Source organism: Chanodichthys erythropterus, chromosome 8, assembly GCF_024489055.1.
Source record: "Chanodichthys erythropterus isolate Z2021 chromosome 8, ASM2448905v1, whole genome shotgun sequence".
NCBI classification, from domain to species: Eukaryota; Metazoa; Chordata; class Actinopteri; order Cypriniformes; family Xenocyprididae; genus Chanodichthys; species Chanodichthys erythropterus.
This window is the reverse complement of record NC_090228.1, coordinates 8,742,657-8,852,115: the sequence shown is the minus strand read 5'-3', so window position 1 is coordinate 8,852,115 and position 109,459 is coordinate 8,742,657. Positions and strand designations below refer to the sequence as shown.

General features: G+C 37.4%; 3 protein-coding genes and 3 long non-coding RNA genes across 9 annotated transcripts; 2 read left to right on the top strand and 4 right to left on the bottom strand.

Annotated features, from left to right (window-relative positions):
- The first annotated feature begins 29,466 nt into the window (after positions 1–29,466).
- ppfibp1a (PPFIA binding protein 1a) lies at positions 29,467–46,709 on the top strand. The gene is made up of 25 exons (XM_067391735.1): positions 29,467–29,626; positions 34,851–34,932; positions 36,509–36,714; positions 37,638–37,727; positions 37,894–38,007; positions 38,136–38,246; positions 38,872–38,964; positions 40,223–40,340; positions 41,084–41,145; positions 41,414–41,492; positions 42,006–42,088; positions 42,420–42,511; positions 42,853–42,904; positions 43,255–43,414; positions 43,516–43,645; positions 43,729–43,860; positions 43,939–44,089; positions 44,214–44,325; positions 44,495–44,583; positions 44,966–45,085; positions 45,172–45,297; positions 45,369–45,557; positions 45,658–45,816; positions 45,969–46,034; positions 46,117–46,709. Exons 2-25 carry the CDS (start codon positions 34,869–34,871, stop codon positions 46,192–46,194), a joined length of 2,676 nt encoding a protein of 891 aa, XP_067247836.1. The 5' UTR covers positions 29,467–29,626; positions 34,851–34,868; the 3' UTR covers positions 46,195–46,709.
- Positions 43,421–45,498, bottom strand: LOC137024328 (uncharacterized). Its single transcript, XR_010895679.1, has 3 exons — positions 45,360–45,498; positions 43,721–43,840; positions 43,421–43,599 (listed from the first exon to the last, which is right to left on the bottom strand). It is a non-coding gene; the product is annotated as an uncharacterized lncRNA (long non-coding RNA).
- LOC137024329 (uncharacterized) lies at positions 45,647–56,225 on the bottom strand. 3 transcript variants are annotated; one of them, XR_010895682.1, is made up of 6 exons: positions 56,180–56,225; positions 55,983–56,044; positions 55,444–55,524; positions 53,168–53,289; positions 47,020–47,100; positions 45,647–45,779 (listed from the first exon to the last, which is right to left on the bottom strand). It is a non-coding gene; the product is annotated as an uncharacterized lncRNA (long non-coding RNA). The 3 variants fall into 3 exon arrangements; XR_010895681.1 differs by having other exon boundaries at positions 55,983–56,223; XR_010895680.1 differs by having other exon boundaries at positions 55,444–56,223.
- Positions 53,520–55,476, top strand: LOC137024330 (uncharacterized). Of its 2 annotated transcripts, none has more exons than XR_010895684.1 (4): positions 53,520–53,705; positions 54,350–54,443; positions 54,839–55,035; positions 55,205–55,476. It is a non-coding gene; the product is annotated as an uncharacterized lncRNA (long non-coding RNA). The 2 variants fall into 2 exon arrangements; XR_010895683.1 differs by having other exon boundaries at positions 54,839–55,121.
- A 3,456-nt stretch (positions 56,226–59,681) lies between the features above and the next one.
- stab2 (stabilin 2) lies at positions 59,682–95,779 on the bottom strand. Its single transcript, XM_067391734.1, has 68 exons — positions 95,614–95,779; positions 94,803–94,930; positions 94,054–94,160; positions 91,172–91,257; positions 91,029–91,095; positions 90,841–90,936; positions 90,400–90,522; positions 88,843–89,039; positions 88,610–88,740; positions 88,384–88,517; positions 86,205–86,287; positions 85,977–86,120; positions 85,639–85,782; positions 85,446–85,508; positions 84,993–85,109; positions 84,849–84,902; positions 84,688–84,768; positions 84,154–84,306; positions 82,652–82,711; positions 82,362–82,457; positions 82,152–82,238; positions 81,961–82,072; positions 81,697–81,874; positions 80,806–80,899; positions 80,572–80,730; positions 80,399–80,494; positions 80,207–80,302; positions 79,993–80,040; positions 78,074–78,210; positions 77,881–77,989; positions 77,688–77,765; positions 77,353–77,442; positions 77,157–77,264; positions 76,921–77,052; positions 76,705–76,833; positions 76,563–76,625; positions 75,841–75,936; positions 75,532–75,727; positions 75,354–75,449; positions 75,170–75,215; positions 74,037–74,116; positions 73,822–73,947; positions 73,558–73,634; positions 73,106–73,177; positions 72,722–72,841; positions 72,602–72,646; positions 72,443–72,523; positions 70,337–70,489; positions 70,123–70,263; positions 69,912–69,971; positions 69,550–69,726; positions 69,332–69,421; positions 69,093–69,239; positions 68,254–68,313; positions 67,259–67,382; positions 66,933–67,082; positions 66,746–66,850; positions 66,518–66,625; positions 66,238–66,431; positions 65,999–66,140; positions 64,798–64,931; positions 64,531–64,696; positions 64,341–64,447; positions 64,001–64,117; positions 61,468–61,617; positions 61,129–61,377; positions 60,747–60,860; positions 59,682–60,321 (listed from the first exon to the last, which is right to left on the bottom strand). Exons 1-68 carry the CDS (start codon positions 95,698–95,700, stop codon positions 60,262–60,264), a joined length of 7,650 nt encoding a protein of 2,549 aa, XP_067247835.1. The 5' UTR covers positions 95,701–95,779; the 3' UTR covers positions 59,682–60,261.
- Positions 95,780–102,800: 7,021 nt separating this feature from the next.
- On the bottom strand, positions 102,801–109,047 carry wnt16 (wingless-type MMTV integration site family, member 16). The gene is made up of 4 exons (XM_067390952.1): positions 108,956–109,047; positions 108,566–108,792; positions 106,364–106,650; positions 102,801–103,265 (listed from the first exon to the last, which is right to left on the bottom strand). Exons 1-4 carry the CDS (start codon positions 109,045–109,047, stop codon positions 102,801–102,803), a joined length of 1,071 nt encoding a protein of 356 aa, XP_067247053.1.
- Between the last annotated feature and the right edge of the window lie 412 nt (positions 109,048–109,459).

Here is a 109,459-nt window from a genome sequence, read left to right as displayed (position 1 = left end):
TAAAGAAATATGGAGACTTTCCCCAGCTACCGGGCTCCAGCTTCTACAATGCCTCTCTCTCCTTGGACTGCTGGCGAACACCTCATTGGGCTTCTTCAGGTGGGTCGTTCGCTGGAGAGGTATGTGGAGGAGTTCGTTGAGCTTGCCTTTTCGTCTGACTGGCCTGAAGCATGTTTGATTGCCCTGTTTCTGGATGGTCTGGACGACAACACTATCCATTTAGATGAACCTGATTATCGTTTCTCCTTAAGCGAAACTATCAATTTAATTTTGTGTTTAAATGGCTCCAAATTCTTCATGGAAAAGGTTCAGGATCAGTGTATGTCTCCAGTCCATCCAGAAACAAGGTTGGCCGGGCCAGTCAGTCAGTCTCCGTCTTCCTCCGCATACCCCTCCAGTGAATGTTTCCCCTGTGTCCTGCCGGGCCCATAAATCTCCGCTGGGTCCGGTAAACCTAAGAGGAGGAAGAGGAAGAAGGTCGAGCGCTCTCCAGTCTCCTGCGCTCCAGCATCTCCAGAGCCCGCTCCAGCATCTCCAGAGCCCGCTCCAGCATCTCCAGAGCCCGCTCCAGCGTCTCCAGAGCCCGCTCCAGCGTCTCCAGAGCCCGCTCCAGCGTCTCCAGAGCCCGCTCCAGTGTCTCCAGAGCCCGCTCCAGTATCTCCAGAGCCCGCTCCAGTGTCTCCAGAGCCCGCTCCAGTGTCTCCAGAGCCCGCTCCAGTGTCTCCAGGGCCCGCTCCAGTATCTCCAGAGCCCGCTCCAGTGTCTCCAGAGCCCGCTCCAGTGTCTCCAGAGCCCGCTCCAGTGTCTCCAGGGCCCGCTCCAGTATCTCCAGAGCCCGCTCCAGTATCTCCAGAGCCCGCTCCAGTATCTCCAGAGCCCGCTCCTGTATCTCCAGAGCCCGCTCCTGTATCTCCAGAGCCCGCTCCTGTATCTCCAGAGCCCGCTCCTGTATCTCCAGAGCCCGCTCCAACCCTGTGCGAGCCGCCAGATCTTGACTGGCTTATTGACTTTTTTTTACCGAGCCCTCAGCTCCAGCCGCCTACAAGCCCTCAGCTCCAGCCGCCGCCTACGAGCCCTCAGCTCCAGCCGCCTACAAGCCCTCAGCTCCAGCCGCCTACAAGCCCTCAGCTCCAGCCGCCGCCTACGAGCCCTCAGCACCAGCCGCCGCCTATGAGCCCTCAGATCCAGACGAGCCAGCCGCTCCAGCCACCGCCGCCGAGCCAGCCGCTCCAGCCGCTGCCGAGCCTACTACTCCTATGAACTGTGTTTTTGAACCCTCCAGCCCAAAGACTGTTTGCCCTCCCTGCCTCCCTCTCCCACCTCCGTCCATATGTCTCAGCACTGTACCTCCACCTCAAGCCCCTTCGCCCAGATCTCCACCTCGGACCTCTGGGCGATTACCTACACCCTGAACCTTCGGCCCCTGACCCTCCATGGCTGCCTTCGGCCCCTGACCCTCCATGGCTGCCTTCGGCCCCTGACCCTCCATGGCTGCCTTCGGCCCCTGACCCTCCATGGCTGCCTTCGGCCCCTGAGCCGCCATGGCTGCCTTCGGCCCCTGAGCCGCCATGGCTGCCTTCGGCCCCTGAGCCGCCATGGCTGCCTTCGGCCCCTGAGCCGCCATGGCTGCCTTCGGCCCCTGAGCCGCCATGGCTGCCTTCGGCCCCTGAGCCGCCATGGCTGCCTTCGGCCCCTGAGCCGCCATGGCTGCCTTCGGCCCCTGAGCCGCCATGGCTGCCTTCGGCCCCTGAGCCGCCATGGCTGCCTTCGGCCCCTGAGCCGCCATGGCTGCCTTCGGCCCCTGAGCCGCCATGGCTGCCTTCGGCCCCTGACCCGCCATGGCTGCCTTCGGCCCCTGACCCGCCATGGCTGCCTTCGGCCCCTGACCCGCCATGGCTTTTGAGCCCGCCCTGGAGACCTCCACTCCAGTCTGCTCTTCCCCCTGCTCTGGCTTGAGGTCTCCAGGGCGCCCACCCCCATACCCCCATGTTACATCTACGGCGCGAGGACGCGCCTACCGGGAGGGGGAGGTACTGTTACAGATCCCTTGTTCTCCTAGACTCCATTTCCCAAGATCCTCCTGTTCTCCACACCTGCACTCACTTCCCTCGTCAGCTTCCCATCATCACGGATCACCTGCACCTGGACTCTATTGTTAGCACTCCCTTTATATGACACTCACTCCCTTCACTCCTTGTCCGTTCTGAATGTTGTTTACTGTGTATGTTGGCGTTCCTTACCTTTGTTACATTAAAAGCATTATATTATTGTGGAAATCCGCATCTGCCTCATCTCTGCACCAGCAACACATAACAGTAATATTCAGAGTTTGCATTTAACTGTTTTAATGGTTTTGAGGAATACTGAATCTGTTTTGCGCAATAGTCCCGTTTAGTCTAGAACTATAATAACCATCATGATTACACAGTGCCTCTGCACTTACTCACATTTTCTCTCAACATGTTGGCTGTCAGTCAATAAATGTGGAAACAAAGTAACTTGCTTTACTTATTTGAAAAGGTATATTTCAGATATATATCAGATATTTTCTTGTAAATTTAAAAGTAATGCATTACTTTACTAGTTACTTGGCAAAAAGTAATCTAATTACGTAACTCGCGTTACTTGTAATGCATTACCCCCAACACCGGTTCTGAGTAACTAATTAACCACTAGCAACTCCTGAATGAATTAGCATTTTTTTTAACTAATTGGTTGACTGAATGATTCAATGACTCGCTAATAAAGAAAATAACTTGTTTTGTTCATTAATGAATCTTCATTTTGATTTTCACACCGGTGTAGTTTATCACATCGACTTTGAATGTTCCTCTGACATTTGAACACCAGAAAATGTCCAAATACCTTTTGTCCTAATTTGTCCTAACCAAACATATTTTTTTTCTTTTCTTGAAATGTTCTGCTTGAAAAGTGTACTTGTGTTGTCTTTCTTTAAAGTATAGGGCACTTGGTTTTATTTATTTTTTACATACAGTAATGGCATTAACACATTTTCAAGTGGCCAAGTACTTTTAAAGACTTTTTAAATTATATGAATTAAGCTCTCTTAGAAAGATATCTGACAGAAGCATTCATCTGAAACATTCACCACTCACCAGTGAGGCACTTGGTCAAGCATGGTTGTATATCAAAGTGCTAAATTGCTTTTACAGTGTAAGTCATGACTAACAAATCCATGCCACATAAAACCTTCACCCAGTGTCGGTTAAAACGGGTGAAATACTGAAAGATATTTTCATACATTCTGCACTGATACCAACCCACCACCACAACCACTAAGAGAGTCGATTCATAGATGTTAAGCAGCCCAAACACTTCCCTTCAATAGAGGATTGTGAGAGCAGGTCTGTAACAGAGGTGTGCATGTTATTTCTGGTGGTTCTGAGAATGTTTAAAAGTTATCTCTACACTTTATGTAATCAGGTACACTGGGTTATATAAGAGGGTCTTATATAAGATCACTGGACAGGAGTGAATGGTGTACTGTGAATGAACAGAACAGAATAAAGACATCATGAATACATGATCAGGATTATAGACATTCCAATAATTTTGTTCGACTGCACGTCCTATGGAAACACTGCTTAGCACCCAGGTTTAAGGTCTTTAAGGTATTTTTTAAACCATTTTATTTAACCTTTTTACTCTATTTAACACCCAGTCATCTTTATGATGCATACACATGTAAAATAATTAAATTAAAATTAAATGATAATTATTATTTTTATTTTAATATATAAATTATTATTATTATTATTATTTTTTAAATTAGGTATGAGAGGCTGTGCTTTATTGTGAATACAATTTCTTGTCACAGCTGTTTATATCATATATATATATATCATTGATTTTAGCACAGCCAGGGCCAGAACTATCTATTTTATAATTGATAATTACAAGTATCCACAGAGAATTCCATTGGAATGCTCTGTGATATGACTGTAAACCATTAAAACATGAAAAAAACATGGATTCCAAAACCATAACGTGTGCCATAATTTCAGAACCATATGCAAAATGACAAAAAAATAACAGCATTCGGTGAGCTCTTGCCATTAGATGCTGTGAAACACTGAATCCTTTCTCTTTGTATGCATGTAATGTGTTGCGCTGCTGCTCTGTGGGTGATCTGTGAACAGAATATCCACTGGCAGCAGCTGTACATGTTTTACCGCAGCTCTTTATGTGCTCACTGCCCTTTTGGGTCCATGTCGATGTTATCAGACCTTTTCCTTCTAGCTGCCTTGTCACACCTGGCAGTGAGACACTTTTGAATACTTTGGAGACCAAAAGTGGGCAGAGCCTGTTATCAAGGTATAGACTTTTGTGGTCTCCTATTTAACTTTATCTGTTTGCTCGCTCAGGTTTATCTGGACACATGTTCCCACTGAGATGGATTCCTGGTGGAAAAAAAAAAAAAAAAAAAAACAAGCTGAGAGAGAGTGAGTAAACAGTGTAGCTGGTTGCATTTAAATGCACATTTCTTTAAGACTTGTTTTTATGTTTGTATGTTTTTTGTGGACATTTTAGTGCATGGGAAATAAAATAGTTTTTATTGACATCTTCATGTAAAAATGTAAAGTTTAATTTAATTACATAATCGTATTGTAAAGAGGACGCTACATTTACATTTTAATGTAACACATCCACACTATTACTATTATTACTATTATGTATATACCATTACGTTTTAGAATAATAGTAAAAAATAACTATCCAGTCCAGTTTTGTCCATTTTTTAAAAATTAACATTCAGTTCAGTTCAGTTTTCATTAAAAATTAACATCGGTCTACAAAATTGTGCCCACACCTCTGACTGGACGTGTGCATTAAAACATGATATTATATTTATTGGTTCACAGTATAAATGTCATATAAGTTGTCGTGTTGATCGATGGCTAGACGGATGTTTGTCATCTGGATGGCAGGGGGTCACCAAAATAACATCACTACCAAGTCAGACAGAGTGGCACAAAAGCACAAAATCAATACAATAAAATTATTGGTACTTTTCAGAATGTTTCAGTTCAGGTAACGTTCTCAAACCTCACTCAGACAGAATGTGATATGAAATAAAATCTGGATCTAATATTGATCCCACAGTCAGTGTATCCAGCTGTCGTTCTTTCTCTGGACTCACGTCCAGTCAGATATAAAGGTTTTTGGTGACAGGAGATAAAAGGACCAGGCTTTCAATTTACAGACAATGTCAGTCAGAAAACGTCTAGGACAGGACGTTCTCAGTATGTGCTTCACCTTGGTGCTGCTATTGTGTACACAGCATGAGAACACCGTTCCTGCTGCCACTGACAGAAACACTGTGTTCATGCAGAAACAGCACATACAGATACAATGAATCATAACAGATGTGCAAGGAACATAACCGTTTGGAAAGAAAGCAAAAGGAGAAAGACTACAGCTTATTGTGATTTTTTTTACACTACAGTAAAGAAAACCAAAACCCAAACATATTCATCATCATAATAGCAAATAGCATAATATATATATATATATATATATATAATTATATATATATATTATATATATATAATTTTTTTTTTTTTTTTTTTTTACTTGGACTCCAAAGACTTGAGACTTGACATGGACTTGGACCTCAAAAACTTGACTTGGACTTGGTCCTCAAAGACTTGAGACTTGACTTGGACCTCAAAGAATTGAGACTTGACTTGGTCCTCAAAGACTTGAGACTTGACTTGCACTTGGACCTCAAAGACTTGAGACTTGACTTGCACTTGGACCTCAAAGACTTGAGACTTGACTTGCACTTGGACTCCAAAGACTTGAGACTTGACCTGGACTTGGACCTCAATGACTTGAGACTTGACTTGGACTTGGACTCCAAAGACTTGAGACTTGACTTGGTCCTCAAAGACTTGAGACTTGACATGGACCTGGACTCCAAAGACTTGAGACTTGACTTGGTCCTCAAAGACTTGAGACTTGACATGGACTTGGACCTCAAAGACTTGAATTGACTTGGACAATTGGACCCCAATGTCTTGACATGGACTTGGACCCCAACATCTTGAGACTTGACTTGCACTTGGACTCCGAAGACTTGAGACTTGACTTGGACAATTGGACCCCAAAGACTTGAGACTTAACTTGGACTTGGACCTCAAAAACTTGAGACTTGACTTGGACTTGGACTTGGACTTGGACCTCAAAGACTTGAGACTTGACTTGGACTCCAAAGACTTGAGACTTGACTTTGACCTCAAAGACTTGACTTGGAAAATTTGACCTCAATGTCTTGACATGGACTTGGACCCCAAAATATTGAGACTTGACTTGCACTTTGACTCCAAAGACTTAAGACTGGACTTGGACATGGACCTCAAAGACTTGAGACTTGACTTGGACTTGGACCTCAAAGACTTGAGACTTGACTTGGACTTGGACCTCAAAGACTTGACTTGACTTGGACAATTGGACCCCAAAGTCTTGACATGACTTGGGAAATTGGACCCCAATGTCTTGACATGGACTTGGACCCCAAAATCTTGAGACTTGACTTGGACATGGACCTCAAAGACTTGAGACTTGACCTTGACTTGGACCCCAAAGTCTTGAGACTTGACTTCAGACTTGGACCTCAAAGACTTGAGACTTGATTTGGACTTCCATATTTTGCAGATATTACAATTAAAAAAAAAAAAAAAAAATGTCACACTCAGACTCTTTAAGCATGCAAAATTACTTCAGAAGCATTTGTGATCTTTGAATGCAGCCAAAAAATCTATATGTGATGTTTTTATCCTATTTAGGTACAATGTCTTTATGCTATACATGTTTAATACAACTTTAATACACAAACAGAAGGTGAAACATCTTTGCATGAGCTTGTACAGTATATCTGGTCTCCTACATTCATACGCTTATTTGGTTTAAAACTTAGCTTATCCTGATCTTTTAACACTACTCTTCTGGTGCCTAGTTTCTTGCATTTCCTTAATCTCTTTAATCAAAGTGTGCTGCATTATAGGCTTAAAAAATCAATGCTGTGTTATCTATATGTAAGTGGTTTCTACTGTGAAAACAGAGATAAAAAGCTTAAACTCCAATTAAGTGAAAATCTATTTAAAATACAGTAGTTTAAGTGATGTATCATGATATGCACAGGAGAGACTGCATCATTTCCTCTTATAAAAGTTAAAAGCATTCTATGCAACATCTCTGCATAAGTGCGATTTGAATTGGACTGGTGAAAAGAGCCTGCTGTGAGAACTGATTAGAAACTGATACGATGGAAGTCCTAAATTTACCTCCGGCAAGAGGGAGTTTCTGCATTAGGAGAGCATTCTGAGCAACAGCTAAAGTGTATGTCGACTGAGGATTGCAAACATGAAAAAGGCAGCCAGCATGACATCAATAATGGCCCCTGATAGCTGCTCCAAAAAAGACTTAGCATGGTGCATTTGCTTTCTATCCATAGCGACAGTGAGGTTCTCACTGCTTTAATTGGACTGTTTAGTGGATTAGAGAATACTCAAGAGCTTGACACTCAGCGTAATGTGTTAAAACCCACAACAAACCTTGTTACTATACAAATGAATAGGCATAACAATATTTATTTGTAGACAGGACTGAGTGATATTGTTTTTTTTTTCACAGAGTCACCAGCTAGAAAAGGCAGTCTGGGTTTTCTGAGCTTCGGATCAGCACTGTGAATCATTATGATGATTTAGTTCGAATTTCATGAGCTCTTGTTTCTCATCCTCATCCCTTCAAAGGATGTCTTGTTTATGAATTGCTCCAACGGATAACGCAGTAATCATATTTGGGTCATGAAACATGCTTAAAATGGCAAAGATTGTGAGTCAGAGAACTGTTCTATGCTCCAAGCCAATGCATTATAATAAGACTATGTTTATGAGAGCTGACCTGGTTTCACAGCTTGAATGTGAATATTTGTATTATGTGCCCATATTATAGTGCCTGGGTTGACACTAAATCCAATTTTAAAAGAGATAATACTCAGTGTTGTGCAAAAGGTAACGAATTTGTCAGATATCTGCCAAAAGTTTTGTAAATGTAAATAGTTAAACAGCTTATGGACCTTATTCAGGGTAGACCAAGAGATCAAAGTTTTGCTGGTTAGCATGATCTTTTTAGACCACAAATGTTGTAACTACATGTGGTCCCAAAAAGCATTTCAAAAACATCTAAATTGCATATTTTTCATTATATTATAATAGATGTTTTACCAGTGTCCAGTGGAGGGGCTCTTAGAAGTATGAAATTGGTGCTTTTGCGAAATGATCTTATGACAATATCCTTGCATTCAAGCTCTTTAACCCTTAAATGCATGACTGTTTCGCCAATCATTCTTACATATTCGGGTCGTTATCGACCCGGATCAATATCTAACATGGAAGGATCTCTACCTGTGGTGATAATATAAAACTCCTCTGATATTAGAGAAACAATTACAGAAGAATAAAATAAATCATATTTTGTTACCTTTTGGAGCTTGAAAGGGCTCCGTTTGAGCAGATGTTTTATGCCATCATCACTGTCCTCGTCAGTGCTCATTTCCCAGTAAATTCAGCAAATAATGGGCTAGTTTTATGTTTGAGGTTATGAAATGAGCCCATTCGCGATCTCAAATGTATTCTCAAAACTATATAATTTTCAAAATCTTTAAAATCAATATTTCTATCGCTAACGGCTTCACCAGATCCATCCAGTAACAGTTACAGTCATATTTGATTGCGTTCAGTACTTGTTTTGCAGTAAATTGCTGAGCCATTTCATGTTGTTATTATTATTTCGTTTTCTGTCTGAATGAGTTGTCACTTCAGCATTGTGTATCAGACATTGTCACCTTGTGGAATAAAGGTGAATTGCACGTATTCCATCATCTAAGATAAAATTATTGTTGTGCATAAATATATATATTGTGCATAAATAAATATATATATATATATATATAATATATATATATATATATATATATATATATATATATATATATACACACTCATACACACCTCGGGTCGTTTGTAACCCTATACAATTTTTACAAAAAATGAATACAAAAATAGGCATTATTTTATAATTTTATGATTTTTTTCTTGTTATATTCTTTATAATGAATTGATTGAGGAATACCAAGAAGGTTGATGTCTAACTTTAAAAAATGAACGAGGAGGAGGGTAGTGAATGACGTCCCGGGTCACTAAAGACCCGAGGTATGCATTTAAGGGTTAAAGGGGCTATATGTAGAATTCAGAAATCCTTGTTATTAGCGACACCAGTGGCCATTAAATGAACTGCAGCCAGCAACTTATTGCTTGTGCAATTTGTATACAAAGTTTTTTTTTTTTGTTTTGTTTTGTTTTTTTGTACTTTGCTGAGAAGTAAATAGAGGTTGGAAATACCTTTGCAGCAACATACTGTTAACGAACATCCCAATGCCGTCCATTCTACACTGCTGAGAGCAACGTTGACATGAATTTGTAAATATGTGCTGCGCTCTTTTCTCTCAATAACAAAAAGCAGCAGTTAAGAAATCATGTGACCATAGCGATATGTTTGCAGCAGCTTAACCTAAGAAATCAGGATCTATCTAACTGTCGCAGTGCTAATCATAGGATATCTATTGGATTTATTAATTCTTTCAGTGTGCTACTAGTAATGTGAAGACCCAGCCATTATCTGTTCTCATTAAGCTGGAAATCAAATTATAAATTATGTGGTTAAGAGCAACACTTTGGTCATCTCATGCGGCTGAAGTGGAAAGCATTATGGTCAGAGGGGAAATACAGCTAAATATAAATCAAGAGAGAGCGCTCTAGTGTTCTTGCCCATAGATACCTCCACTCAATGCATCAGATCTTTATTTTAGCAATGCCAAAAAGTTATCTGATGTATCCACAGTGCGATTACCCTCTCAAATCTGACATAATGTCAAGAGCTACTGAGCACACCCTTCAGCACATAGTGAGACAGAATAAACCTGTATGGGACTAGCTGGATAACAGCTACAGAGTTCCTCAAAAGTGCCATTTAACAATGTGTCCAAAGTGAAGCTTTTACATACAGCTGCCAAGGCAATGTTTTGTAAGGTTTTTCATCTAATAATTGTTCTTTCTGCTTTCTTTCATAAAACGAATGATGTTTGACAACCGCACTTTTAGACACAACAAAATATCAATCTGTGGCATTTTTTTTATTTATTTTTTTTAAATGTAACAATCACACTTTCAGGCAAAAAAAAAATAAAAAATCACAAGAATTAGTTTGGTTGTTGTCACATAATGGTCACAAATTGCACGACAAGGGAGATCAAGAAATAGAACAGTCTTTAATAATAAATCCAATAGGGAACTCGGGAGAACACAACCACATACAAACATAGATGACACCGAACAATGAACACAGGAAACACTAGGCTTAAATTACAAAGAGAACTAATGACACGATTGACAGAATAGGTGAATGAAATCAATAATTAGACACAATGGGGAAAACACAATGAAACATAGGATCCCTGACAGTTGTAAATTCTCAAACAATAGAGCAGTGTTTCCCAAACCATTTTTACAATGAAATAATCGCACTGCACTCCACGATACAATTAACCGACAACATGGTGAAATGGTAAAGTGTTTCACCATTATTTATTATATTATTAAAAAAAAAAAAAGTACTGTTTCAAAGCGAAACTTGAGGTTGTTTTGATGTTCGTGGTCAACTACACTGTCGTTCGCTGTCTTAACTTGTCCCTAAAGTGGTATCCTCAAAGGCCTGTATCTTATCTAACCCCTAAAGGTTGCATATTAGTATTAGTTATTACTAAAATGCACCCAGGTTATTAATATGCAAGGTACAAAGGTGTACCTGTGAGGGTGCTGCCCCAAAGACAAGTTGTTTTTCTGCATTTTCCTGATAGTGTAGTTGTGAGGGCCATTGTATAATTAATTCTCGGTTGAGTGCAATCACTGGCTCTTTTCATTTGGCTTGTGTTTAACTTTGTCATATTTTTTCTTTGTTATTATGCCAAGTCAAGCAGAGTTTTTCTCTCCATCAGCCAGCCTCCTCCTGAGTTCCTCTCATTATTGGATCCAAACTGCTTTTGTATACTTCCTGCATCAACCTACATTCTTCAGTCTTTGTCCTGGCTTTTGGCTACCCTCTAATATTCAAAACAGTGGCGGTGGCCCATAGCCAGATGTTATTCATTACAGCCAAGCAGAAAATGGCCTCTTTTCAAGGTGTTTTTGAGCTGCCTTATGACTAGTGCAGGAACATATGAAGCTTCTGCTCCTACAAGAAAACATATTGCACATTAACATCGAAACCAAAAGAAAAAAAGTTGTTTTTTTTTCAAATGATGTGTTGCAATGTAGATGAAGCACAGCTAAAGCAATTATACAAATTAGCGGGTGGCATGATTTGTGATACTAATTTTTGTTTTTGTCACACAGATGTATCGCAAACACATGCAAACATGAAAGAGCATGAAGGTAACTGTGGCAGGGGGTTTCACCCCTCTAACCTTTGGATTCATTTCCATTTCTCAAGCTGGGTGGTGTCTCTCCTATCGCCCTAAAGGTTAATTGATTTCTCCCCTTGAGCACCGAATACTCCGGAACACGGACATGAATAATAGAACAGGACTGTGAATGGTGCCGGCACACCGGGTGAATCATGCAGATCATCTGTGTATTGTTTCAAGATCATGTAAAACAGAAGTCTCCACTGAGGGGGAGGAGAAGGACCACAGTCCTTCCCATTCAAAAATTAATGGGAAAAATTGTAATCCTCAATATGTTCACTGAATCATAATTTGACCTGAAGAACTGTTATTTTAGTATTTTTGTGGGTAACACTTTATTTCGATAGTCCACTTTAGATCCCTTAGATCCTTAATATCCCTAACACTTTATTTTGATGCTCCTTCAACAGACATTCTACTGACTATAAATAAGTTTGCAAGTACATGTCAACTTATTCTACTAACACAAACCCTAACCTAACAGTCTACTAATGCTCTAATGAGAGTTAGTTGACATGTAGTTACTTTGAATTAGTAGAATGTCTAAAGTGGACTATTGTAAAAAAAAGTGTAACCTTTTTGTATACTATCATTCCTGTTGAATGCTTGATTCTGTTTGGTTGATGAATGTTCTAAGATGTGCTGTTAATTTCCAGTAAACGCAGGCTATGAAGTACTTCCAGGTCTGTTTAAAAATAATGCATAACCACCACAGGTGTGCATTATTTTTCAATAATTCAAGCTTTGCCATCAGTTATCAGTCAGGCCTGTCATCAGTTATTCCTTACACTGTAAAATCAAAGAGTGAAATTAATTAAAAGAAACTAGTTTGTTTCACTCAAATAATAATGAAAGTTCATTGTACTTAATAGAAAAAAAAATTGTAGTAAGCTGAACTTAATATGATTGAGTTGAGTTGCAGCAGATTTCTAATTCCAAGCATGCTTTGCATCAGCCTGTATAAATAAATTCTGTTGTTTTGTGTTTTTGCACAAGATTAGCATATGGAGACACAAGTTAATGTTTAATGTTGTGTTATGTTGGGATTTACGGGGGTTCTGCTATGCTAGTTTTGTAGGGTTATCATTGTGGTGAAGAGTAGAGCCTGTGGTTAAGTTGAGGATGGGCTACAAAACTTTTAAGACCACATATACTGAATGTTGTCTCTTTGATAGTTATAATAGCATGTGTTATTTGCTATCTAACATTTAACCAAGATCTGAATGTGATGTTTATGTAAATAAACTGTTTGTAATTAACTTTATGATGAGTTGGGCGAGGCTGAGAACTGTGGGAGCGAAGGTAATGCTGGTAACATGATTGTTAATGAGAGACACCTGTGCACCACACTGGCCTTGTTGCGTTTCCACTGTTCACAGCCCTGCCACACTTGTCACAAAACATTTTAAGTTCTACTAACTTAAAAAAAAGAGTTAGTTTCCTCAAATGTTTTGAGTATTCTATTTTGAGTTTTACTGTGTCACAGTTTATGTTTTTATTTTCATTTTAGAAATGTAACATGTTTTGTCATTTTTATTAGTGTTTATTAATGTTTATATGTATTGTAATGTATTATTTTAATGTATTGTAATGTATTAATGTTTATATTTCTATCTAGCTCTCTATTTTAATTTCAGTTTCAGTTTTTATAATTTTAGCAGCAACTTAAACTTATTTTATGAGCTGCCAAGGCAGTGTTTTGTAAGGTTTTTCATCTAATAATTGTTCTTTCTGCTTTCTTTCATAAAACAAATGATGTTTGACAACCGCACTTTTAGACAGTCTTTTTACATTCAAGGCATTTCTCTTATCAAGAATGAGTTACAAAAATTTGATTAGCTTCCTGTAAGAGGCTGTTGTGATTAAAAGACAATAATTCGGGAACATTTTGTTTGTTTGTTTGTTTGTTTTAGTATGTGATCTCAAAATGGCAGCCACCAAATGCAGGGATTGAATGAAAGCCACTGATGACTCAAGGTTTCATCACATGTGAGTATACATAATTTTTTTTTTTACATATTGGTCAAAAGTATTACTACATTTTTTAGAAGTAAAACTTTTTGAAGTGGGAAAAATGCAATGATTTTCTGATTATTCAAGGAGCTTAGCAAGATACAAGTTCTATGCAAATACAGAGTACATGTAAAGGGCAGAGACTGCATGTTCCTTTTCCAACAAAAGAGGTTTAAATCTCACCGGGGAGCAGTCTCATAATAAAAGATGAAAATCTTATCCTTCAGACCACAAAGTAAAGGTCACCACAACCAGTAATGCTCTGCCTGGGGTCAAAGAAATGTCATGAATAAGGTTCCTAAACTCAGACGAGGACTTCTATATGCGTGTTTGGTCCTGCAACGCTCTTGCTCACCTGCTGTGTGCGTCTCTCACCTACTTTGAGTCGGTCAGGAAGCAGTTGGCCAAATCTATGCCATTGCCCTGCAGGGTCTGCCCAGATCGATTGCTGACACTTTAATGCCTGTGGTGACTCTTTCACACAAAATATGTGTCAAACAGTTCAAGAGAATCGAAATGTCTGGGGTTAGCAAATCAGATACACCTGCACAACAATCTTTAGCAACAAGTCTGAAACTAAATGAAAGGAGCCAAAAAAGGCTCCTTTTTTTAAATGAGCACAAAAGGAAGGCAGCAGTGCAGAGGTGATGGGCTAGTTAGCAGAAACACCAGGCAAATTGATTCCCTGGCTGACAGCAGCAGTAGCAGCGTGGCCGTGCATCATGGGTTGCATAAGCGGTCTGCCATCATGATCAAGCACAGCAGAAAGAAACATGCCAGCGCTCCACCGCCGGCAAGATTGACAGAGACAGGGTCGGCAGCGTGGGTTACAGAAAATGCGAAGTGGAAAGCGGCATAATACCTTTTGACATGCTTTGATGCTTTTGACATCATTGGGGTCTTGTTTTGTCTCGTGTTTTCATTGGTGGCTAGAGTTAGCCTTGCTTAACCTCATTTGCTACAAGACAGTTTCACTTCACTTTAAAACAAGGAAATCATTAAATCATGGATATTTATTTAAATGAAAACAGCTTTATTCTCTCTTTTTTTTATTAAAATGGTCTAATGGTCTTCTTTGAAAAGTTTGTCTTGCAGTGATGATAAAGCACTGGTAAAGCAATATTAATTGAAAAAAGGAATGCATGCAGTCTCTCATGTTAACCACGGCTGAATTTATTTGATCAAAAATAAATACAGTAAAAACATTGACATATTATTGCAATTTAAATTATTTTTTTTTCTATTTGAACATATTTTAAAATGTAATTTATTCCTGTGATGAATTTTTGGCTGCCATTACTTCAGTCTTCAGTGTCACATGATCCTTCAGAAATCATTCCGATATGCTGATTTGGTGCTCAAGAAACATTATAATCATTTTTTTTTTTTTTTTTTTTTATTTATCATAATCAATGGTGAAAATAGTTTTTCTGCTTAAAGGTGCCATAGAATGTATTTTTAAAAGATGTTATATAAGTCTAAGGTGTCCCCTAAATGTGTCTGTGATGTTTCAGCTCAAAATACCCCATAGATTTTTTTTTTAATTAATTTTTTTATTATGGGGCATCATTAAATATGAGCCAATTTAGGCTGCGGCCCCTTTAAATGCTCATGCTCCCCGCCCACGGAGCTCGCGCTTGCTGTAAACAGCATAAACAAAGTTCACACAGCTAATATAACCCTCAAAATGGATCTTTACAAAGTGTTCATCATGCAACATGTCTAATCGCGTAAGTATAGTATTTATTTGGATGTTTACATTTGATTCTGAATTAGTTTAATGGTGCTCCGCGGCTAAAGCTAACATTACACACTGTTGGAGAGATTTATAAAGAATGTTGTGTTTATGAATTATACAGACTGCAAGTCTTTAAAAAATGAAAATAACGACAGTCTTGTCTCCGTGAATACAGTAAGAAACGATGGTAACTTTAACCACATTTAACAGTACATTAGCAACATGCTAAGAAAACATTTAGAAAGACAGTTTACAAATATCACTAAAAATATCATGATATCATAAATCATGTCAGTTATTATTGCTCCATCTGCCATTTTTCGCTATTGTCCTTGCTTGCTTACCTAGTCTGATGATTCAGCTGTGCAGCTCCAGACATTAATACTGGCTGCCCTTGTGTAATGCCTCAATCATGGGCTGGCATATGCAAATATTGGGGGCGTACATATTAATGATCCCGACTGTTACGTAACAGTCTGTGTTATGTTGAGATTCGCCTGTTCTTCGGAGGTCTTTTAAACAAATGAGATTTATATAAGAAGGAGAAAACAATGGTGTTTGAGACTCACTGTATGTCATTTCCATGTACTGAACTCTTATTATTTAACTATGCCAATATAAATTACATTTTTAATTCTAGGGCACCTTTAATATTTTTGTGGAAATTCAGTACATTTACTGAATTTATGGTCATTTTTGTAACAATGTAAAAGTCTTTACTGTCACTTTTGATATATTTAATTAAAATAAAATTGAGTTTTTCTAAAAAATAATAATAAATAAATAAAATAAAAAGTAGTGTATATGCCTTTACTTTACCCTTAATAGTCCCAATCACATTAATTATGTCAACATCACATTAACAACCTTAGCTGTGAAATGGCATATGTATATGTTTTTCTGCAAAGATTTATTTGAAATCCATAATTAAATAAAAATGCATTCCTCTTGGGAGCACATTTGCACTTTAATTGAACTTTTATTGCACTCTCTGTTAACCAGTAGCATTAGATGCTCAGCACTGAGATAGCTTACAAATCCAGTGACCCTACAGAGAGTTCAGTGGCAGAAGAAAACAAAGACGAAGGAAGACAGAAGTCTAGTAGCTGACCGCAGGGGCCGCATGAAATGAAATCAAGCATAGAAAAAGAAAGCAGCCGCTGGCTGACAGGTAATAAGTATCGAAGTCTGAGGTTACGCTCCGGTGTGCTCAGGATACCCGAGTCAATAACCACGAGACATCCGCATTCAGATGTTGACATTTAGCTTGACTGACATGCTGGTTTAGGGAATGCCAGCTCCTAGTGTAGAGTAACACACAAACGCAGCTGTCCCTCTGGGTCTCCTGCAATGAAAACAAAGTGGCAGTGGCTTCATTCAATTGATCTCATCAGCTGAAATCAATGCCCGTACACACAACATGATCTAAACTGTTACAACACACTGCACAAGGCCAGATGGCAGAAGGCCATTCAAACCAAGATCAACATCCATGAGCTTAAGCTTGTGTTCTTGGCCCCACATTGTCATCATTTGGCACTGAACAATGTGTGCTTTGTTTCTTAAACTGATGATGGCACAAAGTGTTCGAAAAAGCAGCATTTGCACAAGAATACATTATGAGTTTTATTTTATTAAGACATTCTTTCAGTTCATTTGTTGAAACTCATTAAAACAGCAGGAAATATGTGCATGCTAATGATTCAGGTCCGTCTTAAGTCATCTAACAAAATGCTTCGGGTATTAGGGAAATTTTTCTGTGACTAATATTATTTTGTTTGGCTCTTGGCAATTAGAAACCTTTCATTCTAACTTTCCTTGCATTTTAAGATCTGTGTAAAAGTTCATTCTTTCATGGAACAAGCTAATGTACAACATGTTCAGTTTAAAAAGTAAAAAGGTATGCTTAATTGTAGGAATTACAGCAGAGTTTTCAATCCAAATATTCTGTCTTGAAAAAATCACAGGATGGGCATGGGCAAATATGTTTGGGCTGTTTGTACCCTGCCGGTCTGATAGTCGTGCCAGCATAATGTCAGTCACACAAATACACACACAGACATCTTCCTTCTTTCTCCTTTCTCTGCCCTTGTCTCGCCTTTTTAATTAACCTCCAATCCACCCTTAAATCAATTCACACTGCTGAGACCGTCTTGCGGATAACCTATGGTTCCTCTCAGAGCCCTTCCATGATTGGCTGCTTCTCCCTCAGCACTTCCTGATTGCTTGACAAACAGCCATCCGATTGTGGCACTAGAGATGGCAGAGATGTTTTTGCAGCATATAGGGGACAATGCATTCTGATTTTAACTGCATTATATTACGTGCAGATGAATTAATCTAAAATTAATCACACATCAAATTTGGCTGAGAAAGATCAGCCATTATTGTGTGAAATGAGAAAAGCATCAAATAGACATTACAAAAATAACCTGAATTGGTATTAAGATGTATTTACAGACCAAAACTGTTTGGTTACCAACATTCTTCAAAAGATCTACTTTATGTTCCGCAAAAGAAAGAAAGTCATACAGGTTTGAAATGACATGAGTCATTTTAAATAAACATGAGTAAATTTAAATAAACATTCCCAAAATATGAAATTATTATTTTTATTATTATTTTATTTATTTATTTATTTATTTATTTTTTGATGAAGTGATACTCTAAGTAAGAAACTAAAACTGCCAGTAGGTGGTGGTAGCTGTAGTGAGTAAGTCATTGAATCATTCATTCATTCGATTCATTTGAATGGCTGATTCATTTAGGAATTAAGTAATTCAGGAATGAAGTGTCTCTCTTCATGAATTGGCCAAGGAATCATTTGTTCGGTTGATTCGCTCAAAACGTGGATTCATTCAGAAACTAAACAATGCTGTGTGTTTCTCAGAGATGCACAACAGTTTGGCTGTGGTTTTACAGGTAATATTTTTGCTGCCAAAATTGAGACAATAACAAAAGAGATAATATTGTGTCTAAAATACAACACAATATAATACTTCATATTTATTAAACTGTTGTATAAAATCAATATCACATTTGCACTAGTGCTATTCTGAACAAAAACAGAGTGGTGTGATATCGTGCTTGTGTAATATTGCTTAACAATATCACATGATTAAAAAAAAGAAAAAAAAATCACAGAGGCATTTTAGCCTTGATATGTTGAATTTCAGGGGCATATAACTGCATTCTACAGGCTATCACTCAGTGAGTTGTTGCCCTGCATCATGTCCGTCACCAATATATATAGGGGTCTATTCACTTTTATACCACAGAGATGCCAATTCTGGCCTTTGCAGGTCAGTTGGAGCAGGGATTGTGTCCTTTGGACCTCTGTAACTCCAGTAATGGGATTTTACTTTTGTTTTAATTGGTCATTGAGCTGCTCTGTTGCTGTTGCATAGCTGCAGTTCAGCCTTCAGAGCTATTAGAGTTGATTGAGGTCAGATGTTAATTGCAGACTAGTTCTCATATGCATTTCTGTCTGTGAATCCCATTACGGCAGCTGAGATCTACATTACAATGTCAACACAAGGGAAGCAGGGGGCAGATGAGACTCTGTGTAATGATACAACATGTAACGGGATAATATACTTTCAGTGTTTAAACTACTCCGATGTGACAACTGTAATTTCTAGATACAAGATTTTTTCTTGCTGATATTGCTGATGTCTAAACAATTTGTCTTAGATAATTGTGTGCTTTCCTGAGGTGACCAAATATGATGGGTAAACAGTCTTGCTTTTTTTCTTCATGATGTAATAGTTCTGATTACATTTTTGGAAGTGACCTCTAAGATGGATCTGAGCAGTTAATTCTTACATCCAGCAGAGAAACATCTGGACAGGCCAAACTGGGCTTCTATATTAGCATTTAATTACTGTTTTCTCTTTTTTTTTGTCTTTGCATTTGTATGCGTGTTTGCGGCAGGCCTGCATGAAAATCTACAAGCATATAGGAAATATAAATATACAGAAATGTACACATATTTTACCTGTTCAGCGAGATGATGTTTAATGTCGCCACTTGTTAACAACCGTCATTTTCAAGACATGTAACAGTTTAAAAAAATCATGGGTTGGTTAATACTGATGTATTTTATGTCGTAGAATAAAACGTGTAAGTATCTTGAGCTTGTGTTAACCACGAACCTTATTTCAGCCATTTAACCAAAAACCCATTCAAAAAACCCATTGACTTTGGGATGATAGAAATGGAAGTGCTAAAATACTAACTTGCTTTTCGGTTTTTGCCTACAACAATGCATCTATTTTAACCTAAACCTCTCGACTACCACTGGCCAATTCTTCTTTTGCAAACTGTACTTTTTTCTCTTAGATTTGAATGGTTTCCTTCCTCCAAGTGCTGTTGTTGAACTGCATTCTTTGATAAAAATGCAAGAGTGCCAATATTACTGGCCACAACTGTACATCAAAAGCCTTTAGAAAACCAAAAGTGGACATCCATCTCTGCCCTTGGGATATGTTAAGACTCAGCAGGTTTAGGTGTCTTGCCAGGATTTAACTGTAGCTGGTGCTGGACACACAGTAGGTCATGAATTGTTCTGTAAATGTGCACTTAGCATGGTACCTTCCTCGTTAGAGCTGTTCACTCACACAGAAGATAGGAGAAAAGTGTGAGAGTGTGAAATGAGGGCTTTATAAGTAGCCAAAATTCATACTTTGCAACCTTTCAAACATAAAACCAAGTGTAAAAAAGAATAAAACACCCGAGGATGGAGAGAAAAGTGTGTGTCTGTTGGGGAACTTAGAGCAGGCAAGAGATTACAAAGAACAAAAAAAGGAAAGAACAGGAAACAAAAACAGATGTGTGTGTGCACTTATCTATCTGTCCTGGTGTCTGTCGTTTTGAGTGTCTTTCTGAGAGTAATGAAGGACAGCTGGACCAGAAGGGATATTGAAAAGGTTTCAAAGTGGCGCAGTCACTGTGTGCTCTCTCTCCTCATAAACGGAGGACAGCTTACACGATGTGGAGCTAATAAAGTCTTTCTAATGGCCTTGAAATGTATTATTTACTTCAAAAAGCTGGGTTTTGTTCTCCTCTGTGAAAAACAGTTTGCAAAATGGTGTTCCACCATATGCACAAATTTGTTATGAGGACACAATTTTCAGTGGTTGACATGGTGTGTGCTGCAAAAACAACATTATTAATAATTAGTTACAAAACCTAATTGGAGTTATGAAATGTAAACGTTGTAAAGGCTACAAAATATACACAGTTCTGAAACTGGAAATTATTTTTTAGATACAAATTAAATGTTAAATGACCCAACCTGCTGGGTAGTTTTATTTAACTCAACTATTGTTTAAAAATTACTGTATTGCTTGCTTAAAATGAACCCAAAGTTTTTTGGAAATTAATATTTATTAATATGTTTAATAATTGAACGTCCATTAACAAGTTTCATGAATGATAATTAAACAATAAACATTTATTAAATTGCTTATTAATAAATGTTCACCTTTTGATTAGTCCTGTTGCCTCTAGTAATTCTGTGTCTGATTTTTAATTTTAAACCTATTTTGGTTTCATTTTAAACCAGCCATATAGTAATTTTTAAACAATAGTTGGGTTAAACAAAACTGCCCAGCATGTTGGGCAAACATTTGGGTTTGTCCATTTTCAACCAAACTTAACCCATAATTTTTTAGAATGTACTTTAATAATATAATAAAATTAAATTGTGTAATTTCACAGCCACTTGCATCAGCAAAGACAATTTTTTTCTGTACACTTCTGCCATTGGTCAGCCAAACAGATAATCCAACCCCTAAACAAACACCATTGGCTGAGCCAATGTTACTGTGTCTAAGTGACCAGGATGCTCAAAGAAAAAGAGTGATTTCATTGGCATTAATCTGGAATAGAAGAAAGTATTTTTCATCATCATCATCAAAAAAAAAATAAAAAAAATAGAAGTCTGCCACTCTACCCAAACAGCAATGAATGCTTTCATTCTGAAGTGAAGCAGCAGCTTGACCTTTGCAATTATTTACCAACAACACAAATATAGCAAGAATACAAACTAAATTATTACACACTCCTTCTTCCACAATCAAGTATACTGAGAGACACTTAAGATTTTAACTTGCCATTAGGTCAAGTAATGAAATTCATTCAAAGGTCAATAGCATATTCTTCAAATGGATTTACGGTTCAGACAGACTAAGGGTTGAAGTCATTACCATTTTCAGTAACACAAGGAACAAAAGCACTTCATGCCTTCTGTCACTCCTTTTCAATCAAGTGTGGTTCTTTGTGTGCATATGCAGATGTAAGTGCTTAAACCTTGAACATTTGCTTGGGAAATTAGTGACTTTTTCCACTTGATGATCACTGTAGGAAAGTATACCCTGACATTAGTTTCATCTAGTGCTGTGTATGCATTACTACATATTTTTGCTACAGTATAAACTAAAGGCAATGCCTGATAAACCTTTAAGCAATTTAGATAATAATTCAGTGGATTGATTGATTGATTGATTGATTGATTGATTGATTGATTGATTGATTGATTGATTGATTGATTGATTGATTCATTGATTCATTCATTCATTCATTCATTCATTCATTCATTCATTCATATTATATTTTATATATTTTATTTTATTTTATTTTATTATTTTATTTCCCTGAAGATTAGAATAGCTTTATTTTATTTTATATAAAAAAATATATCATTTTGGATTTATGAAACTGCTCTGAGCTCAGAAAGACTATCTGTACTTTGAAGATGTCTTACATGATCAAAGAGGAATTCGATTTTCATATTTTTTTATTTTGATGTTGTCATAATTATTATCAAAAATGTGTTCGTTTTTTGGCATTTGGTTAAAAAGACGAAATGCTGAGGATGTCTAGACATAGCCTGACCTTTATGAAGCTCTTGTTGGGTAAGACCTCAAAGCATTTGGCACAATATTAGCATAGCCGCTGACGAGCATGCACATGGATGACCTTTTCCTGCTAGACAACAGTCTTGAATTGTGGTTTGGTTGACTTTGAGATTACAAGTACTTGCTTACCCTTACAAGTACATCTCATCGTTTGAGTACTATCAGCTGGTTGAGGATCGACCATATATGGGTAGTTTTAGAGAAAAATACTATTAATTAAAAATATTAATTTTGCAAAGTGATGGTTTATGTTGAATGATGAATCAATTTTTATATGACACAAGACAGAAGCATGGCTTAAAATGATTTGGGGTGTACTGGTCATCCTCTCTGCTTTATCACAAAATCACAAATTTGATTCAAAGCATAAATGCTCAATTGTGCTTCAAAGCAAACCAATTTCCTTCAGAGTTGCCTTTTAAATCTGGATAATCAAATCCTACCCTTGAACATGCAAATCACCCCTTCTAAGAATTGCAATACATTTCACATAATGTTTTTTTTCCCCCAGGATAAACATCAGGATCTTCAGTTATTGAGCATTACTCATCAGCTATAGTCAAAAGATAATGTTTAATGGCAGTTGTCAATAAGCCTGCACAATATATTAGGACGATTCTGATTATCAGCCAATATCAGTGTGTTTTTTTAATTGACATCAGTTGATATTGAAAATTGATCAGTATTGGATGTGTAATATTTAATGTAATTGTCTACTAACACTATTTAATGGAATCTTTAGCAAAACTCAATATGTTAATCTATTTTTCATACTGTGCATTAAAATTATGTGATGCCTAAAGTCACATTATCATGTAAAACTATTTCTGTTATGACAACTCTCTGAGTGTTTGGCATGGTAATGAATATGACAATGTTGATATGTTTGGTCTTGACAGAATAGATCTGCTATGCTGCTGTTGCTGCTGCAGATCATGTACGGGACTTTCTGCTGCCAATTCATTCACAACACACAACATGCTGCTGCTGTACAATGTAGCATACATACAGATCTATACAGAGGGAGCTGGGGAAGGTGGAGGGTTTCTGAAAGCATGCTGCAAATGCTGACCAAGTATTCGAAGGTTGAGCAGCAAGCTCATTGGCTATTGATACAGCAGGAACCAATCAGATGTGCCCTATAGAGAATGAAGTGCTTGCAAGTTAAGGATATCAGCCTGTGCCATCTAGAGTTTCATGACTAGTTTCAGGCTAGATTTGCTACATGCAGCTTGTGCCATGCGGTAATGATGTGATTGCTTGCAAAATGCATGTAAAGGACCTATCGACTGATTCACCTTCTAGAGTTTCATGATTGTTGCATAACTGCATTGCATACTTTTACATTGGTCTTTTGTTGATAGGTTTGCTTAGTCTATGTTTTTTTTTTTTTTTTCAGTTTTAAGGATGAATTATTGGATATTTAATCTTGGGATTGTGCCCAAGCCTTATAGACGGTAGAAATGTAATGGTTCAGTGAGTTCAGTATTTTTGGCTCATATGCATGCTGCAGCGAGCTGGATCTGTGGCCTTTACTGGTGAGCCAGAACCATCATTATGTAACTGTTAACCTTCAAGGTGGCTGATATGTTGACACAACTTCAAATGAGCATTTGAGCTGGATATAATGATCTTGGTTAAAAGAATTATGTAATACTGACAGGCAATCAACTTCTTGCCGTACCCCCCACCAGTACCTGAGCTCCTTTCAAAGACGTCCAGCGCTGTTACATAATCGACTGCGGTCGTTAAACACAACAAATGTTTGCACAGGAGCCTCATGTCGGATGTTGTTTTTTTGTTCACATTATTTTCTTTAGGAGGATATGGGATGTCTAAATAGGATTAGGCTTTACAAACACTCTCTGCAGAAAATCACTATCATGTCTATTTCTTATCAAATTGAGCCCCCATATCGCCTGCTTCCAGGCTGATGCTAGAATTCAAAGCTGCTCTGTTTTTACGGATACGGTAATTAATCCTGCCATTCAAAGTAAGAAATTTGAGTAAGAATCATCAGCACAGTGCTGTAACTCATTCAAATGTTGAAAGGCATTTAGTTTGGAGTCACCAGAGAAGAGATGGTGTTATTTTAATGAAAGTTTACGAGGGAGGGCGCATGAATTAAAATGAAAATGATGTGCAGGGATCATTTATAATAAATGCTTCAATGTTCCATAAAAAAAGAAGAATTTTGATTTCATTTGACTTTAACAAATCTGAGCTTGTGCCCACGTGAAACAGCGCCCTCTCAGCTCTTCAGCACTTACACAGTATGATTTACAGCTTCTATCAGAATGTCATTTGTTGGAGTCCTGGACAACTGAACTAATGAGTGATATGATATTGGAACAGGTGGTCTAATGTGAGTCCTTCTGTAAGCATAATTACATTTATCATGCAGATCTGTCAGTTTGCTTAACTCAGGTTGAATGAAAATGAGGAGTGATTTGGTTTAGCCCCATCCAGACGACATGAATACTCCCTGCAGATGCAGATCCAACAAATGCCAAAGATATCGAATCCCTTTCATTTACATGAAAGCGACTTGGAATAATTAATGCGTCAACGCTTTACAATTGTGTGTACCTTTCTTTTTTACTTGTTTTCAATGCTGCAATTAGGCAGATAAGTGAATTGTCTTGTTTTCAGCATATTGTGTTTTGAAGCTCCAGGGACAGATTATATTTCATGCATTTAATTTATTGAGTTTCTCTTTAGAATGGCATTACTTAATTACAGTTTAACTTCAAGACAAACAGATTGAAAGTTATTAAAGTGAGTAATGAATAAAGGATCAAATTTATAAATCTCACCAGCCCCTGCAGCTTCATGTTCCATAAGTATGTAGACAGATTTATTCTTTATTCTTTCACATCATCAGAAATTATGTAATTACACAGAGTAGCGGAGCAGAGGAGACATTAGACTGTCTGTCTGTCGACCTCATTTATTTCAATGGAAAAATCATTGTAATCACAAAAGTATTATGGAGTTTTGAGCAAAAGAAGTCAAAGAGAATTATGAACAAAGAACATGAAAAAAATGTAAAGAGGAATTAGCACCAAAGACACTAAAGAAATGGTGCCATTGCTTATCACTAAGAAAGCATGCATTTTTTTTTTTTAAACATGTTTAATTTTTAGTTTTTAAATTCATACATGTTTTAGGTTGAGTTTATATAAAAATGCATAGATAGATAGATAGATAGATAGATAGATAGATAGATAGATAGATAGATAGATAGATAGATAGATAGATAGATAGATAGATAGATAGATAGATAGATAGATAGATAGATAGATAGATAGATAGATAGATAGATAGATAGATAGATAGATAGATAGATAGATAGATAGATAGATAGATATTCTTTCGGATCTTTCTTTTAAACCTTAGCAATGATAATTACAGCCAACTCTGTCTGGTATATTTTGTTGCTAGGTGTTCTGTGTGCACCCAGAATAAAAGGGTTTTTCATGTACTGTACAAGGACACTTCTATCTCACTATCATCAGTAAGACGAAAGGGTACACACATGTAGCATTAAGAGATTAGCTTTTCAATTTCATTATCCAAACATCCTTAGCCGCTTTGCCAATACCCTTCAGCTTACATTTTGGTCAGTGGTGACCTGTTAGAACAGGATGTACAATATCATTATTATTAGTTTTTTACAAAAATTAAATATGAAAAAGAGGGACTGAATATATCTGCCATTATTGTCTCTTTTTTTCTCTCTCTCGGGCTACTTTGTGAAAGTTGCAAAGAGCTCAAACATCTTGCTGAATTAATTGACAGTAAATTCAGGAGTTTAGTTTAAAGGGTTAGTTCACCCAAAAATGAAAATTCTGTCATTAGTTACTTAGCCTCATGTCATTCCAAACTTGTAAGTCTTTCATTCATCTTCATCACACAAATGATTTTTTTTATGAAATCTGAGAGGCTTCTGTCTCTTCATTGACAGCTATGTGACCACTACTTTTACACTTTAAAAAGTTCATAAAGAGATGTAAAATAAATCCATATGGATTGAGTGGTTTAGTCCAAATTTAGTCCAAGACACGATTGCTTTATATGATGAACAGATTGAATTAAGGCTTTTATTCACATATGAAGTGAGAAAATAGATTCCAATCAAATAATAAAAAAGAAATTGAGGCTTTCACATTTGCCATGGTGAAGTCCTGTGCAAACGAGTCCATGCATGAGTCACTGCTTGAGTCATTCAGAGCTGGAACAAGTCTAAAAACTACACTGAATGACCATTAACTACACAGCCATTATTATTCCATCTGCAGTGCACTCACGACAAACAAATAACATTGATGAGTAAATAACGTCATTGCTTCGGTGTGAGCTTATTTTAAACTCCTCTAAAAAATAATATGTTTTCTAAGAACTTTCTACAGCATTTGAAGTTCTTTCGAGTATTTAGAGAGGAAAACAAAAGTGTGCAGGACCATGAATAAATAATAGAACCGTAAACCTCTGGGATATAAAAAAGCTTGACTCTAAATAAGCAATCTAACTGTGTTTCTCTTATGGAGCCCAAGATCCAACTCATCCAAGTGACTAAGTGCAACTTCATGGCCATTTCTTTTCTATAGGTGTCACTAAGTGCCTTCCCCATTGAGATTCCCCTGCTGATCCATGGGCTCCTTGTTACTGGATCCCAGCAACCACAGATAATTACTGAATGTCAGAGGGCCTTCCATATATGGTTTTAAAGGGACAGTTCACCCACAAAAGAACATTCATCACCTCATGGCCTTCCAAACTTTCTTTCTTCTGTAGAATACAAAAGGAGATATTCTGAAGTACTATTTTTGTCCATACAAAGAACTTCACTGAGGTCCAAAACAACATTTTATATCATCTTTTGTGTTCCACATAATAAAGAAAGTCATACAGGTTTGGAATGATAGGAACTTTTCTTTTAATGCAACTCCTGCTGAAGAGATCTGTCACTTATTCATGTCTTTGTGAATTATTATTAAAGGGTTAGTTCACCCAAAAATGAATCAGTTATTCACCCTCATGTCTTTCCAAACCCGCAAGACGTTCGTTCATCTTCGAAACACAGATGAAGATATTGTAAATGAAATCTGAGAGATTTCCGTCCCTCCATTGACAGTCCACGCAACTACCAATTGATGCTTCACTAATCCATATGAATTAAGTGGTTTAATCAAATTTTTTTGAAGAGACTCAATCGCTTCATATGATGAACAGATCGAATGTAGGCTTTTACACATTGATCAGCGAACATAAGCTCAACTGGACTTGCTCGATGCAAAAGAAAACAAACCTCATTGGTTCTTGCGGAAGATCAAATGTGCTGCATAACACATGAGAATGAACCTCATTGATTCTCACACGACACGCAAACACGCTTGAGCTTCTGTTCCACAACTGATGTGAGTTGATGAATGATTATTTGTAAAATTGTAAATAAAATTGTGAATAAATTTAATCTCTATCATATAAAGAGATCGGGCCTCTTCAGAAAATTCAGACTAAACTGCTTGATTCATGTGGATTAGTGTTACGATGTCTTTATGAACTTTTTGAAGCATCAAAGTGCTAAAGTGGTAGCATCAAAGTTGGGGTCCATTAAAATGGACAATAAAATAACAAATTAAATCATTACGGTGCTTATTTTGCACAAATAAATTTGTTGTTGTCTCAGCATACTTGATTTTTGAACATTCCTCATTCTCACCGCCAGAACCATGTATGAGCAGCACTGGAGAATTTAATTTAACAAAATAATAAAATAAATAAATGTTGTTATTAATTGTTGATTTTGAATGAATAAATGAGTGGTTGCTTTAAATGTACTTGACTTCTGCACACATTCTTCTGGATGTTTGTGCGTGTATTTTTAATCACAGGCATTGGAAAAATGTTCTATTTCTAGGAAAATGACATTCTTGCAAGCAATGAGGTGAGTGCTACTATGCAGTTGCCCAGGTGAGAGGAAGAGATTGCTGGTCTCCTTCCCATTAATTAACATGCTGTGTCTGTGATACACTGAATGAAATAAACAAAGGTCATATCTGGGACTGTGACACCTGGATGGAAGGATGATTACATAAAAAGCCCTTTATATTCCAGTTTTGATGTGCGATGTTTGCTGTAATGGGAGTCCTTTGTGTTCTCTGAGTCACTGGTTTCATTCAGAGATGGATATAAAATACCTCTTTTTTTTGTTATTGAGGATTTTGAATACTATTTGTTGGGTATCTGCTTCTATTCGCTTTGGCTAAATTCAGCAACACCTCTGCCTACACAAAATTGCTGGGATTCACATGAGATTTATGAGAAGTTACTTTGAATACTAAGATATGGGACCTGTATTAGATTAATTTGTTTTTTGCTCTTAAAGTGCATTTCTCCTGTTCTGAAAGTGACAACTTGACCCAGACAGGGTACAAACTCTTACCCCTGTGGGCTAAATAAGTGCAATGTTTGTGCCATTGAGGTACAAGGACTAAAAATGATTCCCTCTGAGTCTGGTTGCCATGGACACAGAAGTGCCTTGATCCAAAAGCCAGAGAAAACAGACCAAGATATTACAGGTTATTGAAAGTAATTTCTTTTTTTCAATGACTGTAAAGAGAGAACATCAAATCTCTAGATCCTAAAACCACGGGTCTGTCCGGGAAGAAAAATATTTAAACAGTGGTGACTGAAGGTCATGTTTTAGCACCCTGGAGCATCCAAGTCATAACATGTATCCAATACAAAAATCTATTTAATTATGAAATTATCATACAGTAGGCTAAATAATGGTTTCAGTGTATTACAATAGCAGTCACGTGTGTAAAGTTAAAAATTTAAGTCAGAAATAAAGAAAGAAACCGCTGTTTTTATCAAACTTAAACTGTAAAAAGCTTGCATTTGTCTGCCATCTAGTGTGAAGTGTTTGAAATAAGGAATTCACGAAGACTGGATCCTAACTCCGCTACAGAGGCGCTTTATTTCCAACTTAGTATCGAATGGAAAATGTTGCGGCAGTGTATAATATACGCTGTATAATAGTTTGGACACATAATTATTGAAAAAAAGTAAACATTTATCAACTCATTCAATATCCACCAGAGGGCGGCGTTCACCTTTTTTTTGTCGGGAGTTCATATGCTAGGCCTACTTGTTTTCTCTGGAGGTAATTAAGTAACTTTGGATCGTTTTATGGTTGTGATTGGTTGGACAGGCGCATGCGCACTCGAGGTCACAACTCTAAAGTCAAGTCCGAAAGTTCCACTTTCTGAGGAGACGCGTCCATCTCATTTGAACACTTTAATATGAGGGACGCTGGGGGATATCTGTTGATTTTGGACATGTACATCTGCTGAAGAAAGTTTATCATTTCAAATAACTTTAGGACCCTCGTTACATTAGAAGGTAAGTCATTTATGATATCTGAAAAAGCGATTAAAATAATGCACTTTATCTGTGTCGCACCTGAGAGTCGTTTGCTCTTTTTAAGATTGTTACAATTAAGATTTAAGGTTAACTCACTCTTTATCTTATTTTTTCTTACCTACTTATGAATTGCAAACATTTTAAATTAATTTATTTTATAAATACACTTGTACAAAACATTTTTTACTGTCTGTTTACCTATTGAAGACCGTGATGAGTACTTATCACTAGAGATCTACTTTTTGTGAGGAAATGCTATCACTCAGGGAAAAAAAAAAAACGCGTAAAAAATGTACAACAGCTTGTCACCCTTTAAAATTACATCTTTGTACCTAAAAGGTGCATATTTTTCACTTAAAGTAGGAATATATACATTAAGGTACTACCATTAACCTTTTAGGGGTATCTAAGGTACCAAGATGTCCTTTTAAGGATACTGGCCCAATGACAAGCTGTTATACCCATAAAGGTACGACTTTTTTATTTATTTATTTATTTTTATTTTTCTGGAGAATGAAGGACATGAGCCAGATATACTTTTTAAATAACTTGTGAATGTAGACATTCATTTACAGAGCAGAATTTGCTTGTGGGTGTGACTCTTGGCTTGGACTGTAAAGCGTTCTTACACTGAGTGGTACTGTAAAGACTCTAAACCTGGAGTGTGTATATATATATCCTGTGTTTACCCTAACTTTCAGGGTGGAACTGTGTCCATTCACAGTGGAAAAAGGTCAGCTATGACATCAGGGACTTTTTTTTTTTAATTCTTCAAATATAAGACCCCAAATTGCTCCCATGCAGGCTTAAAGTGTGGGTCAGATGTTTCCTATCTTGTCCTCCACATGTTTCCTTTTATTCATGTGAACAAAAGACAGACCAGCTACGAAATGTCAAAATCAAAGCCATTTGTAATGTTTTAAAATCTTGATTGTGTTTATGTAAAACTTGGTTGTAAGTGACTAAAAGAAAAACTCTGTTGGCCATCATGATCACTAGATTTTTTTTTCGGATGTTTTGATTCATATGACGAGTGTGTGTGGGGACAAGATTTTCACCCCCAGTATCGATGTTTAAAGGGTTAGTTCATCAAAAATAAAAATTCAGTCATTAATTACTCACCCTCATGTTGTTCCACACCCGTAAGACCTTCGTTCATCTTCAGAACACAAATTAAGATATTTTTGATAAAATCCAATGGCTCATTGAGGCCTCTCTTGGTGGCAAGATAATTAACACTTTCAAATGCCCAGAAAGCTACTAAAAACAGTTCATGTGACTACAATGATTCAACATTAATGTTATGAAGTGACAAGAATACTTTTTTGTGCACCAAAAAAAAAAAAAAAAATAAAGACTTTATTCAACAATATCTAGTGATGGGCAATTTCAAATCACTGCTTCATGAAGCTTTACGAATCTTTTGTTTCAAATCGGTGATTCGTAGCACATATCAAACTGCCAAAGTCACGCCTCCCAGTGGTGAACCATTGCAATTTCAAAATACTTATGAAGTAACGAAGCCTCGTTTATTGAAATCACGTGACTTTGGCACCACTCCGAACCACTGATTCGAAACAAAAGATCTGTAAAGCTTCGAAGCTCAGTGTTTTGAAATCGCCTATCACTAGATATTGTTGAATAAAGTTTTTTTTTTTTTTTTTTTTTGGCACACAAAAAGTATTCTCGTTGCTTCATAACATTAAGGTTGAATTACTGTAGTCACATGAACTGTTTTAAATACGTCTTTAGTAGCTTATTTGTTAATTGTCTTGACATCGGATGAGCCATTGGATTTTATCAAAAATACCTTACTTTGTGTTGTGAAGATGAGCAAAGTCTTACAGGTGTAGAACGACATGAGGGTGAGTAATTAATGACAGAATTTTCATTTTTGGCCGAACTAACCCTTTAATAATATAATTGATATGCTAATAAATTAAGAATGCATTTCTGTATTGTTGATTTAAGGGCTTTACTGATGGTACTGTGGGTTGGATAAGACATAAATGGTTGGGAAACACTGATGTACGGTGAGTGAGGGGTCTCTGGTCTTCATCAGCTGACAGCTCACTTCTCTTTAAGAGGGATGCTGCTAGCATTCCTTTTCCCTTTGAAGCACTTTATCACACCAAGTGATAAGAGGTGGTATTATGATTTTGCTTTCATTCAGGAACTCAAAGCATAGGATTTTCTATGTGGAAATCTGAACTCCCGCACTCCCACATCCAGTCTAATGATTAGTAGGGAACGGGATCTCGGCACTTGGAGCTTTTTTTAATGCTGAAGGCCGCATATGTGTCACATCTGTGTGTTTGTGTAGTTCGGTAGCACAACCCGTCTGAGGGGTTGGTGTATTTAGGACGAGGCTCAGCCTGGATAACGGCATGGGCAGTGGGTTGTTTTTCTTTCAGGCTACCCCCACTCCATCCCCTATCTCCACATCTGGCCAACGTCAGAGTATATAAATAAATAAATACGACTTCTACCTTTGTACTCGTAGGCCTGTCTGGGCACTGAGCCAATCAATACGTCCCTCCTACATTGCTTTGGTTAACAACCCTTTAAGGGAATATGTGGTCTCCTGATTTACTAGCAAAACATGTAAATTAATCTGTGCGAGGAGTTCGACACTGATTTGGCCTGAGGGCGGGCTGTACGATATCTATGTTTAGAGGAAGCACTGATTGTGAAGGTATGTGAGAGGGAGCACACATCTGGAGGAGTTTTTCAGGAATCTGCGAGTAGGGGGAGGGTTAGGGTCTTGATGGAGCTGGTCATCTGGGTCATGGAGCGATTGGTGCATGGTACTCGTATAGGGCTTGTTGAGAGTGGCGAACCCCGATCTGTTAAGAAGCTGAAACAAAACATTTAGTACTATGCCCAATTAAGACTGTTTTTTCCCCCCTTCTTTCCGTATGGAAATGTAATTCCTCACTCCATTTGTGCCTGATTAAAATCTGCTACGTTCACTACTGGAAAGTATTGTTCAAAATTTTGTTTGGAGCCAAAGATCACTCCACACTATTATGAGGGGCTCGCTTTTATCCATATTATTTTCCATCCAAGCTTTCAAAATATCCATGAGCTGAACGGAATGGAGCTGGTTCTCATCGGAGATGGAAACACAATATGTGTGGTCATACTTGGGTCAGAATGTGAATGCAGAGAAGGTAAAAAGGTATATAAAGCAGTGTTTCTCAACCAGGGGTCCGTGGACCCCTAGTGGTCCTTGATGTAATGCCAGGGGGTCCTTATAAAATATCTGAATATGAATATTTGTATATTTTGACATTTAATGATTAATGATACCAGTGAGCCTATATTATTCTGGGGTCCTTGAGGATATATGGACAATATGACGGGGGGTCCATTACTCAAAAGGTTTAGATTCACTGATATAAAGCATCTGGGTCTCATGTAGCATTGAATTCTTATTGTGTTCTTAAACTATAGCCAAATTACATCCCTGTAATCACAAAAGCAAATATTCAGTTTTTTAGAGTTTCTCCTTGCACTGTTTGGAGAAGCTGCCAGAAGTCTAGGGCTTCCCCATAGGAAGTGATGCAGGCAGCTGACTAAATACAGCTCCTTTTCCCTCCAGGGATGTGGAGAATGTTTTCCGTTAGCCAAAAGTAACTTGAAAAGCCATGGATTTCAAGACCTTCACTTTGGCCAATGTTTCCACAGGTGGTAATGGGTCTGGATGAGTGTTCAAATCCAGTAGATCATAACTTATTGTAGCACTTTTCATAAAGTTTCGGTGAGGATTTAGTTGTTGTTTTGTGGTCAGAAGCTTGACTTGGTCACGTAGGCTCTAAAACAACTCGGTATATGGTGTATTTTTGAACAAGCATTATATACAAAGGACCCATTGATTTAACAAAATCTGATATCCATAAACAAAGCCCTGGCCCACTCCTCTTGCTACATTAAAACTGTGAGCGACGTGGGCCGGTCTTGCCCTTTCTGCAGTCCTCGTTGATCAGATAAGTGCATAAATGAATAGATTCATGTTAGAATGAGAATGTAGCTTGTATCTGTTCTCTTTCTCTGGGGGTCGGTGGTAAACAGACAAACAAAGACTTCTGTGTGTAGTTGTTGAGATTTGCAGCTCTCTTGCCCAGTCAGTAACAAAATTAAGAGGGTAATTTTTGGAGTATTTTACCCCCACTGTTTTGGCTTGTAATTGTGACCAGTAGTGTACAGTCCTGTGTTTTGTCCTCTATAGGGATGGGTCAGTATGGTTTACTAGTGGTTGATGAGTTTTCAGATTTTTGTTTTAGCATGCTGAGCTTTAGCTGTCTGCATGGTAAAACTCTGAAAAGTTGTTAATTCCTTTTTAAAGCACCATTATAACATCCATACACATTTAGAAGGACATCTTTGGCCATTGCGTTGCATTTCTGTTTTTCAAGTTTCCTTCCACAAGATCATAAAAAAAATGCAACTAATTAAAGACCCCTGTAATCTGTTTTCACATCCCTTGTCTTATAAGCCTAAAGTTCACCTATTCTTAAGCCATTATTAATGTTTTATTTGTTTTTCTATTTAGATTTTAGTTTCATTCTAGTACTTCCGCTTATTTTATTTCAGTTTAGGTGATAAGGCAACATTTCAAACTTAGTTTTTTAAATTAAGTTTTTGTCTCATATTTATTCTATTTTATTTTCACTGTATTTCAGTTAATGCAAATGGATGACAACAACACTATCCTACATACCCTAAGGACAGTATGATTCACACATGCATGTTTAGACATATAAAGCTACAAACTTTTAGATTCATCTTAAGTGAGGCATATCCATCTATTAGATTTAATTCATCTTGCTAATATAAATTCATTTTCAAATGGCAATTCCAGGATTCATTCAGGAATCCAACCTCTTGGGTGGAGTAGGGAAGCTTCTCTTGAGCTGTAAGCCAATGGCAATAACATGACATGAAGCCTGTGGGACTTTGTTTTGAAGGTCTGGAATTCCTAGCATTCCAACGCACAGTGCAGAAAAGTCCTGGGAGAATTGTGCCATTATCCCACACACGAGCCCTCCCATTCTGTGTAGTAAGACCAAAACGCCTCATATTAGTGCCAGGGAGGAGAGACTACATCAGATAGATGGAAAGCATATATATAAAATTTCTGCACCACTAATGCCATTAGAAGAGTCATATTCTTGCTTACTTTTGAATATCTCATTTGCAGGTTTCAAAGAAGGTGATCATGATGTGTGATGCCAGTGAAATGTTGGCAGCTGCTCTGGAGCAGATGGATGGCATCATTGCAGGTACAACTAAATTTGCAGTTGTATTATTTGCAGATTTACACAGTCATCGTCTGTGTGATGTCTATAAGAAACAATGCACATAAACCCATGAAGGGAATGAATTTGCACGGTGTGAGTGTTTCTGCAGATTTGTGAGAGCTGAAAGTATGCGTAGTGAGCTACATTACAAGCTTTTTCCACTATTTCAGCACTGATGAAATCTAATGCTTATTCGGTATGTGACCACAATACTGTCCGTCTCTGGGAACATCAGAGACACATCAGAGAAAAAAGAATGTCTTTGCTTGGAGCAAGTCTCTTGAAGGTTATGCTTTTCCATTCACTCTATAATTATGGCAGTGGACGTCCCACTGTTTACATCATCTGGCGATAAGCCATCAGAGTTGTGCGGTCACAGTCATCCAACCTGTGTTTTGTTTTATTTTGGAAACTGCTAAATGTGGCTACAGAAAAATAGATTTAAAGGTGAATTCGCCCAAAAATTGCATTTAAAATTAAATAATTTCAGTGATTTACTTGCCCTCGTTTTTTTGTTTTAAAACAAATATGCAGATGTCTGGATATGTTTTTGTACTTGATTGGTTGAATACAGTCATACAGTCTAATAATAGAGTCTAACAATAGCTCTGTGTGATGAACCAATAAAATTTCAGTCATTAAACACTGATAATCTTCATCCAATATTGTGTTAATACTGCAGGTTTGACATCATGACATGCGGTTAGAACCAGTGATGTTACTTAGTGTTAGTAAATTATTATTTACTAAAATAGTGTTAGTAAATAATGACAGAATTTTCATTGCTGGGTAAAGATTCATTTTTTTCTACTGAACATAGAACCCAACAAACTTCACTCATCTCTAAGGGTGCGTTCACACATTCATGTTTGGTTCGATTGCTCGGTTAGTGCGTTTCATGTGTGAACGCTGCCATCCGAACCCTGGTGCGCACCAAACAAGCGGACCGAGACCGCTGAAAAGATGGGTCTCGGTCCGCTTCCAAACGAACTCTGGTGCGGTTCGAATGATATATGAATGCAACACGGACCAAAGACGGGTAACTGAACCAAAAACAGGAAGACGAGACCCTAAAAAGGACAGAATCCTCACGCATGTCGGTTTTTCTTGTCATAGTCGCGAGTTTGCCCATCACAGGCATCAGACACGCGTCTCCATGCAGCAGATTATTTGTGTGTGTGTGACGGATGGATTCCCGCCGGTGTTTCGACTACTTTACACATTTTATAAGCTCTTCAGGAGTTCCGCTACACACACACAACGAGCGCATTTACCTCAGCACACAGCATTGTTTTGGATGTTCGGTAAGTTCCGTCTCAAAATAGGCAATACGTCATAAAATCCGACCAATCACGTTGTGAATGTATCCCTATGCCTTAAGGTTCGGTATCTTTTGGTTCGGTGATAAAACTGCCAATCTGAACGCTAACCGGACCAGGACTAAATGTTTTTTTTTTTTTCTTCTTTGGTCCGGACCAAATGAACCAAACGAACCGAACTACAAGTGTGAACGCACCCTAAATCCCTTCACTGATCCAAATTCCTGCACTTGCTTCAGGTTCTAAGGCCATGAACTACACCAATGGCCTGTTTGATTGTCAGTCACCAACTTCGCCATTCCTGGGCAGCCTTCGGGTGCTCCATCTTTTGGAAGACCTGAGGGTTGCTTTGGACCTTATGGATCCCCAGGAAAAGGAGAGTCTGCGCAGTCAGGTTTCGGAAACCACTGCTGAGGGTCTGATGGAGTGGCTGCAAGGCCAACTGGTGGGTTTCCCTCAGATTTTGTTAAAATACAAGTTTAAAAAATAATAATAATAATCATGTACTATATAAGAAACATCTGCAAATCTATCTCTTAACTACAGTGACCCGACCTGAATATTGAAGACTCTGTATATATTATAGTTAATGTTCTCCCTCATTCCTTCTATCATAACTAATTGAATTAATTTGGACTCATTTATATAACCTGACCCAGAGATAACCTGTGTTGGTACAAAGTGCCGATTTGTCAACCTGAAGGTTTCATTGATCTGATCTGTGAGTCTTTTTCTTTGCATCCACATGAGATTGCCTAAAATAAAAGGCTTTAATACTTTTTTTTTTTTTTTAAAGAATAAGCATTGCAATTTTGGCTATAGTTTTATAAACTTTTACCTGTTTGATGTAAAAACGTGCTCTTAAAAGAAGTAGACCAATTACTTTTTTTTTTTTTTTTTCTTTTTATTTAATATAAAATGTATTAGTCTGTATGTCTGACGTTTTTCTCCCTTTGCATTTTCCGTCCTTTATTCCAGTCATGATTCATCTGGATTAAGCACATTTCAGCTCCCCAGCCCATTTTTCCATATTCAACCTGAAGCTGCTTGCTTTACAAAATTTCCACTCCTGGGCTTCAAAATCTTGCAATGTGAAAACCTTTCACATGCATCTCATATAGCAGAGTATCATCTGTATGAACCCCACATGACTCACAGATGGCAGCATGTGATTTCTTTCTCAGGTCCCACTGGCATTTGCCTGTATATGGTCATTTCAGTTCATTTCACTGCGTTTTTATTTCAATTCACGGATGTACACCACATTCAAACTACCAGCAAATCTGGTGTGCCTTTTTGGAAGTGTGGCTCCATGTATGTTTTATGTCAAATAAAACTGTCTACCACTCCAAGCATTTATGTTTCCAGACCAATGGCCATGGATCTGTAGCAGGAGATTTGGTCTACCAGGAGCGACTCTCTCGCTTGGAAAGCGACAAAGAATGTCTAGTGCTCCAGGTGTGTTGTCAAAACCAAGTTGAGAGACTTTATGGGCCGTATGGGATTTTCTTGTCGGATTTAAAGTTATGCACTGCTGCTTTCCTTTTGGCTGTCAGTCTGAATACAGCCATTGTAGTTTCTAAATGTCACGCAAACTCAATAAATATGCACTCTTATTCCTTAGGTAAGTGTTCTGACTGACCAGGTGGAAGTTCAAGGAGAAAAGATAAGGGACCTAGACTCGAGCCTTGAGGAACACCGCATGAAACTGAATGCTACAGAAGAGTTATTACAGCAGGTGTGTTGTTTTATAATCTTATGTCCAGTAACAAATTTGCACAGCATTTAAGCCATATTATTGTAGGGGTGGTCAGTATAAAAGAAACGCATTTCCCAGAAAACTAATATCTAACTTGTATTGTGTAGGAGCTGCTTAGCAGGAGTGCTTTAGAGACGGAAAAACTGGAACTGCTGACTGAGATATCAAGTCTGAAACTAAAACTAGCCGCTGCAGAAGGGGATTGCAGAGAAAATGAGGTAATGAGCACGCATTTGTACCCCCGCCACTATGAAATTTCATAGGCTACAGAGTCCCACTGGCCTAATAAATTACAGTCTCAGTAATTAATCAGAACCTTAAAAGTGCTCTCAATGCAGAACAGAATGAACTGTACTGACAACTTGAACATTTAATGAAATTAAACCTGGCTATTATGGTTTGACCACCCTGTGGTTTCCTTAGTGCCATTCATTGCTGCCTAAGTCTTCAGCTTCAGGGTGAGAGTGAAACTCTTAAGTGTTAGAGCCATTTCCTGTTATAAAGCTTTTTTGCTCGTTTGAGTCCAGACTACACTGGTCCCATTCAGCTTTCTCCCACTTGCATGAGAAGGGAGTTTCAGTTTCAGAAACCAGAAATCCATGATGGACCAAAAGAATGGGCTAGGTTTCCTCCACATTAGATGGAAATTTTTCTTTTTAAGTATACTTTAAGTTCTCAGTTTTAGAGTTTTTTTTTTTTTTTCCCTCACTTTGTTGGGGTCCTTGTTGTTTTTTTGTTTTTTGCCTAAACTCAATTTAGCACTGCAAGTCTTTTAGCCTGTCAGTTTGTATGCAAAACTCTTCTTGACTCTTTGACTTATAGAAACATTGTCTGTCTCTTCAGGGTCTTTACCAAGATGTGAAAGACATGCATCTCAAGATGACTTCTATGGAGAACGAGAGACAAGAATATGAGAGAAGCCTTAACTCTACCAAAGTAAGAGTGCCTCATGGTCAGGTGATAATTACACAACATAAGATTACCAGCACTGAAGTGTAACAGCAAGCACTTGTCCATGAATCACTTGACCACAAAGAGAAATCTTTGTGTAGTTCACTCTAACCCTACAAACTACTGGAATGTGTCAAGCTAATGAACTTTATCCTCATGCTCAAAGTAAATTCACATAGCTAGACAGATTTGTATAAAATCATGTCTCTTTCTCTAGACTTTTTTTTTTTTTTCGTATTTCTGCGTCTTTAGATACTTTAAATTGCCATTTGTTCACACTACATTATAGTTACCTATTGTTTACTTGTTAATGCATTTTTCTGTGCTGCATTTTAAAGGAACACTCCACTTTTTTTGAAAATAGGCTCATTTTCCACCTCCCCTAGAGGTAAACAGTTGAGTTTTACCGTTTTCGAAACCATTCAGCCGATCTCCGGTTCTGGTGGTACCACTTTTAGCATAGCTTAGCATAGTTCATTGAATCTGATTAGACCGTTAGCATCGCGCTTAAAAATGACCGAGTTTTGATATTTTTCCTATTTAAAACTTGAATCTTCTGTAGTTAAATCGTGTACTAAGACCGACAGAAAATGAAAAATTGTGATTTTCTAAGCTGATATGGCTAGGAACTATACTCTCATTCAGGCGTAATAATCAAGGAACTTTGCTGCCGTACCATGGCTGCAGCAGGCGCAATGATATTACGCAGCGTCTCTCACATACTTCTCCATGGTTGCAAGGCATGTTCCCTGTGCAAGCAGGGGCTCACGGGCGCTGTGTAATATCATTGCACTGCTGCAGCCATGGAACAGCAGCAAAGTTCCTTGATTATTACGCCTGAATGAGAGTATAGTTCCTAGCCATATCAGCCTAGAAAATCACAACTTTTTATTTTCTGTCGGTCTTAGTACACTATTTAACTACAGAAGAGTCAAGTTTTAAATAGGAAAAATATCAAAACTCTTTGGTAATTTTTAAGTGCGATGCTAACGGTCTAATCAGATTCAATGAGCTATGCTAAGCTATGCTAAAAGTGGTACCGCCAGAACCGGAGATCGGCTGAATGGATTCGAAAACGGTAAACCTCAAATGTTTAACTCTAGGGGAGTTGGAAAATGAGCCTATTTTCAAAAAAAGTGGAGTGTTCCTTTAAATCAAGTCAATTTGGGTTTGGTATGTACTATGTATTGAGCTTATATTTAGTTCTTGAATTGAATGTGTTAATTTGGTTTTGATTGGTCAGGAGGAGCTGATATCACTACAAAAGCAGTTGGAGGACAGAGAGCAGGCACTTAGAAGACTTCAGGACCAGGTCATCCCAGAAAGCCCAAATACAGAACAGTCACAAAGCAGAGAAAAAGGTACGGTACGAACATACTGCTATATCAACAACATGCCAGCATTCACGTGTAACTAGAGTGGATTCAAAATTGTAGTATTACAGTATAAGTAATTCACTTTCTTCTGGATACATATATATTCTGTCCTAAATTGAGATCGATATGTATCAAATCCGATGATTAACATTTTGCTTAGTGTCTCTGTTCCTGATTTTTGTATTCATAATCATTATTTTGACCTAAACAGATGTTTAAAAAACAGTCTCAGACTTTTGGATCCCACTGTATACACTATCCAAAGGGAGCCCTGCACAGACACATTTTACAGCTAATAAATCCATTTGCAGCTGAGGCTATGCACTTTAAATGGATGACACAGAAACAAAAACATTTTAGTGTGATAAAGGAGAAACTATGCACGTCGTAAGAAAAAAACGTGTTGGAATGTATTATGTATGTAGGTTTGTATTACACGTTTAGACATGCATTTTGATTGATGGTGACCTGATTTTGGCTGCAGGCTGTCGTGCTCTTATAACTGTGCTTTGCTGGATTTGCTTCTATTGTCTCGCAGTATTTATTTTACACTACAAATCATCTTTACTTCCAGCAGGATGGGTATAACAACTGTGCAGTTTCTGGGGTATTTATTTTAGCGGCTCCAGAGACATAATAATTTTGTCAAAGGCTTCAGTCTTGTTCTGAAATATTTAGCATGTTGAATGCTGTAATGTTATTTGTGGAGTTGTTTTTTGTGTGTTCAGAAATGGAGGTGCAGAGAATGAGGAATGCTGTTGAGTCGTTGAAGGCAGCTAATGAAGAGAAGGTATAAACAATATGATGTCCTGCTATTTTGCTGCAACGTTCACATCAACCACCTGCCTGCACACAGATTACTTCATTTCTAATTAAACCATCTTCACGATCTTTCCAATTAAGCAGTCTTTGCATGGATGCATGCATGTAGAAGTAGGAGATTTTATATACATTACAGTTTAATATTAATAGAAATATTGTTTATATGTAATATTCATAGAAATATTTTGAAATATTTGATATTAAATTCCATGTTGTTTTAATCTGAATCTTTTTAGGACCTTAAGATAAAAGAGCTGCACCAGTCTCTGATCCATTACAAGAAAGTTCAGGATATGTCTGTGCAGGTATCGAAAGGTGAGGTTTCCACAGGTTTCACATTATTTCTTTCTGCTATAATGTAAAACCACTGATCTTCAGTAGGTGAATCTTCTGTTACCATTTACAAGTTACTTGTTGTCAGTAATGTTTTAAATGTGTATTTCTTTTGAAATTGCCTTTAAAGTGTCATTGTACATGGCTTCTCAGTCATTGTCATGAAAAAACTGCTTGTGGACAGTCTTTAAGTTCATCTATAGCAGTGGATCTCAACCTTGTTGACTTGTTGATGAACCCCAGCTGTCCACAAAAATATTTAACCCCCCCTCACAATTTCTATCCAGTAAAATATTGTTGCGCTTGGCATAACTACAAAGATGTGTATTCATTAAAAAAAACCACCAAAGAGTAAGAAATATCTTGAATTTTAAGTCTTAAGTCTTGAAAAGATTATTTGGATCTCAAGAATATTTCCCAGAAAGCTTTTGTCGGCATCTCAATCTAATAGCTTGGCTGATTCATACTGTCTCATGACTTGTGCTGTTTTCCCAGACAAACCCAGCGAAGATGACACAAGAGAGGGGCTGTGTGACACCGAGACCGTCTCCACAGGAGGCACAGAGGAAACTGATGAAGTATGAAGGGTCTTACACACACACACAAACAGTTATGATCACAGGATGTTCCTCAGACTTCCTTTTAGACCCCCTCCTTGCAGTACTTTCATTGTGATGGTCTGACAGAATAACAGTTTAACCATAACCCTTTTTTTGTTGTTTTTTGGCGGGGAATGTCTGTTGTTTTTGTTTGGGAGCAGCATCCTGTGATTTCAGGTCATTTCACAGCAGTCACTGCTTGCGCTGTTCATTGAAATTCGACTCCTCAGGGAAAATACTTTACTGATATTCTCCTCACTGCTGTTCTCTTGTATTCTCACATGCATCAGTGTTGTTTTCTCTCACACAGCCTCAGCTCATCCCATGTTCAGAGCTGCTCCCTGAAGTGGACCTGACCAGAGTGACCGCACTCGGACCCCAAGCACAGAGACCCACAGACAGGTCTGTTTACTTACTATACTATGCATCTTTTATTCAAAGTGTTTTTATATTTGTTGATTCAAACAATTTTTAAAATAAAAAATACAGTTTTAGGTAACACTTTATTTTACAGTGTCATTGTTACATATGTTACATGTATTTACTGTAGTAATAACTAGAAATTATGCAAGTTAAATATAAGAATTTTAAAATTAACCAATTATAAAATGTATCATATAAAAATAATATCTTTTATTCAAAAAGTAACAGGATACCATTTTGTATCCTATTATTTTATTTTTGTATTAAATGAATTATTATTAATGTTTGTAACAGATTTGTTTTCCATTTTGCTTTTTCAGTGTCTCTGCAGTTCAGCAGCCTGAAAGGTCTCCTTTGACAAGCAATAATGAGGTACTGACTTGATCTATATGAGAAATGATATTTTCTGGCGCCACCTGTTGTTTAAAACCCTGTTTTGCACATAAAAGTGTCACTGTCCTCATGGGGCCCCCTACAGCATCTCGGCATACATGACATTAACAAAGTGCACATCATCGTGAGCCTGACAAAAACAGATATTTACAATAAATTGGCCACATGGCTGCACTGGACACTTTTTATGAACGGTGCTGATTACTAAGCATCTAATTTGTTTATATTTAGAACAGTCACTTAGGAGGTTTTTAGAGGAAATCGTTTGTCAACGCAAAAAGTGCAACATCTTAACCAAGACCTTTGAACTTTTGTCTGTAATATTTTAGGATGAAGCCAGTAAAAATGGAGGCTCTCCATCCGTCTCCCCCACTCAGCCCAGCTCAGGGGGGAGTGAGAGTTTTGGCTCTAAAAAAACACGTTCCTCTTTTGGACGTGGCTTTTTCAAGATCAGAGGAAACAAGATGACAAGCAGCGCCCCCAGTCTGGGTGAGATACTTGAAGAATTGAAATAACTTGTGAGGTGAAGTATGCACCTTTCTTGGCACTGTTTTCTTGTAAGATTAACCCTATTAATGAACTATTGGCAGTTGAAGGAGAGCGTAAGGGGACGGAGCACTTGGATTTGGCCGGAGCGCAAACACAGAAGCCGAAAGCGTTAGAGACACTCTCACCTGAAGGGAAGAAGAAATCAAGGGGGCTCATGAAGTTACTTGGAAGGTCTTTGTTAATATGCTTAGTAACAATAAGCTGCACTAATTATTAATATGAAGATATTAACTCTTATGCACATACTGCATCAGGATGAAGAGAAGCCAGTCCACGTCCTCTGACCTGGACGATTCTCCAGAGTCAGAGTTTCGGAGAGGTGGAGTCCGAGCGACAGCGGGACCCAGGCTGGGGTGGTCACGTGATCTGCAGCGAAGCAATAACAAGTACATTTTGTTTAAGAAAGTTGTTTATTTTTTTGTTGTTTAGAGGCAGGTATCATGTATTGTTGACGTCTCTCTCAGCAAGCAGGACAGCCCGTTTTCACGCTGGAGTAAAGAGCAGGTGTGCGAGTGGCTGCAGGAACAGGGACTGGGCTTGTATATAAATCAAGCTCAGCAATGGATCAGCTCTGGACAGACCTTACTGAAGGCTTCTCAGCATGATTTGGAAAAGGTCTCCTGACATTTTTAAATTTGCACATACAGTGCTTGACCTTTTTTGTCGATATTTATTTATATGTAACTTTTTAGGTAATGTGTTGGCTGTGTGTTGTATGATATTTGTCTCTGTGCTTCAGGAACTGGCCATCAGACATCCTCTACACCGAAAGAAACTGCAACTGGCTCTTCAGTCGCTGAGCTCAGAGGAGGAAGATGCCATGGGTAAACTGGACTACAACTGGGTTACCCGTAAGTTACAACAATCAGTCATGTGTTTTAACTGAAAAGATTAAGCCAGATGTCCGAGTGTAGTTAATTACAAATGTTATTTAGGACTGATGGATCATGTATTAGTGAAGCGCCAATTAACATTTTATTACAGAATGTGAGTGCTAATATTATTATTGTAATTTCAAAGGATGGCTGGATGACATCGGCCTGCCTCAGTATAAATCTCAGTTTGATGAGGGCAGAGTGGATGGCCGCATGCTTCACCATATGACTGTGGTAGGTGTCAGGAAAAAAAGGATGTGTGTGTGTTTGGAAACATTTTTTAGAAATATTTTTGTTTTAGAAAAATATGCTATGCTCACCAAGGCTACATTTATTTGATAAAAAGAAAATACAGTAATACTGTGAAATATTATTACAATTTAAAATAATTTTTTTTTTTTTTTGTATTTTATTTTATTCCTGTGATGACAAAAGCTGATTTTTTTTTTTTAGCAGCCATTACTCCAGTCTTCAGTGTCAGATGATCAGAAGAAGTCATTCTAATATGCTTGAGAAACATTTCTTCTTTTTCTTATTCTTAATGTTGAAAGGTTTTCACTGTTTAATATTCTTGTGGAAACCGCAATTCTAAGGTTCTCAACGTGTCTTTGGTTAGGATGACCTGCTGGGTCTGAAAGTGGGCAGTGTGCTTCACCATCTCAGTATTAAGAGGGCCATCCAGGTGCTACGTATCAACCACTATGACCCCAACTGTCTCCGTCGCAGACCGACAGAGGTAGCACACCCTGACATCATGTTGCCGTCATGTTGTCACTTAGAATATGACTTTGACTTTTGCTCTATTTATTTCCTTTTGACTAGAATAATGCCACACCAGCAGAAATCTGTCAGTGGACCAATCACAGAGTAATGGAGTGGCTTCGTTCGGTGGATCTGGCAGAGTACGCACCCAACCTGAGAGGAAGCGGAGTCCATGGGGGCCTAATGGTACATACAGCGATGAAGTAAACAAGCAGGAAGTTTCTTTTTACTTATTTTGTTATACTTACATTTCTCAGGTTTTAGAGCCTCGCTTCAATGTTGAGACAATGGCTCTGCTTCTGAACATCCCACCAAATAAGACACTGTTGAGACGTCACCTTGCGACCCACTTCCATCTTCTGATTGGCTCAGAGGCACAAAGGCTGAAACAGGATTATCTCGAAAACCCAGATTACACTGTACTCACGGCCACAGCCAAAGTTAAGGCAAGTAACCGTAAGCGAGGTTGCCACTGAACATCTCTTATATATGGAATACAACATTAAATATAGACGTTTTACCTGTCCTTTCCCATCCTTCTTTTAGCCAAGACGTCTGTCGTTTGGAGGTTTCGGGACATTGAGGCGGAAGCGACAGGAGGAGACAGAGGAGTATGTTTGCCCCATGGACGTGCAGATGCCTCAGAGCAGCAGTTTCCATAAAGGCCCCTGCATATTTGAGGACAGCTTGGATCAGCTAGAGCAGGTATAGGCAGTTCCATTGACCAGGATGCAATGCAGATAAAACTGCAAATCATAACCCAAATCTTTTTTTTAATTGGCAGTCTTTACGATCTTATCTGGTCATAGTTGGACGTTGTTGCTATTCTTTAAATGACATTGTGCATCTCTGTGCAGATGGAGGATTCTGAGGGCACAGTGCGACAGATTGGCGCCTTCTCGGAGGGAATCAACAACCTGACTGTAAGACAATCACTTTAATATTCCAGCTGTGGTCTTTCTTGTCTTGCTTCAGTTCCTAACACTCATGTCTTGTGTTCTCTAGAGTATGCTAAAAGAAGATGAATTCTTCAGGGAAGCGTCCTCCCGTTCACCTGAAACCAGCACCAATGATGAAGACTAAGAATGTTTGAGCATGACAATCATCACTTAAGTCTGTAGCTGTGAAATTTCCCAACAAGCTGAAACCCCCAGCAAGACACTGTGATTTTGCAACGAAAGCATTAAGTTCCACTCGCATTGAAACTCAAAAGAATTACACCATAAATGCAGTAGTATATCAAGTCAATGGAATGTTATTTATTCATCTAGGATCTGGAGTATATAACTTAACTCAAGACAGTATTTATAAGTGTTTCACCAAGCTAAAACCAAAGACTACATATAAAATCAGCTGTTTGTTCTTAAAGATTTGTCTTTTATACTCTAGGCTATTATTATGTGACCATTTGCTGCATGTTTTCATCATTTTCCTATTTGGTTACATCAATTTATTGGGAGGGAAAAGTTGTTTATTTTGCCTGCAAACTCTTGATATTGTTATGCTATAACCATATCAGTGAATACCATGTACTATGTACTGTTTTATGCATGTGTGGGTTTGTGTGTGTGACGAAATTCAATTAAAACATTTTTTCAAATCCAGTTTCTTGTTTGTTAGATGTTGCAAGTTAGTCTTTTCACTCAAATGGAAGAATATTATCTATGAATCTATGCATTTGCTCACCATCCTGACATTTACACAGATTATGTGACAGAAATTAAACGAAAATTATCTGAGAGAATCTTAAACAAAAAAACATAAGTCTTGGTTCAAATCCCCCAGTCTCTAAAAGTTCCATGTGAAAGGCAGAAAACTTACACTAAGTTTCAGGCTTAGTGGCTTAAGTGTTTTTCATGTTATATGTGGGGTAGAACGGAAAAATGTAAAAACTGTTAACGGTGATACCTGTCTATAAGAGTTAAGCCAGGATGTAGGAGAGCCATTCTTCAAATAATTTTTCCACTGTAGGGTCACGGCAATGCAGACCTGAAAAAAAAAAAAATGTTAATGTTTACAATAGCATCGCCTTTTCTGGCTTTTCAATTTTATGCAGAATGTAAATTTATTCCATGTACATGTAGATTAAATTATTAGGTGATTAATCTTCTTTAGCCTATATATTGTTAGGCTGATAAACAAGAATAAAAAAAAAAAAAAAAAAAAAACTAGTTATAGCAGTTTTCCCAACCCTGTTCCTAGAGGCACACCAACAGTACACATTTTGGATGTCTCCCTTATCTGAACCATTCATTTAAGGTTTTGGAGCAGGGGTGTCCAAACTCAGTCCTGGAGGGCCACTGTTCCTGCAGAATTTATCTCCAGCTTGCCTCAAAATTTCTAGTATGTCTAATAAGATCTTGATTAGCTGTTTTGGAGTCTCTACTAAAGAGCGGATGAGTTGAATCAGGTGTGTTTGATTAGGAAGAGTTCAAAAATGTGTAGTTAATGTGCTTCTAGAAACAGGGTTTAGGAACACTGGGTTAGAGTATAAATGTTTGCCTATAACATGAAAGTTTTGGTTCAAATCCTACAACAGCTTAAGTTTATCTTAGCATACCATAACAAAGCTATTGTTAAAACTCCATCCAACACTTTCTCCTGCTCCAGTCAGTGGCTCAGTGGATAAAGCATTTTGTTGTAACCATGGAGTTCTGAGTTCAAATCTCACCATTGTATACATTATAGTCTTTCATTATAACCAACAAAGTGTCCCACAGACTAAACACATATTCTGTGTTGATAAAGCTGTGATAGAGGCATGGGTTCAGACCCCTCTACTGTTTACATTACATTATTGTCAATATAACCAAAAAAAGTGGCTAAAACACCAGCCTTCAGAGCAAAAGCCACAGTGGTTCAAGTGGCTAAACACATGGGTTCAAACTCCTCTACTGTTTACATTCATTTATTGTCAGTATAACCAAAGTGGCTAAAACTCCAGTTTTCAGAGCGAAAGCCATGGTGGCACAAGTGGCTTAACACACGTTTTCCGCTGATGAAGCTACGATAGAGGCATGGGTTCAAATCCCTCTACTGTTTACATTAAATTATTGTCATGATAACTAACAAAGTGTCACAAACACCAGTTTTCAGAGCAAAAACCACAGTGGCGCAAGTGGCTAAACACACGTTCTCCGTTGATGAAGCTACAATTGAGGCGTGGGTTGAAACCCCACTGCTGTTTACATTAAATTATTTTTATTGTAACTAACCAAGTGTCACAAACACCAACTTTCAGCGTGAAAGTCACAGTGGCGCAAGAGGCTAAACACATTCTCCACTGAGGAAGCTACTATAGAGGCGTGGGTTCAAATCCCTCTACTGTTTACATTCAATTATTGTCATGATAACTAACAAAGTGTGACAAATGCCAGCTTTAAGCGTGAAAGTCTAAGTGGCACAAATGGCTAAACACACGTTCTCCGCTGAGGAAGCTACGATAGAGGCGTGGGTTCAAATCCCCCTATGGTTTACATTAAATTATTGTCATGATAACTAACAAAGTGTCACAAACACCAGTTTTCAGAGCGAAAGCCACAGTGGCGCAAGTGGCTAAACACACTTTCTTCACTGATGAAGCTACAATTGAGGCGTGGGTTCAAATCCCACTGCTGTTTACATTAAATTATTGTCAATATAACCAAAAAAGTGGCTAAAACTCCAGCTTTCAGAGCAAAAACCACAGTGGCGCAAGTGGCTAAACACGTTCTCCGCTGATGAAGGTACAATTGAGGTGTGGGTTCAAATCCCACTGCTGTTTACATTAAATTATTGTCAATGTAACCAAAAAAGTGGCAAAACACCAGCCTTCAGAGCAAAAGCCACAGTGGCACAAGTGGCTAAGCACACGTTTTCTGCTGAGGAAGCTACGATAGAGGCGTGGGTTCAAATCCCCCTACGGTTTACATTAAATTATTGTCATGATAACTAACAAAGTGTCACAAACACCAGTTTTCAGAGCAAAAACCACAGTGGCGCAAGTGGCTAAACACACGTTCTCCGTTGATGAAGCTACAATTGAGGCGTGGGTTGAAACCCCACTGCTGTTTACATTAAATTATTTTCATGGTAACTAATAAAGTGTCACAAACACCAACTTTCAACGTGAAAGCTACAGTGGCGCAAGTGGCTAAACACGTTCTCCACTGAGGAAGCTACTATAGAGGCGTGGGTTGAAACCCCACTGCTGTTTACATTAAATTATTTTCATGGTAACTAATAAAGTGTCACAAACACCAACTTTCAACGTGAAAGCTACAGTGGCGCAAGTGGCTAAACACGTTCTCCACTGAGGAAGCTACTATAGAGGCGTGGGTTCAAATCCCTCTACTGTTTACATTAAATTATTTTCATGATAACTAATAAAGTGTCATAAACACCAGCTTTCAACGTGAAAGCCACAGTGGCACAAGTGGTTAAACACACTTTCTTTGCTGATGAAGTTAAAATTGAGGCGTGGGTTCAAATCCCACTGCTGTTTACATTAAATTATTGTCATGATAACTAACAAAGTGTCACAAACACCAGTTTTCAGAGCGAAAGCCACAGTGGCGCAAGAGGCTAAACACACTTTCTTCAGTGACGAAGCTACTATAGAGACGTGGGTTCAAATCCCACTGCTGTTTACATTAAATTATTGTCAATGTAACCAAAAAAGTGGCAAAACACCAGCCTTCAGAGCAAAAGCCACAGTGGCACAAGTGGCTAAACACACTTTTTCTGCTGAGGAAGCTACGATAGAGGAACGGGTTCAAACCTCACTGCTGTTTACATTAAATTATTGTCATGATAACTAACAAAGTGTCACAAACACCAGTTTTCAGAGCGAAAGCCACAGTGGCGCAAGTGGCTAAACACACGTTTTCTGCTGAGGAAGCTACGATAGAGGAACGGGTTCAAACCCCACTGCTGTTTACATTAAATTATTGTCATGATAACTAACAAAGTGTCACAAACACCAGTTTTCAACGTGAAAGCCACAGTGGCACAAGTGGTTAAACACACTTTCTTTGCTGATGAAGTTAAAATTGAGGCGTGGGTTCAAATCCCACTGCTGTTTACATTAAATTATTGTCATGATAACTAACAAAGTGTCACAAACACCAGTTTTCAGAGCGAAAGCCACAGTGGCGCAAGTGGCTAAACACACTTTCTTCACTGACGAAGCTACAATTGAGGTGTGGGTTCAAATCCCACTGCTGTTTACATTAAATTATTGTCAATGTAACCAAGCAAGTGGCAAAACACCAGCCTTCATAGCAAAAGCCACAGTGGCACAAGTGGCTAAACACACTTTTTCTGCTGAGGAAGCTACGATAGAGGAACGGGTTCAAACCCCACTGCTGTTTACATTAAATTATTGTCATGATAACTAACAAAGTGTCACAAACACCAGTTTTCAGAGCGAAAGCCACAGTGGCGCAAGTGGCTAAACACACTTTCTTCACTGACGAAGCTACAATTGAGGTGTGGGTTCAAATCCCACTGCTGTTTACATTAAATTATTGTCAATGTAACCAAAAAAGTGGCAAAACACCAGCCTTCAGAGCAAAAGCCACAGTGGCACAAGTGGCTAAGCACACGTTTTCTGCTGAGGAAGCTACGATAGAGGCGTGGGTTCAAATCCCCCTACGGTTTACATTAAATTATTGTCATGATAACTAACAAAGTGTCACAAACACCAGTTTTCAGAGCGAAAGCCACAGTGGCGCAAGTGGCTAAACACACTTTCTTCACTGACGAAGCTACAATTGAGGTGTGGGTTCAAATCCCACTGCTGTTTACATTAAATTATTGTCAATGTAACCAAAAAAGTGGCAAAACACCAGCCTTCAGAGCAAAAGCCACAGTGGCACAAGTGGCTAAGCACACGTTTTCTGCTGAGGAAGCTACGATAGAGGAACGGGTTCAAACCCCACTGCTGTTTACATTAAATTATTGTCATGATAACTAACAAAGTGTCACAAACGCCAGCGTTTAGCGTGAAAGTCACAGTGGCTCAAGTGACTAAACACATGTCCTCTTCTATTAAAGCTACGATAGAGGCGTGGGTTCAAACCCCACTATTGAATACATTAAATTATTGTCAATATAACCAATAAAGTGGCTAAAACACCACTCTTCAGAGTGAATGTTTTTCATCATTTAAAACAAAGCTCTCAATAAAACCCCTTCAAAAACATTTAACAACTCTGCAGACTCAGTGGCTCAACAGACAAAGCATTGTGTTTTAATCTTGAAGACTTGAGTTCAAATCCCACTACTGCGTACGTTAAATTGTTATTGATGCTGAAGCTAAACTAAACATAAAAAACACCACTTAAAAAAACACACAAGCTGTGTGGCTCAGTGGATGATCCTTTGACTATCATTCATTAAAGTCCAGGTTCAAAGCCCACAAATGCTAAGGTTTTACATGATTTAAAACAAAGTTCTCAATAAAACCCTGTCCAAAACATCAAACAACGCTTCCGTCTTGGAGACCCCAGTTCAATTCCCACTATTGCTTATGCTAAATTTCTGTCAATGAATCAGACAAAGTGGCCCAAATGACACCTCTCAGTGTGAAAGCCACGATGGTGCTAGTGGCTAAACACAAGTTGGTTGCGGACAAGGCTGCGATAGAGGCATGGGTTCAAATCCCACCTCGGTGTGTGGGGATCACACCTAAGAAAGACAGAAAGCTGTGGCAACAGCAAAGTACCTGGGGTGATACAACAAAGAAGGAGTGTGGTAGCAAAAGCGGATACCTGAGGCTCAGAATGAGACTGAGTACCCTGGGGCAGTAAACAAACTGGCTACCCAGCCAAGAAAAACACGGACCTGAAATGTGGACTGGCTAACATACCTGGGGCGGTAAAACATGTGTGATGCAACAGGAGAGGTTGGGTGTGTGCCAGGAGGAAAGAGAGTGGAATGGGAGAACACAGCAAAGAGTGATAAAAAGAGCTTCCAATTTTTTATTTTTATTTTTTTTAGCCTAAAAAGAAAAAGCTACAACAGAAGGAAGATTTGAACCCTGGTCTCCTACATAAGGCTTGATTCTCATACCACGAGCACAGACCACCAGACCACTGCCATCACACTAATGGTTCATCTGCTTGATTTAAGAAAACTCATAAGCACACATTTAATAATAATTAAAAAAAAAATAAAAATAAAATAAAATCCGATCTTAAATGTTGGTATCTAAAAAGTGCCTAAAATGTTTATTAAAATCAGAATTATTATTAAAACAAACAATAAAAAGAAAATTTAAAATATTAATAATAATTAAAATCTGATAAAAGTGTCTAAAAAACATGAAAATAATATTGATTAAAATCAGAATTTACAAACAGCATCTAAATAAAATAAAAAATGCAAAATGACAGAATGATATACAGCAGTAGAGCTGGATAAACTGTATATCAATAATAATCTACAGTCCTTTTCAGTTCTGAAGGTTATAGAGTTCAAACTGTCTCTGTGTTTCAGCATTTGCTGCAGGATATTGGACAAAATCAAAACAAATGTTTGTTGGTCCAGTAGAATCCATTTAGAGTTTTAAAGCTAAAATGAGATTTTCCTACACAATAAACAACAGTAATCCTAAAAGGTTTCCAGCACATGGATTGATCCCAGTCTTAGACTGCATATGATGGTTTTCATTAGAAGCAAAAGCACTGCAGCTCTACAAAACCATGAAGCAGCAGAACATCAAAGCTACACACGCCAACTGACTCTATTAATAAACATCAGTAAGACTAAAACAACAACAGAGACAGAAATCACGATTCCTTATTATTCTACTTTATAAGATAAATATCAGAGGCCGATTCGTTCAAATCTTATAAAGGTATCGCAACAACTACTGATTCACTGGATCTTCTAAAGCTGTCAGTGAGTTCAGCAAGAGAGCAGCATGTAAACAGAGTCTGTGATGATAAACATCCACAGAAGATGCGACTGCCTTCATACATGCTTAGCTGCCAAACAACACTGTCATAGTTTCTAGTGCACTGGCTATTTTACAAAGAGAAATACAATGAGTAAGAATAAAAAGGACACTTACTGTTGAGTGATATTCAGCTGTCATCTGCAGAATCTGTAGGCTACTTTAAACAGTCCGCACGTGTTTAATGTTGTCAAGCGTCTGAAGGTGCGTCAAACTGAACGTGAATCCGCTTACGCCACCTAGTGTAGCGGATGAAAAACTGCATCTCAGTTTCTAAATTACGGGTTACGGTGCCTAGACTTTTGCAAGTTATTTAAGGTTTGTTCACGGACTCAATTCCAAAACTTCTAGCCTATTTGAAACTTACATATGCATGCAAAACACTGTCTTTGCTGGGTTAAATAATGTCAAGTAAGTGATCGTCAGCTCCCTCTTGTGGCCGGTTAGTGTTTGTTGATCAAATTAAGAACTTGCGGAAGCCAGTCAAAGCTGAGAGGACTTAGATTTGATTTGAATTTAATACATTTGAAAAAACAAAATCTGTGATTTTATCGAAGTCTTGAGCAGCAAAACAACGTAAATTTAGCAGTTTCAGATAAATGATCCAGATTAACCGATGCGGTAAACAGATCAAACGTATTGAACTCAACGGCACGTGAGTGTAAACATACAATACGACATCTTTTGTTGTTTTGGGGTTATCTATGTGAGTCTAAGTTGATGTTTATTTATCTTTAGTTATCTAATATGATATAAATCACGTTTGTTCGCTGTTAAACAATGTTTGCGTGTTGCTGTGTTGGTTTTTTAAGCAGATTTAAACAGCGTTTATAGTAACTTGATTGATGATGTGGAGGAACAAACGAGATTTATAAAAAACATTATTAAAGTATCAAAATGACGACATATAAACTGATTGATATCAATACCAAACTTATGAATTGTGTCTAATTGTGTCTTTTTACTGGTTAATATAACAGGCACAGGAGTGAGATCTGATCAGTGTCAGCTCCCTCTTGTGGACAATAAGTGTATATGCATTAATATATTAAAACAGCAGCAGAAGCAAAGAGGTGTATGCCGCTTTCCTGTCGTGTAGAGAATTAAATTCAGTGTGAATGTCCCTAAATCCCTTAAATCGCCCCCCCTAAGGTTGCAAAAGCACAGAAATACATTTACATACAGTAGATAAATTATATAATAAAGCAGTTAGTTCTTGAGATCTGAGAGCGCTGATATTCAGTCCAACAGCGATGGGACTTTTCACTGTTTTTATCACTCTGTGTTTGAATGTTCCAGAAAGACTGCCAGTTTGTTGCTGGTAGGGATTGTACAGGTTACACCGATACGCCAGTAGGTGGCGATAAACGACCTTCATTCAGTAATGAAACAAGTGAGTGATTCATTAATCTGACTCCAACATTGATCTGATTGAGTGAAACGCTGTTGCAGGTCAAGGACTCAATAAGCAGATATTCAGATTCATTTAGATAGCATCAATCTTTTGGCATTTTAAAATAATGATTTTAGAGAGCATTTTAACACTAAACACATGAAATATGAACTTCTATGAAGAATAATACTTCTGTCTGTCAATACTGTTGTTTAGCCATGTAGACAAGTAATGTGAACTTCAAGCAGGGCATAAACAAAAACTGTGGTGGTGGAATAATTAAAGCTAATGATAAATAATTTGTCCTACAATAAATAGAGCATATACATTTGTTTTTACTTTTTTTTTTTTCCAAAGCAACATTTGGTTTACCTCTATTTTTTCCCCCCTATTAGATGACTTCTGTTGGAATGGATCTACAATGACTGTTTGCTACAGCGCTGCACATTTTATGTCTCATGCTGATCCAGTTCAGTTCACGCAGCTCTCTGAATACGTGTTGATGATCTGAATCAGATGATGAGAAAATGAGCAGTGCTGAACTCAAATATAGGTGTCTTCATCACAGTGATGGGAGTTACCAGATCAGTGGGTAAGGCCATAACAGAGCGGCGTTTTCGACCGCGTTACCTGACTAGGTCACATCATAGTGACAGTTGTGTTTAAGAGTGGGGTCAGGTAAGGGGTGTCATTTTCATTCATAGACCCCCACCAGTTTGAAAACACCATCAAATTTAGAAACTCCTACTTTTGTTCTGCAGAGACTCGCTGGACATGGATAAAGAAATACAGGAGAACTGAATCATGGGAGGAGGTCCCTGCACATGAGGATGAGTGTCATCTTCACCAAGTCCACACTGATGAACCCTTTTCTGTACTCATCCCTTCTCATCCTTCACCTTCTGATTGATTATTAATATCTGGTTGAACTTGAGTAAGTGATCTAAACTAAGGTTGTTCATGTGCCTAAATATAATCAGCAAAAACAAGTTGTTCCTACCATCTGGTGTCCTGTCGACGGCGTGCCACGTCTCAAAAGGATTGGCCATGACCTCTTCTAACTCAAGGTGTTGGAGAATTTCTGTTTTAAGACAAACATTTGTGAGTGGGGGAAAAAAGCGCTGGACGCATGCTGCAGACACCTGCTGGTCAAAATGTGTAAATGCAAGTAAGAAGAGTCCAAACATGACACCTTTTGCAAATGTGTTCAAGTCAACTATTCCTCTCTTTTTTCATTATACACACCAGTTTGTCATTAGAACTGAAGCTAAATTATAAAACTGACCTGAGATCAGTTAAAACCATATATTAGAATCTAGTTAGTGGTTCACCAGATCAACGCCACCTAGTGGCGAATCACTGAAATGTTTCAAAGCTTGTTGAAATGAAGTCTTATTTAGCTCAAATCACATGACTTTGCCAGCTTGATACACACTTTAAACCAGTGATTTAAACTAAATATCTGTAAATGCTTAATAAAGCAGTGTTTCAAAAGGACACACACACACTACATACACTACATACTACATACTAGCTCACCGGTTTGAATCTGGTCATGTCTTGAACACACTTCCTTTCTTTCCCATCTGTGCTCTACTTCCCTATAAATAAAAACATGATATGTTTATATACTGTAGAAAAAGATATCTAAAATGAACAGAATGTGCCAAAAATGATCAGGTGATTCAGGCTTCTTTTGTCATTTATCACAGAAGTGATCTTAAAACAATACAAACCTCGATACGGGGCTTCATTGGAAACTGTGCTGCATCACTGATAAACTGGCCCATGTCCTTAAAAAATAAAAAGAAACAAGTGCTACAAACTCAGTGGCTCAGCAAATAATTGTTTGCTTTTCATTCACATAAAAGACCTGTAGACTCAGTGGCTCAGTGGATAAAGCATTGCGTTGTAATCATGGAGCTCCGCGTTCAAATCACACTGTTACAAACATTAAATTATTGTCATCATAGCCAACAAAGTGTCTCAAACACCAGTCTTCAGTGTGAAAGCCACAGTGGTGGAGTGGTTAAACACACGTTCTCTGGTGATAAAGCTGTGATTGAGGCATGGGTTCAAACCCCACTGTTGTTTACATTAAATTGTTGTCATTATAACCAACAAAGTGTCCCAAATGCCAACCTGAAGTGTGAAAGCCACAGTGGTGGAGTGGCTAAACACATGTTCTCTGGTGACGAGACTGCTTGGGTTTGAATCCCAACTCAATAATCAATCAACAGAGACTCTATCAAAACTTTAACTGGTTTATTGTAAAGTCAATAGTGAAATATAAGTTCCTGCACATGTTCAGACATGAGATCTGTGGCTCACAGGTTAAGAGCGCTGCCTCACGGGTTCAGAGGTTGCTGGTTCGATCCCAGCCAGATCTCAGCGATATGAAGGAATGGTGCGGGCGATATGAAGGAATGGTGCGGGCGAGAAGGCGCAGGAGATCACGGGGTTCCCCCTAATTTCCAGCACAATGTCCAGCAGGGGTTATACTTCTGCCTGGAAAATTTTTGATTAGGTGAGTAAAAAAAAAAAAAAAAAAAAAAAAAAAAAAGGAAAGAAAAAGAAGAAAAAAGAGGTCTTACCTATCCATGAGCAGAAGTCCATCACTACAGCAAATGGCAAATGTCAGTCCACACGTCCCTGGGTGTAACGCTCCAAACACATCTCTTGTTCTGTAGGGCAAAGACATAATGCTATTTTCTATACCTAAATTAATTTACAAGTTAGACAAAACAATGTTGAATAAATGTAACTTGACTACATAAATTCAATTCCTAAAGCTGAGCAGTGTCATAGTAGAGTATATTATACTTCAGAAATATTGTTTAGCACCAAACACACATTCACACATTAGAAGCCTCACCTGTCCATCATTACAGTCAATGTCCGTCCACACGTCCGACTGTACGCGCCAAATACAACCCTTTTTCTGTTGGGAAACACATATATTAGTATATGTATAAACACAAACATTACTTAATATAGTTTATGTAATTTTTTAATAATACATTGAATAAATGTTTATAATTTAGATGAGAAAAAAAAAACTAAAAGACAATATATATGTTAAAGACCAGTTAAAGACTGACATCTGTGTATTTTAATGACATGACACTCGTTGATATTCTTATACAGACAATAACTTGAAATATTGTCTGTTTATGAACCTCTTTGAACTAAAAGTCATTTATATTTGTCCTGTGGTGCTTCAAGTAACAAATGTGTAGGTGGGGAAAAATGAAAGGGTTGGTCATTTGACACATTTATACTTTTATATCTGTAATAATATTTTTCAAAGGTAGCAAACCAAATCAAAGTTTGTGTGGCGTGATTAACATGCAAGAAGCCAATTTGTTGTCAAGTGACAAGAATCAGCTATAAAACAGGATATTAAAGCACATTATATGGTTCATCTAAATACAGGGATTTGATCGATTTTGTGCTTTTCTCGTGTGTGCAAATAAACATTACAAAACGGACAAGACAAATATCTGGTTGAGATTTCTGAAATCACTTTTGGATCAAATAAACACCTTCTGCGCCAGAGAAACGTGCACGCGGCCATCTTAGAATTTGATATTTGAACTTCCGTTTTCGCGGTACATTTGCTCTCTGTATTTCTATGGCATCGCTGTCAAAGAATAATTAGCTGGTGAAGTGGATTTACTTATTGTAGAGCTGACGAAAGTTATCATGAGCACTGTAATGTTTGTCTTAAATGTCTGTAACGTTAGACCAGGCAGATTTTAAGACGAACAGTTCATTCACAGATCTGCTGTGGAAAGACAAACCGGAAACCAAAAGACAAAATAAAGGGACGGGGCTACATAAGGTCACGACCTGTTAAACGCGTTGTTATTGGTTAAAAGTTATGTCACTCCCTTTAACAAGAAAACAAACCAATCCGGAACGAGAGACGTCACCGTTCTCAACTCTCATTGGCCAGATTTGCAATCTATCACATTGTTTGACAGCACGTAAACACACCCACCAACACCAGCGTTTCTTTGCTAGAGTGATTAAACAATAAACATGTTCATCCGCATCATAAAGTAGATTGAAATATATGCGTTTGTACTCACTTTACATGTGCACATTGGCAAATGTTCTCTGTCTGCGGCCTCAAGAATTTAAATTCATATTTTCATCTTGAATATGTTTTTACAAAGCTTCGTATTTATAATTTAATAAATTTTTGAGGCATAATTTCTTTCACTACGTGTTAAATTTGTTTACAAAAAAACATTATTCAACATTTCCTAGAGAGTCGACGCGAGGAACCGCTGTAACCATAGACAGTAAACTCGTGGCTCGTAAACACAGTTTGGACTCTAACGAGGGTGAAACCACATTTTACTACCCGATTAACTGACACCGTTAACTGACATTAGTCTTCAAAACATCACATTTTCAATAAACATGTGTTATGTGAACGCCCCAGACACAAATGTAGTGTTTTCATGACTCACATGGACATGAACCGTGTGTGGCGCCTGAAGATTGAAGTCAATAAAGAATCCGAATTATCTGGTTAAAGTGATTGAAGTCACTCAAGCCAGCTTCTGCCGCCTGGTGGAGCGGATGATAAACTGCGCTCTATTTTCTACCACGAGTCGTATTATAATGCCAACAGACTCAAAGTTGCTTCAAATTACCTCATGGACTCAATCCCAAAACGACACAAACGTTAAAATGTTCAAACTCAAGCAAAAGTATTATTTATATTAAACGTGTATAAGGCAAGTATCAAATATGTGATCGTCAGCTCCCTCTTGTGGTCAATAACTTTATTATCTTCATTAAATGAAACAAGTTCAAGGTGGTCAGTCAGAGGAGAGGACTGAGATTTAAGTTCATATCTGAAAACAAAAATGTGATTTTGTCAAGGTCTCGACCAGCTAACAGCGGAGTTTCAGTAAATGATCCAGATTAGCTCGCAACTGATGGGGTAAGACAAAATGTCTGATGTGTTCAACTCAAAGTCACATGCCCAAAGATTAAACTGGTACTTTTGTTCCTTCTGAGCATTTTTAGAAAGAGAAGAGAGCAAAGTGTGAGAAGAGAGGGGAAACTGTCATGAAAGAAAAGGTCAAAACACATTAGTGTCATCCCAAATCATGTCTTGACCAAGATTTAAACAGATAATCGTTACACAATTCTTAAAACATATAGCTATTCTTACCTTCTTCTAAGGATTCTGGTTCAAATTCCAAAAGGCAATGGTTTTGATCATTTTTATTATTGTAATATGCATTAAAAAAAATAAAAAAAAGAGTTAAGTGTACAACTTTTGTCAAGAGTGAACAAACTTTTCACATAGGCAAACACTTAAAGCATGTAAGTTCTTTAACATTTTACTTTAACAGATTTTCAGGTGCATATACTTTGGATAATTAAGCATGTGTCAAATGTGTAAAAAACTGTAACCCTGAAAGACTTATGCAAATAGTAAACAGACAGAACCTTCACACTTTTTCTTTTATTTATTGTTGTAATTGTGCTTTGAGCAGGACAGATATTTAAAACATGTTGGACATTATTAATGCCTGCAGTACAACAGAATTTAGAGACCGCTGGTAAACAAGTTCAAAACATTTACACGTTCAGTTACTCTCTCATCCAAAAATAAACATGCATACACAACCTCAGTAGATTCAGATTGATTTCTCAGTCGACATTAGCTTTCCACTGTCCCATAACTGACGTGGAGTTCACAGTGTGCTCAGAGAGATCTGCACTAGAATGTCCGACTGCTTTGTTTCTGGAGATTTAAATAATTACATAGCATATGCTTGACTTTGTGATTTCAGCTGTCCTGGAGAAGGTCATAGGATCCACTGGAAATCACCTGATGCTTGTCTTCACTCTTTTACAAAAGACAAAACAGATCCATTTTAATGAACATCAATTTGAACACATTTATTTGAGGAAAGGTTACAGTCTTGTAAGATATGATAAAAATTCCCAGTATTAATCAAACTAAACAATTTTTGGTTCCCAAAATGTTCTGGGAACATTAGTTTCAACCTTAAAACAACCACTAAAGAATGTTATGTATAAATCCTCTTTAGATTATTACAAAAATAAATAATCCTCTCTGCATGTTCTGGGAAGGTTATAGTCACAAAAATTACACCTTAAATAACCATTATAGAATGTTTTTTGTAGATTCTTTTTAGGTTCTTACAAAAACCCTGCCACATTCTAACCTATAGAGATAGATTCCAGGACATTCTTATATACACATGAACCATATGGGAATATTAGTGTAACGTTCTGTGTTTCATTTACCTTTGAGTCAGTGACCGCTGGAGTTTGTTCTTTTGTGGCAGGTTCAGAGTCATATACAGGATTAGTGATGTTTGGACTGGATTCTGATGGGTTCACATCTTCCCCTTCATCCTCCTAACATTACAATAATTACAATAATTATATATATAAGCATACCACATATAGACAAAAAGAGCATGTATGTAATAGAGCTGTTAATCAATGAAAATATTTAATTGCAATTAATCATTTCAGTAATTATTGGGTTTGGCAATTTGTGGATGATGTTCGATTTATAAATGCATTAATGATAAATAATAAACTGTTTTATCCATAAATAGTTGACTTTGACAGCCCTAATATATAAATGTAAACACGAACAAGATGCAAAGACAATGATTACCTTAAAGTAGTGGAACTGGAATGGCTTTGTTTTATGTGTGTAGAAATTGTATCCCACAAATCCAGTTGCTACAATGAGGATGATGAGCCCCAGGATGCCGATGCCCATCCCAGCCTTATGACCTGGGTGGATGGATGGAGGTGGAGGGGGAGGTGCTTTCAAGGGGCCTTGGAGAACATGGATGACCCCATTGGAAGCAAAAATGTCTGAGTCTATGACATAACGGTCATTGATGTATCCAGTGGAGGTCTAAAGTAGGCAAGAGAGTGATGACAAGCAGATCAAAGAGAGTTTGTCCACATAACTCAAATTACTTAATGAAGTAACTTATATCCTCACCGTTACTTGAGGGTTCTGGAGATCCGGGACGCTGGTGATGGTCAGGCTGTGTCCCAGTCGTGTTCGGACATGAGTGATGTTAATGAGTGCCTGCAGTACTAAAGCCCTCCCATCCAGTAGATGGTGCTCTATGTCTCTGCCACTCAAAGTCTGTTGAACACATAAGGGATATTATCCAAGGGGGTCTGCAGAAAATTTTAAGGACTGTTTACATTACATTTTTTTTTACAAAGTTTATTTTTAGTGTAACTTACAATATTTCTGTCATGACAACTCTCAGTGTTTGGCATGGTGATGGATATGACCTATGTGATTATGTTTTGTCTTGACAGATATATCTACTGCACTGCTGCTGCTGTTATTGCTGCTGCAGAGAAAGTACAGGACTTGCTACTGCCAATATATGCACTATACGCTGCTGTGAGCAAGTAAAACATGCTGCTGCTATATAATAGCATTCATGAATTACCTGTGAATTAAATAGATTAACGCAATATATAGGTGCTGGTCATATAATTAGAATATCATCAAAAAGTTGATTTATTTCACTAATTCCATTCAAAAAGTGAAACTTATATTATATTATATTATATTATATTTATTATATTATATATTCATTCATTACACACAGACTGACATATTTCAAATGTTTATTTCTTTTAATTGTGATGATTTTAACTGACAACTAAGGAAAATCCCAAATTCAGTATCTCAGAAAATTAGAATATTGTGAAAAGGCTCAATATTGAAGACACCTGGTACCACACTCTAATCAGATAATTAACTCAAAACACCTGCAAAGGCCTTTAAATGGTCTCTCAGTCTAGTTCTGTAGGCTACACAATCATGGGGAAGACTGCTGACTTGACAGTTGTCCAAAAGATGACCATTGACACCTTGCACAAGGAGGGCAAGACACAAAAGGTCATTGCAAAAGAGGCTGGCTGTTCACAGAGCTCTGTGTCCACGCACATTAATAGAGAGGCGAAGGGAAGGAAAAGATGTGGTAGAAAAAAAGTGTACAAGCAATAGGGATAACCGCACCCTGGAGAGGATTGTAAAACAAAACCCATTCAAAAAGTGGACTGCAGCTGGAGTCAGTGCTTCAAGAACCACTACGCACAGACGTATGCAAGACATGGGTTTCAGCTGTCGCATTCCTTGTGTCAAGCCACTCTTGAACAACAGACAGCGTCAGAAGCGTCTCGCCTGGGCTAAAGACAAAAAGGACTGGACTGCTGCTGAGTGGTCCAAAGTTATGTTCTCTGATGAAAGTAAATGTTGCACTTCCTAGTCTAGAGGAAGAGAGGAGAGGCACACAATCCACGTTGCTTGAGGTCCAGTGTAAAGTTTCCACAGTCAGTGATGGTTTGGGTGCCATGTCATCTGCTGGTGTTGGTCCACTGTGTTTTCTGAGGTCCAAGGTCAACGCAGCCGTATACCAGGAAGTTTTAGAGCACTTCATGCTTCCTGCTGCTGACCAACTTTATGGAGATGCAGATTTCATTTTCCAACAGGACTTGGTACCTGCACACAGTGCCAAAGCTACCAGTACCTGGTTTAAGGACCATGGTATCCCTGTTCTTAATTTGCCAGCAAACTTGCCTGACCTTAACCCCATAGAAAATCTATGGGGTATTGTGAAGAGGAAGATGCAGAAGACAACAATGCAGAAGAGCTGAAGGCCACTATCAGAGCAACCTGGGTTCTCATAACACCTGAGCAGTGCCACAGACTGATCGACTCCATGCCACGCTGCATTGATGCAGTAATGCAGGCAAAAGGAGCCCCAACTATGTATTGAATGCTGTACATGCTCATACTTTTCATGTTCATACTTTTTCAGTTGGCCAAGATTTCTAAAAATCCTTTCTTTGTATTGGTCTTAAGTAAAATTCTAATTTTCTGAGATACTGAATTTTGGATTTTCCTTAGTTGTCAGTTATAATCATCGAAATTAAAAGAAATAAACATTTGAAATATATCAGTCTGTGTGTAATGAATGAATATAATATACAAATTTCACCTTTTGAATGAAATTAATGAAAAAAAAAATCAACTTTTTGGTGATATTCTAATTATATGAACAGCACCTGTATATATATTATTTTAATATGCTGTTTTGAGATGATATTCATTTTGAAAAGTGCTTTACAAATAAATACAAATTAATTTGAAAGCATTTCTTTTTATATGTGCACAAAAGTTCAAAAGACAGTATAATTTTTAGACACAAAGCAAATATTTTAAAGATAATAATTTAATAAATTGCTTTGGTTTTAATATTGTGACAGCATAAAAGTCAATTATATAATTTTGAAAATAATAATTTGTATTTATAATATTAAACCTAATGTTCTCTATTAAATATAATTATGGGGTTTAAAAAAAAGGTTTTTAAAATCTGTCCACTGTAGTGCAAGTCATGCATCAATGGGTTGTGAGAATGTAAGTTGAATAACATTTTACTTTAATTTTTGTTGCCATTCGGTATAAATTCAAAGTATAATAAAAAGTATAATGTGGGAGTCACCTGGTTGCTGTAGAGGCCATCGTTATCGGGTACAAACAGAGTGGACTGGATAGTAATATTACTTAGGCGATTCACAAACTCTTTTCCTGATGCAGAAGCTGAATAATTCAGGATTTGCTGAAAAAGACAGAGCAGACAGATATCTATATCCTAGAAGATTACATATTCCTATAAATAAACAATTTCAATGCTTTAACAAAAACAAAAAAACAAGCTTCACATTTCAGCTTTCAAACCAAAGTCCATGTAAGTCCATTACAGCACAATTTTTTGTTTGTTTTTACACACTGAGGGACTAGTCAAAATGATTAATTCTGTCAATAGCTGAAGCTCTACTCACAGACAGGAAGTTAGACAGGGTTGGTCTGCTTGAGAGAACCTGTAGCAAGTTTCCTGTACAGGAGTATCCGTCACCGATGTAGCCAGTTTTACACTCACACTTCACATCTGAAACACACACAATCCGTCTGAACCCAAACTTGCCACTGCCTGTATACACAGCTTCACATATATCCCATGAGGACTTTTACCTTTCACTCTGTAGCAGAACGTGTCCCATGTCTCACTCAGATTATTGCGAATGCCATAGTCCACAATACCCACATGTCCAAAGCCACATTTTGGGTTAGAGAAGCTCATGGGATACGCTACCCTTGCTTTGTCAAGCCAGCCTGCTGCGCACAAATTATAACCTGCCTGCAGGACAAACGTAAGAGAAAAGACACACAATAACATTCAGACAATGAGCCCTAATGGTACAGCAGCCTAAAATGATTGTGTTACTTTAAGAGCGGCACCTGCTGGGCATATGACAGCTGCATGTAGGTAGCGATAGCTCCTCCTGCCTCCTTGCAGGCCTCCTGTGCCATTGTGTAGTTGAGTTTGTATATTCCCTTTGAGGAACGATAATGGAAAACTCCTAATGTTTTATCTAAACAAAGGAAAAAATCATTAACTTTGTTTCAAAACCTAGTGATCCTACTTGCCTTGGTTACTGCAAGGGAATCCTGGACCCCCAGGGCATGCTGGAGAACAGGGTAATGTTCTTCAACTGGCAAAATAACTGTTTTTCGAAATACAGTGGCTAGAAAAAAATCTACATACCCAGTTAAGGCTATTCCACAAACATAAGACATTTTGTTTTGGCTAATTTCTAAGACATCATTGCATGTGTTCTTTGTTGAGACAATGGATTGCAATAAGCTCAGTAAGGGAAAAAATTATCCAATATGGTACACAAGTCAAGAGAAACGTTGATTATAAATATTTCAGTCCGTACTGAAAAACCATTTATTAAAAATAATTATTTTTTAAATTTAAAATAAATTATATTTAATTGCATTTAATTGTACATATTGAATACATTAAATAAATAAATTATAATAAATTATTTAAATAAAATGTAAATTAAATTAATTTAAATACATTCAGAAATCATTCTAATGTGCTGATATGGTGCTCATTTATTATCAATTATTATTGGTGTTCAATTATTAACAATGGTGAAATGTTTTTGCTGCTTAATATTTTTTGTACAAACCATGATACATTTTGTCGATTTTTGATTAAAAGAAAGCTCAAAAGGACAGCATTTATTTGAAATACAAATCTTTTATAACGTTATAAATATCTTTACTGTAACTTTTGACTGATTTAAATCATCCTTGTTGAATAAAAGTATGAATTTATTTATTTTATTTATTTATTTTTTTGAATGGTAGTGTATCATGGGTTACACAAAATTATTAAACAGCAAAAACAACATTGATAACACTAAGAAATGTTTCTTAGTGTTACCAAATCAGCATATTAGAATGATTTATAAAGGATCATGTGACACTGAACACTGGAATATTGATGCTGAAAATTAAACTTTGCCATCACAGGAATAAATAACTTTTTTAAATATATTTAAATAGAAAATGTATTTTTTTATTAAAAATAAAGTAACTTTTATAAAAATATGAGTAGGCAATAGTGCATATGAAGAATTCATACCCTCATAGTGCAGGTCCGTGCACTGAGCATCAGAATGGCACTGTCCGTTATCTTGTAGACAACGATTGACTGGCAACACCTTTGCTTCACAATCAATCCCATCGCCGATGTAGTTGTCCTTACACTCGCATTTCCTCTTTCCCTGGTGACCAACGCACATTACATATGCTTATGGATGTGTAATCCCCGTATAAAGACCATATCCAGTTTAAAAAGCTGCAATGAAAGCAAAAGCTTACAGCTCCAGTCATGGTGCAGATAGCATGTTCGTGACACTCGCCATTTTCACCATCCGCACAGGGGTCAACAGGTATGCACACAAACCCATCGCCGGAGTAACCTTTGAGACACGTGCAGGTGACCTTCTCCCCCTTCTGACTGCACTTTGCATCCTTAGAACAGCCACCGTTCCAGTACTTGCACATATTGGCCGCTGCAGAAGAGAAAGAAGTGAGTGGACAGTTTGTGGAACCTGTTGTTTTATCATCACTATTACTAATGAGATCTTAATGTATGTACCTGTACAGGTGATACCGTCTCCTTCATAGAAGGGTTCACAGATACAGGTATTATTTTCCATGCAGACGCCCTTCTCATGGCAAGCCGGATTGCAAACAGGAACATCGGCTGAAGAAATGCAGAGAAATACATGCAGAGTGAACTGGACTTGCAGGTATAAAGCAATTCTTGTCTTTATCTAGTGTGTTATATAACCCAAAACAAAAAGAGTAATAAGAAGGTCTGTACCTAATTTGTTCTCACATAGTGGACCAGTCCAGCCCTCTTCACAAAAACATGAACCGGTACCTTTAGGACCCTCATCACATGACCCATGTTCTGTGCAGTTGCAGGCTTAGGAAAAGAGGAAATAAACCTACTATATACATATACATATGCACACACATATACATATAATTGTTTTAAAAAAGCTTACCTTTGCAATCCGGTCCAAAATGTCCATCCACACACAGTTCACAGGCTACACCTGTAAATCCAGCATCGCAAGTGCAGGTGCCATTGCCTAAATGATCCTCGTCACACTTGCCATGGTTACTGCAAGGGGATTCTGGACCCCCAGGACATGCTGGAGAACAGGATAATGTTCTTCAATTAGCAAAATAACTGTTTTTCTAAATACAGTGTCTAGGAAACATCTACACACAGTTATAATGAGGTTTTTGAGATAGCAATAGTTCGAATTAGGATATATTAACATATATCCACAGTTTACTGTGAATAGTACAGTAAGACACTGCTTACCAAGACAGTCCCTGCCATAGTACCCTGAACAGCACTTGGGCTTCCATATGACCACTGTACATGTTGACTGACATCCTGAATTCCTAGACATCATTGAATCTGGAAGGACACACTTTTGTTCTCCCTAGATTGAAAACAAAATTAAAACATTATCTAAATAACTTTTTTATTTATTTATTTTAGTATTATTTTTTGCATGGTGCATGGGCCCTATTTTAATGATCTAATTGCATAGTCTAAAGCGCAATGCACAAGTTCACTTAAGGTGTGTCCGAATCCACTTTTGCTAGTTTAACGATGGAAAAAAATGGTCCAAAAGGGTTGTTTTACTCTTAATGAGTAATGGGTGTGTTTTAGGTGTAACGTGCAATCTCCCATTCCTTTAAAAGCCAGTTGTGCTCACGCCATGGCAGAATTTGCAAGAAGAAAAACTGAATGCTTCTCTAACGAGGAAACGGATCTGCTCGTGTGCAAGGATAAAGCGTGGAGCATCTAAGCCAGATTCCACCAAAGCATTTTTATCATTATGCACACAATAATAATCTTTTACATTGTAATCCTATTATTTTTAATAATTGGCATGTTTGTGTCCCTGTGTGTGTAATAAGCAGAGTGTACGCACGCCTATAGGTGCATATTACTAATGCGCTCTTTAAATAAAAATAAAAAATATATTGGGCCATTGAATTTAGACCAGGTTTCAGTCTTTTTCAGTTGCCTCAAAATAGCAACGCGCCAACAATAAACGTGAACACACCTCGTTTTCAGACCAGCATGGTACTGAAATGAAACTAGCAAAAAACACTTCTGCATTGCACCAGGTGTATGATAGGCCACATGTCTTTTAGCTTTGAGGACATCCATATCTATCCAAAATTGTAACACTAATAAGAGCAATCTAGATACGGTATATAGCAAATTTTCAGACACATTCTTCATATTTTCTCCATAATATAATAATGTTAGGTTTAGCTTAAGATGAAGATGAAAATTACCTTTGGCTTGCTTCCAAGCGGGCAATCCGCAATGGCACGACCACAATACCTGCAAGCCAACTACAACAACAACAAAAAAAATTACACAATTTTTTCAAGATACCACGAAGAAAGGTAGATTGATTTGATCTGACTTCTTTAGCACTAATGCAAATTGCACACTACGTACTACACAATATGCAAATCATACAATGCTACATTTGCTGCATTTAGTTTCCCTTTTATTCACTCATTTTTTATGCCCTTCCCTCGTTAACTTCCCAGTCTCGTTCACTCGGATGTACGTCATTTCTTACGTTGCACGAGTGCCCACTCAGTGTTTAAATGGAATGCCTTAAGCCTTTGATCACTTGGAATCTGCTATGGAGCTGATTTATTATATACCATTTTTTCCTTGTGAATTTGTTTTATGTATCATTCTATAGGTCTGTATGTATGCTTGAAGGCAGTTGGAAAATCTATAAGAAATTATACAAATGAAAATGATAACAATACAATAAACTGTATACTCTTAAGGTAGCTACATGTATAATGCAGTTAAATGTCAAAATAGCTCCAATATCATACATTAGATTTGTGTGGGGTGGGGGTAAGTTAAGTGCAATCTTGACGTCACAATTGTGTTGTATTGTATGTGGTCTGTGGATCTGCCTAGGAAGTGTACATATTGAGTAGACTCGCTCAAATTTGAGGGGTCAAGGGTCTGTCCAAATAAACGTCCCTTGATGAAACAATATGGCGGCCGGGAGAAAGGTTTACGTGTCTAAAAGTAGAGTTAATCTCAGCTAATGTTGTTTGATGTAACAAGTGAAAATAATTTGAACTTTGTTAGGACTCACAGTGAAATCAACGGTGTGCTTATAATCACAGCGCCCCCCAAGGCTCGGAGGATTCAGCAGACAGTTAATGCCATAAATCATGCCTCCATTGAAATTAAGGTTTCTCTTTACAATCCGACAGCTTTTACGGTTCACATAAAGCTCCCCCTGAAAGATAAATATGCATAACACGATGCATGGTTAATTTAAAAAATAAATCAAATCAAATCAAATAATTTTTTGTCTCAAAAAGTACTTACTATATGCTCTTCCCCCATGCAGGCCACTGACAGATCTGAGCCCTGTTCAGTTTTTAAAGAGCTGGCATGTGTGAGCTCTGCAGGCAGGAACTAGTAAACACACAATAAATTGCAATACATTAAAATGATGGGAGCTAATAGTGAATTTCCTGTCATTTTACCACCATGCCCTTGCCAAAAAAATAAAAAATAAAAAAATACACTGGATAGAGACCAACCTTGGTATCACGCAGGATGTGGTATCTAAGATACTCAGCTAGCTGATCACGGTTATGCATCGCATACAGGAAGTCTTTCTGCTCTTGGGGCAGGCCGGCCATTACAGCGTCCGTGGGCATGAACAAGGTGACAGGCTGATGAACTGGGTCCATCACCAACTTCAACATGTCTGTGTCCTTTAAATAAACAAGGTAATATAAAACTTTGGTGGAGTTCATTAGAAAATAGAGGGTTCTTATAAAAAAATAACAATTAAACTTAATATAATATTCCAAAAATGGCAGAAAAAGGATAAGAACTTTAGCCAAGTTTTGTGTAGTGAACATTTTAGTAGGAAAAAAGGACATTTTGCTTATTTTACCTCAAGGAGCTTGTAGAATGTCTTGAAGCCATGGATATTGACCACTTCTGAGAGGTTACGCTTTCAGAAAAAAATGAAAATGTCAAAATAAAATCTATCAGTGTCATTAATGTTCATAATTGCATGATTGCTTTATTACCACTGGCATGAATCATAAAATAAATGATGACTATTGTCAAGAGTTTTTTTTTTTTTTTTTGTGGGGACATACCGGTGTGCCATCTTGTTCCTTGTCTTTCTGAATCTGGAAACTGGGAGGCACTAGGACAGTGTCAATCTCATGGAAAATCCCGTTGCTACTTTCCAGATCACTGAACACCACCTTGGCTTTGTTATTGATGAATATAGAATCCTGGGAACAAATAATGAGTTAAACACCTACTTCATGCAGTCATCATACGCAGTGTGCATCAGGTACACTGTACCTCTGAGTACGTAACGGTGAGGATGTCACCATTAAGTGTGGTCAGGTTACGAGGCTGCATGAGATCTTCTGGCAGGAGGGCACGGCAGGCCACTATGTGATACCTCTGGATTTTGGCGTTTTCAGAACGTGTCCGCTTTTCAGAGTCCTTCCACTAAATAAAAGAAGGACTAATCAGTAACATTAAAGAAACCTCTTACTATTCATGACCCTTATTACGAGACAGATATCATGAAGATCAAAGGCCATTTGGGTGAATCACAGAAAACCTGTTGAGAACATGTCCAGATCATATTTTAGCTTAACATCTGAAGAATTTTTAAGATCATTGGGACATTTTTTTAATGACAATCAATCATATTTTCCTTTCTATTCTTGAGTTTGGTTCAGTGACAACCTAATTTTTCTGTACATTCTTTGCATGTTTTGTTTTTATTTCCTGACTTTCAAGAAACTCCAATCACATGACACTTGATGTATTACCTTCCAGCCAGTCATGGCACAAGCTGATAGGTTATCTTCTTGTAATCTGTCAACCAATCAGCTTTCATCCTGTGTAAACGAGCTAATAGCCAATTCATTTGTCAGCCAATGACACTGCATGTGCTAACATTTAAATAGCCAGCTACAATCATTTGCTGTAAGATGGTTCACTGCAGAGTGTCAACAATTTTCTTGCTCATGGACTTGTTTAAAGTAAGTGGATTTTTTCTTTCTATTTTTAAATGTTGAATCCAATCACACTTATATTTTTTCCTGGTATTGTTTTGTAGGAGGTAATTTTTCTTTAATCCCTTTCAGTTTGCTATGTGATATCCTGCCTTTGCTAATGGTAAGCTTTGGCCTTCTTAATGTCAGAAGTTTCTCACTAGGTAAGTCTCTGCCAAATTGGCTTAGACACATAGCTGTTGAATGTTCTTTGTAGAACAAAAGCTTGACATGTCTCAAATTTATATTCTTCATACATTGGAAGTCATTGGGCTCCAATGATGTTTGGTTCCCAAAGTTCTTAAATCTTTTGTGCTTTGCAGAAGTCATACAGGTTTGGTGTGACATAGTGAGTAAATTAGTTTTTTTTTTTTTTGAAGATGGGTACCTTTCCCTTTAATTCACATTAACACTATATTTAAGCCACTTGGTTGTGCAGCAAAGCATGCATAGCAAGTCAAATATTTGACTTATTTTAGTTATACCACATACTTTTTATTTTTTTTAAATTTGACTAAGATTCAGCTTACCACCAGTTCCATGTAAAATGCTCCTAAATTTCTAAGTATATACTAGGTAAATCCTCAAACTTTAAGTGTACATAAATAGTCAATATTTTTAAATCATCCAATTAAGCTCCTGACATTCACATTCTCTCATTGGTCACACAGTTGCAAGAATAATCAGGATTTCTGCATTGATTACTCACAAAATGTGATTATTTAACACAGAATTAGATGAACATAATCTGACTTATCTGATCTAAATGGTTAAATCTTTTACTGAATACAATGCAGGGTGTGTAAAGTCATGGTGGTTTGTTCCTGCTCCTGAAGGGCCATAGTCCTGAGTTTTTCTCTGACCTACCCTAGCGCACCTGATCCTGAAGCCCTTGATTATCTGTTTCTGGTGTTTAATTAGGGTTGGAGCTAAACTCTGCAGGATTGAACACCCCTGATTTAGTGACATGCAAGTCTCCTTTAAACTTCAAAACCTAGAATTTTTTTTTACTCTTGTAGCAGCTTAAAATCCTCAATTTTTTATTTTTACTAAGCATTTCTGGGTATTCTAAATAGCACAGCACTCTTTAGGTTATGCCACTACATCTTAATTGGTTTAAGGTTAAAACTCGGGAAGATGCATCTTTCAAACATTCTCTAGTTGACTGACTTGTACTTTGGGCCATTGACCTGTGGCATCACCAACCTCTCTAAACATCTAGAGATTCTGTGAAACCATTTGTGATCAATGTGTGACTCACTAACCAATCTTTAAGAACAGATCTGCCGGTAATTCTGCTCTGCTCATCTCCTTAATTGATGGAGTAATCAGTGCAGAAGTCAGATTTTCAAAGGGTTCACATACTTTCTTGCCATTGTATTTCAACTCTAAGTCTTACCTCAGGTTTGTTGTAAGCATCTGAATTGGGTACAAAGACTGTGAAAGGGCCACGACTTCCGAGTTCAGGAATATTATTCCTCTGTTTAATAAATTAAAAAAACTCAATTTCAGGTTAAAAAAAAATTGCGTAAATTTGAAGATTAAAGATTCAGCTTACCACCAGTCCCATGTAAAATTCTCTTAAATTTCTGTTTCGGATCTCCTAAAAAGAAAAATGAGTTGAGCACGTAAGGTATTTTCACTTGTGTGCCTGTTTATATTTTGCTGTAATTCTAACCTTTTTCAGGGTGCCTTTACAAGTCTCTCCATCTCCAATAAAGCCAAGCCAACAACTGCAGTTCCTCTCCAGGGGTCCTGTCATGGTGCATTCAGCATTCCTGTGGCATCCTCCATTTTTCTGACAAAACAAGTAATTGTGTGACATGTTCATGGTATTGTGAGCGAGTGCCACCATGTAGTTTATGTAATACAGTGGTGGTTAACTGATGGGTTCTGAAATTAATGTAGAAGTTGGGCCTGTTCAAGTCAACCCATTGACACTCTAAACATTTAGTAACCAATGATTAAATCTGACTTAAGGACAACTGTGGTTCAAGGTTGAGTAGTAAAGCCATTTGAGAACTAATGTAGTCATTTTAATACAATTATCAAAAGCATGTACCTCCAGACAGACGTTGATTGCTTCACATTGCTTTCCATTCCCAGAAAAGCCTAGTTTGCAGTAACATGCTGACTGGAAGATAGAGAGAAACTTTGTATCAACTCAATGTTTTAAGGGTGAGTCTTCAATCATGTCCATGTCACTATTCATTCCACAATTAAATATTATTTAATAGTCTTAATTGTCAGTTTCATTTAGTGACTTTCATACTGATTTTGTCCAGTTGTTCACTAATACAATACAGTAATGAATTTTGTATGTTACAGTGGTATTAGTACAGCCATTACTTTAAGCTGAATAAGATTAAAAGCATTGTATCTTCCCCATCACTTGCACTGTGGCTTATAAGCAGTTGTGTGGTTTTGAGTGAAATGTGATGTGGATGTGGTTTTTGTGAGATTTACCTAAATTGTTTGCTGGCTTTGTGGATGGTCTGTATATTGGTATCCTACCTTATTAGGACCTGTATGAATGCAGTCAGCATCTACATGGCATTCTCCGTTATTACCAGCCAGGCATGGATTGATGGCTTCAGAAAAAAAAACGTATACATGTATTAACCCATTACAAATAAAATTGTTTACCTTTTTATTTGAAATGCACAAGAGTATTCACTATATTTTCTTGACATTTAAACCTATAGGACTGTGGTGTTGTGAGGGCCATGCACTACCAGTTGAGTACACTACCCTACAAATAGAGTATTAGACACTTACAAATGCATACTTTTCCATCGCCTTCATAACCTGGGTTGCACACACATATTCTCCTTCCTGGGAGAGTACGCTTGCACGTGGCATGGACAGAGCAGCCACCGTTGTTCTCTGCACATGCATCCACCGCTTGGGTTGGAAATGACACCATATGTAATTTTATCATTTGAAATCATTGGCTACAGCAGTTATTTGTGTTAACGTATTGAGAAGCTTACCTGTACAATATGTGCCATTGCCCTGAAATCCTGCAGCACAACTACAGTAATTTGTGTTGTCCAATACGTTTACCAAGCAGCTACAACACACATCCAACACAAGTTAACTCTCACTCAATATAAATGCATTATTTAAAGACCAAAGAATGTATGGATGTCACAAACAAGTGGGGATCAATTCACAAAACATTAAAAAACCGGTGTATGACTGTTTAGAAAAAAAAATATATATATATATATATTATATATATATATACATTGGTTTTATTTATCAATCTGACTGATTTCAAACCACTCCCTCAATTAGAGGGTACACCTGTTGCCAATTGTAAAGATTCCTCTAAAAGACACCGTTTGCCTAAGAAGCTCTTGATGTCTGATTAAGGCCTTGAAGGTGGGTGAAACCATTTTAAAAGAAATAAAGCTCAAGTTTATATTTGCAGATTAAGTATTGTTTTTTTTTTTTTTTTTTTTTAAGGTCACATTTCATCCCAATATTTTTTTCTGAAAACAAAGACTTTTACAATGTCATGAAAGATTCACATTTCAAGTAAATGATTATATGATAAGAAATATCAGCATATTAGAATGATTTCTAAAGTAATCATGATTGGAAGAAAATTCAGCTTTGTTTTCACAGGAATAAATTACATTTAAAAAAAAAAATATTCAAATAGAAAAGTTCTTTTAAATTAAATTTTTTTTTGTATTGACATTTTTCCTTGAATTCTTAGAAATGTAATGTAAAAAAACAGTAAAATATAATATATAATGCCAAGAATGCTTTGGGGCTGTGGCATTTCTGTGATACAGATGGTAGTTCTGAATGATTACCATATTCCTACACTATGGTTTGTACATGTTATTACAAGGTACTTCAAAATAACATTGTTTTAACTTAACCATAGTATAGTGCAGTGGTTCTCAAATCTGTCCTGGAGTACCCCCAGCACTACACATTTTGTATGTTTCCCTTTATCTGATACACCCATTTCAGATCTTGCAGTCTCTACTAATGAGCTCATGAGTTGAATCAGGTGCGATACATGAGGGAGACATACAAAATGTGCAGTAGTACTCTAGGACCGGTTTGAGAACCACTGTTATAGTGGGTATTTTGAAAGCAAACTTACTTGGCACTGCTGTGGCACTTTCCTCTGCACATATCTGATGTAATAGCTGAAAATAGTTAAAACATCTTCAATTTTATTTACAGATTACAATACATTTATATATATATATATATATACACTAATGGTGGAAAGCATCCAAAATGCTTTTTTGGGCATGTACGGGTGCGACAGGTGAGAATCATACCAAAAGCACAGTTTATTCCTCTCCAGCCCACATCACAGGTGCAGCTGCCGTCTCCATCCACATTGTCTTTGCAGCGCCCGTTGACGCATTTACACTCTAAATAGTGCATATTGCATGAGATAACCGTTCACAGAGTATGCATAGTATGTGCAAGTATGAGCTTTTAAATATCCGATACCTTGATCACAGTGAATTCCATATTTGCCAGCTTGGCAAGAGTCGCATGCAGTGCCGTTAAAACCTTGGTTGCACTGACAGACCCCTGTTCCGTTGATCCCATCTACACACACGCCATTGCCAAAGCATGGCTGACCTTCTGACCCCGGACACTTCTCGCAGTTGACGCCATAATACCCTGCACAACACTTTCTTTCCTGCGAATAGAGAGAGAAACTTTATATTTATATACATTTTTTCCTTTCTGAACTCCAAAAAGCTTGTGGATATGCAATAATAAATGTGAAAAGTTAATGTATAATGTACATACAATGTTGACTTTCTCACAAGAAACTTTACATCCAATGGTCAGCAGTGTCTCTTCATGATACACTCGGCTGTACATGCATCTTCTCTTTGGCCTCATCTGAGAATAAACAATGAATAAGAAACATCATTTTTACCCAACCCAGTTGCACAAGTGGTGTCAAAATACTGACTTCTGTAGTGTCGGTACTGAAATTTGAAATTTGCCCCAAGCATTTTGATCACTTCTGATTGGCTACAATGCTCAACGCTTCAAAAATAGACATCTTTGACACTTTTCACTGAGTAGTTACACAGATACATATGGGAGTGTTTGTCCCTAATATACCCGCTGATAGATGCCTGCTTTCAAAAGCTCCCGTGTGTATCTGTGTAAGCTTGGTGAAGCGACTTGGTACCGAAGTCGGTACTTTTGCCAACACTATAGTGCACTACAAAGGGGATTTAAACAGGGTTTCAAGGGGAATTAAATCTGTTTTGTTAAATCTATAAAACAGGACTTACTAAATAAAAATATTAATTTCTAAAATATCAATATCGCACATAAAAATTTCAAAACTGATTACGTCTCAAACTGAAATGCCAATCAAACTGATATCAGACAATATAAATGAAGTTTTAAAAAGAAATTTGTTATTTTAAAGTTTGGGTATAAAAGTGAAAATGACCATCTCTTATCATGAAATACTGCCGTAAGCATTTTAGCACCACTTTATGTTCACACACCAGTCGTTTTGTTCCTGAAGGGCAAGGTTTCTCGGTAGGGTGGAAACAGTCCATGCAGCGTCCCTACAGACACAACATACATATTTAAAATGCATACTTGAAGAATAAAGAAGAAAATGAGCAGGTTAAATAGATATTTCACCATGAAAATTTTGAAGGTAGCTCTGTCACAGCGGTTGTTGGGGATGCTCAGGACAGCAGACACAGTGTGGATTACCCCTTTACTGGTCTCTATATCGGTCACGTTCACCTCAGCCTCATTTACAAGCAACTATGACAGAGAAATCCCAGATTAATCCATGACTGAGCATTTAATTTACTGTCTCAGGTTGACTTAAATAATTTAGCCATTACTTACTTTCTTATCTTGCCGGAAAATTCCCAGTTGGTACGAGAAGCCAAGCATAGTATCTTTATATAGTCCATCCACCAAATCTCCGTCTTTTAGAGTCTCATTCATTATAATGTGATACTGGGTCACATTTAACTCCTAGGAACACACACACAAAATCCATGACACAAGTATGAGATACTATATACTTAACACCACTTATAACCATTAAGGCTTTGTATATTTGTGTGTTTGTATGATACCAGTGACTCCTTGCCCGTTCTTCTGAGGTATTCTTGGATTGCGCTGTCTGTCGGAGCAAACACAGTAAAGCCCGTAGACTCCTCCATTTCTTTAGTCAGGTTGTGATTCTGGATAAATGCAAAATAAGTACAATTCAGAAACAACACTACAGTCCAAGCCATAAACAGAGGCAATCCTACAAGACTGGACACTCACCAAGAGAGAGCTGCGGAAAAGAGAGAGATCAGACCTCTGCCTCAACACCTCCAGTAAACCTTCACTCATCTGTCGCTCAGGGATCAACACCTGGAAAGAACAACAGTGGCATGTTTCTTCAATATGCGCATATGTATTTGTTCTGCATTTGTGTGTGCATATTCACACAAAATCATTTCTTCAATAAGTTTGGACTTTATTTTAAATTTAGGATAAAAATGAGAAACCACACATTTTTTGCATGACAACTTAATTAGATAACTTGTATGCAATTTGTAGTAAATAAGACTCAAAGTTGCACTTGAGAACAATACTGTAAGACTCCACAGGCTTACTTTGTCAATAAGATGTATAACTCCATTCTTTGCTGCCATATCTCCAAAAGTTATTTTTCCTCCTGCAACAATGGTTGTCTTGATAAAAAGAGAGAGAAAAACACAGAATGATAAACAAAATGTCATAACAGAGTTCAAAGACAGACAAAATCCCACTGGGAGTAATGTTAAAGATAAGATGTTTCCCTCTCACTTCATTGGTAGAGGAAACAGGAAGTGTCCTTTTTAAAAGGGAAACCAGTCGTGGGGATGGGGAGGTACAAAGATCTCCAAGAGCAAATATCCCAGAAACTATGTGATTTCTGTGAGAGAAAAAACAGCTAGTTGTGAAAGAAGGATATTGCAATGTGACAAATTAGCTGATGTGTTTGCATGACCACACTTACTTTACAAGACTTGGAAGATTACCACGGGTCATCCAGAAGTCTTTGTCGTCTTTATTCAATTTCTCTGTGGCTTGAGCCGATGGCACGAAGAGCGTGAAATTTTCTGCCTCCGACAGTAGTTGAGAAAGATCTGCTCGCTATGGAATATTCCAGAACTTATTAGGAACCCAAACAACATGTTTGCTCTATTTTTGCTCCAAAAACTGACATTACTGAATGAATCAGTGTTGTTAAACAAATTAAAGGAGTGAATGATTCAATGACTCACTCATTTAGGTTCTGAATGAATCAGTGGTTGCCTACAAAATCGCATACTTCCCTACTATATAGACATAAAAGTGTAGGCAAAAGTACTCGGATGACCTACTACTTCCGGCGAGATTCTTAAGTCTGCATATGGCGGACGCTTTACTATCCCATGAGGCCATGGGAGAGGATTTGTGAATTGCAGTGAAGTGACACAACTGACACTGGTAGGTCACATGACAGTGACAACATGGCAAATGTAGTACGTACGGATTACATTCATACTACACACATTCACACTATATAGTACATACTTTTTTAAAGGGGGGGGTTACATGTTTTTTTCCTAGGCTTGATTGTGTTTTGGGGGCACAGTTTAACATGTCTTAATGCTTCGTTTTTTTTTTTTAAATGCTGTATTTTTCATATATTTTATCTTAATTCTACACCTCTGTTTCCACTGTCATATGAACGGCTCGTTTGACTTCCTGCTTCTATGAAGCCACTCCCTCCAACATACGCAATGTGCTCAGATTGGTCAGCAGGTTGGTTACTGGCCCAGTCTGTCGTGATTCGCTGAAGCGTCCGGAAACGCCACGCCCCTTACCATTCGTAGTTACGCGCTTAGATGGAAAGTAAATAATGGCGCCTACATTGCTGTATCAAATTGAGCCAAATCAGACCCAGATGAAGAGGAAAAAGTAGAACCTCTGCAATCGCGGCTTTTGAAGGATGTTTATGAATGGTATTTCATTTAGTATTTGTGTCAAAGTATTTAGATAAGCTGTCACTGCTGTTTGTTAGCTTTCAATATACAGTTTTATCCTGATTAAAGCTTTCCTGTAGTAAATACATGCCTGAGTAGTCGCATTTTTGTAAAGCGTTTAATTTATAGCATGAACAACTGTTTGTCTATGAACATAGAAGATTGTTGGTGTTTGTTGCACTAGAATTTAGCTAACTGGCTAGCAAAAACGAGTTGCTCTTTGTATACGTCCTAGATGCATTAAAAATAGCAACAGAACTATAACATTACGTTTAAAAGACAAACAATAAAACGTACTTACAGTTTGGGTTGGTAGATTCAGGAAGCTGTCTTCAGCACCGCATTCAATGTAGAAAATATCACAGATTATAATGGGTTCTATATCTTTCGCACAGCTCGCGTTCGGTGTAAACAACTCTTCCGCTTTCATTATGCTGTGCCACATGGCCTCGCCCACTTTGTTGCGTGTTCCCGGGGGCAGTGTTTATGTTAATAGCAAGGGTTTATGATGTCACCAACCCGGGAAGAAGCTCGTTGTAGTCCAAACCACCCGTTTTTGTAGGCAATAAAATGCCATAACTTTAAAAGACAATATCTCCGTGTGCATTTCATTGTGTACTTTCAGCGCTGTAACTTTGCAGATACTGTTTATGCTCAAGCAGCAACATTACACACTAACCAAAGTTAAAAAAGTGAAATTGCATGCAACCCCCCCTTTAACACTAGCTAAGTACTTATTCAAAATAAGTACCTAACTCAGGAAGAGAGTATGCGATTTCAGATGCAACCAGTGTTTTTTCACCAAAGTGAATGATTCATTGACTCACTAATAAAGAGTCAATTGTCGCCACCTGCTGGTGTATGCTGTAACCTGCAGAAAGAGTAAATAAATAAATTTAAAACTCACAGCAATCCAGAGGTTAAATTCTTGAAGATCTGGGTTTGTTGCCACCTCCTACAAAAACAAAAAGAATATAAGAAAACTTATGATATTAGGTTATATAAATATTGTTTTGAAGTATTAGCAGTTCAAAAATTGCATATAATTTTACATTTAGTTGTGCCTGACCTCTGCATAACCACATCAAAAAGTATCCAACAATAACACAGTCATACGATACCTGTGCTAGTGTACCATAACAAATTTTTCCGTCACCGTCGTAGCCGTCCTCACACACACACTGCCATCCACCTGGGTTCAGAAACTTGCAGGTGCCCTATGGGAAAATGGGAAAACAAAAGGATGCAGCTGACATGCATACATTGCATGAAAAGATGTGTGCAGGTGTGTGATGATTTGTTCAAACACTGACCAGGAAATGGCATCCACCCTTCTGTTCCACACACTGATTGACAGGTTCACATTGTTTCCCGTTTCCATGGTAACCACTTTTGCAAGCACAATCACTCTAGGGAGAAAATCAATCATCAAAAATAATGTGAATTCAGGTAGATGGGGTTTGGGAATCACAGCGACTACTCTCACCTGTCCTGGGCCCACATATATACAGGTGGCATCGGGGTGACACCCTCCTCTGGTTAGATCCAGACAGTTATTGATGGCCTGGCACTCATCTCCATCCTCCCTCCACCCACTTAGACACTGGCATGTGTGTGTACCTGGACCGGTCTTTATGCATTTGGCCTGAGAGTAAACGAGAATAAACATCATTCATGAAATTATACATAATACACAAGCACACACATCCATTCGACTTACGTTGACGCTGCAGCCTCCGCGATGTGGTAAAGCGCACGGATCGCTCTCAATGCACATGTATCCATCCCCTTGGTAACCAGGCTTACATACACACCTAAAATAAAACAATGCAACAAGAATAAGCCATATACCACTGACATTTTCTCTCTTAAATCCTTTTTTTTTGCAGCAAAAAAACCCTAAATATGGTCCTCTTGTAAAGCACTCCCTTCCTACAATTAAAAAAAAAAAAGCTATACATGTAAGACTAATTTATAATGTGTGATAATAAAAGATAAATAATTATTAAGTCTGGACATTCTAATAATAATGGTAATGATAATAATTTAGATAAAAAAAATATATCTTTTTTTACTTTTTTAAATATTGATTTTTTTCTTTAAAAGGGTAAAAACAGTGTAATCTTAAAAATGAAATGATTAAATCTGAACATAATAATAATAATTAATTCAAATGTATTTGTATGTAACATATGTATGTAACTTTTCACAATAAATGTTGGTCTAAAGCGACTTTCTTTTTTACTTTTTAAAATATTTTTTTTCTTTAAAAGACAGTCAAAAAAAAAAAAAACAGTGTAATATTAAAAATTAAATCTGGCCATAATAATAATAATAATAATAATAGTAATAATTATTATTATTACTAATTTATTTGTATAGCACTTAATAATATCAGATTAAAACACAAAATATCGGTCTAAAGCATTTTCTTTTTTACATTTTTTAAATATTTTTTTATTTGAAATGTTGTGGCCCTTCGACCCCAAAGGTCACCAAACCCCAGTATGAAATTTCTATGCCTAAAGTATAAGATTTAATAAATAAATGCAGCACAGGTGATTTCTGTGTCTGTCCCTCTCTTAAACATGGAAGGACGTAGAACACTCACGTGAATGCTCCATTATTGGACACACAGTTGGCGTGGGCATGGCAGGGCTGGTTGGGCCCGCATGACTGGGTCTGCTGCTCACAGAACTCTCCAGTATAACCGTCTTTACAGGAACCCTGCTTACATTTACCGCTGGCCTCTGGATGGTTATCACACACACCGTGTATGCATCCACAAGCTGGTGTTAGGGAGGGACGCAAAGAAAACATTGTTACTAAACATCTGGAGTATTTCCAATCCCGGTTCAATAAAATAAATTCATACTTTTGTCACAAAATGGGCCATATTTGTTAGAGTCTGCACAGTATTGGCAGCGTGATCCTTTGAAATTGGGCTCACACTGGCACGTGCCATTTCCATCGATGCCGTCTGAGCACTACAACAAACAAAAATACAGTTATGACACCTGAAAAATGCTGAACTGCACAGTATGAGTGTATGTGCGTGGGGTTTACCTTCCCATGAGAGGAACAGGGGGCGGTGTAGCCACCTGGGCATGGGGAGCAGTCTGGTCCAAAAAAACCTTTACAGCAGCGAGGGGTCTGGTCAAGACAAATAATGGCTAATTTGATTGGATCAGATTGACCAGCAAAATTAGATGGAGTTACAAACCCTGTCACATGCTCTGGTTTGAATATATTAAATATAGAGGAACAAATACTCACTGTCTTTGTTTCATTGCAGAAGAGGTTACAGCCAAGGGTTGGTATGCTCATGCCAAAGGAATCCTTTCTGAACACACAGCCTCTGGAGAAAACATCCTGAGTATGAGGAGTCAAAAAAGGAGAGACAAAAACAAAACAAAAAATCAGTGTACAATTTCACTTTAATTTAACACCAGCCTGATACAAAGCTCTAGTGAGACTAAAATGTAGCAAGGTTTTATTTAACTTATTTTTTAGCTTTACTGTATTAAATTATAGCATGCACTAATGGTCATTGCTGAACAGGTTACCAGTGATTCACCAGTTGGACAGGTAGATCTGGAGACAAGTGTACAGCTAACACATGGACCCTGTGATAAACAGAAGAGAAAACATACCCTCTCATGTCAGTTTGGTAACTAGGGCTGCGTACAAAATTCAATACTCTCCGAATAGGTACTTAATTTGAATAAGTATTTGCTTCATGACCATTAAAAAAGTATGTTCTATGTAGTATAAATGTAAACCATGTTGTCATTGTACATTGTATGCGCACTACAGAATCTCACCAGAAGAAGGAGGTCATCCGGGTACTTTTTGCATAGTCTTTTATGAATACTGTGAATTCGGACATACTACTCGTCACATAATGTTTTTCGCATACTATATAGTAGGGAAGTATGTGATTTCGGATGCAGCCAATCACTTCTTGAAAATGAATGGCCTATCTATTGTATATGTAAAAAGCAAACAACAACTTTAAAGATCTTTTAACGATCTAAGTGCATGGCCTGAAGCACATGGCACAGGTGCATTTATGGCGTGTCCGAATCCACTTTTGCTAGTTTAACGACAGAAAAAATGGTCCAAAAGGGTTGTACCTAGTCTCTTACTGAGTCATGGGTGTGTTTTGAGCGTAACATACAATAAACTAATCAAAGTGTCATCTTCCATTCCCTTTAAAAGCCAGGTGCACTTGCACCATGGCGGATTAATATTTACATGGCGAAATATAGACATCCTCATCCTGACGAGTCAGTTTAAATACACGTGTATTGCCACGATTGGTCAAATAATTAGCCAATTTCATTCATCATTACTGCAAATAGGTTGTTCTGATACATGCAATGACTATCTATTATGACATGTAGACATTTTTATCTTTATGTACACAATAATAATCTTTTACATTGTAATCCTTTTATTTTGTGCGTGTTCTGTGTGTGTAACAAGCAGAGTGTTCGCGCCTTGTGCACCTGCCTATAGGCGTGTATTACTAACGCCCCCTTTAAATAACAAAAAAAATAATACCGTGCCATTGACTTTAGACCAGGTTTTTGTTGGTCAATAACACAGTCATTTTCAGTTGCCTCAAAATAGCAACAAGCTAAGAATGCACCTAAACACACCTCGTTTTCAGACCAGCACGCCCATGGGCTAACAGATGGCCGTGATTGCATTTGCTATTTAAACAACGTGGGCGCTGGACGTGAAAATGATAATTGTATCAAGCTGAAACTAGCAAAAACACTTGCATCATGCCTGGAGTCACATTGCGCCGGGTGTATGACGGGGCCCGAAGTGTGTAATTTCTGTTGTTTCCTTACAGGTTTCTTAAACACTGCCCCCCTCTGGCATTGTTCAGGTAGCACCACCGCGTTACAGCAAGTCAGTATTTGAATGGTTTATTCCCAGTCAAAACTGGGACAGTAGGTGGATTTTTGACATAGAAATACCTTTAAGACAGAAAGGTGTATCTGTATCTACAGCTAAACAGCTATGGTTGGTCAACATAAGTGGAGATACGGCTTACCTTATAAATATTGGTTTCTTTGGTGTCACACCTGTGAGGTAGGATGGGCTCTATGGACGGAGGAATCAGAAGCCCCTCCAGTGAATGAAGACGGCCGTTCTTTGCTTCAACATCCAGTTCCAGCACCGATTCCCCATTAACCAGGATCTGCCCCTATATGTGATAGAACCAGTGGTTTTATAATCCAATAAATCACAATTAAATTGAATTTCATTGCATTATATTCAGTAGCATCATTTTAAGTGGCTGTATGGTGTCAATTACTCTCGAATTTACTCTCAAATTCACACTTAACTTTAGTAATAGTACAGTACAATTTTATTTTGCAACAAATTTATTTAGCTTGAACTGTGTTTGTGTTGTCTGTCTTCCAAATTAATACCACTTTTGATGGCCACTGAAATAAACATGCTGAAATATGGTGCTGAAATATTACTTCATTAAATACACATGTGGATTTGGGTGTATGTCTGAGCAATGCACATGTGAAATATTTTCTATTTCATCAGAATTTAATGTATGATTATTACTCACAGCAGTCGTCACATTAAATGTCAGGACCTGGCCGGCCATGGTCACAGCACGAGGGTTCGACACGATGAAGCTGGCACTCAGCTGTGCATAGATATGACATGATATAATGATCTAGAAATGGATTTGTACAAACATATATTCACACACATCTACACACAAACCTGAGAAGAGGACACTATGTGATTGCGCATCAGTTCAAGTAACTTTGTCTTACCCTAAATTGGGAGAAATGAAAAGAAAATGTAAAGTGATGCTTATGTGACTGGACAGAACATAATTAAAAAGCTGATATATTTGCACTGTACCTCCTCAGAGGTAAGAAAGTCTAAATAGCCAGGCTTCAGGAAGGTAAAGGCTATATTTGTTGGAGCAAATAATGTATAAGGTCCATCTCCTTCTAAAACAGTTGCTACGTTGGTTTTCTGAGAAACAGAAATAACAAAGAGGTCAGGAATTTAACCAAAAACAAAACAAAGAATCCTGAAAAAAATATCACAGTTTTCACAAAAATATTAAGCAGTATAACTGTTTTCAACACTGAAAATAATAAGAAATATTCTGAAGGATCATGTGGCACTGAAGAGTGGAGTAATGGCTTATGAAAATGCAGCTTTGCCACCAAGGGAAATGTACAATATATATTTATAATATATAATTAAATTGTAATAATATTTCACAATATTACTGTTTTTACTGTATTTTTTTTTATCAAAACAGTTAAATGTCTTAAAGTTTAATATAGTTTAAAACTCTGTTACCTCAAGCAGAGTCTTAAACTGAGAGAACTTTCCATTTTTTGAGAGAATCTGCAACAAGTTTTCCTGAAAATAAGAGATAAACAAATTGGCCCTCCTAACAAAAACAACATTTTTTGCAACCAATTTGCATGTAATATCAGTGTATGGCATTTAGGTAACACAAATTTCCAAGAAATACTTCATCTTCACAAACCTCTTTCTCACTTATCACAGTAGAAGGAACTGCATCCATCAGCTTATCAACCAAATGAATTATTCCATTCGAGGCAACGATGTCTGGCTCCACAAGCGTTCCTTTCTTACGGCTACCATGGAGACGGATTTTCACCTGCTCTGCCTTTATAATAAAAGTTTGTCAGTTTCAGACACAATCTAATGATTCTCTGTCATCATAATACACACACGCACAAGCACACACAGATCTGAGCAGGAAAGAGTTTAGGAAAGAAACAGGATATGATTGTATCTTGCATTTGTACATCCTTAAAAACAACTGGGACATGCACACACAATCTGCATTCAATCACCTACATCTGTCATTGATTCGGCAGCCATGCCGGTCAGAGTATAGAGGAGGATTCCCTTCTTCAGAGAGTCAGAATTCACCTCTCCCGCAACCATGTGCAGCTTAACAAGATAGCGAGCCCTCATCTCGTTAGCCAGCAGGGTTTTCACCTGAAACAGAAGCATGCTTTTAGCATGTGTTTGAATTTATAAGATGGATGTGTCATATGTGGGTGTTTGTGCTGTCTAACTCACAGATGTGCCCTTAAAAGCCTTGTTCACTGGCACGAATACAGTAAACGGTCCAAGGGAGGTCAGGGGCCACAACATGACTTTATCTGAAACAGCAGAAATAAATGTAGCATTATATATGTCAACCTCATTTGTCTATTTGTATTTATCCCAAGCAACATTTCAGGTAATGTTGATACTCTGGGGCCTGCTGGTTTCACAGACGGGTCTTAGATTAATGCCAGGATTACTGTAGGCTTTAGTTCAATTAGGATATTTAAGTAGCTTTTATAGAAAAAAAATTACTGGTGTGCATCTTGAGACTATAGAAGCTTGTTTGTGCCACTAATTAAAAAATAAAAAAGGTAATTGCGAGTCCCCCCCACCAATTGTGTGTTTACATCTCGCAATTCTGACTTCTTTTCTCAGATTTGTGAGATACTGTATAAACTCGCAATTGCGAGAAATAAAGTGAGAATTGCGACACATAAACTTGTATTTCTGACTTTTTTCTCACAATTCTTACTTTTTTTTCTCTGAAATGTGAGTTTATATCTCACAATTCTGACTTTATAACTCACAATTCTGACTTTATTATAAAGCCAGAATTTGTTATAAAGCCAGAAATGCGAGATTGCAATGCAATTGTGAGAAAAAAGTTTAGTTTATACTTTTATAATTTATACTTGCCAGTTTATATCACACAATTCTGAATTTATAACTCAAAATTGTGAGTTTATATCACACAATTCTGAGAAAAAAGTCAGAATTGCGATGTAACATCACAATTGTGAGAAAAAAAGTCAATTGACCTTTCGCCGGGAGTTTGATTGACAAGCGCTCTAACCAATCAGAACGCCGCATCCGCCATTTTGTCCGACAATGCAACCAGTAGTTAAAAGATTAACCTCGGTGGAGTTAAACTTGAAAAATGGTGTGTATTGACGTCTTTCCGCGTTTGAAACAACATTCATTCTCATGTTCATGGACTTATAAGGAAGAGATGATCGGTTTTTACGAGCGGTTGAGCTGAGGATCTAACGTTACAGCAATCTTTCACGACCATGGTCACGACACATTAAAGAGCAACAAAACGGTTTTTATTGTTTGAATTTCTTTAATAACTACACCGTTTGAAAGCTGGGATTTTGTTTAATATCATAAGTAACCTGCTCTGTCTTGTCTGTCGATGTGTGGTCAGTATCCTCTTTGTTCCGCGATGTATTTTTCACTGCGTGTGGAGTGACAGCGCCACGGCTTGTCGGACAAAGCAACAGTAACTAAGTGGGGCGGGGCTCGGCGAAAGGCTAATTGCAATACTATAACAATTTCAAGTTTATAGCACACAATTCTGACTTTATAACTCGAAAATGTGAGTTTATATCATGCAATTCTGAGAAAAAAAGTCATAATTGCGAAAAAAGTCGGAATTGTGAGATAAAGTTGCAATTATCTTATTTTTTTCTTATTAGCTTCCATATGAGACAAAACAATGGCACTGACATGTCAAGCTGCTTTCAGTTAAACCGGTTTTGTCTGGGACTAGGCTTAAGTCTTGTCTGTGAAACTGGGGGTAGGTGAAAATGGAGATTTCAATTTGGATACTTTCTGCTCATGCGGTGTTTGCATACTTTATTACAGATGAAGCAGATTAGATGATTAAACAGTGTGTTTGTGCTGTCTGTCTTCCAAATTAATCCCACTTTGATTCATATTTTACTATCTAATGCAATGGCATTCATGCAGTGTTTCTCAAATGCCCAAATATGTATATACAAGAATAAAGTTCTACATAAGCCTATGCTAGTATTTAAAAAACAATAAAATGGGGTATATATGTTTTATCAGTTTTATTTCGATAAACATGACACAATATAACATTAGGCCTACATGAAAAGAGTTTTTACCATTATAAAAACACAGAATAAACATGCAACACAGCCAACTGTGAAACAGCTGTGTTGTCACTGGAGCTTGTGCAGCTACTCTGAAGAAGCTGTGCTGACTGAGCCAGCTGACTGCTCTTCATGTGCTTTTGCGATACTTTGTTCGCATACGTCCAAGTGACATGGCATGAGTGACATCTCAAGTCAGACAAAGCATACGTGCTACAATTCAGATGATGACTGGAATGTGCAATGCTGAATGAAGTCAAACTCACCTAATATCTTTAAAAATGGTGAAAACCTAATAATTCACTCACTGAATAGTGTGATGGCACTGGAGAGCTGACCCTTCCACTCCCCTCCTGGCTTTGAATTCAAGTCTTGCAACTGCTGAATTATGTTCCCAAAGCATATTTTTCCATTTCCAAGGTAACCTTCAAGGCACTTACATCTGAAATGTTTGCAATCGAAGGAATAGTTGTGAATATGTGAAAAAGAGTGTGAATAAAAAAATCATTCAAACAATTGAAAATTGTCACCTACTCAACTGTTCCTGGTTCCACTGTGGCACAGGTGGCATATTTATGGCAAGAGTCTGGTTTGCACATATCTTTTATACTGCAGCCCTTCCCTTCCACAAACTTCTCAAACCCCTCCAAACACTCACAATGAGCCTGTGGAAAACAGCAGAATTGTGCAAACCATAATCAATGCAATCGGTATATTTAAGTTGCTCAGATAAGTGTGTTACAGTGTTTGAACACACACAAACACACCTTTCCAGGGCTGTCATATACACAGCGCGTAGAGCCAGATGTGCAGTTGCCCAGGTTAGTCTGGCAGGGGTCGATGGGCATGCAGACACGGCCGTCGCCACTGTAGCCTTCTGTACACGTGCAGACATGCTGGTTCGGCCCAGTATGCGCACATGCTGCATTTGCATGGCATACGCCTCTCAAACAAGGGTTAATTGCTGCATAGACAATGTGATAAAGGAAAACAAGAGATTTTGTGAGATCACAAACCTCTGCTGAAATTAACAGATTAAACCAGTACAGTATACATTTCTATGCTGGCCTGAGATGGTTTATAGCGTTTATTGCCGGTTTGGTGCATAATATAAAGAGTTTTAGAGTTGTGTTGCTTTTAGTAGTCTGTTGACTAATAAAAGTTGACAAAATAAACTTTAGTGTGTGTGTGTATACATGTAAAAGTAACAGTGAAGACCAGTGTTGGGGTTAATGCATAAGTAAATTGAGTTACATAATCAGATTACTTTTTCAAGTAACTAGTAAAGCATTACTTTTTAAATTTACAACAAAGTTATTTTTTAAAAAAAAGTTACCTTGTTTTCACATGTATTAACTGACAGCTCTCCTGTCCCAATGTTGAGAAAAATTGTGAGTAAATGAAGAGGTGTTTTGTGTGCTGTGTAAACATGATAGTTATTGTAGTTCTTGACTAAATGTGAGCGGGCATTTAGGCGCAAGTATGCTTTACCTTTGAGCCTGAGGCTTATTCATTTCACTTTCGGTGTGAAAGGGCCTTAACATTTGCAACAAAAAAATTAGAACTTTTTTTGTTGTTATTAAAAAACAAACATGCAAACCTAGCCCAGGTGAGAAAAAGAAACGCAAAAGTAATGTAACACATTACTTTTCTTAAAAAGTAAATAAGTGGCAAAATTAGTTACTTTTTTAGGGAGTAACGCAATATTGTAATGCATTAATTTTAAAAGTAACTTTAACCCAACACTGCTGAAGACTTTTAAATAAATTCTAATTCAAATTAATGCTGTTCTTTTGAACGTTCTTGTCATCAAAGACCACTGAAAAAATGTATCACGGTTTCCACAAAAATATTATGCAGCACAACTGTTTTTTGATGATAATAATAAGAAATGTTTTTTGAGCACCAAATCAGCAGATTAGAATGAATTCTGAAGGATCATGTGACACTGAAGACTGGAGTAATGATGCTGAAAATTCAGGATTGCCAACACAAGAATAAATTACATTTTGAAATATATTAAAATAGTAAAAAGAAAAAAGTTTATATTAGTAAAATTTCACAAAATGTTATTGTTTTTACTTTATTTTTAAGCCTTAGTAAGCATAAAAGACTTTCAAAACATTATACAAATCTTTCCCTGACAGAAACAGTGACGGCCCTGATCCGGCCCACATCTGGTCCGCATGTAGTTCACATGTACCGGATGTGGGCCGGATCTGGGATTATGTTGTTGTCTGGGTATATGTTGTATAACTCATATAGAGTCATTTCAAATGTCAGCTTAGCTTTAACAAACCTTCATTTGATTGCGCATTACTCACATGTACATTGGACTCCATCACCTTGATAACCAGGTTTGCACCTGCAATTAAGCTGCCCTGTAGACATGTCCTCAACACAACGAGAATCTGGCCCACACCGCAGAGCAGCACATGCTGGGAGCTCTAAAAAGAAAAAAATATATTAATGTATGCTGCTTTAATGTCCAATGTCACATGTCCCTGTTGAAAAAAACTGCATATGCTAGTTAGGTATGTTTTTAAGCATGGCACTGGTTTAAGCTGGTCAAGTGCTGGTCCTAACCTGATCCTAAGTAACAAGCTCCAGCTCAGAACCAGCTTATAAACATCTCATGACCAACTAAGGACTAGCATAAACCAGCTCAAACCAGCAGCCACGCTTCAAAACATACATAACCAGCATATGCTGTTTTTTTCAAAAGGGGTATCGTATACAAACACAATAATGATCCGAGATCTTACCTCGGTCGCACTCTATGCCGGTGTACCCAGACAGACATGTGCATTCTCCTGTGCCTTGCATGCCGCTGTCACATATGCCATTCTTGCAGCTACACACTGAATAACACATGCAGCATTCAGGGCACAGTTTCAACACCAACAAGAACCGAATTAATTAATCCTCCTAAAGAATAAAATAGGCTTCTTACCATTTTTGCAATTGGTTCCATATAAGTTCGCTTTACACTCCTCGCAAGCTGTTCCTCTAAATCCTGGCTGCAAAAAAAAATGAAAAAGTCACAATAACAGTCTGCTTGATTCAGACAGAGCAAGAAAAGGAAATGAAACTTACTGCGCATGTGCAAGTCCCATTGCCCCCTATACCATCAGAGCAGACTCCATTATTGTTGCATGGGTTCGCCGCTGATCCCGGACACTCTATTGAAAGAATAAAGAATGCCTCTAATTAGATTATATGACATTTAAAGTGAAGATATCTCTTTAAACTTTCAGTTTCAATCAGATAAAATGGCCAACTTGCAGATATCAATCAGACATTGATCAGTTGAGCATGGCAATAACAACTCATAGATCATGTATTTTGATTCCCAGGGAATGCATGAAAGTAAGTCAATAAAGTGTCACTAGAACAATGTTATATATTTCGTTGACTTGTGTACTTACATGATCCCAAATGTTTCCAAGAATGTTTAAATCCAGAGAAATAAGCAATTTTAACCAGGACATGGACCATGCGTCACATATCAATTACATCATACCAGCGTTCTCCCCTGATTTCCAGTTTTATTTTGTAGAAACCATGGAAACATCATTCCCCTACAAAGACTTTCAGCTACACCCTGCTTCATACTAGAGTAATGTTAATACATATTTAATACATTAGCTCATCCATGAATAGGATTTCATCCCAAGTCTCATCGGATTCTTTTCCACCGGCTGTATTATCACGCTGCACCTGTTTTGAATAAATGACCTCTAGTGGTAAAAAAATTACATATTGTGCCTAACATTAATTAACATGAACTAACTATGAGAAGTATATTTTTACAGCAGTATTAACCGAAGTTACAATTGTTCGTTGTTTGTTAATGTTGTTCACAGTGTTCACAGCTGTTCTTGACATTAACTTATATTAATAAATGCCGTAGAAGTAGTATTATTATTATTATGCAGTTAATCTTAGAGCTTTGTTGATGCTGATTTGAGATCAATAAGTTTGCGTGAGACTGATTTGGGTGCAAATATTTGCTGTGTTCTGAGATCATTCTGTTTTCTAGGACTGATCTGGGTTCAGTGGGTTTGGGGTGGTAGGGTCTCTGCAAGAGGATATGAGTTAGCAGAGTTCCTCTGTTCTTCAAACAGCCCCTCGTCTCTTCCACTGACCCTCACTCTTCTTTTCCTTCCCGCCATTGTCAGTTTGGCCACATAATCCTGACAAAATCCCTTCAAAATCCTTCCCGGCAAATCACACACACATAGACACAGACGTTTCACCACAAATAAAAATCACACTAGCAGCATATGCAGACAGTTACTCATGATCAGGCAAACTTTCTGCACATTCTTCACATTTTCTGCACTTACTGTGAAGAAAAATTGGTAACACTTTACAAAAGTCCTATTTGTTAACAGCAATTTTGAGGAATTGTAGGTAGATCCAACCTAATCCCACAGGAAATCGTAACTATTTTACAAGGTGGTGATTTTGTATGAATTCGTACACTGTTAATGTATGATTTTAGAAAGAAAATACGCATGCATAAAGGTCCTCCCCTAAATCTACTTGGGAGAAAGCAGATCAAATGAAATCATACAAATGAAATTGTAAAAATTCACACCAATTTGCCAAAACATAATATTGCTACAAATTACCATGAGACTGTGTTAGTGGATCAAAACAGTGACTAAACATCTCCAGAAAACTGTTGCTTTTTGCTATTCAGATTGTTGGGCAATCTAGTTTTGGATTTGTTAAATATGAAATCAGAAAAAAAAAAAATGCATTTCCTCTCATAATGCTTTACTAAGCTTTCATAATGCTGACCCGTCTCATAGACGCAAAGGTCAAATCATTTAACTCTTAAAGAACAATGCAGGAAGTTCTGCTGAAAAGAGACCAAAGAAATCAAGACAACACACGTTAACTTAAGTGCTTGACTCAGCGAACTCATAGTGGGATCTGTGTGAGTGCTGACAGGGAGAGGAAATGCTGGAAATGAGACCTCCACAGCCTGTTGGTCAGCACATTCCAGCTGTACGGAGGCACAGATCTGCCATATCCCTCTCAGAGGGAAGGAAGTACACAAATCCCTTGTTCCACAGTGACTCAAAACTTCCTCTCATAGTGTGTGACAAGACACACAATAATATGTCACATGACAAGTTTATATGTAATGGATGTACAGCTCCCACAGGAAAAACAACTGTGAGAAACAAGACCGTCATGGTCTCATAATCACATAAAATGTTAAAAAAGGATAAAGTGAGCCTCCAAAATATCAACAACTGTAGAAGGTCACATTCGTGCATATAGGATTTATATCCCTAGTCAAAAATTCCAAAAAGAATTCCTTTCATAATTTGGAAGCGATCCTAAAGGATCTTATTGGGATAAAATAAGAAGTCACATTAGATCCTGCTAGATAGACAAAAATTCCGACTCCCTAGTTTATTTCTTCTGGAAGTTCAGTTTATCCAGTAGGATCATATTTTATTTTTAGAGGATGGTGGTTTTTAATGATCATATTATCTCATTACAATCCCTTGGGATTGTTTTTTTACAGAATTCTGAAGAGTCCTCATAAAAAATAAAATAAAAAAAATTTATTAATTATTGATAGAAATTCTATTAGCATTCCTTCAGGATTTTTTGAACTAGGAATGATAATATTAAAATGATGTTTTTCTACTTCTTTTTCCAAGAGGATCCATGCTTCCCCTTATTTGCGTTTCAGATTTGCGGTCACATTAAGTTCCTGTCCAACTCTTCCGATCAAAATATTCCCTCAGTGTATCTTTCCTCACAGAATGACGGAAATACCAAATGCCATTTAAAATGTGTTAGATAATCAGATAAGAACATAACATTCGCTTTTGGGCCACATTTATCTGGTTTAAGTGGTTATTGACGTCATAGGGCTTCTATGGAACAGACTTCAAACACAGTTCTACACAAACAACCACGGAATTCTTCTTTAATGGCCTGAAACTCACCAATGCAGTCATTGCCCCAGTAACCTGGACAGCACCGAGGTTCAACCGTGTCTTTGTAGCACTCATACCAACAGCCCGCAACAGACAAACCAGATGTGATTTCATACCTAGACACACATAGAGAGATTATTGTGCAATTATTGGCTCTGTATTCATGCTATATAGCATAGCCTTTTGTTTATGCACAAAAATGTATTTCACAATATTACTGTTTTTACTGTAGTTTTATTTTTAAAATGCAGCTTTGGTAAGCATAAGATACTTACATTAAAAATCTTTACAATTACAAATGAATTACAATAATTACAATAAAAAAATCTGGATAATTCAAAGTCTTTTTACTCCTTTACAATCTAACGTTCCAATCAATTACCAACGTACAAAATCAAGACCTGCCCTACATATAAAAACTATAAGAAGTCAAAACGTTCATTGTTTTTTTTATTTTTTTTATACTGACATAATTACACTTTTGTTCATTAACCATATATTTCATACCCTAGCCAGCAATTGCAGTGCTGTGTGTTTATGAAAACTGCTGTTTACCCTTCCTCCTTCCCAGTGCCACCTGTAAAGATCTGCTACAGGGGTTTTAATATATTCTTGCAGCAGCATGTCTTTTATGTATGATATTTTAACTAAGCTGAACAAATTCTTGTATTTGCTTAGCAGCGAAGCAAATCTAATCCTCCAAAATCAAGCATATACATTACACGCTGTCATGACTGAAACACATATATATACTGTACCTGCAGTCTTTTGTGCTTTTCCCTGGTGGTTTCTTGGTGTAGCCACTGGGACAATTCACCAAAGATGTTATCGAGCAGGAATGACACTTCCCTTTAGTCACCACCTGGATGTTCTGATCACAACGGTTCTGACCACACACACACATAGCATATTAGTTTTCACAGCAAAAAAAGAGAGTGTTCAGCGCTGACTTTTACAGAAAGGCAAATGTTCATACGGCATATCATGTGTTTTTTTTAAAAAAAACAATAAAGTTGGAAAACACATTGGATCTTAACACCTGTCACTGATTTTCCAAGGAGATTTACCTGATTCGTTCATGACTTTAGAGCTGGCCAATGACATTCTTAGGATTATTTTACCCAGCATTCCACGGGGCATGTCGAACGATACATGTCAAATCAGGGAATTTCAAACCCAGGAACTGCTTATATAATTCACGTATCTTCAAACACTACATTAACCACATTTTTTTTCAACTGCAACCACAGAAATGTAAACATTCTCATACTAAATAAGTATCCTTGCAAACTGCCTGGTATATATAGGCCTATATGTAAACAGTGAACGGAAGTAAATATTCCCAACTGAGACAGATTTCTACTGATTAACCTTGGAAAGCATATGTATCAGTACAAATTGAAGCAGACCAAAACATGCTGCTCTCTCTACTAACTGCAAATTATATTTCCTGTTCAAAATACTTTATGTTTAAAAATATTTGTTGAAAAATGTTTTACAATCAATCTAATGTCACATTTAAACACCCATATTATACGCGTGCTGCACGAGTATGTGTGTGAATCTCACCTGTGGTGTTGCACCAGTCTCCCCGAGTATCTCAGTCCACAGCAGTAGGATCAAACCGCCACAGATTGAGTTTAAGATAAGCTTCATGGCAATAATACTTTCTATTTCTCGCTCACTCTTTCTTTCTGGCTCTCTGAGGTCCTTCACCAGACTGTGGCCACACAAGTTGGCCTTCTGCCTTTTCAACAATTCCTTTCTCTCTCTCTTTCCTGTACCACATCAACATGAGAGTCAGAGGGTGACACCTTCCCCTAAAATTTCGGACACAAACCTAAATCCGTTTCACATTACACATATAAACCCTTTACACTTTCATTAACCTGTACACCAGAAAAAGATATTAAACAGACAAAAGATTATACATGATGTTGTGTTCAGATGACAAGTGCACAGCAAATAAAAAGCATATTTCTGTTTTTTTATTTTTTTCTTGTTTTTCAGAACAATTATATACGCATTCTTAACCTTCATACTTTCCTCATTTCCAGATTACAAAGCATTTTCTCCTGGGTGTGACTTGAAGCATGAAAATTGCACTTTTTTTGGGTCCAGAAATCTTATATCAATTCATTATAATACAATTTTTTAAATATACTTATGCAGATTTTGAGGATTTCTTTGGTATTTTTTTTTTATTTACCTATAAATTATTAGATTTCACCAATAGTATTAGCAACTTTGCCTGTGAAGTAAAATCAAGACTGCAATCAAGATATTAAGACTGCTTTAGTGTGTGTGTGTGTGTGTGTGTGTGTGTGTGTGTGTATATATATATATATATATATATATATATATATATATATATACAATAGTTGTTGTTTTTTTTTTTTTCTTGTTTTAAGAATAATAATTTCTAATATATAGGCTAATGATAAAAAAGAGACAAAAAAGCCAATAGGGAAATTAAAATAAAATTAGTTTTCTTACACATATTTCATTTTGAAATACATCATTAAAAGATGTCTACACATTTTTAACTGGAAAACCAGACAAAAATGCTGATTAAGAAAATAATTTCTCATCAAGAAGAGCTGTAAAGAAAAATCATGGTTTTGGCACTGGTGGAACACATTTACGATTATGAAGACAAAACGACAAATGTTTGCTGAATAGTCGTTGACACAGTAGAAGGCTGGGAAGAAGCTGGTCAATTTCCAGAAGCAATGAAACAGATGTGTGTGTGTATATATATATAATATATATACAGCTATGGAAAAAAATTAAGAGACCACTCCAAGTTCAGAAATCAATGTTAAGTGGTCTCTTATTTTTTCCCATAGCTGTATATATATATATATATATATATATATATATATATATATATATATATATATATATATATATATATATATATATATATGTACTGAACAAATACAGCTGAAGGCAGAAGAATCACAGGATGTCCTCACTCATAAAAAAGCCAAGTGGTCAGGTGAAGATACCCTGTCACACACACACTTCCTGTATGTCTTGCTGCATCATGAGTTTCCTTAGTTCCAGAACTTTCATAGTAAGGAATTCCTTCATATGTGTGTGCATAAATTTGGATATAGAGAGGTTAGTATGTTTTATAATCGTGAGTGTGCATATACAATGCTGTTTTTTTAAAACGTATTCATGTGTTGCTTGTTGTTTTCCAAACTGCTTATGAAAACAAATTAAAACCTTCATGAACACTCACTCAATTGTCTCTAGTACCAGCTAATAGCTATTTAAAATGGTTCTCTGAAATCTGCCCAGAATGGACTCCCAACCAGCTGTAAAAAATCTAACACGGTTTTATCCTAAAACTGTAATTGACACCCCAACCACAAGAACACAATGTGCTATACAATTTGGTAACAATTTACAGGCCTACTAAAAGAAATATTTGACCAAGTCTGTTTCTTTCTGTTCTGCTTAAGAAGCTACTTACAATAGTGGCCCTTACGGAACAAAAATATACTGCAATATACAGAAATATACTGGTTTATGATTGGCTGAACACCATTAAGACTATAATAACTTTATTTAAAAAGTAATGGCTGTGCACGCTATAGCGCAGTGATAGTCTCTATGGTAGAAATGTTACATGCAGGTGTGCTTTTGTAAACTAACTTGAAAATATAAAACTTTTAAACGAAATTATTATAAAATAAAATAAATATGTTACATAATATATTTTAAATTAAATGTGTTTATGCTGCATGTGTAAATCTACCTGCAATATATTATGCATGCAGTACCATATCTGATCACATATAAATCTATATATTATGAAGTATGTTACTGAATATAAAATTAAAAATTCCTTATGTATTATTCAATATATTGCAATATATGCATAGACCATATAAATATATACATATAAAAAAATATATTGCAATCAAAACCAAAAAAGGCACTATATTTTTTACATATATTACCAAAACATTTTCCCATATAAATCTAAATAAATTATGGTGGATATGTATAAATATAATATTGCATATATTGCGGAATATATAAACACATATATTATATATTCATGTTCAATATATTGTAATATATTGAAAGCGGCAATCATTTGTATATTTTGCAATATATTGCAATATATTACATGAATATATAATATATGTATCGTCAATATATTATTCAATGTATTCAAATATATTATATATTGGAAAATAAAAAGGGAAAATAATATATTACAATATATCACAATATATGTTCCTTTCGTAAGGGGGAACAAAAGCAATTTGTTACCGAGCCAACAAAAATAATAGTGAAAGTGCACAATGCTAGGTTTATTAAAAAGCTAGAAAGCTAGAGAGATGATACGTCACCTTGTACAACGAAAGGACCTTCTGATGTCCAAATTACTTGTTTTGTTTTTAGTGGCAAAATGTGCTGTTTGATAAGGAAATGGGGACATTGTAACGCGAACGTGTCATGGCGGCAGTTTTGAACAACTTTAGGCCTATTCACGCACGTTCTGGCCGTGTTTTAAACGTGTCTATAATATATGTAGGCACGAACATATTTTACTATGTTAAGGCGGACATTTTAATGTGTATTTATTTTTTATAATTGCATAACGTTTGTCAAACAATCATATTTAAGTATTCAACAGCCCCGTAGAGTAAAATGTATCTTCTTTCACTCAACTTTCACTCAAAGGGTTGGTTCATCCAAAAATGACATTTCTGTCATTAAGTACTCACCCTCATGTCCTTCCAAACCCGTAAGACCTTCATTCATCTTCGGAACACAAATTAAGATATTTTTGATGAATCCAATCCATTTTTTTTTTTTTTTTTTTTTATCCCTCATACAAGGAAACAACGCAATTACCGTCATTCAAGGTCCAGAAAAGTAGATACTTTCACCACACGAAAGCGGTTTAAATCGGCTGGTGAATGAGATATTTTGGGGAATTAAAATACCCAGGAGGCACCATCTTATGCAGTTTGTAAATGATGCTGGAAAAAAACATGAAGCGCCATCTGCGTGTGATGAAATAACTGAAAATACCGTGGATCTCTAACTACTAAATGACCTACTTTAAAAAAATATTAAGCACATGTAATTTTTTTTACAAGAATTTTAATGTAAAACTTGTATAATATAGAGCAACGTCATGAGTGTGCTTAATAAACACATTATGCTACTTTATTTGTAAAATAACAAAAAAAAAAAAAAAAAAGTTTTTTCGCCTTATAATTGTTTTACATGTTTCGCATGCAACTCTATGCCTTATTTATTTAAGACAGTATTCTGAAGAAATCCAAAACAAAGTTAAATTGAATTGATTATAACTGAGATTTATTTTCCAAGAGTGTGTGCGTGCTGAAATAACGATTACATGTCAATGTTTTGAGTTCATGTCCCTTTTGTGGTCTTCTCTGGCAAGACTCTGGGACTCCACCAGATGGAGGCAGATACCATCATGTCACTGATGGATGCATCCATTCTGTTCATATTCACCCCATATGTATAAAAGACAAGAAAAGTTAGCCCATTTCATATAACATCAAAAAGACTGTATAATGAATTGATTTCAACAACCATGGTGAGATATATATACTGAGAAAGAAAGAAACAAAGAAGACATACAGAATGAATTAAGGCAGAGCAAGGACGTGTGTAGAATCTTAACATTGACTACAGCAGTTGTTGTGGGAATTGTCGACATTTAAGCAACAGTTATTGGCAGAAAAACAGTACTGCCAATCCAAAACCCCTCAGGCCTTAACCAACATGACCAGACACAGCCACGAGCCCCTACAGACTTCTGGGAAGGCTTACAGAGCATGGCACCACTCATAGAGCATGCAGGAATGGGCCAGTGAAAAAAGCGTGACTCTTGGCTGCGGATGTAATGCTATGCTTGGATGGACATAACTGATCATTAACACACTGAAACAAAAGATGAACGATGATCAGGAAGAGAGCGATGACCCCGGTCTCCACAGGCCAGCATGGATCAAACTTACATCCAAAACATATTGTGCGTGTGTGCATGTGGTCGCACCACCCACAGTGATGCTTTCAGTCTCGACTCAACAGCACACACAGAAAAATTGAATAATTTCAGAAAAAAAAAAAAAATCTATTCATCTTACATTACAAGAATGTAAAATATTGCATGGATGTGCCTCAAAAACCTCTGCGGATCAGCAAACACTAAGTAAAAAAAGGCTGAATAATTATATTAAAGTATATGGATATTCTTCAATTATTATTGAATTTCATCTGCAGAAATATTTGTCTTTGTTTTAACAGTTGTGGAGCTGCTTTTTCCTCACCAAACTACACTTCCAGAACATTAAGAATAAGTTACAGCTCATTAGCAATGGCGGAACAAAACCTGAAAAGGCAACACTGAAGTACAGAAGATTTATTTTGACAAATCTCATTTTGCTCATGATTTAACCATTAAACACATACTTAATAGAAAGAGGGGGGTGAAAGAAGGCACCGAAAGTCTGGCAGCCACCTGAGTTTTTGGCTACGTCAGAGAGAGAGCAGATGCGTACACGTGGACACCTTTCGCCTCTCCAGAATGGGTTGCCACCAAGTTTCCAGGGCTGAAGGTCTCAGCGCTGCTCCTGAAAATGTACCTGGAGAGTTGCAGTGATTAATGCAAGAATTGGATTTGAAGAAATGGATTTGATCTGGGCTACAAGATGCTGTCTGTGATTGCCCACAAAGCGAACGATTATTGACCAAAATCATGACAAGATTCATAACTAGAACTTGCAGAGAACAACACTGGATAGAAGAATGAAGAGATTTTTACATATATCATGGAAGATATTCTAGGGGAACATACTATATGTGAGAAAAGGCAACATTTCCAAAAGGGATTCGTTTATTGGATTGGGTTGAGAGTTTTTGTGAGAGTCACTGTAGAGAATAATCTGAATTGATTTTAAACAGATAGAAAAAAGTTTCGAAGAAAGCTTGATGCAACTTCCACTCAGCAGTAAATACAACCACATGAGAATGAACAAGCAGGCATTCAGAGTGAAATCACGAAATGCAACGTGAGCGAGATTTTCCAATGACTTTAATAGATTTGCCAGCATGTGCAAGAACTCACAGGAATTTTTCCTTCTGTCACTGGACAGAAGATCTTTGATATGTCCTGCCGTAAATTGTCACCGTTCTATTCCTTGGAATGTGGCTACATAAAAGGGCCACTTGCATTAGCATTTAAGGGCCTTTTAAGAGAATGCAGCCATGGTATTTGGCACAACTCTGTTACTTCTAGCAAAGCATCTCCTCTTTCAGAGATGTGTGTGTGTGGGATTACAGCTTAAGAGGAAACGAATGAGACACAAACATCAGTCACAAGAAATAAGAACTGGAAAGACAACAACCAATTGAAATTTTCATTTAAATTTGAAATCGATAAAGCTGCAACTGCAGTCAGTTATCCACACTTTCGGGAATTATGTGTGTTTATCTGTTTAGGGTGGAAAGAGCAGATGGAAAAACTTCAATAGTCACAAGGAAAAAGAATGTTCACGGTCTCTAAAAAACTCATTTTAATTTAGTTTTGCAGAGTCAAAAATGAGGTGTAATCGTAATCGCATATGTCCATTGTTCATAATTTAATATGTACATTTAAATGCAGAAAACAAAGCTAAAATTGCAGAATACATAATTTAAGGGATTCTCATTTGGAACCTATATATCAAAAATATCTTGGAATATTATCTACATAATTCCCATTATAATTCATCATGATTAATTCACTTCAGAATTCAAATTTCCTGATAATTTACTCACCCATGTCATCCAAGATGTTTATGTCTTTCTTTCTTCAGTCAAAAATAAATATGGTTTTTGAGGAAAACATTTCAGGATTTTTCTCCATATAGTGGACTTCAACAGCTACCAACATGAAGGTCCAAATGGCAGCTTTGTTTTTTAAGCACAAATGCACATCTTGCACTAGCTCTGCGATTCGCCACGCGTTACATAATCACATTGGAAAGGTCACGCGTGACGTAGATGGAAGTGAAAATCTCCTTCTCTTTTTCTCCTCCAACTTCAAAATCATCCGACATTGCTGTTTTACCTTTTTTTTTTGTAAAGGCCATTTGACTTTGTTTTTGCACGTTTGCTTTGTAAACACTTGCTCGGTACTTCCGATTGTTTTGCTAGACAAGACCCGTATTTTTCAGCTGGGATTGTGTAGAGCCTTTTGAAGCTGCATTGAAGCTGCAATTTGGAGCTTCAACCTATTGGTAGCTGTTGAAGTTAACTATATGGAGAAAAATCCTGGAATGTTTTCCTCAAAAACCTTAATTTCTTTTCGACTGAAGAAAGAAAGACATAAACATCTTGGATAACATGGGGGTGAGTCAATTATCAGGGAATTTGAATTCTGAAGTGAACTAATCCTTTAACTGAAGGAGCCCTCAATATATAAATCCAAAAACCCCATCTATTTACACTTTTCTCTGCATGTCAGTATTCCCTTTATGCTCCAGTTATATTCCACAGTCATTATATACAAAATGGCTTGATTCCCATTTGAAGCCCATGGGAAGAGTTACGCATGTGTAATTAAAGGGGATTATAACAATTCTCCCTGGTTTCCGCTGTGGATTGCTGGTTGCCATGGATATTTTGTCAACATGCTTGTTTGTATGGTCCACTTCCTCTCACGAGGTCTTGTCTCAGGAGATCTTTCCAACCATCCCCAAGTATTTGCTCTACTTGCAAGTGTGCATGTCGTTCATCGTCTCACAGCGTCGACACCGAACGTAACAGCACCAGACGAACTTACATTCACAGCGCTCTACATGTCGTACCACGTGCGTGTTGTAGCCCCGCCCACAGCACAGCAGGTTGCAGCCATCCGGTCCAGCTGAAGTTCTGTTACACCGGCGGCCCCTGGTCCCCGTCACGCCCAACCGTCGGTCCTCCAAGCAGTAGTTTGGTGATTTGTTGAGGAATATTAACTCCTCTTTGGTGATAGGCATGTGGCGTTGGTCTTTGTCCTTACGTCGCACCTTACGTTTGGAACGGTCCACCACCTGAACGCTGGTCTCGTAGCGTTCCTTCAGATAGGCACCCACACGCTCAAATGCAGCCATTGTGCGCCAACACGTCTTTACAGCACACGAACCCGACACGCCATGACAGCGGCAGTCTGTCAACATTGTTTTAGCCACCGCCTGTAGAGGAATAGGATACGGAGAGCGTTATAGTTATTATTAGATTTATAGAGTTATTAGAACCCTTTCAATCTAGTTTCACTGCCCGTCATAGCACAGAGTCTGCCATGCTAAAAGTGTTCAATGACATTTTACTTGCAGTTGATGCCGGTAGAAATGCTAGAACGGCTGCCTTTAATAATAAAGACCAACATTTTCTTATTTGGCTTTTAGAGCATTTATTCGGGATCAAGGGACCAGCTTTACAGTGGTTTAATTTATGTCTTAAAGACAGGTATTTTTATGTAGTGTTAGGTAAGTTCTTTTCATTTTCTGCTCCTACTATTAGTGGAGTACCTCAGGGCTCTGTTTTGAGTCCGCTTCTTTTTAAATTACATATGCATCCACTGGGGGATATTATTAAGAAGCACAATGTTTAATTTAATTTTCATGCTGATGATACACAGCTGTACCTGCAGTTGAAAGCTGGCAATTCCATTCAACCTTTGTTGGAATGCATTTGGGACACTATGAAATGGTTATCAAATAACTTTCTCCAACTTAATGAGGTCAAAACATAAATAATTGTTTTTGGTCCCCCAAAATTAAGGAGTAGTCTCATTAAGGAGCTGGGTAATCATTTTACCTCAGTTTCCTCCCAGGTTATGAACCTTGGAGTCATCCTGGACTCATGTTTATCCAAACAAATTCATTCTGTTAAGAATAATTTATCTGGGTCTTTTTCGGTCATCTCTTGCATGCCTCCAGATGGTACAAATGCTGCAAGGCTGCTGACCAGTACAAAGAAATATGATCATGTCACCCCAACTTTAGCTTCGCTTCATTGGCTCCTGATCAAATTTAGAATTCAGTTTAAAATTCTGTTGCTTGCTTCTAAAGCTCTTAATGATCAAGCTCCATTTTATCTTAAAGATCTTCTTACTCCTCTGTCATCTTCAAGACTTTTAAGATCTTCAGACAGGGCTCTTTTATCTATTCCTCATTCCGTTTTTTTCCATTGCCGCCCCCGTCTATGGAACCAATTGCCTCTGGACATCCGCCTTGCACCTCCCATTACTATTTTTAAATAAAAATTGAAAACGTATCTCTGCTCCCTGGCATTTTAATATTATCACACTCCTGTTTTATTGTCTGTCATGTTTGGCATTACTCTGATTTTATTTTATGTTTCTTTACTCTGTTCAGCATTTTGGTTAGCTCTGCTGTGTTTAAATGTTCTATATAAATAAAATGTACTTATTTGCTTACTTATATATCTGATCGACAAAAGATGTCGAGATCAGGAGAGCAGCTTGTTTTTCTAAACAATGTAACCATGCAGGCATGTAAACTGATTCAGTTTCAACCTTCCAACATTTTTCGCAATTTATTTTGACAGACTTCCTGGACTTCAGGCAAAAACGCGGAACTAATGTAAATCACTGGGAGAGTTAACCCTGGTTCACTATAAACCACATTTCCAAGGACTATATAATTTTTACGGATGGAGCTTTTATGTCCTTCCTTCCCTTCATGTTCTGCATCATGTAAGTGGAAGGAGTATTTTGTGAGCTGACGACTTTCATAAAATAGGAGCATTCGTTTGGGTGAAGGATTATGGGGGCCCTCCACTGACTCGAGGGGAATTCTGTCTCGCTTAAACGCTTTTCGGTGGTTTCCAACCAGAGCTGTGGTTTAGGGTCTCCAAACACTTACAAGTGTTCTTCAGTCAAGGCTGTGGAATTTGGTGCAAATCATCAGCTTCTTAGATTAATCAAGAACATGTGGGGAGATGTAACTCATTTGAACGACAAATTGCCAGAGCTGAAGCAGCCCATTACTATTTCTGTTCTTATTTGGTTGTTTTGAAATGGTTTCCATTGTCAGTTAGAACAAGTCAGAGATTCATTTGCTGGAGAAAACTGTCATATTTTAAATGGAAATACATTCAGACAGTGTGCAAGTTTGTCGTCTTGCTTAAATCCTTGAGGTGACTGAGAAAACCTTGTGTTGGACCGTCATCAATATTCAATGTTAGAGATGAGACGTGTTTATAAACAAGTCCGTGAGATGACAAGAACTTGAATGCTTTATGAATGTTGCAAGGATGCTGTCTGTGTGAATAGGGCAGGGTGGACATTTTCTCCACTGTCACACATTTCATATTTTCTCCAATTAGAGTGAATCAGCATCTATATACGGAAACATAGCACTGAATTAAGAAAGCTCTCTAGTTATTTTGCTGTCTTTTTGAAGCAGGCAAGCACAGTCACATGCAAATTGATGCTTTAACTTGACATATGTCACTCAAAATGTGGAAAATGTGGAAATTCAAGTAATTCTCTCTTGGCATGTCAATGAAGGCAACCACCACGATTAGGAATTAAAAATCCCATTTTTTTTTAATGAAAAATGACAAAGCAATGACATGCTTCTGTAAAAGCTGCAAGTCAGTGTGATTTCAACTTAAAAATATTAAAAGAGATCAAAGAAGTCCCGATGGAAACCAAAATTGTAGCAAAATATCGCAGCAACGACCCCACTTCCATGAAGCATGCTGAATTGATTACATCATTTGCAATACTTCTTGGGATTTTTAGTTTATGCTTTTCATAAAAAACGTTAAGTACAAAGTCTTGTACCTTTGTCTATTTGTTAAATTTTAATACTTTTAATACTTTTATACTTTTTTGTTGCAAATAAAGTTTGGAATGTTCATCTCAGAGCTGGTTGGTTTAAGTCCATGACTTCTTTTTAAAGCCTATATTAAAGGGATAGTTCACCCAAAAATGAAAATTCTGTCATCATTTACTTATCCTCAAGTTGTTCCAAACCTGTATGAATTTCTTTCTTCTGCTGAACACAAAAGATGATATTTTGAAGAATCAGGGTAACCAAACAGTTGATGGGCCCCATTTACTTCCATAGAATGGGGAAAAAATATTATGAAAGTCAACTCTTTGGTTACTGACATTCTTCAAAAACAAAATGAAAAGCATACAGGTTTGGAACAACTATGGAGAATATTCAGGGGACAAAATAAGTGTGCAGTCACTCTTTCAACATAATTCTAACTAGTAAACAATGCACATCAGAAAGGTTTGTTCTGTGTCACCCACCTGTCTCCCAGCCTCGCTGTTATGCTGGTTCATAGTGAGCAGGGCGTCCTCACCGCGGGCTGACGTATTCTTTACCGTATTGTCGATGAAGCGACGGCTGAACAAAGTCCCAAAGGCGATGTCATCGGAGCACCCACCCCAGTGCCAGCCCTCTGTTGGCGAACCGGTGCCCAACAGGCTTGTATCACAGGAACACTCTGTCATATTTCCAGCGCTGCAAGAGCGAGTGACTGCGTGAACCAAGCCGGCAGCCATTACTGCGTAGATAAATGCTGTCTCTTTTGTCCCTTAAAAAAAAAAAAAAAAAAGAGAATGTAGGCAAGATGTCGAACAAGTACTTAGAAATGTTGAAACAACCAGAAAATATGGGAATGTAAGATACACAGCAGGACATTTGTGAAAAAGGTCTCAGCGCAACAGTATCAGAGCAGAGGAGTCTGGGAATGTTTCTTACAATGATAGCCTACTTTAAAAATGAGCAAAAATGTTTGGCTGAAGATTATTATTGTAAGAAGATTATTATGGTTATAAAAATTTATCTTAAGGTGTCCTTATTAGAGTGTAATTAATATAGTGTTAGGGTTTGGTTTAGGGTTAGTTGCATGTAATTAAGCATTCATTTACAGTTATTAATAAAGTAACTAAATGTGTAACAAGGACACTAAAATAAAGTGTTGCCTAATTCTGAACAGACTATTGAACTGAAAAGATTATGTATTCATAAAATTATGCATGCAGTTCCTGTAAGGCACATTTTTAATAGCTTAATTGTAATTAATAATGCTAATACTTTACCATAAGGTTTCGTTAGTTAACATGAAATAATAATGAACAATACTATTACAGCATTTATTCATGTAACTGTTAATTTCAACATTTACTAATACATTATGGAAATCATATGTTGTGTTTGTTAACATTAGTTAATGGACTGCAAACTTGCATAAACAAACAATGAACAGCTGGATTTTTATTAACAAAGATTAGTAAATACTGTAACAAATGTATTGCTCATTGTTAGTTCATGTTAGTTAAAACATTAAATAATGTTAAAAAAAAAAAGTGTTACCAATAATATTTATTACAAAAATAGTTTCTGAAGAAATTTGGTTTATAATGTTTTAACATGGCAAAGTAGATTATGTCTTAATTACTTTAGAAAATATCTGTTATGACTTTTTTTTTCTATTACTTTTAAGAGAGATGACCTAAACATAGACCAACAAGTGTAGAATAGAACAGAACAGACAAAAGAATAAAATGTTGCATTTGTGATGGTAAATTTAGTGCATATTACTAGATATAAAGCAAGATGCCTATAAAATGAGTCTAAACCCTGGTTGCGCCTGCAGGAATTCAGGCGTATAGTATTCAATTTACCCTTGAATCGAGCTTGGATTTCAACAACTCTGGGACAGAAACTTGGGTAGGGTAAATGTTAGGAATGAATTCACAAAAATCAAGAAACACATTCTAGCATATCAGGTTGACTCTTTGTTTTGTAATCAGTCTAATCCTGAACGCATTAAATTCAGGGCCAGCTGAAGACCATAGTAAATTTAGTATAGAGACAGTTAACCTAAAACAGATGTGCGTCACAGCTGTTCCCAGAATCAAATCTCTGATCAACACATGAATCAGCATTTCAAATCAATCATTAAGTGGTAAAAAATCGTATTGACAGTCTATTACAAAGTATTCAGTATGATTTAAGCAATTACAAAATGATGATCTCTCATTATAAATTACAGAAATGTGTTTTTTATGACCAATAAAGATACTGATTATTTATATGTTGAAGTGTCCAATAACCACATATGTGCATAATATATATTTAAATGATTGTTTTATGCTTTTATAGACATAATATAATCATTAATATATCTGAAGGTGACTAATATTGCACATCAAAGTAATAATTTAAACAGTTTTCACTAGCAATATAGGTCATTGCTCAGTTTAAATCAAAGTTTGACGATATTTCTATGATTTTCATTGCCACTTTTCTTTTTAAAAAATGTTAAAAAAAATCCTCTCTGCCCAGATAAGTTGTAGTAGGCCTTTTTTAGATGTGATGGCCAAACTATTTACCATTAACTATATCATTAATGAAATTAACTGCATAATAAAAATACTAATACTAATAAATGTTCATGCACATTCAAATTAAGTTTATTTCAATGTGACACACTGCATGCATACCACTGGTGAGCTCGTAGCCGAACACTTTTGGGTCCCGTCGGGTCGAGCAGTTCCAGCGTTCGTGTTTGAACTGCGTTTGGCACTCGGTGATGCCCAGGCGCGCGCCCTCTTTAACGCTCGGTAGAAGGTGCGGTTTGCGCGCGCACAGCTCCTTCTGCTTGTGCGACAGGGGCAAATGCGCGCAACCCAACTTCTCAGGCACTCCTACAGATGTGATGCCCAACCACCTGTGATGCGGAGCAGTGTGACACAAAGATCAGAAGCGGTTCTCCTCTCCTGTCGGCCTGGATTGAAATGCCATAACCAGGCCCGAGGAAAAGGAGACAGTTTTCAAACATTTTATTCAAACATTATTTGACAGTAAAAACAACATAGCACTTATATACTTACATCCAACTTCCCTGAGAGCACAGAGGGCAAACTGAGAGCCATATAAGGAAGAAATGGTAAACTGCATGTATTCCACAACCGGTGTTATCCATGTCCACTTCATTCAACAAGTCCCGAACTGAACGTTAGGACAAAGACGACTCATACCGGTCCACTACATCTAATATCTAGCGTATGTAATCCACAAACGGCGCTTTTTAAAATTCACAAGCTCCTTTTATGTATCCATTAAGTCGCAGGTACGAACAAAAACGTCCCACCACCACCAAGTCACCTTCGCCATCAGTGCGAACTCAAATAGACACAAACACTTTTATGCTGCTGTTGGAAAACGCGCAACTAAACACTCTCATGTGCAGCGCTCCAACATCGTGATTGGTTGGAAACGCTCATTAATATTCAGAAGATAAGACCGTTCTCAACACTGATTGGACAACCCGGTGTTGGCTTGGAGTTCAGTGAGAGCACAAAGCGAGCGCGACTGATAGGCAGAAAGAAGTAGCC

Excerpts from the sequence above, each read along its gene's own strand:
- ppfibp1a (XM_067391735.1), top strand. The coding sequence starts at position 34,869 with ATGATGTGTGATGCCAGTGAAATGTTGGCAGCTGCTCTGGAGCAGATG. Across the intron at positions 34,933-36,508 it reads GATGGATGGCATCATTGCAG|GTTCTAAGGCCATGAACTAC; the intron begins GTACAACTAAAT and ends CACTTGCTTCAG. Across the intron at positions 42,905-43,254 it reads CTTTGACAAGCAATAATGAG|GATGAAGCCAGTAAAAATGG; the intron begins GTACTGACTTGA and ends GTAATATTTTAG.
- stab2 (XM_067391734.1), bottom strand. The coding sequence starts at position 95,700 with ATGAAGCTTATCTTAAACTCAATCTGTGGCGGTTTGATCCTACTGCTG. Across the intron at positions 66,851-66,932 it reads TTTTGGACCGGATTGCAAAG|CCTGCAACTGCACAGAACAT; the intron begins GTAAGCTTTTTT and ends TCTTTTCCTAAG. Across the intron at positions 64,118-64,340 it reads CCCTGTCTAACTTCCTGTCT|CAAATCCTGAATTATTCAGC; the intron begins GTGAGTAGAGCT and ends TGTCTTTTTCAG.
- wnt16 (XM_067390952.1), bottom strand. The coding sequence starts at position 109,047 with ATGGATAACACCGGTTGTGGAATACATGCAGTTTACCATTTCTTCCTT. Across the intron at positions 108,793-108,955 it reads TGCTCTCAGGGAAGTTGGAT|GTGGTTGGGCATCACATCTG; the intron begins GTAAGTATATAA and ends TCCGCATCACAG. Across the intron at positions 103,266-106,363 it reads ACAGCGAGGCTGGGAGACAG|GCGGTGGCTAAAACAATGTT; the intron begins GTGGGTGACACA and ends ATTCCTCTACAG.